The sequence below is a fragment of the Balaenoptera acutorostrata genome, chromosome 10, assembly GCF_949987535.1.
Source record: "Balaenoptera acutorostrata chromosome 10, mBalAcu1.1, whole genome shotgun sequence".
Taxonomy (NCBI): Eukaryota; Metazoa; Chordata; class Mammalia; order Artiodactyla; family Balaenopteridae; genus Balaenoptera; species Balaenoptera acutorostrata.
In genome coordinates this window covers 84,354,824-84,497,915 of record NC_080073.1, presented here as the reverse complement: position 1 = coordinate 84,497,915, position 143,092 = coordinate 84,354,824, and the positions used below count along the sequence as shown (strand labels likewise).

At 44.3% G+C, this 143,092-nt stretch overlaps 5 protein-coding genes and 1 pseudogene across 6 annotated transcripts; 2 read left to right on the top strand and 4 right to left on the bottom strand.

The window, feature by feature from the left end:
* Positions 1-4,170: 4,170 nt before the first annotated feature.
* Positions 4,171-16,287, bottom strand: TRIM31 (tripartite motif containing 31). The gene is made up of 9 exons (XM_007179094.2): positions 15,871-16,287; positions 15,150-15,245; positions 13,848-14,078; positions 12,832-12,840; positions 12,156-12,285; positions 9,529-9,603; positions 8,090-8,155; positions 6,219-6,392; positions 4,171-4,697 (listed from the first exon to the last, which is right to left on the bottom strand). The coding sequence occupies exons 1-9, from the start codon at positions 16,285-16,287 to the stop codon at positions 4,171-4,173; spliced, it is 1,725 nt and encodes a 574-aa protein (XP_007179156.2).
* Positions 16,288-41,486: 25,199 nt separating this feature from the next.
* TRIM40 (tripartite motif containing 40) lies at positions 41,487-54,431 on the top strand. The gene is made up of 5 exons (XM_007179095.3): positions 41,487-41,831; positions 52,719-52,814; positions 53,457-53,681; positions 53,980-54,002; positions 54,185-54,431. The coding sequence occupies exons 1-5, from the start codon at positions 41,487-41,489 to the stop codon at positions 54,429-54,431; spliced, it is 936 nt and encodes a 311-aa protein (XP_007179157.3).
* A 5,916-nt stretch (positions 54,432-60,347) lies between these two features.
* TRIM10 (tripartite motif containing 10) lies at positions 60,348-67,737 on the bottom strand. Its single transcript, XM_007179096.2, has 7 exons — positions 67,309-67,737; positions 65,636-65,731; positions 64,549-64,779; positions 63,785-63,807; positions 63,330-63,445; positions 62,120-62,152; positions 60,348-60,889 (listed from the first exon to the last, which is right to left on the bottom strand). The coding sequence occupies exons 1-7, from the start codon at positions 67,735-67,737 to the stop codon at positions 60,348-60,350; spliced, it is 1,470 nt and encodes a 489-aa protein (XP_007179158.1).
* A 2,366-nt stretch (positions 67,738-70,103) lies between these two features.
* On the top strand, positions 70,104-78,843 carry TRIM15 (tripartite motif containing 15). Its single transcript, XM_007179097.2, has 7 exons — positions 70,104-70,472; positions 72,021-72,116; positions 74,678-74,908; positions 75,680-75,702; positions 76,965-77,080; positions 77,438-77,470; positions 78,326-78,843. Exons 1-7 carry the CDS (start codon positions 70,104-70,106, stop codon positions 78,841-78,843), a joined length of 1,386 nt encoding a protein of 461 aa, XP_007179159.2.
* Positions 78,844-84,809: 5,966 nt separating this feature from the next.
* LOC130709020 (ras-related protein Rab-9A-like) lies at positions 84,810-88,441 on the bottom strand (annotated as a pseudogene).
* A 151-nt stretch (positions 88,442-88,592) lies between these two features.
* Positions 88,593-111,280, bottom strand: TRIM26 (tripartite motif containing 26). 2 transcript variants are annotated; one of them, XM_007179098.2, is made up of 8 exons: positions 111,142-111,280; positions 98,305-98,792; positions 98,045-98,140; positions 96,505-96,735; positions 92,181-92,203; positions 91,574-91,689; positions 91,299-91,331; positions 88,593-90,779 (listed from the first exon to the last, which is right to left on the bottom strand). In XM_007179098.2, the coding sequence occupies exons 2-8, from the start codon at positions 98,740-98,742 to the stop codon at positions 90,094-90,096; spliced, it is 1,623 nt and encodes a 540-aa protein (XP_007179160.2). In that variant the 5' UTR covers positions 98,743-98,792; positions 111,142-111,280; the 3' UTR covers positions 88,593-90,093. The 2 variants fall into 2 exon arrangements, with proteins under 2 accessions (XP_007179160.2, XP_007179161.2); XM_007179099.2 differs by lacking the exon at positions 98,045-98,140.
* Between the last annotated feature and the right edge of the window lie 31,812 nt (positions 111,281-143,092).

The window sequence follows — 143,092 nt, the reverse complement described above, 5'->3', positions numbered from 1 at the left end:
TCACCTAACAGGCAGATGACGGCTGTTTATATAATCGACGGCGCCTCGCGGGCGACCGGGGGAACAGGATGGGGGAGCCGGGCCGGGGCTGAGTGCGCGCTCCTGGAATCCGCGCTGGGGTGTTGCCTCTCCCAGGCCCGACACCTGGGTCCGCCCTCCCACTGCGGAGACTGGCGCGCGGCCTCCGAGAGGTCGGCGGGTGGCTCGCCAAGCCTCCTGTAATCCAGCCATCTCCTAACTGCAACCGGGCGGCTGTAAATGCCCAGGAAGCCCGCCCCATCCGCCTACCCCGCTCTCCACCCGCTTGAAGGGAGTCGAAGAGGAGAAAACCGATAATAATCTTGAACTCTGGCGCAAATCCTGGGTCTTGCTCTGCGTAGGTCATCTTGTCACCGTGTTGGTTCGGGTTTCCAAGCCTCTCGCCCCTTTTACTTTTTCGGGATCATTCTGGAAACAGGGGCGGTACTTCTCTGAGTCAAACTTCGATCCCTCACGTGACAACACTATAGAAAGATTTTTGCTGCGCGTGGTGGTGGTGGTGAGGGTTAGAGAGGAGGATGCATCTGGTCCTGTGATTAATTTTGGTTTCCGAGTATGAGGAAGAAGAAAATGCAGACGGTTTGCTTTTGAAAGGGAAACTATTGATACATCCTCTTAACCTCCAGGTTAAGCGAATCTTTGGTAAGAATCAAAATCTTTTCACACCTTTGAAAGGATGTTTGGGTTCTGAGTCAGATTCACTCCCAAGTATTGACTGTGGGAGACCACACTTACAGGATGTCTTTAAATTTTTGTGTCAACTTTTTTCGTATGGAAAAATTCAAACATACATGAAGTAGAGACAATAATATGATGAACTCTTGTGCACCCATCAACCCCTTCAACAATGATCAACTCATGACCAATTTTATTTCATCAATTACCTCCCACTCATCCTTCCCCTTTTCCCAGTGTGTTATTTTTTTTTTAACATCTTTATTGGAGTATAATTGCTTTACAATGGTGTGTTAGTTTCTGCTTTATAACAAAGTGAATCAGTTATACATATACATATGTTCCCATATCTATTCCCTCTTGCATCTCCCTCCCTCCAGTGTGTTATTTTTAAGCAAATCTCAGACATATTTTATTAATAAAATTTCAGGGACTTCCCTGGATGGGGAACTAGATCCCACATGCATGCCGCAACTAAAGAGTCTGCATGCCACAAGGAAGATCCCGCGTGCCATAACTAAGACCCAGAGGAGCCTAAAAAAAAAGCTTCAGTATACCAAAACCTCGTTTTTAAAGAGGTTTCATATAAATGTACAGTCAATGTTAAAATTTCTGTCTCATGTTTTAAACATTAGATTACAATTAATTTGTTCAAACCGGGATGCAAACAAGTCTACCACTACGTTCTTTTGATATGTCCTTTAAGTCTCTTTTAATCTATAGGTTCCCTTTCTCTCATCACCCCCTCAAACCCTTTTTCTTCTGGAAATTTATCTGATGAAGAAAACTGGTCCTTTGTCCTATGAATTTTCCCAGACTGGGATTTGCTGACTGCATCTCTGCAGCGTTTTTGTTTTGTTTTGTTTTGTTTTTAATAAACAGTCTTTGGTGATCTTTTATCTTTTTATTGTTATTATTATTTATTTATTTATTTTTGGCTGCGTTGGGTCTTCGTTTTTGTGCGAGGGCTTTCTCCAGTTGCGGCAAGCGGGGGCCACTCTTCATCACGGTGCGCGGGCCTCTCACTATCGTGGCCTCTCTTGTTGCGGAGCACAGGCTCCAGACGCGCAGGCTCAGTAGTTGTGGCTCACGGGCCTAGTTGCTCCGCGGCATGTGGGATCTTCCCAGACCAGGGCTCGAACCCGTGTCCCCTGCATCGGCAGCCAGATTCTCAACTACTGCGCCACCAGGGAAGCCTCTGCAGCGTTTTTTAAATGATTCTGGTAGATCCAGAACTGTGATGGGTTTTAGATTCATCATTTTCGGCAAGTATCAAGTCGTTACGTCCTGTTGTATTACATTGGAAGGCACATAATGTTGGATTGTCTTTCTTTTTATGATGTTAAGATTGATCAGTGGGTTCAGGTGTTGTCAGCCTGATTCATCATTGTAAGATTCCCCTTCGGCTTTTCACATATGCTTCTAGCATCCGTTGATGATTATTGCATAGGTGCATTATTTCATTGGGTGTTACAAAAGAATGATATTCTTCCACTGTCTTCATTTATTAGCTGGAGTTTGTAATAAAGAACTGTCCCTCAACCATTTGGTATTCTTAGATATATTTGTACAAGAATGATAGCATAAAAAACTGAGTATTTACCAGTGTTCAGAAAGTGGTATAGTTTCCTAGCATTCTCCAAAAATGACCAATGAGTTTAGTTTTTAGTTGTCATGATGAACTGATGGAATTTTTTGCATATATGACGTGTCTCAATCAATTGCAGTTATTATCCTTATTCATGCCAAAAGTATCCCATCTTTAACCCTTCATGTTGGCTCCTGAGTCATTTTTGACATGACCCCAGTAGCTTTCTCACAATCTGATGTGACAAGATGCTCCGGAATCATCTTGTATATTTTTTCTCCCAGACCTAGAATTAGCCAGTTCTTTAAGGAACCCTTTTTTTTTTTTTTTTGGCCACGCCGCGGGGCATGTGGGATCTTAGCTCCCCGACCAGGGATCGAACCCATGCCTCCTGCAATGGAAGCAAGGAGTCTTAACCACTGGACCACCAGGGAAGTCCCAAGGAGCCGTTTTCTTTTTGGTGGGAAATAATAAGATCACCATATGGATGTAAGCAGTGCTTGCTCAGTGTATCCAGTTAGGCTATTAATATTAGGCCTTCTTTGTGAAGGGAACTAAGAAATACATTTTATTATTTTTTAAGAGAAAACACATCATGAGTTTATACTGATTTTCCAATTCAAATTTGGGATCACTATGTTTTTATTTCTCTTCTTTTATGTCATAGTCATAAGAGAAACCTAATCTTTCAGGTTGAAAATCTTGGTTCCTGGTAACATTAACATAATTGCTTATTTTCTTTATCCTATTATATATGTGTATGTACATGTACATAATATATAATATATTCAGAATAACAACAAAAATATTATTACCCAGATGACAACTGAAAATTTTAAGTTTTATTTTCACTTCTTTTTGTCATTAGGCTGTATCCCACTGGGGATATACAGCTAAATTACTGCATTTTAAAGTCACCTAAAATAACCCCTTTCTAAGGAGTTACCAACTGCAGAAAGTTTAAGCTACCAACTACACACACAGTTAGTTTCATTTTGTCTTGTTTTAACTTAATTTTGTTTTATAGTGATGTAAAACATTTACATGATTCCAAAGCCAAACATACAAAACAAAGTACATTTAGAAAAAACTAATTTCCATCTCTTCCACCTGGTTTTCCTTCCCCCCCCCCCCCCACAGGTAACTGTTTTTGTTAGGTTTTGGTTTATCCTTCCACTTAAAAAATAAATATAAGCCCCCAAAAATGTATATTTACCTTTCCCCTTTTCTTAGGTAAAATGTAGCATGCGGTGTGCGCTGTTCTCCACCTTGTTTTTTTCACTTAATATATCCTGGAGGTCACCATAAAATAATACACAGATAGTCCATATTTGCAAAATGGATAGAAGGCGAGGGGGCAGACCTGACTGAGTCGCCTGGGGAGACAACATCCAGCGGTCCGGCGCCATGTTTTTCAGATCCCCAGAAAGGATGAGGTCAAATGGGTCAAGCCCGCACACGCACTCAGGGGCTTCAGGAAATGAGTTGGAGGAGGAGAAAGCCGCAGGCCAAAGTCAGTTGTCTGGTCCCCTGTATCTGGATCTCAACCAACTTTCTCACTGCAGAGTTTTCAACTATCACCTATCGATTTACAGTGCGACAATAAATAGCCTTGTGTGGAGTCTTTTCGTGTATTTGAAGCTTTCTTTTCGACCGAGGTATACTGGGGAGAAAGGGGGACTGAAAGAAAAAAGGATAATTTATTAAAGGGGGGTCAGAGACATCAGGCCTGGATCAAGAAGCCCGAAGAGTGTAACCTTCCTAAATTGCTCCTGGAAGTCTAGCTTCAACCCTACCTACCAGTGGCAGCATATCCCAAAGAGAGGAAGCAACGGGGAGGAGACAGAGAGAAAGGCAAAGGAACAACTCTAGGGACTCAGGGTGATCTGGGTGCCGGGAAACAAGAGCCAGAAAAAGGGGAAGACCTGCCCTGCAAAGGAGGCCTGGAAGGTGTAGATGTTGTTGCTGGTAGTGGCGTCGTAGAAGACGACCTCCCCGCATTCGTGATTCACGCGGACGCCCACTTTCCTGGGACAGACCGAGAGATCCTCCCTGGTGTCGACCTCGGTGAGCGCCTGGCACTTGGAGCTTGCGATGCGCAGCACCCAAAAGCCGGTCAAGGGCGCCAACACCAGCGTGCCCCTCCGTGGTACTGGATCTGAGGCCACGCCCACCACGCAGCCCCCGCCCCCGGGCCCTTGGAGCTCCGCCTCCCAGGCCTGGCAGCCGGTGGAGAAGCCTGGCAAGCCCAGGACACAGCGGAACGGATGGAAGCGCTCAGGGTCGGTGGGCTCAGCCCAGCCGCTTTGAAAAACTTGGTCCAGCGTCACTGTCTTCAGATCCTGGGAAATGATGAGATCCGGGTGAGCCGAGGCCGCATCCAGGGTCACTGGGACTGCGGGAAGATAAGGAGGAGAAAGAGGGGCAGCCCCAGGTCAAGTCGTCCAGCCCCCTTTAGGATGGCTTTCTCTTCATAGTCAGAGTCCTGTTTGTCCCCAGAGAAGTCCTATCCCCCCTCCCCCTCTTTGAAGTTAATTCCTAAATTTCACCATATGCTGCTCTTCATTGGTGGTGAGGGGGGTGTCATTTCAACACTCAGCTGAGACTCTCCTCTTCCTTCCCCGTTTCCTGTGGTCCTCATATCTCGAAGAAGATTTGAGGCTTGTATAAGAGATGTCGAGGCTCAGGCTATCTGAGCTCGAGTAATTTTCTAAAGTGCAGCCCCTCAGAAACAGGCATAAATGGAGGGGTGGAATGCAGAAGGAGAGATAGTCAGCCCAGTCTCACCGCAGAAGCACATCTTTTTTTTTTTTTTTAATTATATTTATTTATTTATTTTTGGCTGTGTTGGGTCTTCACTGCGGTGTGCGGGCTTCTCATTGCGGTGGCTTCTCTTGTTGTGAAGCACGGGCTCTAGGTGCGCGGGCTTCAGTAGTTGTGGCACGTGGGCTCAGTAGTTGTGGCTCGCGGGCTCTAGAGCGCAGGCTCAGTAGTTGTGGCACACAGGCTTAGTTGCTCTGCGGCATGTGGGATCTTCCCGGACCAGGGCTCAAACCCATGTCCCCTGCACTGGCAGGTGGATTCCTAACCACTGCACCACCAGGGAAGTCCCCTTTTTTTTTTTTTTTTTTTTTTTTTTTTTATGTCAGCGTGACCATGGGGGATCTTAGTTCCCCCACCAGGGATCAAATCCACACTCCCTGGAGTGGAAGCGTGGAGTCTTAGCCACTGGACCGTCAGGGAGGTCCCCACACATGCACACTTTTAATTGGATTTGGACATTAAGTTATAGTTTGTCAAGGCTAGAAGTCCCCCATCTGCCCTCTACAATTGCTGGAGCAGCTGTGGTTCCAGTCTTTGCCAAAGACTTAGGAATGGGGGCCTCATTCTGTATGTTGTCTGATTTGTTATCTGATTTGTTGTCTACTTTGTTGTCTGATATGTTGTCTGATTTGTTGTCTGATCTGTTGTCTAATTTGTCATCTAATCTCACACTCTCTTACTGTAATATTACTTAATTCTCCCTGCTGGATGGGGGTTGGGGAGAGATGGAGGATGTGGGAATGTGGGGAAGAGGAGAAAGAGTGACCAGGTTCATGGGGATGAGTTAGATGAATTGTGGCCCAGGCAGTCCTTACTGGTCTCTAGAGTCTACCTTGGCTGAACTGATGCCTAGGTAAATAGTTTAAAAAAAAGAAAAAAAAAAGTGGACCGGAGCAGTCAACTATAGTGACTTCCTTTATCCACCAGGGGGTACCACAGCCAAAGCAATAAGCAGAAGCCAAGCTGGGGCTTCCAGGTCATCTTCCTCTTTTTGCTTGAGAACCCCCTCTTCCTTCTCCAAATCGTCAACATCACCCCCATCTCCCTCAGCCCAACTCCACTCAGGGACCCTTCACTGCTCTCAGCCACTCACCCAGCGCCATCTTGAGCTCTTCAATAACCGTAGCTCCAGGGCCCCCCAGGTTCTCAGAGCTGTCTTGGATCGGTAAATAAGAAACAAAAGAGGCCCTGCTTCGGCTCCGGAAGAGTGGGGCGAATGAAGTTGAGGGTTTGGGATTTGGTGGCACTGGTTTAGTTGTTCTGTCAACTTTGAGGGAGAAGGAGAGGAGAAAAGAGAGGTCAGTGGGAGCAAGGCAGCAATGCCAGAAAGTACTGCTGAGCTCTAGACACAGCAGGAGGGATCAAGGTTAGACTCAAGAAGGTGAAACCGTGCTCCAGACGGTTCCAGAAGCTGGGGACCAACAGAAATTCTTGGGCTTGTCTTACAGACTGATAGATAAGGGAACAGCTTGTTAAAACCCCTTTGCTTGTAAGCTGCCTTCACTGATTAAGCTCCCTTTAGTGACTTTTTTCCGCTTTAATTGCATACCCTCTAGGTAATATAGCACAAGACTCATCAACCAGCCCTATAGATAACACCTCTGACATGAGTCGCTATACTAATGGAAGCTTAAGTTGTTTCTTTAGGAACTGGAGTGAGCTCTTGTCCAGTTTGAGCTGGCTAAAACCCTAAAACTAGACCTGCACAGGTGTCAGAGGAACAACCTTTTGACATCAGAGGGCCAAAACTCCATCCTCAAATTATGCTAAGCACCTCCATTTTTTTTTTTTTTTTTTTTTTTTTTTTAAAGAGTAAGTATTTTTTTTTTTTTTAAGGATTTTCTTATTTTTTTTATTTATTTATTTATTTATTTATTTTTTTGGCTGTGTTGGGTCTTCGGTTCGTGCGAGGGCTTTCTCCAGTTGCGGCAAGCGGGGGCCACTCTTCATCGCGGTGCGGGGACCGCTCTTCATCGCGGTGCGCGGGCCTTTCTCTATCGCGGCCCCTCCCGTCACGGGGCACAGGCTCCAGACGCGCAGGCTCAGCAATTGTGGCTCACGGGCCCAGCTGCTCCGTGGCATGTGGGATCTTCCCAGACCAGAGCTCGAACCCGTGTCCCCTGCATTAGCAGGCAGATTCTCAACCACTGCGCCACCAGGGAAGCCCTAAGCACCTCCATTTTTGAACATGCATCCCATGAAGAAGCATGTAACCCAAATCCGCCTGTGCCGCAGAACGCTGATTACCTCACCTTTTCCCTACCTCTGATCATCTTTCCCCACGCCCGAGACCACCCTGTTTCATGATCCCATAAATATCTCAAGCCCCTCGCCTTCAGGGAGGCAGACCTGAGACTTGTTCTCCCGTTTCCTCCCTTGGCTGCCTTGTGAATAAACTTTCTCTGCTACAAACCTCAGCGTCTCGGCATTTGGCTGGCTGCGCGTGGGGCGAACAAACCTGGTTTGGTAACAAAAGCACACCTGAACAAGTTAGGAGTAAACTGATCAGGTGGTAGATTATTTCCTGGAGGAGGTATACTCTGGGAAGGGGAAGAGGAGATGGATGAAATGCCTGCTATCCCCACCCCCATCTCTGCCCATGCCATCTTAGCACCCGAAGTTTTCAAGAACGCTAGTTTCTACAGCCCTTCCTCTTCTTCTCTCAACTTCCAGGCCCTCTTACAGTCTCTCTAAATTCCTCTTTCTGCTCTGTGTCTGTTCCCCTCCAACCCAAGCTGGAACTGAGAACAGTTATTCATTCCCACCTAACTCTGGTCAGGGAGGGTGATCTTGTATGTTAGGAAGTTCTTTCTACAGTCTACTGTCTTTCCTTCCTCTGCAGTGTCAGTCCAGTGCATTCCCATCTATGCTGGGGGTGGAGACAGCATTTTGACCCTCTGTAGTCTTAGAGGTTCCCTGACTCCACCACTGGAAGCCACCAGTGGTCAGGGGCAGGACTCCTACCTGGAGGGGTCAACTCAGGCTCCAAGGTTTTGTTCATTTTAGGATTGTTTTTGTTTGACAGGTACCCTAGGAATTGAGACGAGAAAACCTATTTTGGTCTTGATAACCAGAAGCTGCAAACTAAAAACAAAACCAAGCACCCTGCCACCATCAATAAGAACAAGAATAGGTGGTTCTCAGTGAGGACTGCCGCCCACTCACGGGGAAGTGTGGAAACCTTTCAGGTTGTCCCGGTGCCTGCAGGAGGAGGGGGAGGGTCTTTACTGGCCTAGAGTGTTTCCTGGGGCCTGGGATGTGAAACATTCAACAGGACACAAGGCAGAGAGCACAATGGAGACTTAACATCTGCAAATACCGATAGCTCCCCTGGGGGAGAAACTGCTGGTGGAACGGAATTCCTAAGTCCTGCTCTCAGCTTTGGAAGGCATTACGTATTTCGTTTCTGGCTTTGGCAAAATGATTCCTAATGTTGTTTTTGCCACTTAATAGTCACATGACTTGGGTTTAATTTACCTCACTTCTCTGGAGCTGCAGGGGCCTTACTGTAAATTGCCGATAATAACACCTACCTTGGAGGATAGTTGTGGGATTTTGAACTATTAGATGCGGGGTGCTTAGCACATGGTGGGCCTTTAAGAAATGGTACCTCTGGGCTTCCCTGGTGGCGCAGTGGTTGAGAATCTGCCTGCTAATGCAGGGGACACGGGTTCGAGCCCTGGTCTGGGAAGATCCCACATGCCGCGGAGCAGCTGGGCCCGTGAGCCACAATTGCTGAGCCTGCGCGTCTGGAGCCTGTGCCCCGCGACGGGAGGGGCCGCGATAGAGAAAGGCCCGCGCACCGCGATGAAGAGCGGTCCCCGCACCGCGATGAAGAGTGGCCCCCCGCTTGCCGCAACTGGAGAAAGCCCTCGCACGAACCGAAGACCCAACACAGCCAAAAATAAATAAATAAATAAATAAAATCAAGTAAAACTTTAAAAAAAAAAAGAAATGGTACCTCTAGTGTTACCATCTCAGATGGCAGAGCCATCTCTGATGACTTTGGCATAGGCTGCTGTTACAGTGGGTCTTCCTCCCCTGAGCTGTCCTGACCTGACTTATAACCAGAAACCCAGCCTATGGCTGAGGGCAGCTAATACCACAGAGACTGAGCTGCCTTTATCTTCTCCTTGTCTTACCTTTTCCTCCCTTACTCTGAGGAATGAAGAAATAAATTTACAATTTTCTATTACTTTTGAATACTTCTAAATTTTGGGATTTGTCACTGTTTGGTGAGTTACCTGAGTTTAAAATAATAAAGCACATCCATATGCCTGTTCTTCTCAACTGATGAGGAATGGGTATTCACTTATATTTGGCCTTCATGTAATTAGAGAGACAGAATTCTTTGCCTTTGCTTTTTTCACTTTCCCCAAATGGCAGGAGCAATCATCACTTACAGATCTTTATGTGTTCTTCAGTCATGCCTTTGAAGAATTTGCTTTTATCTTTCTTGCTCTCAGGCTGGAGGCTGTCTGTGGAGAGAGAACAGAATGAGATGGAGGGAGTCCAGAGAGGTTGAGCAAGGAACCCAGCACCAATCACACAGCAGGGCACTGATCTCAAATGCCTTGGATTTGTCTCTCATACTCTTAGTGGACCGAGAGGGTGTAAAACACTGAGAGATGCCCTTTCTGCTTCCCTGAAGTGGCTCTCCAGCCCAGCACTGTCCAGTAGAAATATACTCTGAACCACAAATAACATTTTAAATTTTCTAGTAGTCCCATTACAAAAAGTAAAAAGAAACAGATAAAATTAATTTTAATTATATTTTCTATTTAACCCATTATTTTTAAGATATTGCCCTTTCAACATATAAGAAATTATTGCTATATTTTACATTCTATTTTCATACTAAGTCTTGTGAAATCTGACGTGTTTCCTTCACTGACAGCACACTTGACTTTGGACTAGCCGCATTTCAAATGCCCAAGTGCACGTATGGCTAGCAGCCGCCATACTAGGCAGAGCAAATCTAGTCCCTCCCTAGTGAGGAGAACTGAGGAGAAAGGGCTGAGGGACAAAAGGTGCTTTTTGGCCTCACCCTTTAGCTTCAAAAGAAAGCCTGCTGTGGTACCCGCCACTCAGGAGCAGGGTGTGGTAAAGGGTGGTCTCACCCTCTTAAAGCCTGGATGGCAATTCCTCTCTCCTCCCCCTAAGAGAGGACTCGAGAGAAGAAAGCAGACGGAGCTGCTGATGAAGGAGCTTAGTGCCCTTCTGTCCTGGTTCTCTCCAAGGAGGGAGCTTCGTGCCCCACGTCTCCTGTCTCCCAGACATGGAGGGCTCTTGACTTCTGTGTACCCTGACGGAAATAGGGGCAGAGGACAAAAGACTTTGTGTGGTTGAAGGATGAGCTCAGAACATGGGGATGATGGCCCATGTCCAGCCTGGATTACCTGTAGGGATGCTGGACTAGGTGAAGAGCTGTAGGGTGGGACCCCTAGATAAGGGGCTTCCTCTGGGCCCCTGCACCTTTCTAGTGATCTGTAGCTCCAGGAGAGTATAGAACCAGCCCTGGGGATAGGTGGAGGGAGACACGTGGGCATCTCATCTGAGAGCAACAAGCCCAGCCATGGGGAACACTCAGTGACCCTCTTATGAAGGGTCCGCATACCTGGAGCCAGAGCAAACACTGCCCTGAGCGCTATGCCTACAGGGCCTTCAGGGTCCAGCCACCACCCCCCTCCACCCCTGGCTTCCCAGACCCAGTAATTCCCCAACAGGAGACAATGACCCTCAGACTAGGGAGCTATGGAGATTGGACCAGTGTTGTGAATAGACTCCCCAGCACTCCCTCCACCCCCTGGGCTTTAATAGGGCCAGGTGGGAGTTTGGGGACTGTGTGTGTGTGTGTGTGTGTGTGTGTGTGTGTGTGTGTGTGTAGGGAAGACAGACCAGACCACGTTCATCTCTACCACAAGGTGCGTCTTTGTATCTCCCTCCTCCATGCCCAACTCCAGCCTGTGCCGAAGTGAAAGGGTAGTGGATCCCTTCACTGAAATTCTAAACTGGAACCAAACTATTTTATTTTTTAGTTTTTGGATCTTAGTTCCCTGACCAGAGATTGAACCCAGGCCAAGGCAGCAAAAGCCTGGAATCCTAACCACTAGGCCACCAGGGAACGCCAGAACTAAACTATTTTAAACCTGAAATGGCTGTGAAATTGTTGGGCCAGATGAGATTACACCCAGTGGGATGGGAGAGCTGGACAAAGCAGAGCAGTTACTGGGGAAAAGAAGAGCTCAAAAAACAAAATTAAGAAAAAAACGCTGTGTCTGGTGAGCGGAGATTCTTAGCTGAATGAGTGATGTTCTTGGGGGCGTTGTCCTGGTCCTTTTCCATAGGCACATGGGAGGGGTGTATGGGGACGTGGGGGGCTCTTGTGATATTTCCTGGGAGAAAACTCCATCCAGCTGTCGCTACTCCTGGTTTAGACAAACACAACTTTTGCAGTGAAGGGAGTCCTTACAAATACCCAACGGTCTTCCTAGTTGCAAACCCAGACGTGTCTTTGAAAAATATCTGACCGAATATCTAAAGCCCAAGTCATCCACTTCTGTCTGATCTCTGTTTGCCTGCAAGGCTGGAAGAGGGACTTCCCCAGAATGTCATTGCCTTTGAATCTGTTTTCTCTTCTTCTGTAGTCAGCAATAGATGGAGCTCCAGTGTGAACCAGAGAAGTAAAAGCGACTTGCTGGAGATCACACAGTTTCTGCCTCTTCTCTGGTCCACCAGACAACCGAGAACCAACTTCCTGACAGTCACTGTGCTAGGCAAGGGGACCTTTTGTGGCTTTCACAGGAGTAGGGAGGAAGATAAGTGAAACATGATGAAGACAGGGTGCAAGAAATGCCTGAAAAGAAGCATAAGGATGCACGGAAAGTGCTCAGCAGAGAGCCTGGCATTGGAAAGGTCCTGTGATTACTATTGGCATGGATGAGTTACAGCCCCATTTCCTCTGGGAAAAGAATGGGAGAAGAATCCCCTAGAGGTAGGTGAGCCGAGACGGTGACAGCCTCTTCCTTACCTTTGAATTTCTTCAGGCTCTCTGTGAAGGAATCATGCCGTGACTTGGCTTCACTGAGTTTTTTCTCCAGGTGCATTGAAACAGGGGTTGGGTTGAGAAAGCAAAATCCTTCACTCCTAGAAAGATATGGCTCAACTGGATGGTGAGATCAAAGGATGGGGTGCAGGGGAGGAGGAGCTGTGACAAAGAGATGGGGATGAGGTGACGGAGCCCTGAGGTTGGGGAAGGAAATCAGGATAGTGAGCTGGGAGTCAGGAGCCAGGGCTGGGGATATGGGCTCAGGGTGAGGTGGGGCATAGTGGGATATGGAAATGCAGATGGGAGCCAGAGAGAAGCAGAGAAGAAGGGGGCAGGGAGATGGGGTAGGGACCCAGGAGCCATCTAGTTGAGCAAGGGGTCATGCAGGAGGTGCAAGAAAATAGGAGAATCTGTGATGAAGAAATAGGAACCTAAAGAAAACAGCTCTTCTCTTTAGTAACCAACCTATGAGCTAATATGCTCAGCTCAGGCCTTTGCTCTCTATAGCCTAAGTACCTGACTGCAGTTAGACAGAGTAGGCAGGAATTTGGGAGGGAGGAATGTTGAGTGTGCTTGAATGCATGTTGAGCATTGTACGATGAATGAATCAGTAGGCAAAATGCACTTGGGGTGGCCCATCGTACCTGCACAAGACAGCTTTGATGTCCTAAAAGAGAAGGAGAAAGGGCACGGCCTCAGCACTTGGCTGATTCACAGGAGCCAAGGAGGAAGTGCTGACCCTGCTGGGCGTGGGGGTAGAATAGGTGGAGTGAGAACACCTCTCTCTTCCCACGCTCCATAAAGGGCTCCTCCAAGAAGCGTCCGATATGCCAGTAGGCAGGAAAATGGTTAGACCGCGAGGGGAACTAACTGAGTTGTTTGAAGATAAATTTACCTCTGAGACTAAACCAGAGACTGGAGCGGGGGGACAGGAGAAGGATTGGAATGACTTTGCATGGTCTTTCGTGACAGAAAGAAATGGACTTCTGAACTGGTGGGAGTGGGAGATGGATTTAGGAGGGATCTCAGCTTATTTCGTGCATCAGCTAGATCCGTACTGTCCAATATGGCAGCCACCAGCCACACGTGGCTACTGAACACTTGAAATGTGGCCAGTATGATGAGGAACCAAATTTTATTGAAGTTTCACTAGTCCAAATTTAAATTAAAAAGCTGAAGTAGTGTAAAATATTTTTCCATTAAACACAACTAGATCGATTTGGTCGGACTACATTTTACTTCACCCATTGAAAATGTGGTGTCTGAGTTGGGATCTGACAAACATATACCAGATTTCAAAGACTCAGTTTTTAAAAAGGGGGAGGTTCATAAAATATTTCGTTAATACTTTAAAAATATTGGTTAACAGATGGAAAAGATAATATTCTGGATATATATTTAAATAAAAAATATTTTATTTAAATTAATTTTGCCTGTTTCTTTTTATCTTTTTAATGTGGCTATGAGAAAAAAAGTTGACATCGCATATGTGGCTTGCAATATGCTTGTAAATTACACGTGTGGCTCACATTGTATTTCTACTGCACAGCACTGGGCTAGGGGAAGGAGGAGAGGCGTAACTCTGGTATTCTGCCAGGTGGTCAGTGTTCTGACCTGTGACTGGGGATGGACTGTTACCTTTTTACAACTTGGCCCCCAAGGGATTCTCCACACCTGGAGCAGCTGGCCGGGCGGCAAACACTGCCTGGCCTTCAAGGAATCCTTAAGCTTCCCGAGAGAGTTCAGCTGCGACTTGGTGGAAATGACATAGAATTTCTTCGACTTGGTGATCTCCTGATCCAACCAGTTGATTCGTGACAGGAGGAAGTTCTTCTCCTCCTGTAGCACCTGACGCAGCTGTCTGAATGCTGTGATGATCTTTTGCCTCTCAGATTCCACGTGGGCCTGGGGGCAAGGAAAATGGACACTCAGAAGATGAGAGGAAGCCCTCAAAGTTCCTCCTAGCCCATTTTATTCAATGTTTTAAGTTTATTCTGAGCAATGTGCGGTGGCAGACCTGGAGGAAAGGAAAGGAGAGGAGAGCAAACTTTTTAAAGCACTTACTATGTGCTTTGTTTTCATTTTAGGTTATTTATGTTTTTTGGTTTTTTGTTTTTAATTTATTTATTTATCTATTTTTGGCTGTGTTGGGTCTTCTTTTCTGTGCAAGGGCTTTCTCTAGTTGCGGCAAGCGCGGGCCTCTCACCAGCGCGGCCTCTCTTTTTGGGAGCACAGGCTCCAGACACGCAGGCTCAGTAGTTGTGGCTCACGGGACTAGTTGCTCCGCGGCATGTGAGATCTTCCCAGACCAGGGCTTGAACCCGTGTTCCCTGCATTGGCAGGCAGATTCTCAACCACTGCGCCACCAGGGAAGCCCTATTTATGTTTTTTTGCCTTCGAGGACCTAAGTAGCTAATACTTAATACCTAAGTATCTAGTACTCACATTTCCAGAAGGCTTTTCAGTTTATAATCTGCTTTCACCCAGAGTTTTTCCTTTGCACACACCCCGCCACACAAAATCGGTAAAGATAATTGGGTGGGTTTATAGTGCCTTCATTTTCTAACTGGGGAAATCAATTTCTAGTTAGTAAGGGACCGTGAGGGGCAGAGCTGGGTCTTAAAACTGGTATTTCCGATTCTAAGACCAGCACTGGTTTTTTTTACACTACCTGTCCCCAGATGGAGGAGACCAAAGCAGCCAACCTACTCCAAGAATATGAGGCTGGATGTGGAAGGTGCTAGCATCTGGCAAACCAAGTGCTGTGGAGGAGGAGAAGGCTTGAACACCCCCTGACCCATGATGCCACAATTCTTTCTGTCCCTCCTTAACTCCATCCTGTTCTGGACCTGTTTGTTTGTCAATGAGGTCTTTTTGAGTGGTCAGTGTAATAAGGGATTCCAGGAGTTTTGCAGAGATGCCATTTCTGCTTTGGAGCTCATGGACAGAGAGACCCACACCTGAGTTTTTTCTTACCATGAAGACATCGATCCTCTGTTCACCTTGTGACTTCATTTGAACTATCGCCCTCTCTTTTTGCTGCAAGGCCTCAACCTGCGATTGAATCCGCCCCTGTGGAGAGAAAGTTGTCTTGGCAAGTTGTGCCTGGAGTTCTCTCAGCCTCATGACACCCTCCTGACCTCTCAGGATGGTGGGTGAGTCCCTGTGTAATTATTATAGAGCCTCCTTTCCTGTTCAAGCTGGGGGCTGGGGAGGGAGAAATCTGGAGCCTAAGTGACCTACAAGAGAGGAATGTGGCAATAAATTATAACTAATATTTGGATGTGCTTTGGGGTTATCAAAGAACTTCCACAAACCTTCCCTCATTTGTCATACCAGCGACTCTTAAGAGATACATTTTGTTTGTCCCATTTGAAAGGTGAGGTACCTGCAGCTCAGAGAGGTGAAGTGACTCCTTGAACAATATTCTGTAAATTCAGGAGTGTGAACTTGAACCTACACTTCTGACTCAAAATTCCGTGTTCTTTCCATTCTCCATTATACCTTGGTTTCAACAGGCATCAGTTCTCCAGACTTAGACCTTTGAAGCTACTGGGCCTGACTGCAAATTGTCTACTCAAGGGCAAAGATGGGGGCAATAGGGTACAAACCCAGAGGGAGAAGGTGACAGTTTCCAGGTCCTCACTGAACTCCTAGTCTGATGTGGGTACAGGGAGGGGAATCCCCAAATGCCTACCTGATAACTCTGGGCAGCTTCTTCTATCAAAGTTGCATTGTGGGATTTGTGGTCCTTGGATTCATGACACACCACACAGAGGAACTTGCCATCGAACTCACAGAAGAAATGACACTTCTCCCCGTGCCTCAGACATCTCAGCTCTTTCGTTTCTGGCTGCATCTCAGAGGGATCCATAGCTTGGATTTTCCCCACCAGATTCGCCAACAGCCAGTTGGGCACGATCGTGTCCCCCCTCACAGTTTTGTTGCAGAGGGGACATTTAAGAATGCTGTCTGCTGCTTCCCAACTCTGAGTGATGCACCTGCGGCAGAAAGTGTGTCCGCAGTCGATGGTAGCAGGGCCCTGCAGAATATCCATGCAGATGGGGCAGATCACTTCCTCCTGAAGCTTACTGGCAAACTGTTGATTGGCCATGGTAGGGCAGAGGGCTGCTTCAAGTCTGTAGAAAGTCTCGAAGTCTTCTGTGGACACTGGTTCCAGGAAAAGAGAAGAAAACAGAGGACATGGAGGTCAGAGTCTATCAAGTAGTGAAGCAGGGAGAGAGGAAAAGAAGAGATAGAAAAAATGAATAATAGACAAGAATCAAAATTAGAATGTAGGGAATATTATAAAGAGGAAAACAGATGGGCAATGCTACCTCACTGCCTCTTGAGAACAAATGGATATCGTGAATGAATATATGCTGCTTATAAAATGGGGTAAGTCTTCCTGAACCTTGGACTAATTAAGGATATTTTTATGAGGCAGTTAACTGAGATCAGAAGGACCAGGGCACCAAAGTCCACTCGCAGAGGTTCAGGGAGGGGGTGGAGGGACTGGAAGACGCTTCTCAGAAGGTCACAGCCAGTTCACCAGTAATGCTTTGAGCATCTCTCGTATGCAGAGCCCAAACCTTGGGAGAACGTATGGAAAGGAAGGAAGGGGGGGTGATTCTCTACCTCCTGTAATTTGGCTCCACACTTTGAAGTACTTTGTGCAAATATGGAAGATATAATCACCCACTCAGGGAGTTTCCAGTTATAAGGAGAAGCAGCCATCCTCTCATGGGGGGATTCCTAGTACAGTGGGAGAAGCAAGGAACTTCCTTTCTGAAAGGTCATTTTCTGTTCTCCATCCTAGTTGATCTTTTACTTCCCCACCGCACCTGTATCAGTCTGTCTTCTTTTGGGTTCTTTTCAAATGTCTTCAATACTCTGGTGTCTCAGTGCCCTTTTTTTTTTTTTTTTTTTTTTAATTTATCTTTTTGGCTGTGTCAGGTCTTAGTTGCAGCACAAGGGATCGTCATTGAGGCATGTGGGATCTTTCATTGCAGCGCACAGTCTTCTCTCTAGTTGTGGCGTGCGGGTTTTCTCTTTCTAGTCGTGGCCCCCAGGCTCTGCAGTTTGCGGCATGCAAGCTCTCTCTCTCTCTCTTACTGAGGTGCATGAGCTCAGCCGTTGTGGTGCACGGCCTTAGTTGCCCCGAGGCATGTGGGATCTTAGTTCCCTGACCAAGGATCGAACCCGCATCCCCTACATTGGAGGGCCGATTCTTTACCGCAGCACCAGCAGGGAAGGCCCTCTGTGCCCATTCTTTGTTTTGTCTATCTGTGGTTCTTCCTGCTTTTTGGTGCTTACTTGATCCCTGAATTGCCTTCCCCTGTGGCTTCTGTCCTGACTAGGAAAATATCAACCAGCATCACCTACACTCCCTTCTGTAGCTCAACACATATGCATCATAACCTTTCTTCCTTCCCTCTTGTGTAAGGGAAGGATCCTTCCTCCCTTCCCATTTCATCTGGATCCCAGCGTCCACCCTCACCTCCCCTCTCTCCAGCATCTGCCATCTGTCACCTTCAAGAAGTGCATCGTTCATGTTTACCGGATCTTAATCTTAGGTCAGACAGGGGTTGTAGGTGATTTAATGATTATAGTCAGAGTGATCGTATATTTTGGTTTGAAGCAGTGTTGGGTTTCACCTTTGACCTGGTGTAATGAATAGAACATCCTTCCATTCACAAAAGTGTCCAGATTGGATGATAAATTATATGGTTACCCTAATTATAGCAATTGCTGGAATCCAAAGGCTTTCAGAAATGTTATACCTCCATTTAGGAAATGTTATGAAAAGGCCTTTCTCTTTGTTTGCTTTGAAGTTGAATTAAAGCATCTTAACATTTATATACTATTTTACAATTTATACTCACCCTAAACTGCTGGGCCCTGGAGGCAGAATTTAAATTTTAGACAGGTTTTGACATGGTGATTTTAAACATAATGATAATTTGGATGACTTTAGAGAGGGTGCATGTTTCATTTTCCCTACCACTTCTTCCTACGTCTTGTCTGCCCAACCCCTGAAGACATCTGACCTTCCCCCATACCCAGCTTTATTGATATAATTGACACATAGCATTGCAAAGGTTTAATGTGATGGGATGTGATGTGATGATTTGGTACATGTACATATTGTGAAATGTTTACCACAAGAAGGTTAGTTAACACTTCCTTCACCTCACATAAATTACCTTTTTGTTGTGTTGCTGTGGTTATGGTGAGAACATTAAAGATCTATTCTTGTAGCAACTTTTGAGTATACAATACGGTACTGTTAACTATAGTTACCACACTGTACATTACATCCCTGAAACTTATTTATCTTATAACTGAAAGTTTGTACCCCTTGACCCACATCTTCAAATTTCCCCCACCCATGAGCCCCTGGCAACCACCATTCTACTCTGTTTCTATGAGTGTGATGTTCTTAGTTTTCACATACAAGTGAGATCATACAGTATTTGTTTTTCTCTGTCTGACATTTCACTTAGCCTAATGCCCCAAGGTCCGTCCATACTGTCACAAACATCAGGATTTCCATCTTTTTATGGCTGAATATAAATATATTTGAAATATATATATGTGTGTATATATACACATTACATTTATATTTATCCATTTGTCTGTTGATGGACACTTAGGTTGTTTCCAAGTCTTGGCTATTGTGAATAATGCTGTGGTGAAAATGGGAATGCAAGTATCTCTTTGAGTTCCTCATTTCATTTCCTTCAGACGTATACCCAGAAGTGGGATTGCTGGATCATATGGTAATTTTATTTTTAATTTTTTTGAGGATCTTCCATACTGTTTTCCACAGTAGCTATCCCAATTTACATTCACCCATAGTGCACCAAGGTTCCCTTTCCTCAATATCCTTACCAGCATTTGTTGTCTTTTCGATGGTAGCCATTGTAACAGGTGTGAGGTGATTTCTCATCGTGATTTTGATTTGTATTTCCCTGGTGATTTGTGATGTTGAGCACCTTTTCATGTATGTTTTCTTTGGAAAAATGTCTTTTCAGTCTATTCAATAGACTTTTTAATTGGATTATTTGTGGGGTTTTGCTACTGAGTTGTAGGAGTTTCTTAAATATTTTGGACATTAACCTCTTCTTTGATATATGGCTTGCAAATATTTTCTCCCATCCCATAGGTTGTTTTTCCATTTTGTTGATTGTTTCTTTTGCTATGCAGAAGCTTTTTAGTTTGATGTAGTCCCACTTGTTGCCATAATTGACTATCTAGAAGGAAACAAAGTTAGACCTGCACTGTATACCATAAACAAAAATTCTAGGTGGTTTAAAAATCAAGTATGAAAATATTAAAATTTAGAATAATATTTATCCTTAATGTGAGAGAGATGTTTTGAACAAGATAAAAAATCCAGAAGACATAAAGGTAAAATATTGACAGATTACCAAAAATAAAACTAAACAAAAACTTCACTATGGAAAATAATGCCATAAAAAAGTCAAAGGACAAACAGCAGCAAAAGAGGATTTACTAGCATTAATACGACACGTCAAGGGTTAATAGCAGTAATGTAAAAAAAAATGATTTGGGGTCAAGATGGGGATGTAAATTCATGTGGCCACCACTACTCTCGTCTTCCAAAGACATATTAATAATAGACAAAATATTTTTTAAACATGAAAAGCTATAGCCAGCCCATGAGAGAATTCATGAATGTAAGATAGTGCTGAGACAGAATTCACTGAGAAGTTTACCAAAACACAGCACAGAGAAATACTAAGGGATGGAAACCATATAAGATAAGAGATATGGAGGATAAATCGAGAAGCTCCAACGTGTATCCAGTAGGAGGTTCAGAAGAAGAGGAGAAATGGCAGAGGAGCAAGATGTGAAGAGAAAAAGGCTTCAGTTTTTTGTTTTTTGGGTTTCTTTTTAGAATTTAAGGGTCCTCTGAAAATGCACCAAATATCAAGCACGACAAGTGAAAAATAATTTCACACTAAAAACACTTTGTAATGAAACTGAAGAGAATTAAAGATAAAGAGAAAATCTTAAAAGCTGCCAGAAAAAAATAACAGAGTACCTACCAAAGAATAACAAGTAAATCTCTAGAACTCATATTAGTATTTCTAAGTAGTTGGGGCAAATTACCAAACCAAGATGTTATATTCAGTTAATCTATTATTCATAAATGAGGGCAAAATAAAGATATTTTTGGACATTAAAAAACTAAAATAATTTTCCAACAAGAGGTCCTTGGAATCTTGCTGAAAAACCTGAAATCTATTCTTAAAAAAAAGAGAGAGAGAATGAAAGAGAGAGAGAGGCCCCACAATGGGAGTGTGATGCACGAAGCAGAGAAAACATAATTCAACAATATTGGTAAATATAGTATACCATTGACTGTAAAAACGTTAGAAACAAAAGCTTTGTCTTCAAAAAAGTAGAGCTAAAATTTTATACAACTATAATATGGGAATTAGAAGCAGGCGGAAGTTTGGAGGATGGCTAAAGACCTACCTAAGGGAGCTAAGATTTTAGCAGTTTAAAGATACTTGACAATTTTAGACTTTGTTACAAAAATATGAAGTTAATGACATAAGATAAAAATTTAAGGATAATTACTAAAGGAATATAAATTATAACTTCCAAAGCAGCAAAGGGAAAAAAATAAAGAAAATTTAACCAATAAAACAGGAAGGCAAGAGAGTTAGAAGGGGTTATAAATAAAAAGTGTGGAAAGGGACTTATAAATAAAAAGTGTGGAAAATAGAAAAAAATAGGTAGTAGTAATAAGTTCAATGTATCAGTAGTCACCACCAGTGTATGTATGTATATATATGTGTATATATATATAATATATAAAATTAAACTCATCTATTAAAAGACACAGATTATATATATAAAATCAGATGTTGAGCTGCTATGTCTCCCAGGCAGTTATTCAGATGTGACTGACAAGAGAAATACTCCATATCAAAACTTGTGGAATTCATTAAAGTGGTACTGGGAGACCAGTTTATAGCTTAATATGCAATTACTGAAAAACAGAAAATACTGAATTTAAATGAATTAGGAGTTCAAAATGAGAAGCTGTGAAAAAAAAAAGCAAGAAAAAAGGTAAACTCTAAGGAGCTAAAAAGAAAGAAAAAAATGAGAGCAGAAATTAACAAAGTTATAAAAAACACAGAGATATTCAATAAAACTAAAACCTTGTTCTTGAAAATATTAACACTAATTACTAATACTAATAACTTATGCATAATTTTGATAAGACTGATCAAGAAAAAAGAGAAGACGAACAATATTAGGATTAAAAATGGGAAATAACTATAGTAGATGGAACAGGTCATGAGAAAACACAATGCATAGCTTTATACCAGTTAACCTGAAAACATAAAGAAACATATTTTAAGATGTAAATGATGAAAATTGACTCAAGAAAAGATAACCTGGGGGCTTCCCTGGTGGCGCAGTGGTTGAGAATCTGCCTGCCAATGCAGGGGACACGGGTTCGAGCCCTGGTCTGGGAAGATCCCACATGCCGCGGAGCAACTAGGCCCGTGAGCCACAATTACTGAGCCTGTGCGTCTGGAGCTTGTGCTCCGCAACAAGAGAGGCCGCGGTACTGAGAGGCCTGCGCACCGTGATGAAGGGTGGCCCGCACTTGCCGCAACTAGAGAAAGCCCTCGCACAGAAACGAAGACCCAACACAGCCATAAATAAATAAATAAATAAATAAATAAATAAATAAATAAATAAAAATTAAGAAAAGATAACCTGAAAATGACAGTTCCATTTAAATAAGTTGTAACAGCAAAAATATTCTATATAAGGTAACAGGTCGCAGTGGATTCAAGGGACAGAAAACATCTGTCTTATATTACCACTATCTTTATATAAACTATTCCAGATAATATAAAAAAAGACAGCTACCCAATTCTTTAATCAAGGCTAGTGAAACAGTGGTACCAAAACTGGTCAAGGACAATGCAAGCAGAGAAAATTATAGACCCATGTCACTCATGAACATAAATATTAAAATCTTATTAAGTTAGCAAATTGAATCCAATTGTGTGTGTTTCAATTCTTCATGTTATAGTTGTCTTAAATGTTTAATTCTACTTAAAGTTAGTTTACAATGTCTTACAATCAATGGTATACTATCTTTACCAACATATACTACTGACTTATTTTTTCCCTTGCTTCATGCATCACGTCCCTCCATTTGGTCCCCCTACCCCCATCTTTTTAATGAAGAATAGCTTTTAGGAGATTTTTCAGTAAGAATCTTTTGGTGGTAAATAATCTTACTTTCTTTTCTGTCTGAAACTGTGTGTGTGTGTGTGTGTGTGTGTGTGTTATAACCAAATAACGTTTATTCAAGGAATGCTGGAAAGATTTGGCAGAAAATCTATTGACAAAATCCACCAAAATATTAGATGCCAAAATAAGGTAAAATTCAGCATCCTTCATGGTAAAAACTTTCAGCAAAAATGAAGGGAAGGACTTCCCTGGTGGCACAGTGGTTAAGAATCCGCCTGCCAGTGCAGAGGATACGGGTTCAATTCCTGGTCGGGGAAGATCCCACATGCTGTGGAGCAAGGAAGCCCCCGTGCACCACAACTACTGAGCTTGCACTCTAGAGCCCGTGAGCCACAACTACTGAGTCCATGGGCCACAACTACTGAAGCCCACACGCCTGAAGCCCGTGCTCCGCAACAAGAGAAGCCACGGCAATGAGAAGCCTGTGCACCAAAAGGAAGAGTAGCCCCCGCTCGCCGCAACTGGAGAAAGCCCGCACACAGCAGCTAAGACCCAACACAGCCAAAAATAACTAAATAAATAAATATATTTTTAAAAAGAAGGGAACTACCTCAATCTGCTAAAGAGTTTCTACTGAAAACCTACCACCAAAATCACACCTGATGGTAAAAGTTTAGAACTTAAATTCAGGAACAAGACAATGGTGGCCACTATAATGCTATTATTTAACTTTGTACCAGAGGTCCTAGCTAATACAATGAGAAAATGAAATAAGAGTTTAAGGATTGGAATGTAAAAGATCAATCAGTTAATATTTGCAAGTGTCATAGACTTTCCTTATAGATAACTCAACAGAATCAAAGGACAAATTATTAGAACTAATAATAGAGTTGCTGGATGAAGATCTGTAATAAAAATCAATAGCACTCTTAGATAGCAGAAATAATCAATTAGAAAATGTTAACGGGAACATATTTTTTTATACTGTTAAAAAAACCCTAGGGAAGCTAGGAATAATCTTTCAAAAGATTGGGGATAAAATTAAACAAAAGAAGACCTGAATTTTAAAAACATGTTAATGGACAGGAAAATTTAATATCCATAGTAATTATAGTAATTCTCCATTCATTTATAAATCCTATGTAATTCCAATTAGAATCTAAGATTATTTTGGGATATGTGTGTAAAATTTGATGGATTCTAAAACTCATATAAAAGGACCAAGGTCCCTGGGATTTCCCTGGAGGTCCAGTGGTTAAGACTCTGTACTTCCAATGCAGGGGGCGCAGGTTCGATCCCTGGTAGGGGAAGAAAGATCCCACATGCCATGCAGTGTGGGCAGGACGTATTATAAAGCTCTAATAATTGACAGTGTGGTATTACCACAAAAATAGACAAACAGGTCAATAGGACTGAATAGAAAGCCGAGAGCCGGTCAGCTTTTACATGATAACTTGGTCTGTGATGGAGGTGGCTTCACAATCAGTGATGAGAAAGGACAAACTAGTCGATTTTAGGTATCCGGTCTAATGGATTTCCCTATGCAGGAGGGGGCAATATTTGATCCACATCTCACACCACATGCAAAAACAATCCCAGATGTTTTTAAAGACTTAAATTCAACAAAGATTTAAAAATTACAGACTAGACAGATGGATAAATGGCTATCTAGCCATCAAAGAAAAGGTTAAAACCCAGAATTTACAATGAACTCCAATAAATTGATATGTAAAATTAAGTAACTTGTAAATTAATCTGTAAATTTAATGTGATCCCAGTAAAAATACCCACAGGGTATTTTTAACAATTGGAAAGGCAGATTTTAAAGGCCATAGGGAAAAATAAGTAAGAATAGCTACGAAAGAGAGGAATCATTATAAGGTACGTTAAAAAAAAAGGTACACGTGCGTGGAAATGACCTCATTATTTTATTGACTCACATTATAGAGCCTCAACAGTGTGGCATGAACACAAGATCGGTCATAGAGCAGAGTAGAAAGTTCAGAAACAGCCAAATACATACAGGCATTTAGTATTTAACAAAGATCCCATCTCCAATTGATAACTGAATAAATGATATTGGGACAAGAAGAAAGTCATTTAGAAAAAAATTAATAAATTGAATCCACTTCCTATACCTTAAACTAGGCTAAATTCCAAACACAGCACATACTTAAAAGTAAAAAATGGAAATATAAAAGCACTATAAGAGGGCTTCCCTGGTGGTGCAGTGGTTGAGAATCTGCCTGCTAATGCAGGGGACACGGGTTCGAGCCTTGGTCTGGGAAGATCCCACATGCCGCGGAGCAACTGGGCCCGTGAGCCACAATTACTGAGCCTGCGCGTCTGGAGCCTGTGCTCCGCAACGAGAGAGGCCGCGATAGTGAGAGGCCCGCGCACCGCGATGAAGAGTGGCCCCCGCTTGCCACAACTAGAGAAAGCCCTTGCACAGAAACGAAGACCCAACACAGCCAAAAATAAATAAATAATAAAAATAAGTACATTTTAAATAAATAAATAAATAATAAATAAATGGCTGTTGTTAAAAAAAAAAAAAGCACTATAAGAAACCACAGGAGAATTATTTTATAACTTCAGAGTGGGAAGGTCTTTATAAATAGGACACAAAATAGAAAATATTGATAAATTTACCTATGGAAAAATGTTTCTGCATGACAAAATTCACAAAAACAAATTCAAAAGACAAATGAAAACTGGGAGAAATATTAACAATTTGTATCATAGATTAATTGAAGATTAAGGGTCAGTTTCTTTGAGATTTAAAAAAGCTGCTACAAATCAATAAGATCAACGATCTCATAGGAAAATGAACAAAGGATAAGAATAGACAGTTCACGGGAAAGGAAATACAAACGACTTTTGAATATATGAAAAATTCTCAGCATCACTTAAAATGAAAGAAATGCATATTAAAATGACACTGAAATACGATTTTCTACCTGGTAAAAATCCAGGAGTCTGATGATCCTGGGATGGCCAATGTCAGGGGAAAAGATTCTTGCATTGCTGGGCCAATGTAACTTGGTGCAATTTCTACGGAGGTCAATATTTCAATATGTTTCAAAATTACAAGTGCTCACCCCCTTTTACCTCAGAAATTCCACCTCTAGGAGTTTATCCTATAGATTTATTCACACACGTAAAATTATTTTGGACTTTGTGGTAATGTTTGTATTTAACAAAAGATTGGAAACAACCTAAATGTCAATCAATAGGGAAATGTTTAAATAAATTACAGTAGAGCTCTAAAACTGAATAGAAATAAAAAAGAATGAAGAAGTTCTGTATTTACATATAGAAAATATCACCAAGGTATGTTGTTATGTGGGGAAAAAAAAAACCCCCAGTGACCCAGAATAAAACATGTACTATGCAACCAATTGGATAAAAAATTACACTTATTTTCTTGAATATGCATATAAACTCTCTCGAAGGATAAGGATCTACTCACCCTGGTTGCCTGTAAGGAAGTGGACTGGCTGGTTGCGGGATCAGGGTGGTAGAAACTTTTCACGGTTGTTTTTTTTTTTTTTTTTACATTTTGTGAATTTTAAATTTTGTAAATACTTTGTTTTCACAAAATTAAATGATAAAAAATGGGCTGAGATTGAACTGGAAATTCACAGAACGATACAATTAATTGATCAATAAACATATGAAACAGCAATCTTGAAAATGCAAAATTAAAACAAGATACCATTTTATACCTTAAATTAAAAAGTCTGGGAATATCAAACATGGCCAGAGACATGGGGAAATGGAGACACTTAAACCCTACCGATGAAAGTGTAAATTACAGCAATTTGTTAATATTTAGTATAATTTAAAATGTGCAATTTTGGGCTTCCCTGATGGCGCAGTGGTTAAGAATCAGCCTGCCAATTCAGGGGACACTGGTTTGATCCCTGGTCTGGGAAGATCCCACATGCCGCGGAGCAACTAAGCCCATGCACCACAACTACTGAGCCTGCGCTCTAGAGCCCGTGAGCCACAACTACTGAGCCCCTGAGCCCATGTGCCTAGAGCCCCTGCTCTGCAATGAGAAGTCCGCTTGCTGCAACTAGAGAAAGCCCACGCACAGTAACAAAGACCCAACGGAGCCAAAAAAAAAAAAATGTGCATTTTCATTTCAGGGTTATATAATAATGATGATGATGATAATGGAAATATTACTACTAATAATAATAAATAAAAACTAACATGTATTGAATGCTTACCATGTACCAGGCACAGTTCCAAGCATTTTGCATATATTAGCAAAATTATTATTTATACAGAGAAGTATTAACCCCACTTTGAGGACAAGTCAATCGAGGTTAAGGGAGATTAATTTGCCCAAGGTCATTCAGTAAGTAAATGGTAGAATGTGGACTTGAACCCAACTAGACTCCAGAGCCTAGGATTCTGCTCCTCTAGAGAAAATTTTGCACATGTGCATTCAGAGATGTGTATAAGGATGTTGAGTGTAGTATGGTTTATAAAAGCAAAATATAAAATAAAACTTGTTAAAGATAAAATCACTTGGAAAGGCTCTTGACAGAAAGTCACACAGAGTCTTCAGTGATTTGAAAAAATCTACTATGTTTGAGATGTAGAGAGTTAGGGAACGTGTGATGGGAAGTGAAGCAATAACTGTATGTAATGACTGGATCTGAGAGATAATGTGGGAACAGTCAAGAATATTAACCGTAGTCCTAAGAGCAGTACAAGCCAATTAGATGTCTAATCAGAAGTATGAAATCACAACATTGTAAGTCAACAATAAAAATTTTTTAAAAAGTAAAAAAAATAAATAAATAAAATAAAATAAAACTTGTGTCAGGGTTTCCCAACCACATTACTACTGACATTTCATTTTATTTTTTTAATAATTTCTTTTTTTAATTAATTTATTTTATTTATTTTGTTTAATCAACACCTTGTTGATTAAAATGTTTGCTGAGTTGGCAAATTGAATGAAGTTAACCTGTAACCTCATTTAAAAGGAGTAAAGAGTTTAAAGTCCTCTACAGAAATCATATCACACAGAGAGCAAAGAAAAATAACCATAAAAATAAACGCATGGGTTAACAGAAGTCAATTTATAAGTAATAGTTACAGCACTCAATATAACATGGGACTGAGTCACTCAAAAAGAGGATCAGTCATAGGATTAAATAAACCCAACAAAATGGAATGTTCATTTTCTTCCTTAGAGGGACTCATTAAAAGACATAAGCATAAATCCAGAGATAGTTTAAGGGCTGCTATACCAATGGAAATACAAAAAATCCCATGGTAGGCTCACCTGTCTCCCTCTGTCAGGAGAAACTGCAGGCTTCCTAAACACCCCAATTCCAAATGAAATATGAGCAAGGGCAAGGGAAGATGCTGGAAAGATCTGGTCTTCACTTGACTCAGTTACCTAAAGAGATCATTTAAAGTATTGGATTGACCTGTGGGATGGCTAATTCTATGTATCAACTTGGCTAGGCAATGGTACCCAGATATTTGGTCAACACCAGTCTAGATGCTGCTATGAAGGTATTTTTTAGATGAGATTAACATTTAAGTCAGTAGACTCTGAAGAAAGAAAATTACCTTCCCTAATGTGGATGGGCCTCATCAATTAGTTTAAGGCCTTAAAAGAGAAAAGTTTCCCTTGAAAAAGAGAGAATTCTGGCTCCAGTCTGCCTCTAGCTGCAACATCAACTCTTCGCTGGGTCTCTAACCTGCCCGGCCTGCCCTGCAGAACTTGAACCTGCCAGCACCTACAATCACATGAGCCAATTTCTTGTGGGACCTTAGTTCCCTGACCAGGGATTGAACCCAGGCCACGGCAGTGAAAGTACCAAGTCCTAATCACTGGACCACCAGGGAACTCCCAAGCCAATTTCTTAAATCTCTCTCTATACACATCAATTGGTTTTGTTTCTCTGGAGAATCCTAATACAGACTGTCTACCCTCAACTCATACCCTCAGTAATTAGGCTACTTGGGCAGGAAATGACATCAAAGAAAACTGGCAAGAAGAAATAAAAATACAGTTGCAGCTGAAGATCTAAACACACCCCTATCAGAAGACATCAGACTCTGTCATATTTTGTACCACAGAAGTACTGTACTCAGAGCTCAGCACATAGTTCTTCATAATTCCTTACTCTGAGAGCCACATTTTAATAAAGACACCACAGACTGGACCACCTTTCAGGAGGACACTAGGATGGTGAACAGCTTCAAAATCCCATTGCAGGAGGTGGGGATGAGGATCTGGCGTTGGCCCTGAGGAGCCTCAGGTGGACAGGAAAGCTGCCTTCTGAATGTTAGGAGAATTGTGGTGAAGGTCTACCCCTCCTGTCTTCCAAGCAGAGTGTTATGAGCTGAATTATGTCCACCCAGATTGGTATGTTGAAGCTCCAACCCTTAGTACCTAAGAATGTGACTATAATTTGTAGATAGGGCCTTGAAAGAGGTGACCAAGTTAAAATAAGGCCATTAAGGTGGGCCCTAATCTGACTGGTGTCCTTATGAGAAGAGATTAGGACACACAGAGACATCAGAGATGTTCCCATGCAGACAAAAGGCCATGCGAGGACACAGCCAGAAGCTGGCCAATGGCAAGCCAAGGAGAGAGGCCTCAAAAGAAACAGCCTTGATCTTGGACTTGTAGCCTCCAGAACTGTGAGAAAATGAATTTCTGCTGCTTAAACCACCTGGTCGGTGGTATTTTCTTATGGCAGCTCTAGCAAATTAATACACTAATATACAGATTAACTCCCATATCACTATAAAGCCCACCTTACATCTCACCCCCAGCTCTGAGTTGCCAACTCCATACAAGGAGTCTCCCTACCACTGCCACCTCCCACTGGACACAGCAGCACTCGTGGCCGTTTTTCCATTCCAAGCTCTAGGTGGGACATGAGCTGGTTCAACCTCTCCGGACTGCACGTTGGCAATATATACCAAATAACATTCTTTACAAATGCACATAAGACCTTTTGACCCAATTCCATGTCCAAAAATTTGTCCTACAGAAATAATTTTTTTTTAAATATATATATATATTCAGAGAAAAGGGACAAGAAGAATAACTTATTTGTCACAACAGATATTCAGTATTTCTATGTGCCAGGCACAGTTCTAAGACTAGTGATAGATATACAGTGACAGTGGCCAGAAGCCCCGCCCATTGAGGAAAGCCAGACAAATTAGCTAACCAAATGAATTATACATTAAGAGGCAATACATATTACAGAGAAAAAATAAAGCAGGAAGGGGGCATGGCGAGCAGGGGTAAGGTTCCACTTTTCAGTAGGGTGGTCCAAATGGGCCCAAGGTGGTGACAACTGGGCAACAACTTGAAGGCAGTTAACAGCAAAACGTCAACAACTGTTATTGCTCGTTGGTGGAATTATGGCTAATTATTTTCTTTTATACTTTTCCATGCTTTCCAAATATATTACAATGAACGTATTTCTACAATGTAGGAAAAAACCCACAATAAATATTTTTATAAAAGTATCTTCAGTCAGCCCCATTTTCTACAGGACAAAGTCTAAACTGCTGCTGATATTTAAAGGCTTCCTCCCTTCCATCTAAGCTTATCTTTAGTTTCTCCTCAAAACAAACTGTCTTTTCCAGTCAGACTGATACTCTGTGACCATACGTGCCAAGTAGGGTTGCCAGATTTAGCAAATAAAAGTACAGGACACCCAGTTAAATCTGAATTTCAGATAAACAATGAATAATGCAGTATTTGGGACATACTTATATGAAACTATCTGAAATTCAAGTTTAACTGAGCATCCTGTTATTTTATCTGGCAATGCTACAAATGATCTGTCTGCTGGAATAATCTCTTTTCCATCTTCCCAGACCTTTCCAGTTCAGCCCGAGGGTGGGGAGGAGGAGAGAGGGTGGGTGGGATGGAAAGGCACGCCTGCCGGTCAGCTCCTACCTAAGGTATACACGGGGCCGAGGTGGGGCATAGTGAGGGGCTTTTCCTTTACCTTGACTTGTGACTCCCCTGTTGGTAAAGAATACACCTTTGATCAGAGGGCCCTGACCCTGGAGTCAGGTAAATAGATGAATGTCCAAAAGGCTCTCAAGATCTCCCTGCAAAAGAAACTAGTTTAGTTTAAAGGACATTTGTTCCAGTCTTTGCTATTTTAATTCAGGTACAATGTCCTTAGCAACTTTTTTTAACCCAAGAGTGTTAAAAAAAAATTTACATTTTAATGCTTTTAGATGTTGAATAATTTAAGGAGGCTTTTAAAATGGACGGCTTTTGTTCCAAACAAGCACGCATCTCCATTTGTCTGACCTACCCTTTGCTTCAAACTGTCCCCTACCCCATTCATTAGCTCCATGGGGATCTGAGAGCACCTTAAAGCTGATCTGAGTCAGAGTCATGGTCAACTCCGCGTTTCTGCTAAGTCTGCAGGCGGAAGGCTGATACTCTTCCCTCTCCTGCAAGACAGCAACATGCTCTGGCCCAGACTCGGCTCGGAAGAGCTGCGGGGCCCAGCCTGCCAGAAACTCCTGGGCTAATCTCCAGCATCTCCAGTACACAAAGCGTCTGATACTCACCAGCTATTCCAGTGAGTCCTCATCACAGACAGATGGGGAAGCAGCTGGATGAACACCCAGGCCAAATTCCAGAAAATCCCTCCCAAATCCAGACTTTAGAAAAAAATTTCCCCTTAAGACTGTGGAAATAAAGCTTCTTACCCATGGCCATGTTTTTCCATCTTGATCCCCTCAGCACTTAACAGAGTACCTGGTGCAAAGTAACTAATTTTGTTGCATCATATTAAACTGAGCCAATTTATAGGGGCTCTGTGTATTGACATGACAAAAATATTTAGGCTGTATTGTTAAGTGAAAAAGAACATTATTTAACATGCAAAATTTTGCCTTAAAAAAGGGAGAACTACAAATATATATATAGTATAAATATATACTTGTATTTACTTCTACCTACGTAAACATTGAAAGGATACACGGGAAACTAATAAAAGTGTTCACCTGTGGGGCAGGGGTGGGGAGTGGGTAGTGGCAGATGAGGTGAATAGGTGCAGGGCGGTTGCAAGTCTTCCTGACGTACATCTTTTTATATATTACTCTTTGAACCAGGTGAATGTACAACCCTTAAAAATTAAATTCCATAGTTTAAATTACATGCTTTATTTATATTTTTGGTTATGTCATTCTGTGATATCAAAAGCTGAACTGGAAATATGAAGCTACTCTCTCCAAATCTCTGTGATCTTTCTTTCTTCCAGGGTTCACAGGTGGACCAGCAAGACTACTCCACTGGAGGACTTCCCTGGTGGCGCAGTGGTTAAGAATCTGCCTGCCAATGCAGGCGACACGGGTTCGAGCCCTGGTCTGGGAAGATCCCACATGCCACGGAGCAACTAAGTCCATGTGCCACAACTACTGAAGCCCGCGCTCCTAGAGCCCATGCTCCGCAACAAGAGAAGCCACCGCAATGAGAAGCCCGTGCACCGCAACGAAGAGTAGCCCCAGCTCGTCGCAGCTAGAGAAAGCCCGCACGAAGACCCAACGCAGCCAAAAATAAAAATAAATAAATTTATAAAAGAAAGAAAAAGACTACCCCACTTAAGTTTCCACAACTTTATAACTTTAGTGCCCATGACTGACTCAGGCTAAAAGTTTTGTTTGTTTTTTTCTGCTATGCCACTTTTTATAATTCCTGGTTCTCTGCCAGATCTTTCAAGTTTGGCTTGTATCTCCTTGAACATAGCACATACAAAGTCGTTGTACAGTCTGTGTCAATAATGGCAGTGCCTGAAGTTTCTTGAGTCTGATTCTGTTTGTTGTTTCTGCTTTTCTTACTGGTGGTTTCTTGTCTCTCTGGTGCCTGGTTATTTTCACTTGTGTGCTAGATATATCTGAAGAAGTATTTGCAGAAATATTTCAAAGCCTAGGATTATGTTAGCTTCTTCCCATAAGGATTTTCTTTTTTGTCATTGCAGTCTAGAGTCACCTTAAACAAGTTCAACACTTGATATTTTGGGGGCTTGGGACTCTATTTCTAGTTCCTTAAGCCTTTAAAGGCTGCCAGAAAAGCAGTTTGGAATCTCAGCAACCTGCAGGATCAATGAATGTCCCCAGACAGAGGCAACCCCAAGTTCTAGGCTCGCCTCTACAGATTCCTTTCCTTTCCCAAACTTTGGCCCAACAATTCTTCACTGGCCCTTTGAATTTTTAAGATACCTTAAAAATATTTTATCCAGCTTTTTAAGTTGTCTTCGCATGGGAGAAGTCTGAATTACTCAGTCCACTAATGAGAGCAGAAACCCTTCTGATCCAGGCCTCAGTTTTTTCAGTGCTTTGCTCTTCTCTGGATGTTAGCTTTCAGAAAATGTATTTTCCTCTTCTCTTCTATTCCCTTTAGTAGTAAAATCTATATGGACTTTTCTTTGGTGTGCTGTGCATGCGCGCACTAGCGCACACACACACACACACACACACGCATTGCCCCTTTACCCCCAGATAGAGCTGAAATAGAATCTTGCATCCTACACACTAATGTTCCAGAAGAGCTGCAGTCACAGCAGTCCTCCTTACCAGGCCTGTTTGTGCACATATTCAGGTTGGTGCCTCGAAAATGCAGGCACTCACAGGGTGGCTGTGAGAATTCTAGCTTCAGTGCAACACCAGCATAAGGAGTTGCCCTGTGGCATAAGGGTCCCTGATAGGTCTCAGCTTGCAGACCAGGATGTGACAAGGAGATTGGAGCTGCAGCCAGCTCTAGAGGCAGAAAGAGGAGCCAAACAGAAAACATGGCACACTCCGAGGTGCTAATGATGCATTAAAAGCCTGTAAGCCAGCTGAGATTTCCACAGGGCCTCACTTCTAAACAAAGCTTTTTCATTCCATTGGTTTGGGGTGAGCTGCTCCTAGAGTTCTTGCTAAATGGGTCGGTATAGGGGTGACTTGAAGGACTGAGGGTCCCGTAGGGAAAAAGTTCCGAGGCTGGTTTTCTGAGGCTGCCTCAGTTGTAGGAAATCAAGTGTTAATCTTCCCAGAGTCACTTACAGTACTTGCTTTTGGTGACCCGCTCTCAGGGGTCTTTGGGACCCGCCTTTCAGTGCTCCGGGCTTCGGTTTCTCCCACCTGCAGAATAGAGATGGCTACTCGGCAAGAGGTCGGAGGCGCGGCAGCACAGAAGTGGGGTGCCCCCGCCGGTACCCTGAAGTGCGCAAGGTCAGGAAGGGCCAGGAGGAGGCGGCGCGGAGACTCAGACCACCGGCTGGTGATGGGAAGGAGGCAGTTGGGCGCTGGCTGCGGGCTCAGCTGCGGTCATCCGCTTCGTGTGGGAGAGGCTGACGGGCCGCCTCCCCCGACGGGGGCTGGACCGGGAGTGCCGAGTGGGCGGCTCGGGTGGCCGCTGGGAAACATTAGGGTGGTTGGGGCGAGGATCACTGAGTGAGCGCGCTCGGGAACGAGCCGGCGCGCGCCCCCAGGCCGGAATGAGTGACAGCGCTTAAAGCAACCGATCTGGGGGTGTCCTGATTATATTGCCCCAGTTGAGGTGGATTTTCTTTTTTTTTTTTTTTTTTAATCCCAAAGCACATATTCTACCAGGAAAGCCACAAAAAAAAGTTGGGGAGATGGGGCTGGAAACAACTGAGGGCTCAGATGCTTGTTGGTGAAGGTTTTCTGCAAACTTTGTACAAGGTGCAAGCCTTGCCTCTGGAATTCTGGAGCCGCTGCAAAGTTAAGAACCGAAAACAGCCTGAGTACGCGGAGCCGCAGCCCCCCGGACGGTTATAAACTTTCAGCGGGGACTTCTGAGTGCAGTGGCCATCGGGCACACTCGCCAGGGCGGGGACTCTGCCCCTCACCTGTCACTCCATCCGCTGAGCCTCGCCAGCCAGCGCTCCCAAGCAACCTCTTTCCTGTTCATCTCCCCTTTAGGGCTTCCTGATGGAAAGCGGCGCCCACCTGCACCGCACTGTCAGTGCCCCCAAACGCTCATGGCGGGGTGGGGGGGCGGGGGGGGGAGGTTTAGGTTTGTGGGGCCTGAAGCTCACACATTGTTGGGCCCTCTTAAGAAAAAGGACACAAAAATGAAATATAAAATAAGGAACCAAAGTGAATATTTACTTAGAAAGAGAAAAGCAAGGACGGCAAATTACAAATTTTAAAAAGCTGACAAATAAACATCAAAAACTCCAGTAAAATATTTTAAATTAACTGCTTGACTGCCCATTCTATTTTCCCTATGCTTTTAGCTTTATGTTTTTTGTCTCCCTCTTCATTTGACAACAATTTTGTAATAAATTTTCTCTGGGGAGAATGACTCATTTGGTATTTCCTCTAGCGTGGTTAATTTTTTTTAATTGAAAGTTTAGAAGCGTTTATTTCAGTTTCACAATCATTATTGGTAATAATGTACCAATTTTTAGTTCGTTAACTTTGGGGAAACTTCTGTTAAGAGTTTCTTCTGTGAGCTCTAAGATTTCAGGACATTTCAAATTGTCTTGGGCACTGAATAATCTTAAATAACTCTTTAAATTGCTAAAGGTCATTGATCTGTTTATTGCTAATTCCTTGTTATAATAGGGTATTATGAGTTCTAGATTATCTTTGTAGGTGCTGATATTTCACACCAAATCAACAGGAATTTTTTTTAATGTAATGTGTTTATAGGTTTATTCTTTGCCAATTGATTATCAAAAAATCTAGGAGTCTATTCTTTTTTTTTTTTTTTTAATTTATTTATTTATTTATTTTAGCTGTGTTGGGTCTTCGTTTCTGTGCGAGGGCTTTCTCTAGTTGTGGCAAGTGGGGGCCACTCTTCATCGCGGTGCGCGGGCCTCTCACTGTCGCGGCCCTCTCTTGTTGCGGAGCACAGGCTCCAGACGCGCAGGCTCAGCAGCTGTGGCTCACGGGCCCAGTTGCTCCGCGGCATGTGGGATCTTCCCAGACCAGGGCTCGAACCCGTGTCCCCTGCATTGGCAGGCAGATTCTCAACCACTGCGCCACCAGGGAAGCCCTAGGAGTCTATTCTTTACTTCTATTTAAAATTTATCTCTTCCCCTCAATTATTGATTTTGATTTGATCTGAAATTTTTTTCCTCCAATTCACTTTTTGATGTCAGAATAACCTCGATTGATTTCATGTAGAAATATGTTTAAAAATAATTTTATTTTGTCATGTATACATATTTGTATATGTTACATAGTTAAATATATTCCTGATGAGAGGAACTTCCATTTTGACTAGACCTTGATGAGACTAAATTCTACACTTAACAATTATCTACATCTGTGGGTTGAAGGGATTTATTGGCTCCACTGTCCACAGACGTCTGGTACCTCATGTCACAGGACACATTCTTTTCATGACTCATCCTCTGACTCCTGCACTTTAGTCTCTGATGTCAGGTAGGTTGTCTCAGTGGGTGGTAGAAGTGTTCCTGGAAGCCACTTCTACACGGAAATACCCCAGCAATAACTTATGAACTTATTAAGCAATAACTTATGAAATCTTAGTAAACCCAAACAATGGAAGCCCAGCTTAATTTCTGCTTAGCTAGATCTCACCCCCAAAAGTCACTTGGTACAAGGAAGATGTGACAGAGGAAAGTTGGAGTGGAAAGAGACAGAAATCTTACCTATGGTTAAAATATATTACTTTTGCAATTTTACAGAAGAGCATGGCCATGGTAAACACATAGCTAGGGGCCTATCCCAGGGTATGAGAAAGGGCCAGAACAAGTGAGGAGCTTCAGGGTCGATCTTCCTCTGTGTATCCTGCTACTGCAGCAAGATTGTCTCTGAAGTCTTCTCTCTGCTGGGGTCTCGCTTCTGTCTGCCCCTCACTCTCCACCTCACCTAACGTCACGCTCTGCTCTTGCTAGCTCCTTTTCATTCTTCTCCCTGCCTCAGTGAGCTTGGAATTTCATAAATTCCCCTATTTTGCTAATTGTATAGTTCCATCCTTTTGTTGAAAATAGGTGTGTCCAACCAAGTACTGATGGTAAGTCAGCCACTTGTACACTTTCCACTCAGGGTGGATTCAGCCCTTTCTGCAACCTCTACAACCAAAACATCCATACAGGTCCATTTGGCTGTGCTTCTCAGGAGAAGCTGTTCTGTAGAACTCAAGATAAGGACTCTATCAACCTGGTGAATGACTAATAGCCTCAGTACATTTCAGGCTGTACTTTCCTCCATGCCATTGGGTAGAATCCAGGAGGTCCCACCAAGAATGTGTTACTTTCACTAGCAGCTCCTAAGGCCTCTGCTGAATTCTCCATTTCTCCTGAGTTTCAAATCTTGAGCTCCTGTTCCCCCCACCCCTACCTCCTTTTTTCATAATCGTGGAGCAGATAAAGGTTCAATATTACATTCTGCGTTTTAAAATTCTTGGCTATTTCTGCCACAGGACATCTTTCACTGGTGAACTTTCTTCCTTGGTCCCTGCCTTCTGCTGCTCTGCAGGTTGTCTCTCCTGGGCTATACCCCTCTTCCTCTTACATAGTTTGAAGGCCCCTTCTCCTTCCTCCCTCCCTCCTCCTGGATCTGCATATTTCAGAGCTAACTTTCCACCGCCAGGTATTCCTTGCTCTGAGGAATTACAAGGCCAGATTTGAAACTATCATTTTCTAATGGAATGTCCCAGTGCCCTGAGTCATTCTCCCTCCCAGAGAGGTGAAAATAAGGTCCTGTCTTGGGAGACAACGCCACCTACTGCCCACTGAGAGCTGCCAAACACACAGCTGAAGGACGCTTTTTATTGCCCGTTCTGGGTAAGGTTGCAAATAATCCAGGTAAGAATAATTTAGAATTGAAGCTGAGGTGGTGATGAGACATTCAAGGATGCACAGGAATTTAAACTTGGTAAATACATCAAGACCATAGATAAGGATCTGGATGGTCCTGGGGCTCAGGGAGGTTACAGGACCTGCTTAAGGTTAACAGCTGCAAAGTGGCGGAGTGGAGATCTGAATCTGGCCCATCCACCTTCAAAGTCCATGTAGCTCCACCTCATTGTGCTAGGAGGGAGCGGATCTCCTGTAATGAATGGTAAGAGCGGTGATAGGGAAGCCAAGAGCCAGCAGAGATGAGAATTTCAAGGAAGGGACTGCTGATGATCTCATGTTTCAGAGTCATCAGTTTGGATGTGGGCTGAGAAAGCATCACTAGGATTTAGTTGGAGACTTGAAAGAGTGGCTTAAGATGCCCAGCACTGGGCAAGGCATCAGAGGGTAAGCAAAGATGGGAAGATATAGTCCCATCCCTCACGGAGCTAAGCATGAGCCAAAGTCAGGGAAGTTGGCAAAATATGTAATGGTAATAAATTAGGAGGTGGTTCATAAAAGGGAGAGAGGTATATAGACCTGCAAGTCCCTCTGACACCTTTGTGCAAATTAGAATAAGCCCCTCCCCTTCCTCAGGGCCAATCATGCTCTTGGTTGCAGAGGCCCATGGCTTGGTAAGTATAGACTGTGGGCTGGGTCCTGGTCCGGACTCATCCTCTCTCCTGGCTGCTCTTGTAACAGTGAACAACCTGCCCACTGTAAGTGGAGGCCCTGGAAGGATGACGACTGAGTAGTTAGGAAGGTTTCATGCAGGAAACTGGGACGTTGAGCTGGGCTTAAACTGATGTGAGAATTCAGAGCAGCTGCAAGAAGAGGTAGGAGGGCTTCTCTGCTGGAAAGTGTCGAGCAGAGCCAGGAAAGAAGTGATGAAGGAGAGGGAAAAGATGCAAATCACCAGACCCCTGGCTCCAATATTTTGAAGTAGGCAAAATTAGGTAAAATCACTCATTCAAAAACTATCGATGGCCTGCTATATGCAAGGAGCTATGCTGAATAGGTTGTGAGGCAGGGGAATAATAATAACCCCTAACAATTGTGCATTGGTTTGTAATTTATAAAGAACCTCCATTCCCAGCTGTGACATTTGATCCACTTTCCTGGCAAGGAGGCTGTGGTCATGGTTGTCTCAGAACATGAAGCTCCAAATCTCAGAATTAGGACCATAATCCAGATCTTTTGGGTAGTTCAGAATTCCTTTCATTCTAACCACTGATTATTCTTCTTCTTTAAATGTAACTAATTGTTTAAATAGATGATACCCTTACTTGGTTCTAAATTTAAAAGGTACAATGGGAACCTCCAACCCCAGTTCTCCAGACATCCAGACATCTAATTTTAATGCATTTTAATGTGTGTTTTCTTCATGTGAGAGAGACTGAGCATCTTTTCATATGTTTTAGAGACTTCCTATGAAGTGTCTGTTCATTTCCTCTGTCCAGTTTCATCCTTGGTAGTTAATTTTTTTTCTTTTGTAAGAGTTCTCTATGCATTAGGGGAATTAGCCCTTTGATTTTCTTTCTTTTTTTTTTTTTTTAGCCCTTTGATTTTGATGGTAGCTGTTAATATGTTTTCTTTTTACGGTTTCATTTGGTCATTTGTCTCTTGACATTGTTTTTGTAGATTTTTCCCCCGTGCAGATCTTTTAAAATATGATTGAATTTATCTGTCTATCCTTGTATGATTTCTATATTTGAATCATTCTTTTTTGTTTTGTTTTGTTTTGTTTTGTTTTGTTTTGTTTTCTTGGCCGTGCTGCACAGTTTGTGGGATCTTAGTTCCCCAACCAGGGGTTGAATCCGGGGCCCTCGGCAGTGAAAGCACAGACTCCTAACCACCGGATCGCCAGGGAAGTCCTTATATTTGAATCATTCTTAAATTGGTGTTAAGTACAGTGGGTCCTTGCCTTCAACTTGCTCAATAAGCCAGTAGGAAAATCAAGAAAAGTACCTAAATAACTACAAAAGAAATTACCATATGGTCAGTACTCTAAATTTCTTCATCTGTCTATCCAGAATCCAGTTATCAATCTACCTGAAAATTCACCTTTCCATTTATTAAGGCTTTACTTAACTCCTTCTAAGGGCAAGGAAAGGTGTGAAAAGATGACATTTTGTGGTGATGAGGCATGTGGGCTAAAATGACAGAGATCCAGATCTGAATCCCAACTCTGTTTACCCCTCTGTGGCTTTGGGCAGGTTACTTAATCTCTCCTCATTTTTGTTTCTCATATTATCTCATGAGATGTGACAAATGAAGAATGTGGAGGGATCAAGGATTAGACATTGATGAACAGATGTGTTAGCAATAAGCTTAGGGAGAGAGATGTAAGATGAGTCCTATGCCTAGATTTGTGATTTCAGGTAGTGAAGTCTGTTCTGACAAGGACCAGAGAATGGTCACTAGAGTGGGCGGCAAAAGTAAAGGTCACTGGATGTGAGCATGTCAATGAGCTGAAAGGCCTCAGTGTTGATGGTCATCTACATCGTCCTTGAAATCACCCAGGATGATGGCAGGACATGGGGTGGCTCACAAGGCTCATGGCTCATCCTCAACGAATCAAGGGAATTGGCTCTGTGGAGGACAGCAAGGCAGAGGGAGAGCGTGGACGACCAGAGCTCCACACATAGGTGCTTTTATCTGGCTCTGGGGACCTCACGCTTGGGAGGTGGTGTATGGAGTGAGGAAGATGCTCACCCCACCCGTGACCCTGAGATTCGAGGGAGCCATCCCCTTTGATAAAAAGGCCAAGGAACTATGACTATGGGGAAAGTGACTTTTTAATAGAAACCCTACAGCAGACAGTGGTCAAGTGGGATTAAGGAAGGATAGTATGGAGTGAGATTTGAACAAGAATGTTGGACCTTTTAATAAAGCCTCAACTGGCAATTCTCATTAGTGTTATCCCCTGTGGGACCCCAGTGTCAGTGCTGAAACCTGCCTGACTGGAGGGAAATTGGAAGACAGTGGGTGGGCACTTGGTATTCTGGTATCCTGAGCAGATGCCGTGGTTCTCTGATGCCTGGATCCCGAGGTACCTAAGCGGAGGCTCTGGGAGGTCTTCATTCTGTGCGTTGACTCTCACTTCATGTCATATTTACATCAGAGGCACCAAGACTTTCCTCCTCCCCATGTGCAAACAAGCCACACCTTTCACCAGCCAAGGTCCATCTCACCTTCCACCTCCCCTAGATCAGTCACGCAGGCATGGGAAGATGGGCCTTGTCACCTCTCCCCCATTTTACTAACGCGTGAGCATATATAATTGGCACAGTCTAAAAACCATTCACCTGCTGGCCATCTCTCCAGATCTGGAGCATGAGACCATGACCTGATGTCGTGGAAGGAGAAATTGAGGTAGGATACCAGGGGAGCTTTTCTGGAGGAGGACTAGGCAAGAGGCTTAGGGATGAGGGAGTGAGTGTTGAATGCAGTGTTTAAGTGAAGTGGGGCAGGGGAGTACTTTCTTCTTTGGGTCTTCTTTGGCGATGGCTTGAAAGGAAGGGAAAAGTTCTCCAAACTGCTCTATGTCCTGTTCTCCTTCTCTTTCCCTTTCATTGCAGAATCTGTATAACCCTGAGAGGGATGCTGGTTGGGAGAATGAACAGCTGACAGAGATGCTGATGCAAATAGTTGGGTAGTAATTGACAGCAGTAGCCACATTCTTACAATGTGACCACGAGCCTGCAAGTATCACAGTGTGGTACTTGATAAACTCCTGCCAGCTTCTCTCAACTGAGGGCAAATCAGAGAACACTTTCAACTTTTAAGTTTATGAATCTCTGGCTTCTGACCAAGATACTCTGGCCTTTTAACTTTGAGCTGTAAAAATATGCACAGAAAGCTCTGAAGAGGAAAACTGGTCTTTGAATCACCTGCTTCCTCCAGATGTGTGAAGAGGAGTGATTTCAAGTTTAGTAAAGACAAGGAAACCAGAGGGTGTGTGTCAAAGTTGATGATTTATTTCTGAAACTTGTTGCAGAATTGTGGTTTCCGTTGTCCGGGCTACAACTCTGTTGATGGAGAGCAGGCGGCTGCCTGCAGTTGGGGGGCTGAATCAGGTCCTCTGAGCTGCTCCAGGGCCGCCTCCTTCCAGCTGGGCCATCTTACCTGGACTGTCTAGGGTGGCAGGCTGTCCAAAGCTCCAGTAGGGAAGGAGGCCCTATAGATGGGAGGCTGACAGTGTGAGGTGGAGGCCATGCTCCCTCTGCAGGAGGACAGCCGGGAAGAGGGCATCTGCCCCATCTGCCAGGAGTGCCTGAAGGAGGCAGTGCGCACTGACTGCAGACACCTATTCTGTCGAGTGTGCCTGGCCCAGCACCTGGAGAAGGCCTCAGCCTCCGGGGTCCTCAGCTGCCCCCTCTGCCGGAAGCCCTGCTCCGAGGGGGTCCTGGGGGCCGGCTATACCTGTGACAGCCACCAGAAGAAGGTGTGCTGGTTCTGTGAGGAGAGCAGACGTCTTCTGTGTGTGGAATGCCGGGTGTCCCCTGAACACAAGTGTCACTGTGAACTGGCCATTGAAAACGCCATCAGCCACTACAAGGTAAGGTGGGGTCATCATAGCCATCCCTCTGCCACCACCTCCCTGAGTTACTCCTTCCTACTCCCTGTCCTTTATGCCTGGTGTATCATAGAGGCTCGGTGACTGACACTTTTCTTTGTTTCTTCTGCTTTAACCTGTTTTGGACCCTTGTCTTCACTTTTCTGTGTTTATCTTGCTACTAATGTTAAAATTTCAATGCATTAATAGGAGTCTAAGAGGAGATACGGTCACATGATGTCAGATTCCCAGGAAGCATGAGCTCCTCGCAGTTTGCTCATCTGTAGCATGAAGGAGTTGGACTAAATAGTGCAAAATTCTTTTAGTACTAAGACTGTATGGTTCCCCTGTTTGATAGTACTAGAAAATTGGCTAGAAATGTAATCAGGTTTTACATATCCTAATGATTAACCTGGAAATACATTGAAACCTGGAAATTAGTACATGATTCTCTCTCTCTCTCTTCCTTCTTCATCTTTTCTTTCCTTCCTTTCTATAGTGATTATTTTTATCCTATTTTTAAATTTTTTTAATCATAAAACTGGTACATTCAGACAACACTGTAAGGTCTAAAGTCAAAACTAAAAATCTTTCTTCCTGCTTTCCCCCATTCTCAGTCCCCAGAGGTAACCACTGTTAGATTTTTGTGTATCATTCTTCCAGAAAATTGTGTGTGTGTGTATGAATGCAGTCTATAAAACACATACACACACACACACACGGATTCTCTATATATTTTTCTGTAACCCGTTTTTATCATCTAAAAATACATCTTGGGCATTATCCCATTTTCCCATAAGTACATCTAGATCTTATGAATTCTTTTCAACAACTGCATGGTATTCAATTCTATGAATGTACTATAAATTGGCAGATATTGAGCTATTTCCAGGTTATTGTTTTGTTTTGAGGTCTCATGGGATGTTGTAATGAGTATCCTTCAACATATATTTTGGAGGACTTAGAATATCCAAGCTGTATTTTAGTGAAAGAATAACCTAACTTCCAAGTTTTGATCAATTTTTCCTATCATTATTTACTGAATAATCCATAGTTCCCCCACTGATTTGAATGCCGACTTCTTATTCTGCCATGGGTACGTATAGACTTGCACATTTTCTTGACTCTCCATTCCGTTCTATTCTTCTATCCATTCCTGCTTGTGTGTCAAACCATTTTAAGCACTGTACCTTTGCAATGTGTTTTAATGTCAGGTAGCTCTTAGAACCCTCACAATATTCTTATTTTTCAGAATTTTGGTGGATACTCAGATATATTTATATTGCCAGTTAGCTTTAGCATTTTTTTCCCAACTATCCTCTACCCCCATCCCCAGTTAAGTTAGTATTTGATTGGATTGACAATTGACATATTTTCACCATGGTGTCTTTCTATCCAATAATGAAGGATGAATTTCCAAGTCTTCTTTTAGATACTTGACTTTTTGAACATGTTATAATACAGGATGAGAAACTGGGGAGTCCAGATTGAGGGTGACTATGGGAAGGTAGAGAAATAACTCAGAAAGCCAAAGAGGCAAAGTTCTCTGGTTCTAACATCATCCCCTCTAAGTGCAGGGTACCACAGGAGGGCAGGGAGAGCTCTCCCACCTGCTGATGGGCCAGTGAATAGATGGAAAAATCTATTCACTCACTCAATGATTTATTCAGGTCTGTGCTTTGTATAGGATGTCATGCTAGGCATTGTAAGAAGTATAAATATGATTCATAATCTTTGTCCTCAAGTTTACCTTTAAATTATGACAGGAAAACTAAAATAAATAAATAACAATATTTGTTCATTTAAGAAAGACTTAAGTTCCTGTAGTGTATTAGGAACTACTATACATGCTAGGAATACAATGATGAACAACTCAGATGCCATCCCTCCTGCCAGGGACTTTGCAGTTTAATAAGAAAGACAGACAAGAAATCAAACAAACTACAAGTCTCGTATGAGCTAAGAAGAAAACAAACAAGAGTCTGAGATGGAGAGTAACGGGTGACCCACGTGGTCGGTGAGGGCCTCATGGAGGAGGTGGCACCGGTGCTGAGATCAGGAAAAAGAGAAGGTGGCCAATGTAAAGTCTGGGCAGAAGGGAAGCACAGATTTGGGAGCCCCAGATCTGGAAAAGCCTTGTTATATTTGAAGAGTTTATAATTAGAGTGTGAATTGCCAGCATTTACTGACAGATTAAAGTGGGGTGAGGGAATGAAGGGAATCAAAGATGACTTCATGAGTTTCTGATTTGAGAAACTGGATGAATGACGGAACAATAAGGACTGGGGAGAACAGGTTTGAATGAAACATCAAGTTTCATTTAGGACAAGTCAAGTCCAAGTTGAGACACATCAAAGTAGGATCTTAGTTAAGTGGCTGGCTTTGAAATCTGGATCTCCAAAGAGAGTCGGGGTTAGGATTCCCAGAATGTAGGACAGGGTTCCATCAGAATAAAGATAATATTTAAATCCAAGGGAATTGATGCAATATCCTCAGGAGAGAGTCTAGAGAGAAAAGCAGTTCCAGGGCAAGGTCCTTAGAAAGGCCATCATTTAGATGTAAGGTGGAGGGGGACCCAGCAAAGGAGACTTAAAGCAAGCCACTAGCAAGGCAGGAGAAAAGCAAGGGGAGTGGTGTTCCAGATGCTAAGAGAGAAGAATCTGTTAAGAAGTGACAGTAGAGGGACTTCCCTGGTGGTGCAGTGGTTAAGAATCCGCCTTCCAATGCAAGGGACGAGGGTTCGATCCCTGGTCAGGGAACTAAGATCCCACATGCTGAGGGACAACTAAGCCCATGAGCTGCAATTACTGAGCCCACTGCAACGAAAGACACTACATGTCGCAAGGAAGATCCCGCATGCCGCAACTAAGACCCAACGCAGCCAAATAAATAAATATAAAAAAAAAAAAAGAAGAAGAAGCAATGGTGGAGTGCATTGAATGATGCTGAGCCATCCAGTAAGATGGGCAGCAGAGAAGTGGATGCTGGGCTGGGAGGAAGCACACTTCTTCCACTGTAACACTGGGGAACATAAGAAAGCCTCTGCAAGGGGAGGGAGTCTTGCAATTTGGGAGAGAACCCAAGTGTTCAGGTGTATTTCCTCAATAATATGTGAGGGAAGAACATCAGCAGTGTCGGTAGAGGTGGAAGTGTGAAAGGTTTGAAAAGAGAGGAGAAGCTGCGGTAGAGTTTGGAAAAGTGAACCTATGAGTGAAACTGAGTGGAATTGGCAGGCAGCATAGAGCACCAGTTTGAGTTTTGAAACTAGGGATTTAGTGAGTTTCATGAGGCTGCCTGAGGACAGCCAAAGTCTGGGGAGTTGAAGGTATTTTCAAAGGACTGATTACAATGGGAGACCCTGAGTGTGTTTGTAGATGTTGACAGCATAGTTCTGAAATAAAGATTTCTTATGATTTCTCACCATGTCTCTATTCCTTTGAATTAAATTTTGTAAATTAAATATTTTAAATTGTAAATATTGTAAATTTTGTCCTTTTTAAAGGAATTATGTATTGCCTGACTGCACTCCAGAAGACTGAAAAATTTGCAATGTCTTTTTTTACATCTGTTTCCTTACTGCCCAACTCATGCTGTTGTCAATCACTTTTGTCAATGTGCTTTGCTGGTTTTCTAAGTGCGTGACAATGATTGAAGTTGTTTTACTTTGCTTTGTTATGAATGCTGGTGGTGAGGTTTCTCTCCACATGGAGACTCACTGTCTACATTTCCCCTTAGAATCAGGTCATAAATTCTACATGAGTGCATCAGAGTAGTTTATCTTTTGGATAATAAGCTATACTAATTATGTTTAACCTTCATTTTTCCTATTCTGATATTTCTTTTCTTTTTATTTCATTTTTGGGGCAAAAATTTTAAGAATTTGTACTTGAATCAGTTCTATTCTATTTAAGAAATAAAATCTCCATGTCTTACTCAGAAATTTATCTAGTGTGGTGATAGATAGATAGATATTAGGTCTGTGTCATTTTTTTTTTTTTTTTTTAAGGTCACCGAGCATGCTCAGTTGGAGGGTTGGGGGTCTTAACCAGCCTTTTTTTTTTTTTTTAATTTATTTATTTATTTATTTATTTATTTATGGCTGTGTTGGGTCTTCGTTTCTGTGTGAGGGCTTTCTCTAGTTGTGGCAAGTGGGAGCCACTCTTCATCGCGGTGCGCGGGCCTCTCACTATCGCGGCCTCTCTTGTTGCAGAGCACAGGCTCCAGACGCGCAGGCTCAGCAATTGTGGCTCACGGGCCCAGTTGCTCCGCGGCATGTGGGATCTTCCCAGACCAGGGCTCGAACCCGCGTCCCCTGCATTGGCAGGCAGACTCTCAACCACTGCGCCACCAGGGAAGCCCAGGTCTGTGTCATTTTTAAAGATTAAGTAATTGCTGGCTTATTTGGAATTTTTTTTTTAATTTTTTATGTATTTATTTATTTATTCTTGACTGTGTTGGGTCTTCGTTTCTGTGCGAGGGCTTTCTCTAGTTGTGGCAAGCGGGGGCCACTCTTCATCGCGGTGCGCGGGCCTCTCACTGTCGCGGCCTCTCTTGTTGCGGAGCACAAGCTCCAGACGCACAGGCTCAGCAGCCGTGGCTCACGGACCCAGTTGCTCCGCGGCATGTGGGATCTTCCCAGACCAGGGCTCGAACCCGCGTCCCCTGCATTGGCAGGCAGATTCTCAACCACTGCGCCACCAGGGAAGCCCTGGAATTTAATATACTGTGCTGTGTGAAGGATGACTCCTTTATCAAACAGTAAAGTTATTTTTTCTTTATTCTGGTTTACAGTTGTCCCTCAAACATTTCTGTGAGTCCTTTTCGCATCTATATGTTCTTTCTGGTTTGACATAAATTAAATTCTTATAATAGTGGCATTTTTTTTTACTCTAGTCCATTGATTTTTTTTGTTGTTCTAAAGTTATTATATAGTTTTGATACTTATTGCTTTATGGTTTATTTTTAAATTTAGTAGCATCTTTGTCAAATAATAATTTTTTTGTAACCTGATGGTCTTGCTGACTGTCTTTTCAGAAGGATTTTCTTTTTTCTAAATTTAATTTAATTTAATTTATTTATTTGGCTCTGCTGGGTATTACTTGTGGCACGTGGGATCTTTGTTGCTGCATGCGGGATCTTTGTTGTGGCATGCGGGATCTTTAGTTGCGGCATGTAGGCTCTTAGTTGCGGCATGCGGGATCTAGTTCCCTGACCAGGGATCGAACCCAGGCCCCCTGCATTGGGGATGAGGAGTCTTAACCACCGGACCACCGGGGAAGTCTCCAGAAGGATTTTCTTATATAATGTTTCTAAGATTTATGGAGAATCCCTGGAATTTTAATTGGCATTGCATTAAATTTGTTGATTACATTAAGAATTATGACTTTTGTGAGCCTACTTGGTCTTCTTGACCAATAGCAGGATATATCACCAAGCGTTTTCCTTTATGTTTCTGAATTAGATGTTACATTTCTTTATTTAAATCTTATATTGAGAGTAGCTATATATTTTATAAGGGTTGCTTTTTTGACAATTGGTACTCGTAGATTCAAATGAGAGTCTTTGCTGAGTTCATATACCTTTTAACTTAATTTCCTGACATTTTCTAGATGCACAATCATGTGGACATTGTCAGGTTTAGTCATCAACACCATTTTTCCTCATAAAATATAATGGGTGATATCATTCTTATCCATACTTTGGGGCACTTTTTGTTCTGTAAGGAGCATGTTTTTTGAAAGTTGGTCTTTTTGTGTGTGTGTGTGACTGTATCAGGGGAAAGGTACCTTTTTGCCTGTTAACCACTTTTTCTTTGATGCGTTTTGTAAGCCTTTTTTTTTTAATTTTATTTATTTACTTATTTATTGGCTGCGTTGGGTCTTCATTGTTGCGCGTGGGCTTTCTCTAGTTGCAGCGAGCGGGAGCTACTCTTCGTTGTGGTGCGCGGGCTTCTCATTGTGGTGGCTTCTCTTTGCTGCAGAGCACAGGCTCTAGGCGCAGGCTTCAGTAGTTGTGGCTCGCGGGCTCTAGAGTGCAGGCTCAGTAGTTGTGGTGCATGGGCTTAGTTGCTCCGTGGCATGTGGGATCTTCCCCCACCAGGGATCGTACCTGTGTCCCCTGCATTGGCAGGTGGATTCTTAATCACTGCACCACCAGGGAAGTCTTAGTAAGCCATTTGAGAAGGATTTTAAATGTTGCTATGTTCTCATGTTTCCTCACTATTTATAATGTCCTTTTTGGTCAATTTTTTTACTGTGAAATCACATTTTATCTGATATCTGATAGGATCACAGACTTTAAAAAATATTTATTAAGACAAAACAGGTCTTGCACTATTCCCTATATTTCAATTTGTCTTTTTTCCCCCCTGAGGAATATTTTGGGAAGATAAAAGTTTGTAGAATTTTGCTTTCTAATTCTAATGAGTATCTTATTTACATAAATATTACCTTAATGCAAAAATGGATGAATAAATATTTTTTGAAAAATGAGGGACTTTACCTTACTCATTTTGAATATTTTAAATGATAGATCTGAATTATCTTCATTTTTTCATGCATTATCTTTATTGCTGTTATCTTTGCTTCCTTTTTTCATTTACACAATCTTTGTAGTTGACTTTAAGCTCTTCATTAAATTTTAAACTACTCCAGAAGACAGGACTCTGACATTTTGAACAGGATCTTAAGAACAGGCCTGACTTTGACAGGCAGCAATAGATAGCATTCCTGGTAGAAGGAAGTAAAAGAAAAGCCATGAAGAGGCATGTCTGCATGGGGTGTGTCCAGGAAACCACAAGCAGCTCTGTTTGGCTAGTGTGGAGAATAGGGAGGGAGTAGAGAGAGGTAACACAGGAAATGTAAATTGGGTTACAGAGGGCCTTGGATATTGGGTTAAGGAGTTCGGGCTTATCTTTGATAATGAAAAACCCTTTTGAAGACAGTAGTAGCACAGGTAAAAAATAAAATATGACTGAGGTTTCAAGCTGGATGAGAGACAGAAGGGTGGGTCCAAGGACAGAAATATGGAGGTCAAGAGTAGTGAATTGTGGAAGAGGGTGGGGAAGAGGAAGATAAGTTTGATTACTCCAAACTGAGTTTGAGCTGTCAATAGGGCAGCAGGAGATACTTAAGTCTCAGCTGGAAACATGGGATTGACTGTTAGGACAAAGAGCTTTTGGGAATTATGATAAAATCTGAAGCCTGAAATTAAGGACATCATTTAGAGAAAGAAGAGGGTTAAAGAAACAACCTCAGGAAGGTCAAGGAAGGACGGGGGTGGGAGGTCGGGAGAGTGGGGTGGGTAGAATCACATCCAAGAAGAGAAGGCCTGAGAAGAAGGCACTTCTGGGTTTCTTTCCTGGAGATCACTGTGACCTTGGAGAGAGCAGTTCCAAAAGAATGATGAGAAGGAAAAGCAGATGCTGAGGAGCAAAGGGGCCACGAGGACGTGAAGACAACAAGAACCAACTGCTTCAAGAAATGTAGTTGTGAGAACAGAGTAGATGGAAGGGGTAGCAAGGTGAAGGTTGCTTGCTTGTTTGAGCTTTTTGAGACTTGAACTTCAGTGCTCACACAGACAATTCCCCACCGCACCCCAGCCTCCGCCTTCACCATTGAGGCCCTGAGTGAACTCCAAGACGCCCATTTACTTCCTCCCCCTCCTTCTATGACTGTTTTATTGCTTGTCTGCTGGGAAATGCCTGCAGGTAACACCAGTGACATGAAACATTTTTAAATAATTTCCTAGTGACATCATTGTCTCCTCTGTTTATTGTTTGTTTGCTTGAATGTCCTCGCTGAAGTCTCACCCACAGCCCCTTGACCTTGGTTTCACCCTCTGAATCTCAGGGCCAGAAAGAACTTTCACAGTCATCTCGTCCAACCCCAGCCTCTACCTGTACATCTCCAGTGATGTGGGACTCTTCTTTTCCAAAAGCAATACATTTTAAGAGTTTATAAGAGAAAATGAGGCAAAATGACAAAAAGAAGAAATATTCCCCATAAACAGCCAACAACAACAACAAAATCCACCCCCCCCCAATTTTTTTTGACCTGAGGTGAGAAGGATTTACTTAATGATACACACACTCTTCAGTTAATAGCACACTCTTATCTTTAGTCCACAAATCCTGTTCATGTTTTGTTTGTTCCATTTAATCATCATTCCTCCCTCTTCCATGGACAACCACTTAAAGTGTTTGTTGTATTTTTATTTGTAGACAGTTTGGTAAAACACACATTGCTGCACTGTGTGCTTGTATATTGAATTAACAAAATTATATGATGGGCTTCGTTCTATTTCTTGCTTTTCACTCTACCATGTTTTTGAGATCAGTCCATGTTTTGTGGGTCACATAGTCCATTGTTTCTGACAGATGCACTGTGTTCCATAGTGGGCACCTGCCATATTTTACCCATCCATTTCCCAGGAGTGGACTTTATGTGATTCCAATTCTCTGTTACCACAACCAGTGCTGTAGTGTACATATTCTCTTAGAACCTAGGAATTCTCTGGGATTTTTACTCAGAAACAGGATGACTGGATCACAGAGGAAAGCACACCTAGGTGGCCAGAACCGTTGCCAGAATGGCTGTGCCAGTGCATATCTCACCAGCCCACAGTGTGGTCCTTATATCCACACACATCCCACCTCCCCCAGGTGTTATCCAGTTGTCTAATTTTTATTACTCTGATGGGGGTCAAATAATATTTCTTTGTATTAATTTCCCTTTCTCTAATCACAGGTGAGTTTGGGCATCCCCTCGTCTGTGAATTAATTGTCCATATTCTCTGCAAATTTTTCTCTTGGGTTCCTGTCTTCTTAATGATGTCTAGGCTTTCCTTTTCTTTCTTTCTTTCTTTCTTTCTTTCTTTCTTTCTTTCTTTCTTTCTTTCTTTCTTTAGGCTGTGCCTTGTGGCTTGAGAGATCTTAGTTCCCCGACCAGGGATTGAAACGGTCCATGGCAGTGAAAACGCTGAGTCCTAACGACTGGACCACTGGGGAATTCCCTAGGCTTTCCTTTTATATTCTATATATAAGTCTCTTGTTGGTTTTAGACATTGCAGATATTATCTCTTAGTCTGTCATTTCTCTGTTAGGTTTGTCCATAGAGTTGTCATTGAACAGAAATATTTAATTTTGAGATAATCAAATTAAATCATTCTCTCATGGTTTGTGCTTTTGGAGGTTTATTCTTTAACATTTTATTTATTCTTTAACATAATTTTCTATTAACTTCATAGTTTTCCTTTCACACTGTCTTTAATCCAGCTAGAGTCTGCCTTCACATATGGTTCTGGATAGGGATCTGGCTTTATTTTTCCCTGCTGTTGTAAGCCAGTTTTCTCAACACCATCTCCTACAGATTTTGTCCCTTCTCTTACTGATCTGTGTATTGCTTTTTATTTTTATTTTATCTTATTTTCTCCCAGTTTTATTGAGTTATAATTGACATACAGTAGTATGTAAGTTTAAGGTGTACAGCATAATGATTTGACTTACATACATAATGAAACAATTATTACAATAAGTTTAATGAACACCCATTATCTCATATAGATACGAAATTAAACAAATAGAAAAAAAAACTTTTATTGTAATGAGAACTCAAGATTTACTCTCTTACCAACTTTCATATATAACATACAGCAGTGGGAATTACATTTATCATGTTGTACATTACATCCCTAGTACTTATTTATCTTATAACTGGAAGTTTGTATCTTGTGACTGCCTTTACCCAATTCCCCGTCCTCCCACTCCCTGCCTCTGGTAACCACAAATCTGATCTCTTTTTCTATTTTTGTTTGTTTGTTTGTTTTGGAAGCATGATTGACCTGCAATATTATGAGAGTTCCTCTTACACAACATAGTGATTCAATATTTCTATACCTTTCAAAATGATCACCATGATAAGTTTACTTACAATATGTCACTATACAAAGATATTACACAGTTTTTGACTATATTCTCCACATTGCACATTTCAGACCTGTGACTCGTTTCTTTTTACTTTTTTTTTCTTTTTAAATTCTTTTGTAAACATGGGTCTGTCCCTGAGCTCTCTCTTCTTCCATTTTCTATTTTTTCTTGTCCCAGTACCACACTGTTTTATTACTATGGCTTTGTACACCCTTTTATCTGGTATGCAAATATATTTTGTAACTAAGGTAACAAGGGTTACAAGAAGAACATTTTCAGACTCTTTTGCTGACACCCCCCACCCTGCACCTTTCTTCCATTTTGATTCATTAAAGGCTTATGTTGATATCAGTATCAGCTTTGTTTATATTTGCTTCCTACATAGTTTACCCAAAATCTGAAAGTAAATGTTTTAGAAACTGAAATGATTCATTATATCCTTAGATTCCAGGACACCGTGACCCATCCAGACACTGATTTAAGATTTAGAGAGAGGTTCCATGCCTTCCTGGGCTGTGGGTTTGCTCTAATAGAGAGTTCTTGTCCATCCCAGCCAGGGTAGGGGAGTGGTACCAGAGGTTTTTCATCTCCTCTGTAAGTCAGTTCTCTCTAGATTGGCTTCACTTGTTGATGAGAAGTAGTGAGGGTTGCCAGAGATCAGCACATAACTTTTAGATGTCGGGAGAAAAACACCCTGAAGTCAAGTAGAAAAGGTTCTCTTACTATCTGTTATTTTTATGTAGTTAAGGCTTTTTAAAAAATTACCTATTGCTTTTTGCCATCATTATCCATTAAATAAACGCTTGTGTTCCTTACGCCAAGCATGATGCATAGAAGGCTGCCTCTTTTTAGGCAGAATTTTACTTTAGCCTCATCCTGGGATCAGGACACCCCCTCCCCGCCATGTGTTCCACGGGCACCACCCTCACCCCCAGTCTGACCAGCAGGGGTGTCTGTCTCTCTAGGAACGACTCAACCGCAGGATCAGGAAGCTCAGAAAGGACATCTGCGAACTCCAGCGGCTCAGGGCTCAGGAGGAGGAGAGACTGCAGGCTATGCAGGTGGGCTTTGCAGAGTCCCAGGAAGGACTCTGGTCTGATCATCTGTCTGTCTGGAGCAGCCTGCTGTGGGTGGAGGGCCTGGAGGCTGGAAACACAAGTGCTGGGCTCGGCCTAGGGGTTTGCTGGCTGAGTGACCTGGGGCAAGTCAAGCCCTCTGACCTTCATGTGGTTTATATGTTAAGTGAAAGCCAGTCCTGCTCCACCTGGTTCTAGGTGAAGATCAAAGGAGACAAGCAGCCCATCAACTGAAAACTACTCCACAAACCACACGTCTCTTTCTCTCTCTGACCATCTACCTTTCTGTTGCTTGCTCACTTCGATGTGGGGTCTCTCCTCACCCTATGATTTGAAGGGGGTTAAAAGTCAGTGGAAGGATATAGCCGAGTGGGGTGTGTGTGTGTGTGTGTGTGTGTGTGAGACATGGCATCTGTGGATGTTCACAAGGGTGTGAGGTGGGGGGGAGGGGGAGGTGTCCCTTCATTTTTGAAGAACACGGCTACCCCGTAATACCCATGACATGCAGAGGCAACGCCATGAGGGGAGGAGGACCGAGAAATCAGCATTCTCGCTCAGAACATTCAGAGACTGAAGGTCCAGAGGGAGTCATCTGACACTGAACCTTAGGGAGCCCCTTTTCTGGAGTTTCAGGCAGACTGTAGGACCCACAGGCTGGAGGCTGAACTGGAGCGTCAACACCAAGCCGGGAGACAGCTGGATGCCCTCCCTCAGCAGCGGCCAGGCCAGCTGGAGGACATGCCAGCAGAGGTGTCCAGAATCCCTGGCATCTCCAGGGCAATGATTCAACTCAGCAGCCTGGTCACTGAACTGGAGGGGATGGCTAAGAAACTGGATGCCAGCCTGCTGAAGGTGCATACCCTGAGGTGCCTCCCAAAGCCTGGGATTCTCCCCAAATAGTGGGCAGCCTACCTGTAGCATCCCTCTGGGAGGTGTAAGAAGCAGAGTCTTCTCTGTGACACGTGGTGGTGGCTTGTCCAAGGCTGCACAATGCTGCTGCAGCGGAGGCGGGCACACAGAAGGGGTGCTACCCTCTCCAGTTCTCAAGGTGACAGCCCAGAGTGTCATCCACTAGTGGGTTGGGGAGGGAATTGGAGGGGACAGGAACCTGAGAACTGGTTGTGACTCTCACTCTCTTTCTCTCTCCCAGGATGCCAGTGACTTATTGAACAGGTATGAGCCGTCCCATCTCCCTTCCCACATGTGCTTACACAGCACAAACCCACACAAACATAGATGTGTGTATGGGCTTTCTCATGGTCAAGGAGCTCCACTGCTCCATTAACTTGCATCTTCAGGCTACATGGAAAGTGGAAGATTGAACAGAATATACTGAAGGATTTCTTTGTTTCTAGGAGTGCTCCAGAGCAGTCAGAGGCTATTTATCCCAACTTAGAGAAAAGGATCAATGAATCACTTAACCAGCCATCCTCAGCAGTTCTGACCAGTTCATCCCTGGACCAGCTCATCTCAGACTCACCTCAGCCTCCTGGCTCTCCTTCCCCCAACCTGTCCAACCTCCCACTAGGTCTGCCCAGTGCACCCTCAGGCCTGCCACCTCCTGAACATGCCACAGCTGTGATCAGATGCCTGACCCTCTGATACCTGGACAATAGTCACAGCCTCTTTCCTGAACCAGGCTCCCACTGCAGAAGTCAGCATCCAAGACCGCCGTTTTGCCTGTGAACTGACAGTAGCACCCATCTCTCACAATCTCACATTAAAATGGGAGTACCCAGGTACCTGGATGGCATGAGTTCACAGTGGTGAGGCCACCTCTGCCTGTGGAGCTGGCGCGTCTGTTGGCAGAAATATTCCTTCTGAGCTCCTGTAACACCTGTTGTCTGTACAACGCACCTGGAGCTTACATTACTTTTGTGGTGGACAGACTCTACAGTGACCTCCCATGATCCTCCCCTCGTGCTGTTCATGCCTTTGTATGATCCCCTCTCTTTGAGTGTGAGCAGAACCTGTGACTTGCTTCTAATCAATGGAATATGACACAGGGGATGGGCTGTCCCTTCGCAGACTGTATTACATGGATGGGATGCCTCCTTGCTAACACGCTCACTCTTGAAACTCCCCTTGCTGGATTGATGACGTGGGTAGCCCTGAGGCCAGCAGGCAGCCTCTAGGAGCTGAGAGCAGCCTCCAGCCTTCAGCCAACAAGAAGCAGAGGCCCTCAGTCTTGCAGCTGCAAGCAAATTAATTCTGCCAACTGCCTAAGTGAACTTGGAAATGGATTTTTCCCCAGTCGAGCCTCAAGAGGAGAACCCAGTCCAACTGACATCTTGATTGCAGCCTTGTGAGACCCTAAGCAGAGAACCCAAATTTCTGACCCACAGAAACTGTGAGGCAATAGATGTCATAGAAACTATGATATAATAAATCTGTGTTGTTTTAAGACACTAAATTTGTGGTAATTTTTATGGAGCAATGAATAATACCTTTGGAAATTAATTATTTGTGCATCACTTCTTTGGGTGAGTAAAGAGAGTACTCTGTCTTTGTGTCCCCAGGGTTTAGGACAGTGCCGGGCTCATAGTTGGTGTCCAGTGAAATTTATTAAGTGGATGCGTGAATAAATTAATAGAACATATAAGGGCCCTTCTTTTTTCTTTTTTTATAAATTTATTTATTTATTTATTTACGGTTACATTGGGTCTTCGTTGTTGCACGCGGGCTTTCTCTAGCTGTGTCAAGTGGGGGCTACTTTTCGTTGTGGTGCACGGGCTTCTCATTGCGGTGGCTTCTCTTGTTGCGGAGCACGGGCTCTAGGCACGTGGGCTTCAGTAGTTGTGGTTCTCAGGCTCTAGAGCGCAGGCTCAGTAGTTGTGGCGCATGGGCTTAGCTGCTCCGCAGCATGTGGGATCTTCCCGGACCCGGGCTCGAACCCGTGTCCCCTGCATTGGCAGGCAGATTCTTAACCACTGCGCCACCAGGGAAGTCCTAAGGGCCCTTCTTGATGCTCCATGATTAACAAAGGGGACCTTTAACTAGTATTACTGAGCCCTTGCAGAAATAGTCAATAGTATACTTGGCACTGAAGGATACAAAGAATAAAACATGGCTACAAGGAGATACTGCATTGTGGTGTAAAGAGTAAAAACTCACAAGTCAGACTTGAGTTCAATCCCAGTCCTGACACCTAATACCTCTGTAACCCTGTACAAGTTACTTAGCCTCTCTGCACCTCAGTCCTACCCCCTCTAAAATGAGGATAATGGTACTCATGGCCTGGGATTGTTGTAAGAATTAAATGTCATTATATATGCCTGCTGCAGTGCCTAACACATTGGAAACATTTAAATGTGTTAATTCCATCTTCTTATTCTACGTCTCCAGCCAAAAGCTTATAATCTAGCTATGGAACCAGAATAAACACAGATGGAATAACAAGAGAGTGTGTGATGGGTTATTAAGTGTCTTAGTTGCTAAGGGCAGTGGGGATTCAGAGGAGAGACACGAGTGAGGCTGGCAAAGTCGGGGTTGGCTTCATGGGGGTGGAATTGGACAGGCAGGAGAGAAAGGTGGAGAGTATCCAGGTCAGGACAGCTCCACGGATGAAAGCGCGGAGGTGGGAAAAAGCCTCAGCACGTTTGTAGGAGTACGAAAAGACTGACCCAGTTAGTCTGGAATATTCGGGAATGGGGAAGACCAGAAGTCAAGCAGAGGGTTAGATGAGTGACACCGAAACATAGGCAGTCACCAAAGGGTTTTGAGTCAGGAGTGAAAGGAACAAGTGGTGTTTAAGGAAAACCAGTCTGGACTCTTGTTGCCAGATGGATTGGGGGCAGGAAGTCGGGGGGTTAAGGGAGGAGAAGGAGAAAGAGCCTAGTGTGGATGTTCAGAAGAAGAAGGATATAGTTTCTAGGCAGGAAGCTGTATGTCTCAGAGAAACGTGAGACCCCGAATCTAAGAATAAGACATTAGCCAAGGAAAGAGCACCCCTGGATGTGACAGCTAACAATTCCCGTGTCCTAGCTATGGTTAACATCAAACAGAGAATTTGTCCAGAAGCATCCTACCAGCACTGGGAGGAGACTGACAAGCTCCAAGGGTCTGTCTCCACTGGAGAGTCAGTTACCCTGCAGGTGCCTGCCAGGCCCTCTGTCCTCTTCTGATGTGACTGCGGATGATTAGGCCGGGTGGGCATCTGACCAGCAGATTGTTGGCCAACGGCGCCTATAAGGTGGCCTGCCGAGAAAGGTCTTATCAAAGAGAGACAATGATAATTAGGTTCTCTAAGAAATTCAAAATGGATCTATGACGAAGGCATCATTGGTTGGCAGGAAGAGCAGCAACATAGGGGATCAGAGCCGCACACGTGACTGTGTCCTGGAGCAAGTGTCATTGACCACGTTGCCCAGTGGCCACAGGCTAGTCCAGTCTCTAAGCTGCCTTGGGCCTCAAGTCCCCTTCCCACCATTCTTGGATGTACAGAGGCAGCATGACTTAATGGTCATGAGCACAGACTTGGGAGCCAAACCATCTGTCTAATGTCTAGTGTCTAATGTGTATTATCGCTGTGCTATTTACTAGCTGCTCATGTGGGACCAGTTACCCAACCTCCATACATCTCACTTCTCTGATGTATAAAATGGGGCTGTTAAAAAACAAAACAGGGCTATTAATAATAGTACCTACCTCATAGGGTTGTTGTGAGGATTAAATCAGTTAATATATAAAATAATATTTACTCCAGTGACTGGCCAGAGTGAACTCTCTATGTGTTGATTATTATTATTAGCATTTTTAAATCTCCTGTTCTTCCTTTGGGAACTACTTGTATCTCTCACCACTCCCACCACCCCACCAGAGCTTCCCACAAGGCTTGGCTAACAGTGGAAAAATCCCATTTTCCTTATTTGCATGTCCGATCTTATAAACTTTCTTAATATTTGAACTAACTTGAGTGAGTCTCCATTCCCTGTAGTAGAAGAACCTGCTACAGTGTAAGTTGTGAAAAAGTCAGGTAAACTTGTAGATGTCCCAACAAGTGTGCACGTTTCCTTTGGAGTCTTGGAGAGGACAACTGGGAGCTTGGGGCTCTGGACTCCAGCACTTCCCTGGGGGAGGGAACCCCGAGTTCAGACTCTGTGACAAGCAGAGCATGGAGGCTCACGGAGCTGCCTTATCTTGAAGTCATCATGTTTTGGGATCTATCCACTTCCTCTGCGCTGAGTCCACAATCCAAACAAGTGAATTTCAAGTAAAATTACCCTGGGAGGGGAGCAAGTGCTGATAGACCAACGTGAATATTTTCACTCACTAGCGATTTTACTTCTCAGTGTAAGAAATATAAATTTTTTTCCTGAATCCAAACCCCTCATGGGAATTGTGGCCAGCAGTAAAATATTCACACCAAGGCACACATTTCTGAACAAGGCAGCACAGTAGTTAAGAACTCTTAAGTCCGACATGGATCAAAATCCTGGCTGCCTGATCTGGCTGAGGAAGTAACCCAAATTCACCTGACCTCAGCTTTTTAACTTGAAAATGTGGATAATAATAGGAGCTACCTGGTGGGGTTACCAAGATTAAATGACATAATACATGTAAAGTCCTCCAACAGGCCAGGATCTTCATACATATATACCCTAGAGGCTAATAGTCATTTAAAAAGACCCAGCTAAAACCTACGAAAAATCAACAGAAAAATACAATCTACTCTTTGTTGGAATCCCAAGTCTGGGGGCTTGGGGTATGTTTTAGCATTATTTAGGGACTTGTGTGTGTCTTTTTTTTAAATATACGTTTTATATGAAATACTGAACACTCCCAGGGAAAGCAATTGAACCTCCCTCCGATCCTTGGCTCCTGGTCTCCACGTCTTTTCTACCTGCTAAACTGAGGATGAACAACAGAACTTTTGGGGTGACCTCGAACCCTGGGCCTCAATACATTGTGCTCACCCCCTTAGAGGTTGCACCTGGATGATTCGCTCCTCCCAGGGACCTCAGTGGGGAGATGATAGAACATTTTAGTTTACATCCAAGCAGATTCAACAGACATAGTATTAAAAAGATTGACAGTAAAGGGTATGTTTAAGCAGAATAAATGACACCTCCAATAAGAACTAGAAAATAAAATATGTTACGACAATGCTTTTATTATGCATAGGATTTTAAATTCCTTGGGACGCGGGAAGTCATTTTACAAATTCTAGGCAGCCACGTGTTAGTGCTTGTTCCTGTCCCAGAATCACACCAGGCAGGCAGATTTCTGGAGTCACGGATAATCAGCTTCTTCACACCACCCGTGGCCACAGCTTCTGCCAATGCGGCCTGCTCCCCTGCGGCTCACCACCCAAATCCACACATCTTCTACAAATCCCTAATTCTCTCCCTTCTTCTGCCCCATCCCTCAGATGGCACTTCCTGCCCAGCCCTAGAGCAGTCCCAATGCTTTGGGCTAAAAGCCACAGGTCATGCAGTTCACCCCCTGCCTCCACCTGGGATTCTTTACCCAGCACAGAGCTTACGATGGTGCTATTTCTGCTCCCACAGCTGAGCTATTTGAGACTCAGTCCTTTCCACCATCTCATTCCTTTCGTCTCACTTCTCAACCTCAGGTGGTGATCAGGAAGACGCTTTTCCCCAGGGGTTGAGTGTGGTCCTTGGGTTGTGGCTTATGGCGATTCTTCCCCTGTGCCCCTCCCACCAAGGCCCTGCATTTTCATCTCAGCCAGAAGGAGGCACTGAGTGGTGTCAGGAGTGGGGGTGGCAGCACATCTGTTTGTGAGGACAGTGGAGGTGACCCAGTGTCCCAGGGGTCACAGATCATCCAGCTAGTTCTCTGCTGTCCCTTCTCCCTAAGAGACTTACTTATTCCCCTCTTTTCATCATTCACTATACTCATCTTTTAGACGCATCCTTTCCAGAAAGCCATCTCCAACTCACCTCCTGTTACCTCCAAGATGGGTTATGCCCCTCCTCTTGGCTTCCCTAGTATCCAGGTCAGACCCCTATCACAGTACCCATCACACTGTGCTGTCATTTCCTCCTTATGTCTCTGTCTCTTCCCTTGAGCTCCTTTAGATACAGGACAAAATTTTTTTTCTTTTTCTTTTCGTATCACCAGTGGCTACCATACTGCTTGGCTCATAATTAGCACACAATAAATATTTCTTAAGGATATGAGTAAATGAACTTTAATATTTTGGGTGGAGAAAACAAGATGAAGAGAGGTGAGATGCCTAGTTTAAGATCATATAATTAGTTGATTACAAGGCTGGATCTAGAACCCAAGTCTTCTTGCCCCAAATCCGGTATTCCTTCCTCTACACAGCTACTTCTGTGCCTGGTGGGGATGGTGGTGAGGAGGACTGGCAGTGGTCTGAATCCCATCCACTGGGCATTGAGGAAAGGGCTTGATCAGCAGACTGAAGGTCATCCCACCTGTCCCTTGCCAAAGTCCTGACTCTATCACATCATCTAAAGCAGTAACTACTGTTCTGAATCTTACAGGTGACCCAGCCAGGGTCAAGTCCTTGGGTCCTCTCTTTGGACCCTGTGCTTAGGGAAGGGTAGCTGCACTCTCTTGGGAGCTCAGGGAGAACTTGGACCCTCGTCCCCAGAGCCCAAAGAAGGGAAAGATCTTCTGGGTGAAGGAGGCAGTGAAGGTGTAGATGGGTTCCTGCGTGACGGCATTGGCAAAGGTCACCCAGCCCACCTCGTAGTCGACAGACACCCGCACCTGCTGGGGCTGCTCCTCCAGGGCCAGGCGGGTGGGGAAGGAGCCCAGGGCCGAGACGAAGCCCCAAGCCAGCCTCACCGCCCACACCCCCTCCTCTGGCCGCAGCCGAAGCTCCCCCTTCCGCCGGATGTCCTTACTGACCACACCCAGGGTGCAGCTGCCCCCGGGAGCCAAGTCCACACTCACCACCCACGTGTGTCTCCCCCCAGTGAAGCCACCATGGGCCAGGACACAGGTGGCCCGGTCGAAACGCTGGGGGCTGTCTGGTGACTTCTGCCATTTATAGGAGAAGCGAGCCTGCTGGTGGTCCTCAGACAAGAGGAGCTTCGGGTGGGAAGTCCAGGGGTCTAGAGAGATGTGAGCTGTGGGGAAAACCAAAAGGGCCACAGATGTCAGCAGACATGCTATCACCTTCAGGAAAGGCCTAAACACTCCCCTTGGCACCCGCATTAGCGTTACTACCAACAACGTATATAGTGCCTACAAAGACCTGCAGCATGGGTATCACCTGGGAACTTGTTAGTAACAGACTCTCAGGTTCCACCCCAAACCACCTGAGATGGAATCTGCATTTTAGCAAGATCCGCAACTGATTCCTGTGCTTGTTAATGCCTGCTTCAGAGGATGCGTTAGTTAGTTGGTTAGTACGTTAGTTCGGACATCCGGGCTCTCATCTGGTTCTGTGCCGTCCCCTGGAAAGCACTTCTGCTCCCTGCAAACTGGCTGACTCCCAAAGCTGTGCATGCCTGCTCTGATCTCCTCCTGCTGCTGACACATCACGTCCTCCGCCTCCTGTATCTCGGAGGGTGGAAACATTCTCCACTCAGTCCAAACTTCATGATCACTCCCTGGGCACTTATGACTCATTTACACAGTCTTCACTCCCCCCAGGCTCTCTGACTCACCCACGGGTTATTCGTTCTGCCTCAGTAATTCTAAAATCAGGCAGAGTCTGAGGATCACTTTTTAACAACAAAAACTTCTGCAGACCCGTGCATAGTGTTACTTTTAGTATCCATAAATTGGAACAAATTCATAAATTCAGATATGTCCATGAGTTAGGAGTCCCTGCCAAAAGCTCTGTGACTTCCCAGGGTCTATGGCTGATAGACTGGGAACAGTGCCCTTGAGTGGGGCCCATTCTTCATTCCTTTCCCACCTACAGGCTGCACTCCTATCATCTATGAAATATAATAACACCTGAGAGAGAGTAGGGGGTCCTGACAATTCTAAGAATGTGATTCTAAACCCAGATCAAATTCCACTCATCCAGGAAGCCCTACCCGATAGACCTTGTCCCATTCTGATTTAATCTTTCTATCCCATCATCACGTGCAGATCAGAACATGAGCTTCCTGCCAGGGATGTGGTATGTGTGTGTGCCTGTCCCTTCTTCATGGTTCTCCCGCAAGCATTACAAAGGCAGTGACACATATCAGTGTCACGTGTGATGTTATGTGTATATGTACATTTATATATGTGATATATATGTATTTGACTATTACAGTGCCCAGTGTAGAACCCTGCAAACTTATCTGTCTTTTTCAAGATTAGATTCCTCACTCCCTCCCATCCTGACATAGGCTGCTTACCTGGCTCATAATCCAACTCAAAGCAGAGTTTTTCTGTAAAGAGGAAATAAAACAGGATGCGATTTCATTAGTCTTACCAAACCATAGAACATTTAATGATGAGGAAACTGAGGCCCCAAAAGGGAAGGGACAAAGAGAGGAATGGAAGCTGGAATCCTCTAGACCAGTGGTTCTGAACTTGAACTTGCATCAGAGTCTCCAGAACACTTGCTAAAACACACGTGTTTTTGATTCAGGTGGCCCGGGGTGGGGCTGAGATTCGCATTTCTGGCAAGTTACCAGGGGATGCTGATGCTGTTGGCTGGCGCCCCGCTTTAAGCCACACTGCCTGAGCGGGCAGCGACCATGTGTACCTTCAGTGCCTTGCACGGAGCCTAGGACACAGTAAATGCTCAAGAAACATCCACTTAATGAACAGATAAGTGGGTTAATTTATTTCTCGTTCTGCTTGGAAATAATTTGGGGGATAGTCAAAGGTCAGCCTTTGATTAGAGTAAAATTTCCTTCACTGCCAGGCCATTTACTTGTAGGAAGTGGACTTGGGGGAAAGCTCTTCTAAGGTGACATTTTTGTGGGTGGGTCATTTAGAACTAGGTGGCATCATTCGTGATGTCATGTAGGAAGAGGGGGAAGTGTTGGCGATGAACCACATTCCTGACTCTCATTTCAAACCCTCCACACACTCTCCTACCACCACTCCCTATCCCGGAAAAGGGGGTCATGGTCCCCACAGGGGCAATGCAACTCTGAGGACCAAACTAACAGGGGCGGGGAAGCCAAGGAAAAGAGGAGGGAGGGAAGTCAGCTACCACAGGGCACAGAGAAATACCCTTGCTGGTTACTAATTAACAATGTTCATCATCAAAAACTTACCATGTATTACAAGTGTCCCTGTGGATTTTTAAAATTATTGACAATGACAGATTTTGTTAATCATTATCTTATATATCACTTCATGACAAGCGATTAGATCTATTTGTTTCATTATTTTTCAAACCAGTTACATTTTTTTCCCGGAAATCCTCACCTTTATTATCTCACTTCATTGTCACAGATAAGCAGATTTTATAAAGATCTGCAAATAAGGAAACCAAGGCACTGGGAGGGTGCAAGCCTTGTCAAAGGTCACACAAACATCAGGCAGCGGGGCATGGAGGCCATTCCTAAACCCAGGCTTCACAGCCACCTGTGTTTCGTGGGGTCCTCTTACCCAGAAACATCTTCATCTCCTTCCGCAGCGGGAGGGCCTGTTGGGGGAAGTCCCGAATCCTCTGGCCCAGCTCAGGGGATACAGCCTCTGGTTTCCGACACCTTCTGGTTTCACATCTAGGGGCACAGAAATGGCGGGGTCTGGGAATTATCCTTCTTAATGATGCCTCCAGACCCAGCTGGTCGCCTTCTAATTGTCTTGGAGGTGCCAGTTCCCACAGACAGACATGATTCCTCTGGGATGGACCCACTCCCTCCCCGCACTGCCCCCTCTTGGGCTGTGTCATGCAGGGATGTGTATCTACAGCTAGCTGTACATGGGAATGCATTTGAGTATGTGAAAGTTCACATGTGAGTTGTTATCCTTAATGTGAGAATGTATATTTGTGTGGTAATAACCAGGCATGTGGTGCGTGTATGTTTATGTATGTGGGAAAAGAGAAGAGAAAATCTTACCTTATTAGAGTGCTTCTGATATCCTAGGAGAAAGAGAGAGAAAGCAGGGATTCAGTTTCCATTTCTCCCTCCCACAAGAAAAGACAAAATACCAGATTCTCAGCCCTAGATAGAAAAAGGACACCAGATCCATGGAGTCACAGCGTTTTGGGGTTTACGAGGCTTCAGGGATCTTAGATCCCAACCCCTTTATTTTATAAGATCCAGACAGTGAAGTGACCTGCCCCTTAGAGGCAAAGGCAAGTCCCATGCCAAGGTCTCCAGCTGCTCAGTCCCCAATGTGTCCGCCTAAATCATGTTGCCTTTCTGATGCCTAATTGGGACCCCAGTATCTCTCCTCCAGTGCGAGGAAGAGAAACAGAACAAGAAGAACTTCCTGGCTGGTGGGTGGTGACACAGAGAATAGTTTGCCTCAGCAATAGCACCTGACATTTGTTTGCACAGTACTTGATGCTTTTCAGAGTGCTACTTTCACTTGCATTTCACTGTTCGATCCTCACAAATAAAGTATTTTTGAGATAAATAAACAAAGTATCTCCCCTTTTTGATGGATGGTAAGATGAAGAGACCAAGACCAGAGAGCAAAGCAACCAGGGAGCTCTCGGGGAAGCAAGGACTCTTAGAATTCAGAACTTCTGGTCCTGTGACCCATCTTCCACTTGGGATACAAGGATGTGTGAGTGAAGAAGAGATGGCTTAGACAGGTAAAGATGCAACAAATCATAGGTGAGCACAGGTGGACAGGGGCGGGGCTCAGATCTCACCATCAGGAGCTCCCTTGCCGGCCTCTCCTTCTTCTCCTCCAGTTCTTCGATGAGGGTGCTAAACCGGGAGATTTCCCCAGTGACCAGGACATCAAACTCATCCCGATGCTTTAAGATGTCCCCATCCAGCCTCTCCAACTGGGCTAAGAGGATGCTCTGCTGTTCCTCCAGGAACTGGCTCAGATGTGCAAACTCAGAAATCACTTTTTGTTTCTTGGTGGCCACCTGAGTCTGAGGGGGCAGGAGGAGAGGGCAGGAAGTTATTCCTCCTCTTCCTCCACTTCCTTTTCCTTCTTTTTCCTTAATTCACTCCCGTCTCCCTCCAGATCCACATTCTCCAAGGTTTGGTGGTAAAGTCAGAGCCCCCCACTCCCCGGGTCCCCAGATAGACTTGGAACCGTGGCATAGTTTCCTTTACACCTGCCATGCCATTTCCAGGACGAGGTGTAAGGGAGGTGGTGAGGACACCCCACCTGCTGCCATTTACAAAGTGCACACAATCTGCGGGGCACTAAGGCACATTACTGTCCTTGCAGCAATTCAGTGAGATAGTGAGGATTTTTAATCTCCACTTCACAGAAAAATAAACTGAGCATAGAGAGCTGCTTGAGGTCATAGAGCTAATTCATGTCAGGATTCAAACTCAGAATGGGGCTTCCGTGGTGGCGCAGTGGTTAAGAATCCACCTGCCAATGCAGGGGACAAGGGTTCAAGCCCTGTTCCGGGAAGATCTGTGCACCACAACTACTGAGCCTGCGTTCTAGAGCCCGTGAGCCACAACTAGTGAAGCCTGTGTGCCACAGCTACTGAAGCCCATGAGCCTAGAGCCCATGCTCTGCAACAAGAGAAGCCACCGCAATGAGAAGCCCGCGCACCACAACGAAGAGTAGCCCCCGCTAGCCACAACTAGACAAAGACTGCACGCGCAGCAACGAAGACCCAATGCAGCCATAAATAAATAAATAAATAAATAATAAAACAAAAATACAGAATGACTTCAGAGCCCTATATGCTATGTTGCCTTGGTTTCAGAAAGGCACTGGACCCTGAGGAAGGGAAGAGGACCAGGGAAGGGATGATGACTTACCAGGAGGACTTGTATCCTTCGATTTTCTCTTGACTGAATTCCTTGAATCTCCTCTCTCTCCTTTCTTAAACACTCAAGACACTTCTGTATTTGTTCCTGGGAAGAAGGAGCATAAAATATTCAAGATGGGGGGAGGGATAAATTAGTAGTTTGGGATTAGCAGATACAAACTACTATATATAAAATAGATAAACAACAAGGACCTACTGTACAGAACAGGGAACTAAATTCAATATCTTGTAATAAACTATAATGGAAAGGAATCTGAAAAATATGAATCACTTTGCTGTACTCTAGAAACTAACACAACATTGTAAATCAACTATACTTCAATTAATTTTTAAAAAATATTTAAGACGGAAACAATGATTTGTTAAGAGGTGTCATCTCTGCCTCCAGGAATGGAATGACCCAAGGGAAGGAGACGTTCTCTTAGCTGACAAAGCCTGGGCCTTTATGGTCCTTGACAGCTTACTCTCTTTGGGTCTTCTTCCTCTTGTTTTGTCCTCCAAGAATTTTGATTAGGGCTTTCCGCTTTTACCTCTGTGCCATCATAAGCTATGACTCTGTGTTCTCACCTGAGCCTTCCTGTCTTCAGGCTAAACACCCTAATTTCTTTTGCCTTTAATGAATGGTATCTAGGATCTGTCCTGAGCTTGATATGCCCTTCTTTGAAATTATCCCAACTTTCTCACATATCCCAAACAGAACACATCCAAACAAGCTCTCTTATAAATGGAATCAACTTTCTGGGTATGATTCCGGAGGGAACAAGAAACTTGGATAATGCAAAAAATAACCAATGAATTGTTTTAAAAATTGCTTGCTCTAGGGGACTTCCCTGATGGTCCAGTGGTTAAGACTTCAAGCTTCCACTGCAGGGGGCACAGGTTCGATCCCTGGCTGGGGAAATAAGATCTTGCATGCTGCAAGGTGTGGCCAACCCCCCCCCCAAAAAAACAAACAACAACAACAACAGCAAAAATTGCTTGCTGTAGAATAAAGAACAGGTATACACACATAAATGTCCATATAAGCACATTGCAAAATATATTTAGAACTCTTAACAGTACATGCTAATTAACTAATTGACACATATACATAGATTCTCACTTGTAATAAAACACAATGCATAAACAACTAAAACCAGCACACGCTCATTTAATGACAGATAAAATTATACACCATATATATTTACCCAACCTGCATATATGCAAACACTAATTTACCTACAAACACGAGCACTCAGTTACACATACACACTCAAGTAGTCAGATCCCCCCAAACACACTGCACACTCTGGTAAACATGCAGACGTTAATACACATACACCCTGTGCAATCATTTCCTCGAGTGCAAACCCAGACATCCTCAGACACACCTGACTGATCCATGGCTCAGACACACACGTTCATGTTTTGGTGACTCATTCATTCAACATGTATTTATTGAGCTACTATTATGTTTTGGCCATAAGTAAACAACATAGGACATACTTAAAACACAAACACATGATCTTCCATGCCTGGGTCTATTGCCTGGGTAATCACAGAAGCAGGGAGATGGAATTAAGTTTCAGAGTGGCCCAAATAATCCACAACTCTGCTCTGATTCTTTCAGTCCAGTCCAATCCCAGACCCACCCTGGGAACCTCTCAGTTTCCCCTTTCCTACCCTGTAGGGCCCAGCCGCGTCCTCCAGGAAGCGCACAGTGTGGGCACGGTGCTCCCAGGCCTCCCGGCACACCACGCACAGCTGCATCTCATCATCCTCGCAGAAGAAGTAGACTTTCTCCCCGTGCTCGGGGCAGATGTCCTCCTCTTCTATGTCCAGCCGGGACACCAGCTTGAGACGCTCAATGTTCTCCACCACGCTGGCCAGCTGCCAATTGGGCCGGAAGCTCCCTGGGCGGAAAGGCTCCTTGCAGAGTGGGCAGGTTGGGGGCTCCTCGGGGTCCGGGCTGGGGATCTCAAGGTAGTGGGTGAGGCAGATGCGGCAGAAGTTGTGGCCACAGTCAATGGTGACCGGCTCCCTGAGGGTCCCTTGGCAGATGGGGCAGTTGACCTCATCTGCCAGGCTGGTCACAGAGGCAGCCGAGGCCATAGTGCTGCTGCACTTGTGGCCTCTTCAAGGTCACCCTCTCTGCTCAGCTTGGGGAGAAGGGCTGGGAGAACAATGAGGACACACACCTCACACTCACACACCTACATGTGCGCATGGCCAGACACAGGGGCATCTTCCATACCCAGGGACACCCTCATGGTCACACACACATACGTGTGTGCACAGGGCAAGGTACCCACTTGCATCTCTGGCATCCAGGGTTCTGCTGTCCCCCTCCCAAAGGAACAGACACACACCCTCCAACAGCAGAGACAGAGAAATAGCAGAGGAGGGGCAGAAGAAGCGGTCACAGCATTCCGGAGATGACCTCAGTTACTCTCCGGACTGGTGCCCATGACCTGGGGCTTGCTGCTCCTTCCCGTCCATCCAGAGACACCCGCAGTAGAAGGAAAGTGGTCGTATCTTAACCATCCACAGTTGGAAGAGACTGTTCTTCTTTTGGGAGCAGGAGGGAGACTGGGTCACAGAGCAGTGATGCCACCCCAGCCTCCCTGCAATATGACCGGCTGTCTCCAGGGAGATTGGAGGTATCAGCCAAGCCAGGGGAGTGTGGGGACCCAGATAAGGCGTTGTGCCCAGGGCAGGGGTGGTGAGACAGGGCACAAGCAACTTCACCAACCGGCCTGCCATAGGCTTCCAAAGGGGTTGGAATGTACTCTGTCTGGGGGAGGAGAAAGAAAACTAAAAACAGCCAGCATTTATTTACGATGGCCATATTCCTCACGCTAACATAAGCAATTTAAACATACGATCTTATTTATTCCTCCTGTCTGCTCTGTAACGTTGGTGCTATTAAGATATTAGCTGGGCTCAGCCAGGTTACGTAGCTTACTCAAGGCACACAGGTAGGGAGGTGGGAGGCCATAATTTACACTCAGATCTGTGAGTCTCAGAGCCGTGCTGTCCAACAGAAATACAATGTGAGCCACGTGTACAATTAAAAGATTCTCAGTAGCCATATTTTAAAAAGTAAAAAAGTGAAATTAACTAATATTTTATTTAGCCCCAAATAGTATCAACATGTAATCAGTAGAAAAAATTAGTCATGAGACATTTTACATCCTTTTTATTTGGTGTTAAGCCTTTAAGAAGGGGCATATTTTACACATACGGGACCAGCCACATCGCAATGCTCAGCAGCCGCATGCAGTTGGAGGCTCTTGTGCTGGACAGTGCAGCTCCAGGGGCTGCACTCTTTGGGGCAGAGGGAAGGTGATGTACAAAATAGTTGGAGTGGAAAGGGAGCGAAACACGGTGGGGTGCTGATCATCCAGTGGAAGAATGGAAGGAGATTTCCTTGGTTTTATCCACAGATGAAGGTGAGTGGATGAAGAACCATGGCTGTTTGATCATTGTCTTGGCTGGCAGTTCAGGAAGGGCATGGGCTGGAAGCCAGGAGACTTGGATTGACCCTAGCCTTGCAACTTTCTAGCTCTGTGACCTTGGGGAAGTCACTTTACCTTTCAGTTTACATTTCCTGTAATCATCACCTGCTCCCAAGCACTGTTTTCAGATTGGATGTAATAATATGAAAATACTAAGCCTTAGATAAATGTGGTTGAACCTGTTTATCTTTTTGATTAATTGAGTTTTCTAAATTATATCAACATTGTGTTATGCTTTCTTGCCTTCTCCCCGCTGCAGTTAAAAACTAAAATTGAAGTACAATGTTACCCAAACTCCAGCGGGGACACTGGCACTGGGAGGTGGTGGTGGGTAGGCGTTTAGGAGAGACCAGCCAGAGTTGAGGAGCTGAGACAAGGAAAGGAGGGTGGAGGAAGGGACCCAGTAAGTGATCATCACACCTGCGGTATCTGAGCAGAGCCGCCGGAACAGAGTTCCCTGGAAGTCAGCATCTCCCACTCTGGCTGGACTTTGCCGCTGCGTGCACACCTCAAAGCCAGAAGTTTATGGCTCCCACCTGCTCAGCCGGACAGGAAGCAGCGTCTCCTCGGCAATTCCCCCCACCCCACTGTGGTCAAGGGAGGGGTTCCAGGAAACCCCATCTCCCTGTGACCACATGGCGTGCTCTGCTCCCCACCCCAGGAGCCGGAAGGACCAGAAGGAGTGGAGAACTGGCTGACGGGGCCACTGTTGGGAAATGCTGGGTAATTCGATACGCCCTGGAGTTTGGACCCGCTCAGCTGATAGGTGGTGGCCAGGACTCTGGGAAGCACAAGAGGTGGAGCCAGGTGGCTTCTCTGTCCGGACACTCCTGCCTTCCCCTCTCTCAGCCTCCCATTCCTTTCCCTCTGTGACTCATAAAAGTGACTCAATTTCAGGGAAAGAGGATTCATGTGGACTGAGGCAGAAGCCTCAGTGGATGGGCTGGGGAAGGCACCATGATGCCCTCCACCCCCTCCCACAAAGGGGCTGCCTGTTCTGAGTGCAAAGGGCCCCTGGAGGAGTCAGTGACCGCCACCTGTGGACACACCTTCTGCCGGCACTGTCTCCCTCCACCCTCCCAGATGGGTGCCCAGCCCTCCGGCAGGGTCCTGCTCTGTCCCCTCTGCAAGGAGAAGGAGCAGACCGAGACCATCTTGGTCCCCGTGCCCCTGGGCCCCCTGGGGGAGACTTACTGCGAGGAGCATGGTGAGAAGATCTACTTCTTCTGCGAGAATGATGCCGAGTTCCTCTGTGTGTTCTGCCGGGAGGGTCCCTCCCACCAGGCCCACGTCGTGGGCTTCCTGGACGAGGCCATCCAGCCCTACCGGGTAAGAAGGGTAGGGTCAGCTTGGGGCTGTTTGAGGCAGGACAGTACCCCAAGGTGGTGAAGGGAATAGGGCGGGGATCTTCATGAAGGGCACAGCTTCCACATCAGGGGACCCCAAGGCTGTTGGGACCCTGGGGCAGTCTCAGACTGAGGGGGACGTGGTTCCTTCCACTTGGATGCGTGGCCTTTCACGTCTTGGGGAAGTTCAGCTCCAGCCCCGAGAAGACCTCGCGGTGACAGAGCACAGAGAATTGTAGCCATGGCTTCACTCTCTAGGGAAGGAAGGAGAGCAGGCTGTCCTGCAGGTCATGGGCAGGGTGGCCTTTGTCTCCCTGGATCCAGACTGGATATGGGGTCTAGCAAGGCCCTGACTGCTGGAGCTCAGAGAGACGACAGGGATGGGGAAGGCATCCAACAAGCACTGCTCTTCTTTTTGAGAAAGGGAGGTGTGGCAGTACAGCAACCCATCTGGTCTTGGGGACATTATCCACTCCTGTCTGCCCCTCAGATCTCTCTCTTGTCACTCAGTCACCAGGTCTGGCAGTGGCCTCCTCAGAAATATCTCTCATCTTTCCCTCTGCCTTTCCCCCACTGCCGAATCCAGTCTCTCACCATCTGTCACCCAGAGGCTCCAACAAGGTCACTGTCTGCATTCTTACCTTTCCCCTCACCCTCCAATCTGCTGCGAGGCAGAGCTTCCCAAAACACAAAGCCCATAATGTCGCTGCCCTGCTCACAATCATTCCGTGGATCCCTAGTGCCCAAAGAAATCTCAAGTCTTTAGCAAGGCATTCAAGGCCACTTGGAGTCGGGATCCTGCCTTTGTCTGTCAGCCACCCTGCCCGGGCACCATGTGTCCAGAGAAACTGACCGTTATGTACCTGCTGTTTGCTGAATTAACACTCTTTCCTGCTTCTAATATTTTTCACATGCAGTTCCTTCCTCCTGGAAAGCTCTCCTCTCCCCTGACTCTTTTTTTTTTTTAAGCCATTTTACCAATTTTTAAGTGTACAGTTCAGAAGCATTAAGTACTCTCCTCCTCCTCTCTTACCCAACTGGAAATTTATCTTTCAAGACCCACTGTAACCGGTTTCTGCTTTCGACACACTTCCCTTGTCCCTACAGGCAGAATTGTCCCCTCCGCTGTGCTCCCATCTCACTGTGTGCACACCTTGATTATTGCATTTGTCCGTTTGTATTTTAATCATTTGTGACCGACTCCATCTCTAGAGGGTGGTCTTTTTTTTTCTAATTTGTTTATTTTTATTTGTTTATTTATTTTATATTTTGGCCGTGCTGTGCAGCTTGCGAGACCTTAGTTCCCTGACCAGGGATCGAACCCAGGGCCCGGGCAGTGAGAGCACCACGTCCTAACCACTGGACCGCCAGGGAAGTCCCGATGGTGGTCTTGTAGGGAGAGGAACTGGGCCTTTTTCACCTTTGAATTCCTCAGCACTTAACGGTGTGCCTGGAACATGGTAGACAATTAATACCTGTGAGTTGAATCATGAATTAAGCCACCTTTTTCTGCCCATTCTTCTCTCCACAGGACCGTCTCAGGAGTCGGCTGGAAGCTCTGAGAACCGAGAGAGATGAGATTGAAGACATGAAGAGCCGGGAAGACCAGAAGCTCCAAGTGCTCCTGGTAAAGGCCATATCATTGGCCGCCTTCTCCTTTGGGGGTTTTCTTGTTTTTTCTTTTCTTTTTAATTAATTTTCAACTGTTTGATTTCTATTTGGTTGTTTTCCAAATATGCTTTTTCAGTTTTCTTTTTTTTTTCTCTCTTTCAAATTAATTATTTTTCCTATTATTCCCATTGTCTTTAAACCTTTTAAATATATTTCTAATATCTGAAGTTTATATGATGTTTAATTTCTTCTGACCCTTCATCCTGTTGCTTATTTTCTTGTGAGCTTTCCTTGTGGTTCTCACATTTGGGGACCCCACATCTGGGATGTCTCCAGTCAACACCTTTCTTTCTTTGTTCCAAGGGGGGCAGGGTGGCTGATCCACACAGGAGTGAGGGCCATGTGATCCGCCAGTATCTGGAAGGAGTACTGGCTTCTCAGTTTGATCACTCCTCTGGATCCTTCTCTTGTTTACTTCTGGTCCTAAGAAGTTCCCAAATTTTCCCATCAGCTCTTTTGGACATTTTAAGGATTCTTGTAACTTTTGAGAGTTTTTAGTTGTCTGCATTAAATGACTTTTGGGAATATATATAATTTTGTTCTAAAACATCAAATATCCACCTAGCATCCATGAGTAAAATATTTCACACAGACATTTGTGACAGAACAGTGTCTTGTAAGAAATCCTGATTTTCTTCATTTAGAACACCACTCCCCCCCATATATCATATGATAATGTCGTTATTTGTAGAGTGTAACTATTTTCTTAATTCTTGAAAGTGTTTTTATGTTTTGCACAAATTTCTGAAGTGATAATCCTCCACTCTAATGAATAACACATGTACATGGCCAGAATTACTGTTTTTCTTTTCTTTCTTTTAAGGGTGCATTTTCCTCCCCCAACCCCAGTTTTATTAAGGTATAATTGAGAAATAAAAATGCATATGCTTAAGGTGTGCAACATGATGTTTTGACATATGTATACATTGTTTCCTGTAACATTAAGGTAGTTTTGGTAGAATTAGGTGGATTTAGTCTTTTGTCTCTAGTTTCAATGCTTCCTCCTTAGCACTTCTTTGACTCTGTAAAAGCAATCTCAGTTGGGATTTTCTGTCTAATCCAGTAGCTATTTAAAACGATCCTAAGTTCAATTTTCATGCAGCTAGGTAGTACTTATTGGTTATACATTAACTGAAGGTTTTTTAAATTATTATTCCCAGTGCTGAGAAAATATGACCTGTAGGATTTCATAAAGTTAATGGCACTTTTTTTAGGCCTAAAACCTTGCAATGTTAAATAATATTTTCTGAAATATTAAATGTTAAATAGTATTTGAAAATAATAATTTAATTTAATAACTTTAATCATTATTTGAAAATAATAATTTTCAAATAGTATTTGAAAATTATGTCCATACTGTTTAGTGCTCAAAAATGCTTTTCATAAGTCTACCTGACTAGTCAAACTTCAGAATAAAGTTATTTGACACTTTATTTATTTGTTTTTAAAATTCACTTTATTTAAACAAAAACAATTTACCCATTTCTCCCACTTGGAAATCCCCATTTAGGGATTTTCTTAACAGACTCTGGGGAAGCTTGTTGTCTAGTATCCATTGCCTGGCTGGGAGGAACAGGCCAACTGTTCTTATTCACCTCCCTGCCTCTGCAGAAGGGCATTTGGGGTCAAGGTTATGGAATCCCAGAACATGAGAGCTGGAAGTGGTTCTGACATCTTCTAATCCCGGATCTGTCTTGCCAGCCATTATTTTTCAGAGCAGAAAATTGACGTCCAGAAAAGTGCTGCTCCCAAGGTCAGACGGCAAAGCCGTCTCACAATGAAATGGCTAGAACCTGGGTCTCTTGACCCTTAGTCCATTGCTCTTCCCATTACAGTCTGTCTGCCTGAAAGCATTGCCTTCAGATAGGAAGCTTGCGGCCAGAAAGTGTATATCAGTGTCTGCATTCCAGTACTGACCACAAGGCTGACCCTGCGGACAGTAGGCTGATGGTGAGGTGATATCTGCCTCCCTCCCATCTCTTCTCTCATGCTACAAATTTTTCCGGGAGGAAATCCACAGTGTGGGAATTTCTGGTGCCTTCACCAAGGAGACAGAGTTTGGGGACAGGAAGATGTCTCCAGCATCCCTCAACTCCCATCAAAATATGCCCTGTAGATGGCGACCTCGGTGGCTAAGAACAATGCCACACTGTGCTCTAATCACAGCTTCCTTTCGCTTCAACTGCTCTCTAAGAGATCATCTCCACCTGACTCTAGGGATGGTATGGGAGGGTTAGGATGGTATTGCAGATGTGGAAGGATGTTTGAAAAGTTCAACATGGCTCTGAGAGTATAATGTGCATTATTATTAGAATCTCTAGGTGAGACAAGAGCATCGCCCTCATCGTTGGTAAGTTTATCCTGACACCCACCTACTTGTACCACAGTATTATTTGGGAGAGCGAACCTTGGAACTAATTACTCCCTATCCCTTTTAATCAAGTTCATAGATGATCCTCTGGGAACGCAGCTCTGTGAGCTTCTCCCTAACCATGCCTGTCTTTCTACCCCTCGCAGACTCAGATTGAAAGCAAGAAGCAGCAGGTGGAAGCGGCTTTTGAGAGGTTGCAGCAGGAGCTGGGGGAACACCAGCGTCTCCTGTTGGCCAGGCTGACGGAGCTGGAGCAGCAGATCTGGAAGGAGAGGGGCGAGTATATCTCGAAGCTCTCTGAGGAAGTCACCCGGCTTGGAGCCCAGGTCAAAGAGCTGGAGGAGAAGAGTCAGCAACCAGCAAGTGAGCTTCTACAAGTGAGAGACAGCCCACCAGCTCGTGGGAAAGGAGAGGGAGTCCACAGGAAGGGGACACCATGCTGGGGGCTGGAAGATGCTGGAGAAAGACAGGAAAGGGAAGCAGAGATTACTTCTAATGAGAGGGACTGATGGTTATTGGGTTCCTTCGGCCCAGAGAGGTTACGGAGATGTAGTCCCAGAAAGGCTAGATGACTTTCCCATGTCATGCACCATGGTCACGCCAAGGGCTTTGGAGTGAACTTTGTAGTCAAGGGCTTGAGTGTCAGCTCATCTAGCTGTGTGACATTGGCAAATCTTGTAACCTCTCTAGACATGGGGATAATCATAGCACCTCCCTCATAGGGTTGTTGCAAAGACTGTAAAAAAAAAAAAAAATGCATGCAAAATGTTTAGCGTAGTCCCTGGCTCACTGAAAGGACTCAGTAAACAGTGCCTGTTGTGATTATCATTATATTATCCTGTTTCACATCAGGTCTGGCTGATAACTGAAGGCCTGGTCCCTGCTAACCACCATCTCCTAATTGTTGGAGGCAGAACACACTCCTAGGATGAGGCAGAGACAGAGAAAGCAGCTCAGATGAACTGACAACACAGTCCCACATTAGTACGGAAGCATGATGTAAATGAACAGTCTGATGAGTAGGTAATTAGAAAGATCACCTCTCTGGAGGAGGAGAGTTTTGAGCTGAGATGCTAACGAAGAAAGGATGTACAGAATCCCTGATGGGAAGAATGTGTGGAAACTAAGTGTATCTTTTTCTTTTGTAGGATGTCAGAGTCAACCAGAGCAGGTAGGGCCCACTGCCCAGTCCCACCTGCTTTACACTTGACATTGAGACTGAAGGGGGAGGGGCACTCACTGACTCCCTCCACCCCGCCCCCACAGGTGGCTACCCAGAAAAGCAAAAGCACTCGGACAGATACACTCTCTCATCCACTCACACATAAACAGCCCCAATTTACTGAGGTTTGTATTCTAAGGTTCCTTTTTAAACTGATTGTTTGGTATTGGGGATGCACTTTTTTCCCTGAGAAGTGAAGTTATAAATAACAATTACATTAGGCTGATCCAGGAACATTTTATTTAATCCCTGGAATTATTAGTGCTTAAGTCAGTATTTAACACCGTTTAAAATGTCAGTCTAAAAAAAAATAATAAATAAAAAAAAATAGCCTAAGGGGAAATATTTTGTATAGAATATGATAAGCACAAAACTTGGGAAGACCAGTCCGTTCTTTCAATCATTTTTCCCACTCAACTTTCCCATTTCTTCAAAATTGCAAATGCTACAATAAAAGGACAGCTACCAGCAGCTGAGAGGCATTACAAATAGCAGGGCTCCTTTCCTTTCTAAACATCAGCAGTCTGCCGTGGGCTGAGCAGAGACACAGCAGCTAGGGAAGACTTCTTATATACTGTGTGCCCGTGTACGTGTAGGGGGGGCTGAACGCAGCTGTCCATGAATCAGGAAGTTCTCTAAACATACTTTCAAAGAGTGTCAGAGATATAGATCTAGAAGGGCCTTCAAGGTCTTCTGGTCTGATGAAGAAGCTAAAACCTAGAGGGGAAGTGCTTGCCCCAGGTCACACAGAGACTGACAAGCAAAGACTGAGCCGGAACCAGAATTGAGGGCTTTTTCACTGCAGTATAGGATTTCTTTCACCTCCTATTTTCACCCCTGCACAACCCCTTTCCCTTTGTACGGAACAGCACACAAATTAGAAAGACTGTGTAAGGCTGTTTTTCAAATGGTACTGTACCGCCCTCTAGAGGCTAATGATCTCTTCCCTTTTGGTCCCCACATGTCGATTCTCTTAAAGCACCTACCTCTAATTCTTGAGGAGGGGTTACCATTAGTTCCTCTTAGGTCTAGCTGAAATGCTCTTGCTTTAGTAGCTACACATTTCCAGCAAAGATAAAGGGATGATACTCAATCTAATTATTCACCACAGATGCCAAGATTCTTTAGTCTGATTTTAGCCTCATTGGGTCTGGATGACCCAAACATTATTTTTGGAATTAGAACCTAACTGGTTACCAACTTGTCTGCAGGTATGAGATGACGACTTTTGTGAGTCCAGAGGCCATTTCTCCTGACCTTGTCAAAAAGATCCGCGATCTCCACAGGAAAATACTCACCCTCCCAGAGATGATGAGGGCGTTCTCAGGTAAACAGGAAGGGGCAGCAGCTTTCCCCATTCCCATCAGTTGCCCATCTGCCTTCCATCCAGCTCCATCTTTCCCCACCTTCCAAACCTGGCTTCCATCCCCTAAGACATCTTCCATCCCTTAGGCCCTCCTTTAGTGATCCTACTCTGCCCAGGGAGACCATTCCCTCGAGCATCTCCTCTCCCCAAGGACAGGCACTGCACTGAGAGGCAGGAAGGTGAGGACTACATCTCTTTCATAGCAGAAGCCGAGCCTTCTCCTGTCCCTGATCTCACATTGTTCCCAGGCCACACCGCCCTTTTGGGTGCCTATAAGAAATAATAAGTCACAGATCTTTCTATTTTTACTTCCCTCAGAAAACTTGGTGCATCATCTGGAAACAGATACAGGTAAACACTTGGGGGCTTCGGGAGCCGTTCTTTCCTTTTTCTGTTTGTGAATTCATCCTTTCAATCCAAGGCAGCAAACAGAGCAATTAAAGATATGAACTCTGGAGCCCGATTGCTTGGGTTCTCTATTCCAGCTTTTGCTCGTTATGAGACACTAACAAGTCATTAAGCCTCTTTGTCCCAGTTTCTTTATCTATAAAATAGAAAATATAATAGTACCACCCCACAAGTAGCTGAAGATAAATGAATTCATGTATGCAAAAAGCTTCATATAATACCTGGCACATAGTAAGTGCTCAATTAATATTAGTTACTTGTATAGATATTATTTATTCAAAAATATTTATCAAGTGCTTGGTTTTTTTTGCCCAGCACTGTGCTGGACTCTTTATTGACTTGGACAAATATTGAACAATTTTTAAAATAGCATTTACTTTTAAATTGGTGCTTAATTTAGAAACTATTCCCCAAACATCACCTCATTCTGCTTCTCAAATTAATGTGCAGAAAACTCACCTGGGGATCTTGTTAAAATGCGGATTCTGATTCACTAGGTCTGGGATGGGGCCCAAGATTCTGCATTTCTAATAAGCTCCCAGGCACAGCGGATGCCCCTAGTCCATGGACCGCACTTTGAGAAGCAAAGCCTTATAGCACAGCACCACTTGCGGGTCAGGTAGAGCTGTCGTCCTCTGCCTCCTGGAACAAAAGGGGGAACTGAGGTTCTGAGAAGCCGGGACAATGGCAGGCTGCACAAGGCCGGTGCTCCTTCTGCCTCGCACTCACAGCACACGTGCTCTAGGGGCATTTTTTGTGCCGCCAGCTCTGTTGATGGCCACGCCTTCCTCCCAATAGGGGTTGTCACTCTGGACCCTCAGACCGCCAGCCAGAGCCTGGTCCTCTCCGAGGACAGGAAGTCTGTGAAGTATACCCGGCGGAAGCAGAACCTGCCCGACAGCCGCCTGCGCTTCGAGGGTCTCCCGGTGGTGCTGGGCTCCCCCGGCTTCTCCTCGGGGCGCCACCGCTGGCAGGTGGAGGTGCAGCTGGGAGACGGCGGCGGCTGCACGGTGGGGGTGGTCGGGGAGGAGGTGAGGAGGAAAGGGAAGCAGGGTCTGAGCGCCGAGGAGGGCGTCTGGGCGGTGATCCTCTCCCACCAGCAGTGCTGGGCCAGCACCTCGCCGGGCACCGACCTGCCGCTGAGCGAGATCCCGCGCCTCGTGGGCGTCGCCCTGGACTACGAGGCGGGGAGCTTGGCCCTGCTCGACGCCGAGACCCAGGCGCCCATCTTCACCTTCACCGCCTCCTTCTCCGGCAAAGTCTATCCTATCTTCGCTGTCTGGAAAAAAGGTTCTTGCCTTACTTTGAAAGGCTGAGGCTGAGCGTCCGAAGGGCGGTGCAGCGCCCGGGGATCCAGCTCCAACCCCTGGGCGAGTCGTCATGCCCAAGACGGCGGGAGGACACAGGATCTCCGAGTCCCCGTGGCTTTGTAATTTTTTCACTTTATTTATCTTATGTCCTTCAACTCCCTGACGTTCCTGGTCCCCTCTGCTGACGCTCCTGCCTTCTGTGCACCTCCGAGTGGAGAACCAGAGGCAGGCGAGGCTGTGCCCAGGACACCCGCAAAGCTGGGGAGCCAGTGGGTTTTTAAGGGGAAAAAAATCTAAAATAAAACTGTTTAAAGCTTCAAAATAACCGTCATGGGAAAAAGCAGAATTTTGTGGAGTTTGCACTAATTTTTTCAGTTGCCTGTTTTTATTTGGGCTTACACATGGAGATACTTCCGCCTTTACAGACCTTAGGGCCTCTTCATCCAGCCCTGGGTGGACCCAGGTCACCTTCCTCTCTGCTCGTTTCTCTTTCGCATAGAGAATGTCCTAAATAAGTGCGCCACCCACCCAGACTCCTGCGTTTCATGTGTCTAATCAGTGCTGATGGGGCTGAAGGAAAGGCTTAAAGCCAGTGGAATCTCTGTGACCCAGACACATCCTGCCGGTTGTTTTACTCAGGACTTGCCTGAGGGCAGTCTAGCCAGATCCCATTCTTCAATAAAACGAGGCTTGTGTTCAGTTCTAACTAACCTCTTAAATATTTATTATTGTTACTGTTGTTACTATTATTGGACACAGAAACTAACCACACATTAAAATACCTTCACAAAGTATGAATCTCTGTAATGATGATTCTCACACCACCTCCACCCTTTCTGATTCTAGCTCTCTTTCAGGTTTAACACTTACATTCCCACCCTCCCACCCCAAGCTCCGAAAAAATCTACATTCATCCCCAGTCAGGTTCCCTCTAGTATAGATCTATGTGCAAGATTACCTTTTGTATCGTATGAGCCCTGCTCCTGAAGTGTGGGGTCAGATGGCTTAAAGATACTCTAAGCGCTGGTACCATATGTGAATTTCATTACAAAATTGTAATACGAATCACTGGGATGTGAATAATTACCCCTAATTTAACTGAGCAAATAGAAGTCCTTGATACAAAAGAAGCCAGATGTATTGGGGTTTCTTCTGTCACCTTGTGTGACAAGCAGAACCACACTGTGTTTAACCCAGAAAAAAATCAAATTGTTTGGTAGTCCAACTTAGTAGTAGTAGTAACAGTAGTAGTATTGCCTAATGTTTATTATAAAAGTAGTATATACTGTACTCCTGGTTTTAAAAAGATTCAAACATTTTCAAAGAGTGAAAAGTCCCTCTCTCCACTTCACTTCCTCTTATCACATCTTGTAGATAACCACTGGTAAAACATTTTTGTTTATCCTGCCAGTTTTGTAGACAAGTGTATTTAGCTTTTTTTTTTAACAAATATGAGATTATACCATAAATACTCTTCACAATCCTCCCCCTCAAAGAAAAACGATATGCAGCACATGCCTCATTGTAACACTTGTCAAACATTACCCAAGTCAAAAGTTATTTTTCAAAAATACACATCTTCCTTTGAACCTTTTAACAAACCTGTGAAATACAGAGGACTTACTTTGTTTTTCTCGTTCTGTGGTTGAGAAAACTGGCACAAGTTAAAGGAACTTGTCTGACAGGTTTCCCAGCTGGTCTTTGTAATCTTCAGGAAGTGGAATCCGAAGGTCCTGGTCCTCCGTGCCTCAGTCCAGTGACCTTACGAAGAAGCTCAGAATTTCCAAACAGACAGGTCATGATGGGGCTTTGTTTCATTTTCTCTGCCCTGAGCTAGTGTTTTTGTCAGACAAGACTTTTTGGTTGAGTATGAAAGAGAAAAAACAAATGAACGACTTACACTGTATTTCCAAGCCTCTAGTACTTCTCATTTTAAGAGGAGAATCTTAGTCTCCTCAAGTGAAAAAGAGATTTAAAAAAAACAAAACAAAACAAAAAACCTGTTCTATCAGATTATTATGAGTTTTAAATAGATTATCAATGTAATATGGTTCTGGAACCCAGTTCCAATGTGGGGCAGCAGTGGGGGGATGGGATGGTTTCCCCACATCACCAGCAATTCTCTGGACACCAGCCACGTGTCCTACAAGTCAGCTCAATTCTGACACTATCTACCTGGAGATATCATCAGATTCCACAGGTTAGGGATTCAGTCCCACAGGACCATCCTCCACTTCAGAGGCCAGTTTAAAGTCCAGGCTGTTACCTGTACATCTGACCCACTGGCTATAAATCAGAGGTTCCCACGACCCCATCCTTGGGTTCAATGAACGTTCTAGTGTGGCTCACAGAACTCAGGAAATCTGCTCACTCACTAGATTACTGATTTATTACAAAGGATATTAAAGGGTATGAATCAATATCCAGATGAAGAGATACATAGGGTGAGGTCTTGGACAAAGGGGCTTCTATTCTTGTGGAGTTTGGGGCCCAGCACAGTGGCACATGGAAGCATTCTTGTTCCCCATCTGGAAGCTCTCCGAACTCCCTCCCTTTTGGGTTTTTATGGAGGCTTCATCACACAGGCACAGTTGATTAACTCACTGGCCATTGGTGATTGATTCAACCTCTAGGCCCTCTCCCCTCCCTGGAAATCAGGGGAAGAGACTGAAAGTTCCACCCCTTTTCCTGGTTGGTTTCCCTGGCAACCAGCCCCCATCCTTAGTTGATTTCCAAAAGTCACCTCATTAACATAAAGCCAGTTGTTATTCATAACAAGCCGCCCATTTCACCTTTATGGCTCTGAAGCATTTTCAGGAACTGAGGACAAAAGATCAAATATTATAACAAAAGATGCTCCCATTGTTTTTATCCTTCAGGAAATTCTGAGGGTTTAGGGAGCTGTGAGCCAGAAACTGTGGACAAAGACCAAACATATATGAGAAATACATCTGAATGACCAAATATATATTTCTTACAAATCACAATATTGCAACATGTAATGGGACTGGTACAGCGCTTGGCATTTAGTAAGCAGCTAATGTTGCTCGTGAAGTTGGGGCAACTTCCCTTAGAATGAGACCCTGGAAGGAAGCTCAGTGATTGATGTCTCAGATGACTGGTCTTCAAAGTCAGAATTACACTGGTATAAACCACTTAAATGTGCACCAAACAGAACCTATTTATCAATAGAAGTAAGGAAATCCTCAATTATCCTTTCTTTTTCTCATGTGTGATAGAGAATTCTGTGGTCAAAGTCAAAAACTTGGGATAAGTCCAGCACTCTAGGACAAACATAACCGAGGTAGCAGAACTAGAACCTCAGATACTCAGAGCCATGGGTGAAGGAAGGAGTGGAGCCAGGAGTGGCCTCTGATCATGGCCAACTTTCCTGCATCTCTAGGGCTGGATGTCCCCTGAATTCATAAAGAAGTGCAGCTTCATTGCCTGGGGGTCAGAGTAGGCAATTTTAAAAAAATAAAAATAAAAAAGAAACGTATTCTAATTCACAGAAGAACAAAAAAATTAAACTAATGAGAACTGCCGTGTAGATTATCTTTAATTGGGGACTATGGGGCTATCACCAGTGAATATTATTTTTGTAAATTCTCTCCCACCGCCATTAGAAAGAAGACACAAGAGCTAATTATCCTTATGATGACAATAAAGCCATTGCCACCAGCACCATCCCCTCACAGCAGTCTCTTTGTATAGGTATTCTGAGACTGGGTGAGTGGCTCTAAGAACTATGCAGAAGAAACAGTGAATGCAAACAAGTCAAGGTGCCCCCCCGGAGATGTGAATGCCTCCTGTTTTGATCTTGGCTCAGTCAATGACTTTGACCTTGGAAAAATCATCCAATTTGCCCAGGGCCTAAAGAGCGATGGGATCCCTTCTAACTCTGAGACCTCGTGACTTACCTCCCCTCCTCAGGGAGCTGTCCATCTAAGGAAGTGAAGAGTGAGTGCTGCTTCTACCCTCTAAGTATCACCTTGTATCTCATAGGAATGGGGACTAATTTCAGATACTTCCTTCTAGGTCTCTTGGGAAAGCAATGACCTCACACCTTTGTGCTCAGTGAAAACCATGGGCTCTAGAAACAGGAAGACCTTGATTCATACCCTGACTCAGGTTTTAGTTGTGTGACCTTTAGTGGTGAGACCTTAATCTCCCTGAGCTTCTAGACTCCTGGTCTGAAAACTGGGAACAAGAACCCACCTTAGGATTGTTATCAGGAATAAATGAGACAATACATGTAAAAGTGCTGAGCACATTGCCTAGTGCAGTGCAAGTATCAACAGTGCCGCTGCTAACAATGACTTAAAATCGTGGAGCTGGGAAGAGCCTCAAGGGATGATCAGATCCAGGTTTCTATCTTTAGGCAGAATCTAAGGATGTCCTTTTACAGATAAGGCAACTAAAATACAGAAAATTAAAGAAATGAGAAAATGGCTATTTTTTTTTTTCCCCAAGAAGGTCAAGAGCTATCAGGGGCTATGTGTTCCTCAGAGTCACTGCAGGTTTGCTATGGGAGTTTTTGAAATTTTCATCTTAAATTTATAGCTGATGAGTATAACTCGCCCTGAGCTTCACCACATTGTAAGCTAACTATCATGTTAAAAACCAATTACATTCCTGCCAGTGGCACTATGAGCGATTGGTCAGAATTTTCTTTTTTTTTTTTTCAGTTTCACAAGATAACAGATGAGTACACTGACCTACTCAAGGAATTTTGTTTTTACTCTTTAAATCCTGAGCGGCTGTGAGAGTCGAGACTGAGACTGGAATACAGCCAGGTCCCTGTGAGGACTGCACATTCCGAGAATGGATAAATTGGGGGAAAACCACCCAGTGGCACAGGAGATGGGAGGGGAGCTTTTCCTGGGAATCCTTCTGAGAAACAGAATCCCTGGCCTAGTGTATGGATAATGTTTTCGTTTGTGGGATACGAACCCCCAAGCCAAAAAATAAATATAAAGTGGTATTAGACCGGTATTACATCTGAGTTCCCTGGTTGAAGCACTGCATAGAATGCTCTCAAAAAGCCCTGCTGAAGAGGAGCTCAAAATAAGTTACTAAAAACACATGAAGAAATGACCCCCTTCCACACCAGAAGACACAAACTGGGAGTACAACCCCAAGAACTTCAACTATAGAACAATCTAAAAGAGACTAAAAATGGGAATTTTTAAATGATTAAAGAACGAAAAGGAAAGAAAATAACATGAAAATCTAGTGCTAAGAACCAAGTAGAACTAGACATAAAAATATAAATGAAAATAGTCTTATTGACTTGGTCAAACAATAGATTAAATGCAGATGCAGAGACAGTTTACGAATTGAGGAAATGAATGTAAATGACAGAGAGATAATGAAATGGAAAAGCGGAGAAAAATTAAGACATCTGAAGAATGGAACGTGAAGCTCCAAAATATGACTTACAGGAGTTCCAGGAGGAGAGACGAGAGAAAATTGAGAGAAGCAGTATTTTAGGAGACACTGAGTCTGAGTTTTCCAGAACTGATAAGAGGTAGCAAGCATAGATTCAAGAAACACAGGCACTGAACAGGATAAATAATGACAAACCTACCCCTAGACACAGAAACTGAACAAAAGAAAGACAGAAAAATCTGAAAAGTAGCAAGAAGGAGAAGACGTCCCAAGGAGCAAGTCAACCGTCAGCAGACTTCTCAACAGCAACAATGGAGGCCATGGAATAGACCCTTGACCTTCTTCTTCTTCTTTTTTTTTTACAGTGCAAGTGCATTGGATTTTAATCTTTAATATCTAACATTGCTTTAGGACATGTTTTCTCTGAACCAGAAACAGAATGCTAATTGCATAAAAATATACACATAGAAAAAGTAGTTCTCCATTTTCCCGGGAAAAAAACAGTAACTTCTAGAATACTCAAGTGTTTTGTTTTAATTATAAAGCCTTGGTCATCTCATTTATTAGATCTGTAACATGCATATTTAAACATTATTAGACAAGCGTTAACAATTTATAAATGTAAGGTGCCATTACTGAGTAAGTAGATTCTCCTGTGAATGGATGTGTCCCTTCTCCCACCAACAAGGCAGCAATATGGTTAGTTTAATTTCATGAGTACATGATCCATTGCTGCAAACGTTAATTCTCTTCTCCACCCTGTGCTTATCTGTGCATGTATGTGAGCTGGTTAGATCGCATGGGCAACCTCTCTAACTTCAATAGTAAGAGGAGCTGGGCTTGGGCTTTCGATGCAGACTGACCGTGTCTGTCTGCATCAAGTTATCTGACCTATCCTTGGTAGCAAGCACTCTTTGAACTGCTTCCACAAAGCCCGCTGCGACATTCGTGGCATCTTTTGCACTTGTTTCAAAGTAAGGAGAGTCGCCGTTGTCCCTGCACCAGGCTTGTGCTTCTTCTGCAGACACCTGCCGCTCTCTGATGTCAACCTTGTTACCCAAAATCACAAAAGGAAAGCTTTCGGGCTCTTTCACATCCGCATATGAGTTCTTTTTTCCAGTTACTCAAGTTCTGGAAGCTTTGAGAATCATCGACGCAGGCAACAGTCAGAACCTCTGTAAAATGGCGTCCTTAGGCTTCTGAATCGCTCTTGACCGGACGTGTCCCAAATCTGCATGGTAACAAAATGTCCATCCACCTCCAAATCTTTACTTAAAAATTCCACACCTATTGTATGGAAGAGCTGGGTATCAAACTTATTAGTCACATATCTGTTCATTAGAGAACTCTTCCAACTCCACCATCTCCAAGGAGAATTACTTTAAAAAGCGATGATTTTCCTGCCATTATTAATCTCAAGATCTCTGATTTCAGAACCCTTAATTGTTCAGTTCAAACATCATCATTATCTCTAGGACTGTCTGGAAGATTCACCTGGACACGGACAACAGGGAAAGCGGTTCACCACTGTGCTGGGCTCATTATAGGAGTGCAGGGAGTTTCTCGCGGCCACACGGAGGAAGCCTGGGAGCTCCGGTCCGGTCAAGCACCCGGCAGGCAGGACGCATCGGTGGCACTGCTGACCCTCGAACTTCTGAAAGAATTGCCATTAAACTAAATTTCCGTTCTCAGTTAAATTCTAGCTCCAGAATGAGGAGGAAATGAAATTCACAGAGGAAAAAAAAGGTAGTTTACCACAAACCTTTGCTGAGAGATCTCCTCACATTTCCCTCTCAGGAAGAGGGAAGTTAAACCCAGGAGGAAGGGGGGGGGGCGGTGGGGGGATGCAAGAGGCAGCCATAAGAAGGGACACTGATGAACATGTGAGAAGCAGAAGGAAGCATTAACTCCATAGAACAACGATAATAGTGACTAACTGGAGGCATATTAAGACAAGGCGTGTACAAGATTGTTTTCAGACATCAAATTTTTATTTCAGACATCAAAATATGAAGGAAGGGACTTCCCTGGTGGCCCAGTGGTTAAGGATCCGCCTGCTAATGCAGGGCACACGGGTTCGAGCCCCGGTCCGCGAAGATCCCACATGCCGCAGAGCAACTAAGCCCGCGCCCCTAGAGCCCGTGCTCTGCAGCAAGAGAAGCCACCGCAATGAGAAGGCCATGAGCCGCAACCAAAGAGTTAGCCCCGGCTCGCCGCAACTAGAGAAAGCCCGCGCAGCAACAAAGACCCAACACAGGCAAAAATAAATTAAAAAAAAAAAAAGAAAAAAAATTTTTTAAATATGAAGGAAAACCTGTATGAGACGTAAAAGTAATCATGGTTTACCTCATGGTGTAAATCGCTTGGACATACACATGGTAATGAACATATTCAAGTACTGGGTTGGCCAAAAAGTTCGTTCAGTTAATGAATACGTTGTTCAAGAAAGTTCTTGGTGAAAATGAAAAATGTGTCTTATTTTTACTTAAAACTGAACGAACTTTTTGACCAACCCTATACTTACCCGATGTTAGGTCTACATTGAAGGGATGGGAATGCGTGGGGAGTGTGTGTGTGTGTGTGTGTGTGTGTGGTGAGAAACAGGGAGAACAGAGCTAAATCTTCCTTCTCCACAGTGTAAAATTAGAGGATAATGCCCCAAACTCATGTTATTTACAAAAAGTGAAGGTGAACACCAAAATAGTCTGCTAAAAAGGATGAACTAGGCGACTGGGGAGAGGAATAGGGCAGGGCACACTGTTCTTTTTTCCTCTGTAATAAGCACTGTAGATATATTTGACCATATGTGCAGGTGTAGCTCATAAAAAACAACTTAAAAATATGAATATAAAAATTTTTTAAATCTGTTGAATTAATGTTGCTGGCAACTTTCTGTACTAGGATGGCATCATATATTTTTATTATTACACATTTTTATTATTTTGCAAGGGTCTTCTATACCGACACTTTATCTTCTACAGTTTATTTTAGAAGTATGACACTCATAAAACTCATTAAAGCAACAATGACCTGAATGCATTAATACTTTGTTCAAATGGCAATGTTCCCATTTTAATAACTATTAGCTTTTAATTATATAATAATCACCTACAAGTTTCAAAAATCTCTCACTGTTGTATAAAAGCTCTTTCCAAGAAAGGGTAAAAGGCAATTTGAGAATATGAAATTATTTCATAAATAAAGGGTTAGTAGTGTATAATTTTAGGGGACAGTTCACATCAACCAACAAAATAAATTTAAATTTTCAAGAATATGCTAGTAATCAGATGCAGAAAGACAAACATCATATGACACCACTTATGTGTGGAATAAGATGATACAAATGAACTTATTTACAAAACGGAAACAGACTCACAGACTTCAAAAACAACCTTATGGTTATCGAAGGGGAAAGGGGCAGGGAGGGATAAATTAGGAGTTTGGGATTAATATATACACTACTATATGTAAAATAGATAAGCAACAAGGACCTACTGTATAGCACAGGAAACCTTACTCAATATTCTTTAATAACCTATACAGGAAAAGAATCTGAAAAAGAATGGATATATGTCTATGTATAACTGAATCACTTTGCTGTACACCTGAGACTAACACAACACTGTGAATCAACTATACTCCAAAATAAAATAAAAAATTTAAAAGAGATTATGCTAAGAAATATTGTCTCCCAAGATTCAAACGTGAATTAAGACATTATAATTAATTATGCATGTCTTATTTCTAATAATCGACACATTTTACATATATGTATTTAGAAAGAAAAAATAAATTTAAGAGGGAAAACATTCATGAGTCCACAAATGAGAGCACAGGGAAGAAATATGCTCTTTGCCATTAGTATAATCTTAGACGTACTTTCTGTAATCCTCCCTCTTCTACCTTGCAGATGGCAATTTTTAAAAAATCAAAAAGAACAGACAAAAAATGGTGAGATAGTTGAATGTTAGGAGGCAGAATTGAATCTCTGTAGGTTATATTTCCTTTGGGGCACCGCTTATTTTCCAGGGAAGAACTGTGGGTGTGTCGTGCTGGACATTACCCTGCTCGCAGGAGCCCCATGCTCCACAGGTGCTGGATCTCAGCGCAGGGCCACCACTGCAGGAGGGGAAGAGCAAGGTGGAACCTTGGCGTTGGCTGATCTGTGTCCCATGGGGAGCTCTTCTCTGGGGAGTTCCACAAATGACAGCATGTGTGCAAGCAGAGTTGCAGAGTTCTAAAGGACCCAGAAGGGGCACAGTAGAAAAACCCTGTGCTACTGCTATCGACAGAACCTCTCTGTAGCCATAGACTGTGAAGGTCGGTAATATTTGATTTACAATAAAATATATACGAATCCGGGCTGTTCATTCACCAAGTTTTTATTGAGCACCTACTCTGTGCCCAGCACTGCACTAGGTGCCATGGAGAATACAAGAGAAGTATAAGATACGGTGTCCGCCCTCAAGGAGCTTACAAAACTAGAGGCAGAAATCAGATGTACATGTGACTCAGGCAGCATGTGATATATACAAAGAGTACAACTACATATAATGTAGTGGCTAAGAGACGCCCGAGATCCACAGCGGCTGGGAAGAGTCTCTTAGAGCAGGGGAGGAGTTAAAACTGGCTAAGCGGGGCACTGGCAGAGTGCCTGGAATGGGCAAGGACAAAGGCTGCGAGGTAACCTAGCTGGAGCAGGAGCTTGTGCTAAACTGTGGGCACTAGCGGAGCCTGGACAGAGGCTGGGACTTGGGTTGGGCCCGTGGGCAATGAGGATACGCTCTGGTCCCTCTCTTGACATGAAGACCTGGTGGCTTGCTGGGGACCCCTGCTGCCCTCCTCTCCTCTCCCGGCACAGCCCTGTCTTGCCCTCCCCAGCCCCTCTCCTAGGAAAATAGAAGCTGGATGTTGAGTAGAGCCAGTGACAGAAGTTTAATACATACCCTGCTGCAAAAACTGATCAGGGCTTCCAAGGCAGGGGAGTTTTTGCTTGACTGGATATTTGCCCTGGTGCTTTCATATGAACTGCCCAAGAGGAGGGTATTTTGGATTCTTTTAAAAACTCTCAAGAGGACCAACCCAGACATAATGCATTGATCACCAATCACAACTGTTACCCCAAAGCCACATATATCTAGATCCTTCCCCTCAGACCACAGATGGCTTAAGGGAGTCCCACCTCCTGGTAATGGAAACCTCACATGCTCAGCCCTGGTCTCAGAGAAGCATGGACTCCGCTCTGGACCTTATGAGGAGATGCTTTCCACTCGCACTCCAGGCGGCTTAAACGGCCTGGGAAGCCTCAGGGGATTTTCATTCAGTTCATTTCCAACATTTTCATCTATGTTTAACTCTGAGTTGGGGTGGCAGTAGGCGTGTTTAAAGTGCCAGGGGAGGTAGGCAGCAGAGTGGATTTGGGCAAAGGAGAAGCCATGGGATTGGAGGGCAGTAAAATGGCCTTGGGTGTAATAGTCAACTGGTCTCTCCCAAGAACAGCTGGCATGGGATGCCATACAGGGCAAGAAAGTGCTGCCTCGCCTCTTACTCAACAAGGAGAGGGCAGAGCTGGGTCAAAGGCAGTGGGCAGAAGGGAGGGAGAAGCCCTGTGGACTTCAGGGTCAGAAGTCAGCACGGGAACCCCAGGAGGCGGGAGAGGAGCCCGAGAGCAGGATGGATGGAACAGCACTGAGTGAGGTCCCAAGGGGGCCACAGCCACAAGGAGGGAGCGGCAGTGGACACAGGGTCCCTCCCCTTGCCTGCAACAGGTGCTCCAGCCAGGCACCTCCTCTCCCATCACAGAGCCCAGGAATTCCAAAGAAGTGAAGCATCGGTGGGTGTGGGGCCGGGAGCGAGAGTCGGGGCTCAGGGTCTCAGCAGGAGGCGTGTTCCCGGCCACTTGAGCCACAGGAAGGGGAGCAGGCGCCGGGTGAAGGTGGCAGTGAAGGTGTAGATGAGTTCTTGCGACTCTGCGTTGGTGAAAGTCACGGTGCCCCCTTCGTAATCCAGGGCGATGCCCACTCTCCGGGGCCGCAGGGCCGGGAAGAGCTCGGCCTCGGGGCTGGTGTTGGCCCAGATGCCCGCGGAGGAGAGGCGCAGCGCCCACACGCCGTCCTCCGGCCGCAGGGAGAGGTCGCCCTTCCTCTTCACCGAGTCTCTGGCCACCCCCACCATGCAGCTTTCCAGAACTTCCTCCTCCTCCTCCTCCTCCTCTTCTTCCTCTTCATCCCCCAACGATTCCTCGTCCTCATCCGTTTCCCAATCATCATATCCGTCCCCATAGCCGGCCTCCTCTTCCTCCTCCTCCTCTTCCCCCTCTTCCTCCTCGTCCCCCTCCTCTTCATCCTCGGACCAGCCCTCCCTCTCCACCTCCACCTCCCAGTAGACCTTGCCCCAGGTGAAGCCCTTACTGCCCAGCACCCCCGGCTCACAGTCAAACTGCTGGGGGTGCAGGTACGCCCTCTGGTACAGGCCGCTGTAGGTCACGCACTTCCAGTCCTCCGACAGCTGCAGGTACCCACTGGCCGACTGTGGGTCTAGGGTGACACTCACTGTGGGGACAAAGGAAGAAGTAGCGGTGTTGCCAGCGGACCAGGAGGGGACCCCCCAGTCTCCACAGCAGGGCTGCCACGCTGCACGATCCAAGGGGTGCGCTCACACCTGTGGCAGCGTGCACAGGCCCCTGAGGGGTATGTGGTGCGCGGCCTGACAGCAGGGCCAGAGGCAGCACAGCAGCGGGGCCTGGGGCAGACAGTTCGCTCCGAATACAGGAGCCACGTGACAGGGCAGATGAGAAGGAACTCGGTCACAGGGAAAAGGACTGGCGGCAGGACCTCTGAGGACAGAATAACCAAACATGGGCAGGAAGGGTCAGAGGCTCCAGTGGAGGGCTCTACTGCAGACGAAGGGTAGCAGAATAGTCAGAAAATGCAAGGTGGGGACTTCAGAAGTGCAGCTGGGAAACTCTCCCTGCTATACAAGAGAACGGGCTACATGGGGGCAGAAGGATTCTGTGGGGAGAGTATTCTTTATTTGAGGCAAATCTAGGAACAGCCCTTTTGGATACTCACCTGTCTTATATTCTAAGTCTCTCAGCAGCTTCCCTGGGAAGAAAAAAAGGACAGCAATGACCCTCAAGCCCAGCAAACCTATGAACCTGTTTCTCACTTGGACAGTATTAATTTCGTGACAAGGCTCCATCCCTGAGATCCCAAGAAGGGAAAAACAACCAGGAGACCTCAGAGGAATGAGGTCAGAGAATCCGACACGAAGGAGCCTGGTACCCTCTTCTCAAAGCGGCACCCCAACTCCTGACTCCCACCCCAAGGCCCTCCCCAACCCCTACCTTGGAACTCTCTCAGGCCCCGCTGCAGAGACAGAAGTCTATCTGAGAATTCTCCTGTCCTTTTTTTAACCACACGAGCAATGGGTTTCCCAATCCAGAACTTCTTCCGTGGATACCTGAGAAGATGACAGACAAACCTGCTACTTAACTCTTCCTACATTTCTCTCAATCCTCATGACAATTTGTGAAGGGGTAGGGAAAGGTATGATTATCCCCAGGTAATGGAAAACCAGGGCCTCAGAGGTACTAAGTGAACTGCCCAAGGCTGAGCCAAGACTTACAACCACCAGCAGACTCAACATTCAGAGCCCTTTTGTCTACCAACATGTGTTCTCACACCATCCTGTCCCGTCTCAGACAAGGATAGTGGACACAGGAGTGGGGATTATACAGAGAACTTGCTCCGGTGCAAAGCAAGTCTCCACCAGTTCTCAAGGATGTGTTCTTGCCTCCCAGGAGAGAAGGTTATCAGGATGAACCATGCGATGTGGGAACCTCTGGCCTCATATCACACAGCCATTAATTCAGATGGATCATGGTCAAGGAACAGGGGAGGGGACACAGGCACAGGGGAATGAGGTGCACCATGGAAAGGAAACTCTTTTACCTGTTTAAGAAGTCTCTGGTGTCCTGGAAGGGAAGAAAGCACAAGAGTCAATGTGAATCAAAGAAGACTTCATACATATATACCAACACTATTAGAGACCGGGACACATCAGGGAACAAAACAAATGCGGTTCTTCCTTATGGAGCTGACATTCTAGTGGCAGCAATGGATAAAACAAAAAGAAAACAAACAATCACAATGACAGAGCAAATGGCTGGGGGTGGGGGGCGGTGGGTAGGAGAAGGGGATGACAGGCCAGCTTCTCTGAGAGGATGACACTTGTGCTGAGATTTGAAGAACTCAGTACTGGCCAGGTGAAGAATGGGAGGAAAGCAAGGTGGGAAAGGGCTTGGCAAAGGGGGCAGGGGCCACATCATGCAGGGCTGGACAGGCATAGCAAGGAGTTCAAATTTTGTTCTATGTTCAGCAGAAAGCCATCAAAGTGTTTCAAGTAGGGGAGTGATGTACGTGATCTGCTTTTCAAGTGGCTGAGACTGCTAAGTATCCTCCAGGATCTATTCTCCCTTTCTTCCTTTTAGTAATAGAACCTGTGGAGTAATAGGTGGGCAGAGGGCCACCCAACAGAAAACTACATTTCCCAGATTCCCTTGTAACCAGGCTTGGTCATGTGACTAAGCTCCAGCCAATGGGATGCAAAAGGAAGCAATGACTATAATTTTGGGGTCACATCCTTTAAAAAAAAAAAAAAAAAGAAATTCCATTCTACTTCCTCTTTTTCCTTGGCTCAATTTTGGATATGATGGTGAGCTCAACTTTGACAAAACAGCTGAGGACAATGTCCCTTGAGGTTAGTGAAACAACCAGATGGAAGTAACCAGCTTTCTGGATGACCTCATGGACAGCTGCCCTAACAGCTCTAGACCCCTCGTGTCTGAACTGTTTCTGGGAGGGAAATAACTTGTTTGATATAGTCGCTAGCCAAAATCCCAAATGATCAATCACTTGGCCATCCTGTACAGAATGGATTAAAGAGAGGCAATGCCAACATCAGGGGGCAGTCTGGAGGCTGTTTATGGACCTGGCAGGAGATAATGATGCCCTAACTAGGGCAGTACAGTGAAGCCAGGGAAGCAGCACATTCTAGGTATGTTTGAGACAGACTGGGCATACTGGTGAAAGATAATCAAGGACAGGCCACGGCTTGCACAGGAGGGAGGATGGTGCTGAGTGACAGGAGAGGGTAGCATGGGAGGAGGTTCTTGAGAGATGCTGGTTATTTCCCTTTTATAAGTCTAAATCCTCCATAATACTCTATAGTAATTTTTGCCTTCCTTTTACTCATCCCACAAATTTTAAGTGCTTCTTACGTGTCAGACACCACTCTAGAAGCCTTAGAGCAGGAAAAAAAAAAAAAAAGAGAGAGAGAGACACACACACAAATCCCTAGCAGCGGTAAGCAGAGAGCAAAGAATCAACATAACCAATCCATTATACGATGCTATTAAGTGCTAGGTGCTATAGGAAGACAGTAGTGTGGAGGGGGACTGGGTAAGGGTGGGGGCAGAGTGACCCCTTTGAGAGAGTGGGATTTGGGAAGCAAATGGGATCGCCAAACTGTGGCTGCTGCGGACTGTTTCAGCAAGTCTCAGAAACAACTTGGGGTTTTGCTCAAGGGGAGGCCATCCAAGAGGTCAGAGCTACACCTCGCCCCCAACCGTGAAGCAACTGACCAGAGACTGGTTGTGAGTTGCTGGCAAATCCTTCTACTCTGGCCCTCAAAACAAGTAAGTCCAAGCCAGCTTCAGAGGACGGGGGGACAAATCTTGAGACAGTGTATGCCAACAACTCTGCTGGGATACGTGACATAAAAAGGCAAATAAATGGGCAGTAGGTGGGTGGGGTTAGGGAGCCAAGAGGGCATATTTTGTGACACAGGAGCTGCTAGAACAGAGAGAGAATGAGGCCCATCTAAGGGCTGAAGGTTGTGAGTGGCCCAGAGAGGGTGGGACCCGGAGCACCAGTGCAGGAACCCTTCTCCCAAAGGACGCAGAAGGGGAGACTGGGGCGTCCCGAGGCGACCTGCAGCCTCACAGACTGGGCCTCCAGAGGGACGCAACCCGCCCAAGGCTCCTGGAGGGCCTCTCACCCCCCAGACTCCTGGGTATGTGGAGAAAGAGGCAGTCAGAGCAGAGGCTGGGGCAGGAATCACAGCAATGCTGGGTATGAAGAACCCTAAGGTTCTTCATGGGTGTGGATGGTGACCGACAGTGGAACAGGCAGAGGTACGACCTGCCACCAGACCCTGCAAGGCCTGCCCAGGGTTGAACCAGGGGGGCTTCACAATTCCCTCCAGAGGGGCTCTCCTATCCCCTAGTTCCCTTTATTGTCTTCCTGATAGTCCCAGTCCAGAGATCAGTCCCAGTCCAGAGATCTTTCCTTTTCTATCGCCTTTGTCAAAAGGCCTCTGTTTCTGTCTTTTTTTTTTTTTGCCGCACCGCATGTCTTGTGGGATTTTTAGTTCCCCAACCAGGGATCGAACCCAGGCCCTAGGCAGTGAGAGCGCCAAGTCCCAACCACTGGACCACCAGGGAATTCCCTGTTTTTATCTCTCGTCCTGTTGCTTCTCTCTCTCATCTGTATTTCTCTACCAGACTTTTGGATCAGGGCCCCTATCTTAGTAGGGCCTCATCTTTACTCTCCATTGACAATCAACTAATCTCTGGTAAAATACTAATGACAGTTCAGGAGTGAGCGGTCCAGTTCCCTTGCAGCAAAAGCAAACCCAAACAAAACACACAGACAAAACCCACCAGCACCAACATTTCCTTTACTGACTTTCAGCAGACACCCACCTTCTCTCCTTCCCCTCCTCCCACCTGGCCCCAGGGATGTCTTCAATCTGAGTGGTCTCAGAGGCACTGAAGGCTGGGCCTCTGCTGGCCCACAAAGCTCTTCTGGGCGGACTGCGGAGAGGCTCCCCTCCAGGCAGACACGGCTGGATCTCAGCCCCCCCCCCAGTACCCCAGCTATGTCCCCCTCTGTTCCACAACAAGTACACATCCACATGGTGGCAGCGGCTGTGAGGAAAGGAAGGATGCGCACCCCTGAAGAGGGGGGAGGGGGTGGAGAAGTGACCCAGTGAGAGTCTGAGAGAGAAATTCTAGGCAACAGAATGACTTCTGGAGGAAAGCAGGGAACCAGAGAGACATTCTGGACAAAGTGAGAGAAAAGAAGAGCAAGAGGCCGGAGGCCTGTGAGTCAGGACACCCGAGCTGGAGCTCTGACGTGATTCCTGACCTGCCCCACGGCCTGGGACAAACTCTTCCTCTCTCTGGTCGTCAGGGACTTCATCAGTGGGGGCTCGACCGGAAGAGTTCTACGTCCCCGCCAGTCCCGAGGCATGAGTCGGAATCCGCAATGACGGAGAGGCAGGCAGAGGCTACCTGTGCCGGCCCGTGTACCCGGCGGACTCGTCCTCTCTCCCCAGCATCCCGCCTCTGACTCGCCCTGCCACTGGCCAGGGACAGCACTTCCCTAGAGGAGGTCCTGGGCGGTTCCGCTGCCGGCCAGCAGCCCCACCATGCAAGTGGAGGAGCTCATCACACAGGCCTTCTCCTGGCCTGCAAGGGCAGAAAGATCGAGCATGCTCCCTCCAAAGGCTGCTGAGCCCTGTTTAAGGCAGTGTGACTCCTCTGAGAGACTTGGGGTGGAAGGAGCTGTGGTGTCATTTCAACGTGGCAGCCTTTTCTCCAATCCATGACCCTCCCTTTCTCGGCGCCAAAGCTGCCTCTTCCGGGAGGCAGAGGCCCCCTGCCTGCTCTCCACCTTATTCTCTGAGGCTGATTCCACAGTCCCAGAGAAAACCTCTGCCTTCGAGAAGTCTCCCTTCCCCAGCTGCCCATCTCCTCCAGACCCTCTGGGTTCTTGACAGAAGCCGTCGTTAGCCCTCCCTCAGCGACCCCTGACCCCACAGGCTTCTTCATCTCCAGAACCATAAACAGCTTCCCCTGGACCAGTGTCTGCCAATGACTTGTTAGAAGACAGGCTCGTGACGGTAGTGATGAGCATGGAGGATAGTAACGAAAATACTAATAACCTTCTCTTCCATTTCTACAACACTTTTCAAAATTTTAAACTCTTTCAGGTAGAAAAGTTACTTTTTGAAGTGACAACATGCCAGTTATTTTATGCTCATGCAATCATTGCAATAAGTGGTGGGGATAAAGATTATCATCTCCATGCTTCAGATGAGAAAACTGAGGCCCCGAGAAGAAGTGACTCTCCAAAGGTCCTGTAAGTGAGTGGCAGGGCCAAGACCTGCTGTCCTTGTCTCCCGGCTCCCTGCCCCAGGGAGGTCTCTCACCTGCATAAGCTCTGCAGCTGGCTGCTGTGCCTTGCCCTCCAGCTCGGAGATGACCAGCGCCAGCCGGGCAAGCTCCCCGACGCCCCTGGTCTTGTACTTCTCCCTGCCCTCTGTGAGCTCCTGCTCCAGCTTCGCCAGCTGGTCCAGCAGGCGCTGTTCCCGCTCCCTCAGGAACTGGTGGCCCTGCTCAAACTCAGCCACGATGCACTGCCTCTGGTCCTGAAGCTTCTTCTGCAGGGATGGGAAGGGGGAGAAGGGGGTGACACCTCCGCCCCGGGGTAGAAGATCCCTCCAGGATCTGGTGTAGGGGTGCACAGGCTGGCTCTTTGCCTCTCGTGCCCCTCGCTGACCCCATCCATGAATTCTACAGTGTTTGGGCTGGAAGGGGCTTTAGAGCTCTCCTGTGGCAACCTCCTTTCTTCAAAGAAGACACAGTAAGTCAGTCAGGTCAGTTCCCTCAGACACCATGGGATTGGAACCCTGACTGCCTGCCATTATCTGTTCTAGGTAAACCAGTATGTTCTGGGGGCCCTTTGAGGAACATTATGAGCAAACACATTTTCCCCTCCTGGACACCAATCGCCGTGTGCTGCCAGGAAGTTTTCCTTGATTAATTTTATTCAAGCCTGACCAATCCTCTCTTCAGCATCCTCCCCATTGTGTGTAAAATATCTGTGTGTACCCCATCCCTGCCATGTAGGACTATATCCTCTTCCCTCAGTGAAACTGTGGAATGTCTATGCTCAGGGACCATGTCCTTTCTTGCCCCCAAGTCTCCCTGCCCAGTCCAGGCTGGGATCTGGTCAGCATCCTCGCACACTGAGCACCCGGAGGCACTCCTTGGATTGGGCCGTCTCCTGCTTCACTCTGTCCCTCTCCCAGGGCCTAACTGCTCACCACCGGGACTGGCCCCAGCATCCCTCCACCCTCCAATGCCCACTTCCCCAACAGACTTTCCCCCAGAAAACTGGAACCTCTTATCAGTTCTTTCCCTCTGATCCCATCTCTCATCAAGCACACCATGTGCTGCCTGTTTCCTAACTCCTGGCAACCCCAGGCGCAGGACTCACTAGACAGAACGTCTTCAGAGCTGGTCGGGCCTTGCCTAGCCCACCCCTCTCAGTTCTCGTCCTGGAGCCAGCTCCCTCCTCCCAAACCCCCTGCGCCCCTCACTCTCAGGAACCATGTCTTTCTCCCTCTCTTTGAAAGGAAGAATGAAGCCAGGCCTTCCTCAGTTCCCTACACTCTGGCTCTGCTGAGCAGACACGCCCTGCAGCTGAGGTGAGTCACGGAAGGAGAAGGACCTTAGCTGACATCCAGGCAACCCAGTCACTTGTGAGACGAGGAAGCAGGCCAAGGCCACAGAGCTCAGACCGGCAGGGCTTGGGCTAAAACCCAGGCTTCCCGGCCGTCAGTCCAGTCGGGGCTCCCTCTCCCAGGGAGCCGGCTGCCTGCCGGCTGTGTCTCTACAAGTTCTAGAGCTCCTGCTCCGCATGGCCAATTGCCTGCCTCAGAGCTTTCCCTCAACAGCCTCACTTACCAGCACAGCCAGGATATCAGCTTCTCCCTTGGCCTGAAAGCCCTGAATTTTGTCTCTGTCTCTCCTTAGGGTACTCAGGTGGTTCAGGATTTTTTCCTGTAGAAAGACAAGCAGTGGGGATGCTCTGGGCTGAGGCAGGAGGGTGGACTCGGGCTGAGTCCTCGGCCAGCGAGAAGCCTTCTGAGGGGTCTGCGCCGGGCCTCGCCTCCGGGTGGGTGCCAAGCAGAGCATCCCTCCCTGCGGGGGTGAGGAGGGCTTACCCTGTGGGGCTGGGCCGCCTTCTCCACGAGGACGGCCGAGTGGGGCCTGTGCTCCCGGGACTCCCGGCACATGACACACAGCAGCTTGCCATCGTCCTCGCAGTAGTAGTGCAGCTTCTCCTGGTGCCGCTCGCACAGCCTCGTGTCCTGCTGCTCCCGGGCCGCTTCCCCCGGCTGCCGGCCCTTGTCCACCTTCAGCCGCTCGATGTTCTCCACCAGGCTGGCCAGCTGCCACACTGGCCTGATATTCTCCTTCTTAAAAGGCTTCTTACACAGGGGGCAGACAGGGCGGCCCCCTGATGCGGGGCGGACGTCGGTGGTACAGCTGCGGCAGAAGACGTGGCCACAGTCAATGGTCACCGGGTCCCGCAGGTAATCGAGGCAGATGGAGCAGGTCACCTCCTCTTCCAGGCTCCGCAGTGGTGCCAACGCAGCCATGGTGTCCTGAGCTCAGAGGGGTCCCTGTTCACTGGTGGGGACTTCTCCTCCTTGGAGACCAGACACGGAGTCAAGAGCAGGCACAGCAGAGGGGCAGAAATGGCAGCCTTGCACAAAGCCGCCAGCCCCAGCGATCGATCAGTCAATCAATAGATACTTAGCAGCTCCTACAAGGCTCACACAGAACCAGAGCGAAAGGACCTTACTGATCCTCAAGTCCAACGCCCTCACTTTACAGATGAGGAAACTGAGGCCCAGAGAGGGTAGCTTGGTAGAAGGGAGAGCAGAGCTGCCACCAGCCCATGCCACGCTGTTGGGAAAGCACTCCTACCTCAAGCCCCTTTCCTTCCATCTGTTGGGAAATTGCTCTAATATACCAATTATGATAGAACAAGGCACCAGATAACTACCTGCTGAAAAACTGTCATAATATACAAATCTACAAGGTCTATTATGCACACAGTGCTGCCTCACTTCTGCAGTGCATGGGCTGCACAACTGTTCATGGGGGCCCCTGACAGAGTCAAGAGACTCCTTTGTCTTCCCTGTAGATCTCAGGTGTCAAGGACTAAGTGCACTGAGGTTCTTTACCAAGACTCAAGAAGCGTCAAGAATCTGAGTTCTGGTGTCCTCCTTTATAGATGTTTCCTTGGGCTGTGCTGGAGTTTTGGCTTGGTTCACTTCCCCCAGAAAGCAGGTCTCTACCCAGACTCAGCCTGCTGGCAGAGCACGGCCTAACCACACCGGACTCGTTCTCAGCTGTGCCCCCTGTGCAGCTGGCCTGGCTGCTCTACTGCTAACAAGGGCGACTGAGACCAACGTGGGAGGAAGCCTCAGGTGGCTTGTGACCGTGATATGCTGATGAGGGCTTGGCCGTAAGAGGGAGCACAGAGAGGACTTTAGTCCTGTTTACCTCTGCAGCCCTGGCCCACTTCCTTTCTGAGGTTAGGAGCCTCAGCACACCTAACCCAACAGCTTCCTCCTGCCCCTGACACTGTGTGACAAGAGAGAACTCATTTAAGTACTCTGAGCCTCAGTTTATCCATCCGTAAAATGGGGAGAGTGATACTTACCTTCAGGGGTTTCTAAGTGGGTTGAGTAAAAGAATTATGTTCAAAATACTAAGCATAAGCGCGGTATAGAGGGGGAATCTAGGAGAGAACCCAGAACCCGCGGTTCCCAAATCCAGTGAGTGTTCAAAGCACAAGTAGAGCAAGAGTGGAAATTTAAAGTGAGGATGAACCGCCATAGTGACACACGAGCTCCAGACTTAAAGCAAACGAGAGACTCGTGGGGCAAACTGGGGAATCTGCTCTGCCGCAGACCCACAGAAGGACCCACGGGAGGCAATAAGCAGTCGCTGGGAAGACAGCCAGCAGACGGGGCGCGCAGGTAACTGCGAGGCTGGAATGAAGCCCGTGGAACCACAGGCAAATCAATCCGATTACTGACTATGTATGTCAAAGTCCATTACAGCAGAGTTCAGTGGCCTTCAAGGTCTTTCACTGTAGTGACATGAATGAGCTAGAAATAAAGCCCCAAAGAGAAAACAACACAGGAATACAAAGTCTACTTCTTGAGGATCTAACGCAGCAATATATAAAAAGTGCTTTATAAAGTGAAAGTACTGTACAAATGTAAGAGATTATTTTACTGCTGACAATGAACTCCAACTGGAAGCTCCAATGGATTTAGAGATGTGTGACTTTAACGAGTGTGGAAAAGACCTGCACCTACCAAGCTCAAATGAAAGAATGAAGGAATTTAACTGGTAAATGAAGGTAATGAAGTTTTTAGAATGTTAATAAGGGTAGTAAAACTCCTAGGAATTGCCTGGTCAACTCCCTGGTTTGTCTGTTGAGGAAGCGAGCCTGACCCAGCAACTTGGAGGTGTAACACAGGAAAGGGTCCTGGTGCTGGTTGGTGATTCCTGTGGGTGCTGGAGCCCTTCACCAACTCACTTTGCTGAGGGGCTTGGAAGTTCAAAGGCTAAGGTTATTTGTTTCTTTTATTGTAGGGGGATGGCATGTGTTTATCTTCGGGGCTGGGAATTTAATTCTGTTGCAAATGACCAGATAAATAAAAGGACTATGAAGAGCTCAGCTACAGCTCCCCGTCCACACAAAACCTGACACCATCAGTTGCCCTCATCACTTGGAGCAGGAGTTCTTAACCCAGGCTCCATGCTGGACTTTCACAGATCTTTAAACCCCCAACACTGTATGAAAATGGTCACTAATGTACTAGATGAAAAACCTGTCCAGGGATTACAGAAGAATGCTGGTAAGTAAGTGTAGGAGGGATGATAGAACTAGAAAAACACCATCTTGCAAGCTCCATTGCATAAGACAAGGATCATCATCAGATACTAAAACCATGAGGTACTAGGGGACAGGACAGTCCCATGGTGCTAAGTACTGCCCAGTGGGTTACTCCCTAATGTACCTTGATAAGGGAGAGATCTGGTGATGGCCTTAATCAGTGACCAAATCCAGCATCGCTAACAGAGGGACAGGCGTTTCTGGCATATGGTTCCCAATGTGGCGCCGTGTGAATTGCACAATGTCACCTTTGAAGTAGTTGTGCCAAAAATGTTTGAGGTGGGACTTCCCAGTGGCTCAGTGGTTAAGAATCTGCCTGCCAGTGCAGGGGACACAGGTTCAATCCCTGGTCCGGGAAGATCCCACATGCCACAGAGCAACTAAGCCCATGCGCCACAACTACTGAGCCCGTGCGCCACAACTACTGAAGCCTGTGCACCCCAGAGCCCGCACACTGCAACTACTGAGTCCACGTGCCAAAACTACTGAAGCCTAGAGCCCGTGCTCTGCAACGAGAAGCCACCACAATGAGAAGCCCTCACACCGCAACGAAGAGTAGCCCCCGCTCGCTGCAACTACAGAAAGCCCACGTGTAGCAACGAAGACCCAACGCAGCCAAAAATAAAAAATAAAAAAAGTTTGATGTGAATGAATCCAATCAAGTCTTTCAACCTACCTTCCAGTTTATAGAAAATAGGAGGGTTAGAAGAATGAGTTAAAGGCCATCATCAGGAGACAGTTAAATCCAGAATAGGAGACATTCCACAAGACAACTGGCCTGGACTTCTAAAAAGTCAGTCATGAAAAATAAAACAGGATTGTTCTTGATTTAAAAAGACTAAAGAGAAATAACAATCAAACGCAAATACTTTGATTGGATCCTGGTTTTTTTAAAAAGCTATTAAAAACTGTTTGGGGACAATTAGAGGAAATTTGACAAAAGACTAGGTATTGGATCATATTAATAAATTATTATTGATTTTTTAATAGCATTTATTGAAGTTATGTATGAGAATGTACATATTTTCAGGCAACACATGCTGCAGTATTTAGGACTGTATGACTACAACTTACTTTTAAATGGTTCAACAAAACAAAATAAAAAGTCTGAAAAACTTTCTGAGGAGAGGGGCTAGAGTTTTCCATCCTTCTTAAAAGAATCTGTACAAGAGTCTGTAACTACCAAAGATGTTGAAAATCTCTAATAGAGAGATGATCGTGCCCAACACTTGTAGAAGCTCAATACATAGGTGCTGAACAAATGAATGGATTCAGAGGAACGAAGGCAATGTTAATTGCATATGCATTTGTTTGAGAGTCTGCTGAAACTAACAAATGAAACACAGTACAGTTTTATGTTCAATCCCATTGCTTGGTTATATAGGCTCCATCCTGAATATATAACAAATATTGAAGATGGCTTACCCTGGCATTGCTGACTATGTGTAAGACTCGAGGTGTAAATCTGTGGGTTGAAACCAGGTTCAAGTTAGGGCTCTAACCCAATAGCCCAGTGACTACTAACAACTTCTTGGTGACAGCATTTCTGTAGGACCCACCTTACCGGCCATTTACACATCTTATGTTATTTAATGCTCAGGATACTCTTCTGAGGACACTGAGGCTCAGGGAGGGAAGCAATTTGCCCAAGAGCACGTGGCTAGGAAGCAGTGTCTGGTGCTGATGCCTCAGCCCAATCCATTACACTCTCTTCTCTGCCCAGGCAAACTGTAAAACGGGGCCTAATACCAGCTCCTTTGTCAGGAAGCTCGGATGAGGTCATCGCAATGGAAGGGCTTTGTAAACTGGAGAGCGCTGACAAAAGTAAAGGGTCATGTATTACTGCTGACGCTGAGCGAAAGCACCCTTGCCTTAGATTCGACAGGCAGCGGGGCTCCTATATGAGACGCGGGCGGACCTGGGCTCACACTGCACAGCCAACCCTTTCGAGCCGAGGCAAAATTGACCCTCTCCAAAACCCCTCCCCAACTTACCACGCTCCCCTGTGATTCTGCCTTTTCTATCATTTGTGCCTTTAGCATATGCTGATGATCTCGACAGGTTTTCACAATAAGGGGTAAAACTATCACACTCCTCTCCATTCCTGGCTCTCGGGTGGACAAAAACCACAGAAAGCCAGAGCCAGAAAAAGTCTTCACAACGACACGGTCCACCCTACTGACACGGTCCACCCTACCGACACGGTCCACCCTACTTGCTTTACCCAAATGAGAATTCTGAAACCTGAGAAGTCGTTTCATGGATTACCTTCTACCAGAGGCCACTCACCCCTGCTCTGGGGTGGACAGGTCTTCTGTCCTTTCAATAAACCAGAAGCTGGTTTCAATTCAGAACCAGGCAGAACTGGAGACACTCCCGACCTTTTTGAGTTCCCCTTGCCCCACAATCCACCGGTCCCCTACAGCTCTCCGCATCTCGTAAATACCTACTCTACATGTCAACAGACTGGCTGAGGTGACAGCACGTAATTTCTGGCACACATTTCAGGATGTGGATGCCGTGCACAAGTTTTGGCTGCGAGAACCACTGTGAGTTGTAAAAACTAGCTGAGGTTTCTCTTTTCATGGTTAGAATTCTGGTAGATAGACTTTATCAAGTTATGAAAAGAAACTTCCATTCCTACTATTTGGAGAATTATATATATATATTATACATACATGTATATATACATATAACTTGATACATGATTTTTTCTTCTTTATATAGTCACGTGTTTTTCTTTAATTCATTGATGTGATGAATTGTGTTAAAATATTTTTTATAAGCCATCTTTATTTAGGAATAAACCCTACTTGATTATGATGTATTATGTGCAATTTTAATAAACAGTTTGATTCAGGTTAAAAAAACAAAAAACTAGCTGAGGGAAGCATCGCCGCGAATGCCCACACCTTGTAAGGGACAGGTCCTTACACTACTCATCCACCCCTGCCCTGGTCCAGTTCCAGAGGGAAAGGATCTAACTCTAGACCCCTGTTTCTTAACAGTTGCCAACTTCTACCCTAGTAGGTTCTAAACCTTCCCTCGACTTCCCATGGCTTTTGATGCCCCACACCTTCGTCCCTCCTTCCTGCTGCCTTGGGCTCCTACATGCCACAGCAAGGGACCCTAGAAGACATCGAATCCCAGGTGTGGACTGCAAGGCCCAGGGAGGTGAATGGAGGGGGCTGGATTTGCACCCTGGTCTCCAGGCTGCTTCTCAAGTCCACGCATGGGGCTCCAAACAAGAGCCCCTTCTTCCTTGTGATCCTAAAGTGCTTAGCCTAGGGCTCCGTGCCCTGTGGGAAGGCCAATTAAGGGCTCTTGGGGCTCCAGATTAAGCCTCATTTCTTAATCTGAAATAACCAAATTCTCCTAGAAGTAAACTTCTGTGAGACGCCTCTAACAAAGCAGGAAAGGACAAAATTCAGGGCAAAAAGCAAGTGATCTGGATCTGGATACTAGAAGGAGTGGCCGTGCCCCTGCTGCCGACACCTGGACTCCCCAGATCCTTACAGGCCTGGCTGTGGGCTGGGCACCAGGCAGGCTCAGGGGATGCCAGTTTGGGGGGCGGTGCATTGCTGAGGTCACACGTGGGTTACTTTTCCCCCACAGGTCAAGCATCACTGGTGCTCTGAGACACAGTGCAGGCCACGCAAACCCCCGGGCCAGGCCGAGACATGCTCTGAACAGTGGAAATCCCCACAGGGCCCAGGGCGGGGCATGGCAGCAGCAGCCACTGGGAGTTGGATGGGACAAGGCTTTGAAGTGCTGCTGAGGCGTTTAAGTAGGAGGGTGTCAAAATTCATTCAACAGTTAATAGGTATTTACTAAGCGTCAGGCACTGAGGATACAACAGAGAACAAAAATGGGAAAGTCCCTGCCCTCCCAGAGCTTACATCTAGTGACATAATTGAGTGATCCTTTGGAAGCTGCAATCAGAGCTAACTGTGGGGATTATACAATCCTCAAGGCTTTCCCGATTTACTTAAACCTCCTCTCTCCATTGCCTAGTGTTCCAGGCACCGCAGCCTTCCTTTCGTCCCTCAAACACACCCTGCCACGTGTAACACAGGTTCGCTCATGTAACCACCCTGGTTAGCTCCCAGGCTCCAGGGATAAAGTGAAAACTCCTTCCCATGCTCTGTGAGGCTGCCGATAATCTAGGCCCAGGCCTTGTCTCCAGGCTCATTTCCTGCCATTGCCCACCTCAAACTCGACCCCACAGCCAAACCAAACCCCTCTCTAAGCCTCCAAAAGTGCCATGCTCTTTCCTGCCTGAACCTTTTGAAAATGTTGTTCCCTCTGAATAGAACACCATTCCTTTCCTTCTTAGTAGACTCCTTTTCCAGCTTGAAGTCTCAGCTGAAAGCCACCTCCTCTTTCCTGACCTGTCACACTGAGTCCACATTCTCTCTCCCTTATACAGCCCCCCAGCACTCCACACTGCACTGGATACTTCCATGCAATTGTGAGTCCCTATAATTACTTATTTAACACCAGCTTTTCCCACTGCGTTGAACAGAGACTGTGTCCGCCTTATCCCCAGAATCTAGCACAGTGCCTGACATAGAGGAAACATGAAAAACTGGCTGAGGAAGTGAATAAAGCACAGGCACAGAGCGTCTGATGCCCACAAAATGCTTCCTAAGTATCTGCTGAACGAGTGCAAGAAATCTCACCCACTTGTCCTTTCCCTCCAGCAAGATGAGAAAGTACTAGAGAGAAGTGATTTCTTCAGATTCCCTGCAGAACAGTGGGCTGCAATCACCAGCACACCCCCAGTCATGGTATCCAAGGTTTGGCTCCAGGAACGTACAGGAACCAGGAGAGAAGAAAAAGCTGTGTCCCGGGAAATGCTTGTGATTATAATGGTGATAATCGCTCCTTCCCTCTTCTTTCGTTTTACACTAGGTATGTATCCATGAACAAAACAGTTTATTTTTCCTGGTTTTGAGCATTTCAAACGAATGGAATCATATTGCATTGGGGGGGGGGCGGGGGGGGAGGGACTATCTACATCAAGTCTGTGAGGTTCACTCACATGATTGTGAGCCGATTTTGTTCATTTTCATTGCTTTATGACTGTATAATTCTACTTCTGATGTAGCCTGTTTTTGTTTTTCGGCCACGCCATGCGGCTTGCAGGATCTTAGTTCCCCAACCAGGGATCGAACTCCGGCCCTCGGCAGTGGAAGTGCTGAGTCCTCACCACTGGACCGCCGGGGAACTCCCTGATGTAGTCTACTTCTTATGGCCCCTGAGTTGTTTCCAGTTTGGGACAATTACAAACACTGCTCTGTGAACATTTCTGCTCACATGCCCTAGTATACCCGGGCAAGCAGGATGCATCCCCAATTTAACTAGATCAGGCCAGACTGTTTCCAAAGTGGCTGTACCACCGCGTGTCCCCACCAGCAGGCTCCGAGCGCCCATGCTGCTCCACGGCCTCACCAATACCTGATATTTTCATCTTTTAAATTTCTGCCATGGTGACTATAGGTAATAATACTGAATTGCATATTTGAAAGTAGCTAGGAGAGTAGATCTTAAAAGCCCTTAACACTAGAAGAAAAAACTTTGTAACTATACATGGTGACAGATGTTAACAGGACTATTGTGATCATTTTGCAATATATACAAATATCAAATCCTTATGTTGTACACCTGAAACTAACGTAATGTTATATGTCGATTATACCTCAATTTAAACAAAACAAAACAATTAAATACGTAATAGATGCTTCACACTCTAAAAAAAAAAAAATCGCCAATCTGGTGAACGGGAAATAGAATCCCATTGTGTGTATGTATGTGTATGTATGTTTAATGCTTTAAAAAAATAAGAAAAAGAAACAGCATGAAGAGAGGCCCAGTAACAGGCCAGGGAATCAGCCCTAAAGCAGCAGATCAGATCGTCCCTTGATCCAACTAGTAAGTGCTGTAAATGTTTATCTTTTGCAGGAAGGGGTCCACCAGCTTCCATTCTTCCTTCCTCTGCTAACTTTACCCAGTTCCTTTCTGGGGATCATGTGCCTGGGGTAGAGCTCTCCCCCAGCTCAAAGGTGGAACAAGAGAAACAGTCGTAAGCCCCCCCGGCCACGGTGCTTGCTTCAGGGATGAGAACATGACTCAATTGCAGCCAGTCACAAGGAGACCTAGTTGAGTCACCGGGGAAAAAAGATTCTTGAGAACTTTTTCTCTAGAACTTGCAAGAAGTGAGGTCAAACGGTTTGGAGCTGCTAGAGCAGCTAGCCAGAGGGTTAGCCTGTTTGAGAATGAAGCCAACCCAGGGATGAAGTGAAAGAAACCAGGTCCTGATGGCATCTGGTGAAATCTGTATCGAGCTGTGCCTGAAGCTAGCCTAACCTTGAACTTTTCTGTCACCGGAGCCAATAAATGCCAATAAATGCCAATAAATGCCCTTTCTGCCCAGCCAGCTTGGACTTGTCTATCATCTGACCTTCCCCATCCCCACCCCAAATTGCTGCCAGACACAGCAGAGGAAGTTATTGACGGTTACTAGGCTGAAATATACAAAGAGCTTATGCAGAAAAATCAGCCTCTTCATCTAAACAAAGCATTGGGCAAAGGTAGATACTAAGTGGCAATTCTGTTCTCTCTGGGCCCCACAGGTAGAATACAACCTGCCAGGACATAACAGATCTCCAACCTGCTCCATTGTGAGTGAGGAGCAGGCAGAATCTTCTTCCACCCCAGCTGTCATTCTAACCAAAGCCTAAAGTGAAGAGTCCTGGGTTAGGATGAAAACCCAGATTATCACCCAGCCTCAGCTACTCTGCTGTGCAGCTCGGGGCTAGATTCTTGACCTTTCTGGGTCTCAATATCACCATGAAGTGATAGGGGTAGGAGGTAACATCCAGGCAATTCACAGGACAAATTGAAATAAAGGTTTGGCAAGCATACCAGAATATTTACTGCGCAACATAAAGTCACTGCTGTGATCAAGAGCCACCAAAGCAGAATAAACATAGATGATATCTTTGGACCAGGTACCCCAGTTTTATTGTTTGTTTGTTTTGACAATTGGTTATCAGGCAGGAAAAAGCCAGTTTATCAAATTTAGTTTCTTCAAGATCATAAATGGAGTCACTGAACTCAAAATCTATGGGTTAGTGAAATGGAGATAGTCTAACCATTCATTCCCCAGAGGAAGGAGGGCCCTAAGCCACCAGCTAGGAAGTTACTACTTTAATCAAATTTGAGACACCCATGTCATTACATGTTTGCATCTCTGAAATGTGATAAATGGCATGCCATAATTTAACTGGCAAAATATTTTTTCTATGTGGAAATAAAATAATTGATGACATCTTAGATGTGGTGAAATGTAGCATATCTCGTACAAAGTGCTGCCAGGGTCCTCTAACACATGGAACTCATCCTGTCACCCTCCTGCTTCAAAACTCCTGAGGTCAAAGCTGCACAGCAGGGCACACAGGCCCCCTATAATCTGCCCCCCACTTACCCATCCAGCCTTGAATCCTAACGCTAGAGACACTGAACTGGAAAGACAGCCCCTTCTTCACCGTCCCCTCTCCCCACCCCTTGCTCTTGTACATGAGCTTCTCAGTCCCAGCTCATCCTTGAAAGCCTGAATCAGAAATGCCCCCTTATCTGTGAGGTCCTTCCTGTGCCCATCCCACCTCTGAGCTGAATGAATTCCCTCCCTCGGGAGGCTCCTGCAGATACTACATTTCTATTATAGCACTATCATACCACTTCCTAATTGATATTTTTACCCATCTTTCTTCCAACCAGGATGTGAAACCAAGGGTCACGTCTCATCGATCTTTTCATATCTCCAGTATCGGGCACAAAGTCTGTAAATGTTTGTGAGGCTAAATGTTATCCCATGATTCCAGAGCCCCATATCTTCTTCATTCTCCCCCTCGCCACACTCCCCTTCCCACTTTGCAATCTCACTTCAGCAGGAGGCTCCAAGGGCTCCCCTCAGATTAGACATTCTTGGCCACAAACATTACCCAGATCTCCTCCCTCTGCATATAGTTTGGGGGGAAAGGTCACTGCATTTCTACCAAGTTGGCAAGTTTTAATTCACCCTGGATGCCAGCCAAATTAAGCCTTTGTTTTCCAAAACCAATTTCTTCCCATTCTCCATGTCGTTTCCTATTCTGATCCTGGGGGGTATAAGTCTGAAGTCACCCCAAGAAGCCTCAATTCCAACTACGGGCTCTCCTCTGCAGCTCGCAGTGTCTTTTGCAGCGGTCACCCCAGTCTGAGCCCAGCCTATCACTCCCTTTGGGGAAAGTGACATCTAAGAAGTCACCTACTGCCCCTGGGCCTCAGTTTCCTTACTGCCTAACAAGGTAAGAATAACGTCTTGTCAAGTTTGCCAGGCTGTTTGAACTTCAATCGAGGTCACATAAGTGAAAGTGTTTTCAACAGCAAAAAACTCTATAAAAATACATGCTAGAAAAGAGCACAGGAGCCAACTTAAAAGAACTCGCAATGGCTAAAGTTGTAACAAAACAAAGTAGTATTGAATTATAACCCAAAGTATAAAATAAATATCCATGAGTCCATACTGATACAAATAAATGATTGAATAAGTGAATAAATAAGGCAAAAGAGACAAATCTCCCACGCTGAAGAATTCCAAATAATATATGTATGGAGTTGCCCTTAGGAGGCAGGAGATAATCTCACTCCTTAGGTCAGGGCTGCACATAGTTTGACTACTTTCCAAAGAGTACAGTATGGAAGGGGGTGGGGGGGCACGGGGGGGGGGGAGGGGAGGAAGAGTTACTTTACAGTGGAGAAGCCTGACTTCTCAGCCAGGTAATCAAGATCAGCATCAAGTTATAAAGCATGTTCCCTTGATGTGAAGTGATGAAAACAGCAATCTACCTCTGTGGTCTTCCTCCCAATAACCCATAAGCCCAGACTCAGGAGAAAAACAACAGACAAATTCCAATAGAGGGGCAGCCTATAATATACATGGGGAATATTCCTCAAAACTCTCAAGATCATCAAAAACAAAGTCTGAGAAACTGCCACAGCCACGGGGAGCATAATGGGAACTAACTGGAATATGGTAACCTGGGTGGGATCATGAAACAGAAAAAGTACTTAGGTAAAAACTAAGGAAATCTGAATACATTATGGATGCAGGCCAATAATAATATATCGATACAGGTTCATTAATTGTAACAAATGTTCCATATTAATGTAAGGTGTTAATAAATGAATGGGGAAAAGGTTTGGGGTATATGGAACTCTGTACTAGCTTCACGATTTTTCTATAAATCTAAAACTATTCTAAAAAATAGTCTTTTTTCAAAAATATGGAATTGCAGTTTGAGGAATATACGAAATAAAGTCTATTTTTTAAAAAGCTGATTCTTTTAAACTTGGGGGGTGAGTAACTCTAGGGACTGATTTTTAGCTCAGGCACCGTCCCTGACACTGATATTTGTTGCATGCACGAACGAATATCATTCTCTGGAAGTGCACACAAACCGGCGTGGTGTCAAAATCTGGAATGTACTGGGAATCTGTAAGTGTTTGCCTCTCATAAGCTCCACAAAGGCAAATTTACACACTTTTCTAAGGCCATACAGGGTGAAAAGCAGCAGGGAAAATGCTGATGTGCTAATGGTCTGGAGGAGGAAGTGAATGCACAGCTCCAAGTATACGTGGCTAAACCGGTTTATTCTGACCAATTAAAAAACAAAAAACAACAACAAAACACCATGGCTTTGGTCCTGGAGCCTGACTGGCACATCTACTCGGCTCCAAGCAACGAGACCGTCATCTGGGCCACGCTTACTTCTGGCTCTGGAGACAAGAATGGATGGGTGCCTGAGCTGGACACGGGAAAGCGAGGAAGACCCAAGAGGAGGGAGCGAATGGAGGCCCAAGCAAGCAGGAGGATTAGGCCGGGAGGGAGGACGCCGCGAACTTCACCCTTCTCCCGAGCCCGCCCGGCGGCCCGGCCTCTTTCCGCTCGCGCGGCCGCGTTCGGTTGCCCGGACCCGGGGCGCGTGTGTGACTGCTGCTTTGTTGCATTTCTCACCGGGCGCCCCCTACTCACCGGTCCCCAGCTCCGGGCCGCGAATCCCAGGCTGGTGTCGCTTCTTTCCCGCGGCGGTCAGTTCCGGGTCGCGCTCCTCCGCCAGCACCCAGCGCGACGGCGCGTCCCCGCCCGGTAATCTCCGGGTTCTTTGGAGCCCTCCACCGAGATTTCCCCCGGACCAGCGCCCGGATTGGCCCCTGCCGAACGCCGCCTCCCAATGGGAGCCTTAGTCCCCTCTTCGTCACTGATCACTGGGCGAATCCCCGGGCCGCAGCGGTGGGTGGGGCAGCAGGGGCTGAGAAAGGGAAACTGAAATCTTGCGGAGCTGAGGCTTAGCGGCTGCCGCACCCGGAGTTTGGCGCGCGGTGCGCGCTCCCGCGCTACAGGGTGGAAGGGAGTCGAATTTTGAGGCCTAATGAGACACCTCCGCAGGACTCTGGGACGCCAGAATCCCTCCCCTCCCAATTCCCGCCCCGGTGTGGACGAGGGTCGGAGGGCACTAGGCGGCGAAGCGAGTTTGCCAGGTGCTCAACATTAAATATGACTCTGCCCGCAACGTGGCCTAAATTTGCTTCCTGGACCGGGCAGAATCTTACCAAGCAGATAGTCTCAGGGGGCTATTTGCAGAAATTAACTACCATTTCCGAGGCGCTTACGATGAGGCGCTTTACGTAAAATATCTTTAAACGAGTCAGGCATTTTTGTCCCCATTCGACAGAGATCCCAAGAGCTTAGGGGCCTGGGCTGTTTCCCTCTTTGGCGTTGGATTCAGAAACCACACAGCCCGAAAAGTGGACGGACACTCGGGTTCCCAGGATCCTCCGTGGGGAGATTTCCTTGAGGCTCTCGAGCGTCCACGCCACCCGGGGCCCGGGAAGCTGACGACGCCAAGAGTCCCTGGCCGCTCGCTCGACTCCTGTGTAGTCGTTGCCGTGTCTCAGGCACCGCCGCATGAAAATCGCCCTGGGCCAGCGGGACAGTCACCGCGTTCAGCCCATAGGCCCTCCAGCTACCTACTCTTTTAGTTGGTGTTTTGGAGGAAATGTTTAAAATGCTCCTTAAATGATTTCGTGCTACTAATTTGTCCTCTCCTTGTCTCTAGGAGGTACTTGCCCCACCCACAGGCCATTCGTGCATCCTCCAGCCACAGAGGTCCTTTCCCCTGCTTGAAATTCTCTGATAACTTCCCAGCCCACTTAGAGAGACAGGAAGGCCTCTGCAGGGCCTGTGGGGCTGACATAACCGGCCTGATTATCTCTCTGACTTCCCTCTTGCCACTTCTCCCTAAGTCCCTGTGCTTCAATCCCTCTGGTCTTGAAACTCCCTGCCCTAGCCCCTGGCATGCCTGCCCCCTTCTTGTCAGTCATGTCTCTGCTCCCTTGACATCTCAGAAAGGCCTTCCTCCACCGTCCAGTCTGTTTCACTTTTGTCATACATTTTTCATCATTCGAAAGCATCTTGTTCATTTCTTTGTCAATGTGTTTATACTCCCCACTCGCCACCCACCCCTGAGCAATGTAAGCCCCATGAGGGTGGAGACATCACCTGCCTCCCCTGCACATGACTGTCATTCAGTAAATGTGTATTGAATGAATGGGCTCTGCTTGGGCATTTCTAGAAGCTTTCTAAAGCCCTATGGCCCTGCTTGGCTGCAGTGTCAGTTATGCACTCCCCTCTCCCACCACACTACACCTTGGTTGATGCGGCTTCTCAAGCCCAAGTAAGGGCAATGGTGACTCCAAGGCTTGCTTTATACAGTCAAAGGCAGTTTTGTAGTCGCACACAGTGGTATCCGCCCCTATAGCTACTGGGTGGTCAGACTCACTGCCCCCGAGTTTCTGAGGGTAGAGCCAAAATTCCTTCCTCCAGCCCTCCAGCCCAGTGTTCATACCAGCTGGAGACCAGAGCATCATATGGGGCTGGTTAGGAGTTTAGCTGTCGAGTCACATCTCTGCTTGGCTCTGCATGGGCTGGGATCATCCTCTCTGCCACTTTCTTCGTGATTCTGGGGAGTTGCTGAGCCTCTATGTGCCACAGGTTCTTTCTCTGAAAAATAGAGATAATAATTATATCTACTTCATAGAATCATTGTGAGGATTAAATGAGATAATACATGTAAAACCTTTGAAACTGTCTATAATTATTGACTAGCTCAAAGGATATAATTACTTGCATTTGAAATGAGAATCTTAAATCAAGCAAGAAAATTTAGTAGGTATGTTCCTACTATTTACCATATTTATTGAGTTAAAATATGGTTTTCAGAAATCTCAAGGTCTGAAGAATGTTAGAGTGCTTGGAAAGAGGCCTCTAAACAAAAATACTTAAAAATATGAAGCTCCCACTGGTAAAGAGGCAAAGAATTTGTTTGAAGCTTTCATATGAAGGATACCTTGTTATCAGGGCCAGAATAAATGACTATCTCTAAAGGAAAAGCTAAAAGTTACATGAACTAAACTGGGTTGTAAGCCTATATGTCTGTTTTCTAGCAAAGGTTTAACAAATAAGGAAACAAATGTATGCTACTAAGAACTGACCGCTTTTGTGCTAAGACCTGGCTATGGGCTAAAAAAATAACAGGCTTCACTGTCCCTTTCAAAAGGAAAAAGAAAGGCATTTTGAATGCTAACAGCATTAACTGCCGGGTTTTAAACAGAAAGAAGGCATAGGCTGAGCCAATCTCTTATAAGACTTGAGTTGTTCTTTAAAATACTTTATATTCCAACTTTAGGGACATTTATATAAACGTCTTTTTGTTCAAAAGTTAGTGAAAATATGCTGTATAGTAAACAATGAGAAATTCAACTTTTAACTTTAAAATTAAGAATTCTAAACCTTATGTGGTGAAGGTGCAGTTACCCCAGAGTGTGAAGCAGAATACTATCATTACATTTTTTAAAATTATTATGGAATTTTTCAAACCTACACAAAAGTAGAGAAAATATCATGAACCACTTGGCCTCAACAATTATCAACATGTTGTTTTGTTTCACCTATTCCCTCCCCCCACTTTCTTTTTTTTTTTTTTTTTTTAATTTTTATTTATTATTTATTTATTATGTTTATTTTTGGCTGTGTTGGGTCTTCGTTTTTGTGTGAGGGCTTTCTCCAGTTGCGGCGAGTGGGGGCCACTCTTCATCGCGGTGCGCGGGCCTGTCACTATCGCGGCCTCTCTTGTTGCAGAGCAGAGGCTCCAGACGCTCAGGCTCAGTAGTTGTGGCTCACGGGCCCAGTTGCTCCGCGGCATGTGGGATCTTCCCAGACCAGGGCTCGAACCCGTGTCCCCTGCATTGGCAGGCAGATTCTCAACCACTGCGCCACCAGGGAAGCCCCCACTTTCTTTTTTAACTGGAGCAAATCACAGACATGTTTTACTTTACTTGTAAATACTTCCACATGCTTTTCTAACAGATAGGGACTTTGCTTACATAACCAAAAAGCCATTATTGCACCAAGCAAAATTATTCATTTAATTATTCAATATTTTCATAATATCATTTAGTACCCAGACCATATTCAAATTCCTTGATTTTCTTAAAGATGTCTTTTTGCATTTGAGTTGTATGAATCCAGATGCAAAGTCCATACTATTAAGAAAAAGAAAATCCCAAACTTGGACATAGACAAAATGATGACTGTGTGTCCTTTCTATGTAACACTGGAGCATTTTCCAACAGGCCCATGAAAGAATTATCTCATTCTCTAGGGCGGTTTTACTTTGCCTTATTATTTTAGGGTATTTAGCATATTCTTTAAGGGTAGATGTGAATTTGTAGAAAAATAATATAGATACAAATGATTCTTGGTCAATAACAATGTACATGAATATTAGTCAGTAGAGATATAAAAGATATATATCCAGTGCCCATGTATATTAAGTTTTTAAAAATCTTTTTGAAATAGTTCTTTTTTACTGGTCCCCTTGTTAATACTTCCTTGATAAATGCTCTTATATTTGTCTAAGACCACTGTTTTTAAGTTTTTGAAAATTATACTTTGACAATACATTGCATTTTATTATTATGTCTTTTAATCCTTTTCTTATCTACAGCAATCCACCCTCCCTTTAGTTTTATACTATTAATATGTTGGAGAAAACAGTTCATTTATCCTGTAAATGTTCTACATTTTAGATTTGCCTGGTTTCCTCATAGTGTCAATTAACTTGTTTCTCTATCCCCTGTATTTCTTGTAACTGGTAGTTAGATCTAGAGGCTTTATAAGATTTGGGTCCCATATTTATTTATTTATTTATTTGGCTGCGTTCCGTCTTAGTTGCGGCACGTGGGATCTTTCGTTGCGGCGCGCGGTCTTCTCTCTAGTTGTGGCTCACGGGCTCCAGAGCACCTGGGCTCAGTAATTGCGGCACCCAGACTTAGTTGCCCTGAAGCATGTGGGATCTTAGTTCCACAACCAGGGATCGAACCCGCGTCCCTTCCATTGGAAAACAGATTCTTAACCACTGGACCACCAGTGAAGTCCCTTGGGTCCCATTTTTTAAGGCAAGAAATATTCCAAGTGTGCTGCTGTGTACCTATTGCGTCACACGAAGAAATATATGATCTCCACCCCACTTTGAGTGATGGCAAGTTTGATGGAAGGTTCAGATATTGTCATCCTGATTACTCTTTCCCCATGGGATTGGTTATGTATTTATTGTTTCTCAGCCCCGAAATGCACCTGAGCCATTTAAATATTTTTCCTTTGCCAGCAGGCACTGAGCATTGTCACTAGAGGGCACTAGAGAGTCATTGCAGAGAAAACGATTTTTGCTTCCTGGTTCTGGTATGCTCCTTGCCAGGCTCCTGAAGCTAGCGCCTGGCTTTTCCAGCACCAGCTCCTGAAGCACAGGAAATCTCCCTACCATCCAGCTTCTGCCGTGCACGGTGGTCATCAACAAACAGCGCCAGCAGCAACCCCTCGGGAGATTTTATATTGTTCACCCTGGTGTGAACAGCTTTCTCCTGCACCCAAGAGGGTGGATTTCTGGGAAGTTCCAGAGGGCAGATTTCCAGTAAGCTCTAGATATCATATTTCCAGCAAGTTCTGCTGTGGCAGAACCACCTTGACTTCCCTCCTGTCTAGTGAGCCTCGTTGGCACCTTCACTAACTAGGCCAGATCCCATCCCTTCTGTTTTCTCGAAGACTATGCCTCTGTGATGTCCCACCTCCTGTATCATCATTTTTTACCTTTTCACTGACTTAGTCTCATAAGCATACACACATATTATAATATCCCTCTTTAAAAAAAAAAAAAACAACTCCTTGATACCATAAGTTTTTCAAGGATTTTTGCTTAGCCAACCCCTCCCTCCATTTCTCTGCTCCTATGAATGGAAATCTTTTTTTTTTTTTAATTTTATTTATTTATTTATTTTTGGCTGTGTTGGGTCTTCGTTTCTGTGCGAGTGCTTTCTCTAGTTGCGGCAAGTGGGGGCCACTCTTCATCGCGGTGCGCGGGCCTCTCACTATCACGGCTTCTCCCGTTGCGGGGCACAGGCTCCAGACGCGCAGGCTCAGCAATTGTGGCTCACGGGCCTAGTCGCTCCGCGGCATGTGGGATCTTCCCAGACCAGGGCCCGAACCCTGGTTCGTGTTCCCCTGCATTGGGAGGCAGATTCTCAACCACTGCGCCACCAGGGAAGCCCTGACTGGAAATCTTGTTTGTACTTGATTGCTTCATTTCTTTTCCTTCCTCTCAAAGACTGTGAAATATATCAAAATATATCATCTGTTGGAAAGAGTACATATAATGCATGTATATGTTTTAAAATAAGAAGAAGATAATAAAGTAGACATTTGCACTCATCTCTCATTCTAGGAAATCAGATATTTCCATCATCTTTCACTGTGTGCCCCTAACGGATGTATCACTCCCTCTCTCCTCTAGAGGTAAGCATCAATGTGCTTTTCTGTGATAGTCATTAGCTTTTCTTTGTAATTGTTTTACACATGTAGATATCCCTAAACAGTGCATTATCTAGTTTTGCCAGTTTTTGAATGTTATATACATGGAATCACACTGTATGTGTTCTGTGACTCGTTGTCTTTGTTTTTGAGATCCACCATCTTGATGCATTTAGCTTTGGCTCATTCATTTTCACTGCTGTGTAGTATTTCAAATATGAACAGTCTACATTTTTTTCTTCTCCGCTCTACTGTTCCTGGAATTTGGTTTGTCTCCATCTTTTTGCTATTATGGGTAATGCTGCTATAAACATTCTCATACATGTATCCTGGCACACACCTGCAAGACTTTTTAGGGTATGTGACCAAGAGTGGAATTTCTGAGTCTTAGAATGTGCATACATGTCGTGTTACTAAGTGAGGCAAGACTATCTCCCAGGGGTTGTATTTCTTACTCTTCCTCCACTGGTAGATGAAGTTGCAATTGAACCACATCCTCAGCATCACTTGGTATTGTCAGACTTTCAATTCTTTGCCAATCTGATGTGTGTGAAATGTTATCTCATTTTAGTTTTAGCTTCCATTTGCCTAATTATTAATGAGGATGAGAATTTTTCATTTTTCCTTCTTCTTTATTTTTGCCATTTGTATGTCTCCTTCTGTATAATGCCTCTTATGTCTTTTATCCATTTTTCTATTGGGCTGTTTTTAAATTTATCTTGTGGATTTATGGGATATATTTGTTTTTTCATATATTCTGGGAACTAATTCTTTGTTGGTTGTATGTGTTACACATACCTTCTCAGAGTTTCTGGCTTGTCTTGATGGTGTCTTTTGATGAAGAGAAGTTCTTCATTCTAAAGTAGCCGAATTTATCATTCTTTATGTTGTGGACTCTGGGTCTAGTTTAATAAATTCTACCCTGTCCCGAGATCACATAGATAATCTCCAGTATTATTTTATAAACATTTAAAAGTCTTGTGTTTCAAATTTAAGCCTTTAGTATACCTGGATTAATTCATTTTTACGTTTGGAGCCAGATATGGATTTGTTTCTCTTTTCTTGATGGTTATCTGATTATCCCAGGACCATCTATTGCATATGCTCTTTATCCATTTATTCATCCTCCAATACTTATTGAGCACCTACTTTGTGCTAAGTACTTTTATAGATGCTGGGGCTCCAGCAGAACAAGAGAGACAAAAATTTCAGGGGGGCTTACATTCTACTGAGGGAAGACAAATAATGGACAAAATAAATAAATTAAATATTTGTTATGTTACATGTTGATAAAGGATCCCTATGGACAGTTCACACAGAAAGGGAAACAAAATAGCCTTCAACATGAAAAAATGCTCAACCTCACTCATAATAAAGAAGGAGCAAATAACTACACAGAGATTTTATTTTGCACCTGTCAGAATAGCAAAAATCAAAAAGTTTGGCATACACTTGATTGGCAAGACTGTGAAGAAACAAGCCCTTTCATTTATTGCTTGTAGAATCCAACTTAGGACAAACCTTTTGAAAAACAATTGGCAATGCGTGTCAAAATTGTAGGTGTATATACTCTTAAACCCTGCAATTCCACAATTCCATTTGTTGGAATTCATCCTACAGATATGCTTATACACATGCAAAAAAGTTGTACAATTTTGTTCATTGCAGTTTGTCTTAACAAAAGATTGGGAATAGTCCATGCATCCATCAATTTTGGACTGGCTAAAATTTTATATACACACACACACATACACAGGAATACTATGCAATGAAAAACGAATCACAATGCAGGAGTTCTCTGTGTACTTTTGGTAAGATCTCCAAGATATATTGCAAGTGGAAAGAGCAAGGTGAAAAACATTGTGTATAATAGGCTAGTTTTGTGTTAAAAAAAAAAAAAAAGAGGAGGGAACCAAGAATCTCTTGATATTTCCATAAACTGGAAGGTACACAAGAAACTAAAGAAGGTGGTTCCCTGTTTGGGGATGAGGCTTGAACTAGACAGATGGTGGGCGGGATTGGGAGCAAGAGCCTTCACTGTCTCTACTGTGGCAATGAGCACTTCTTCAGACAAATGCGGAAGCTGCATTGTGTCGCATGCAACCATCCCAGTATTTGAATGTTTTGCTCTGAGTAGCAGCAGCTGAATGCAAAGTACCAAACGTAACTGAGCAGAGCAAGCTGCGGGAATATGATGCTATAGACAAGGCCATTCACCCCACCTCCTTCCTCTCCACTCAGTATGGACACATTCTCTATCTTGAAGTACTTATTAAATAATTACCCTGATCTTCATGAATTTTTTAAAAAATATTTCCTTATTTATTTGGCTGTGCCAGGTCTTAGCTGCAGCATACAGGATCTTCATTGCGGCATGTGGGATCTTCGTTGCTGCATGTGAGATCCAGTTCCCTGACCAGGATCGAACCCAGGCCCCCTGCATTGACATCATGGAGTCTTAACCACTGGACCACCAAGGAAGTCCCTTCATGAATTTTCTGAGGACGAGACTAGTAAATGCTGCTGCAGTACGATTCTACATAGGCATGGCAACAAATTTTTTTGCTGATGCACCCCTCAAAAGTGTGGAAGAAAAATGTCATTAGGCTGCCCTACAAGAGCTTTCCTAGGTGTCTTCTGCTTTAAGTAGAAATGAGACCCATTTGCAGTGATAGAAAATGATGATTTTGGTGCACTCTGTGCTCCGTGGCACAAGGTTGTATTTGGAGCTCTGTAAGCTGCTTCTCAATAAAAGAAAGAAGGTAGCGAGACAACCAAAAAAAGCCAGTGCAAAAGAAACAAACACAAAACAATGAGCCAAAGCCACCCATCATCAGCACCTACTTTTTGTGCAAAGTCTCAACTGCTTATCCTGCAACTTCTGTTGGTGACGACCCCCTGCCTTGTTTCCATAAACCACCAGCTTCCATCTTTCCTTACCCTCTCAACGTATCTTTACCTTTTTTTTTTCAATAACAGTAAAGTCCTTTACCTCATAGTATAATCTTTATCTATTAGCTATTTAACAAGTCTTTTAAAAACAATGCTAGTGTTTTTATTTGGATTATTATTGATTGTTTTGTTAGTGTTAAGGTTATAGAAGTATAGATTCTGAGTTGTCTGCCAAAACCCTATTTTCCCCATAAACCCTGTTATTTTTGTGGTTATATATTTATACTCTTTGATTACGTGAATCATGTGAGTCCCTTACTATTCAAAAAGTTTTAAACAAAGAAAATTAATAAACCACAGGAAGATTAAAAAACACAAAAATTATCTATACTCCCACCACAATAGACCCCATAGCAGGATGCGGATGCCTAGTTGGAGAGTGACAACTTTCCCTTCTACCAGAGGATCAGCCTTCCTTCTGGACCAGGAACAGCTGGCAGCTGCTGTGCAAAGGGCTGTCCTGCTCCGCAGGGAGAAAGTTCATAAGGTCCAAAGCCCAGGGGCTGGCAGGGGCTGGAAGAATCTTGCTGCCAGAGACTCTGGGGAGCTTGGTCACAGACGCCCATTGTTCTGTGAGGCCTGAAGAAGGCAGGGAGACCAACGGCAGGACTTCTTTACAGTTGCTTGGATGCTTTTGTGACTTCCTGTTACTCGAGTCCCCTTCAAATTTTGTTTCTTGTCTGGGAATTTGGTACAAAGTCAGGGAAAGTGCTGCCCTCAATATCCAAAGGTTAATCAGATACTGGCAGGAGGGTGAGGGCACTTTTTCTTTGCAGTTGGAGGCTGTAAGGCTAACAGTCTATCTTTTCTGGGTTGTGGAGGGTCTCTTTGGGCTCTGTCTGAATGGCTCCCAAGGAAGATACAGAGCCCTGGATTTTATCCTCACTCGAGGCCCACCCAGCCTTAACCAGGTATGCAGTGTGAGCTGAACAGTTTCTTCACTGGGGACTGCTATCCATATAATATCAGTGGCTTACCTTGTGCTGAGCTTTATTCAACCCATTGATGGCATATTGAACAATACTTTAAAGCCCCTGTGGAAGTATAGCAAAAGTATATTGCATGACTTGCTAAAGAAAGAAAAACTGATCCTGTTTGGAGCACTATAGAAAAGTAGGTGTTAGCAAGGTCCAAGGCTTCGTCCCAAAGGCCAGGAGCGGTTGCAGTTTGTCCACCCCCAGTAGTAATACCAGCATCTGCAGGAGTAAGTGGCCACCTCCTTGTATGAGCCTCCACAGTCCACAGTGGGAGGCCAAGCACCAGAGACCTTTTCCCAAGCAAGAAACAGGCTGCAAAAACTACTCCGTTGCATATATGTGCTACCCTTGCAGAAAAAGGAAGGATGACTCTGAGGGCAGAGCCTTAGGCCCAGAGGATGGAGCTGCCAGCCACGGAATTATTTCTGGGCCTTGATACCAAATGGAATTTTCCCTGATGCTATTAACGTTGCTTCAGACCAGTGACTCCTTTCTTCCTTCCACTTTCTCCCTTTTGGAATAGGAAACATAGCTGTTTCATATACCTGTCCCAGCACTGAATTTTGAGAGAAGGATAACTTGTTTTCTAGATTCACAGGTCCATGGTTGAAGTTGAATTTTGCCCCAGGATGAATCATACCCAGAGATCACTGATACCTGGTTTAATGATTTAGATGATGAGATTTGGGTCTTCTGAGTTGATGATATATAGATGAGATTTTGAACTTGAGTTCATGCTGTAATGGGTTGAGACTTTCAGGATGGCTGAGATGGGGTGAATATATCTTGCACTGGGGATGAACATGAATTTTGGGGGGCCAGAGGGTGGAGTGTGGGTAGGCTGAATAATGGGCTTCAAAGATATTCAAGCCCTAATCCCGAGAACCTGTGAATATTTTCTTATATGACAAATGGAATTTTGTAGATGTGATTAAGTTAAGAATCTTGAGATGATGAGATTATCCTGGATTATCCAGGTGGGCCTTAAATGTGCTCACAAGTGATCTTATAAGAGGGAGGCAGAATTAAATTAGACTACAGAAAAGAAGAACTAAAAAACTGGAATGATGTACTTTGAAGACAGGGGAAGGAACCACAAGCCAAGGAATCTGGCCATCCGAATCTGAAAAAGGCGAGGACATGGATCCTCCCCTCAGAGCCTCCAAAAGAAACCAGCCCTACTGACATCTTGATTTTAGTCCCATAAGACTCATCGTTATGACTGTTAAATTAACATTTGTTAAGTAGAGCACAGAGTGTTAGATGGTGAGCATGGCTCAACAACAGACCACAAGAGAAATGGAAATAGGGAAGTTTATTATTCACAGGTGCTGGAGGAGGTACGTAGCATGCCTCAAGGGGCCACAGAGGAAGTTTAAGAGAGAGTGCAGACAGAGAGAGAAGCAGGACCTGGGGCACCTGCCTTATCTAAGGTGTGTACAGGGAATGGTTCTGGAAGTCAACGGAGACTGTTAGGGAAGTCATATCAGGAACTTACATTTGCTTGTGATTCTGTGGGCTGTTTTCTAGGGCATGTGGTTGTGTGGAATGGGGGTAGGGTTAGTTTAAGGCCCCTGCAGGCTGCTTTGTGGTAATTTGTTACAGCACCAGTAGGAAATGAATACAGTTGGCCACCGGTTTAATGCACATATTGCTTCCTTTGGGATAGCACCCTAACCTCCTAGGGGGTCGTCTTCCAGTTGGTGCTGTAAGTGAGCCTCAGAGTAAGTCATGGAGCAATTTTATGAAGCCAGCTTCTTCTAGGTGATGGGACATGTGTTAAGATCAGTGAAGTCCATGGGCATAAGTCCATTTCCACATTTCCTTTGCTGCAAAATATGTCACTTGTCAGATGCGATGCTGTATAGAATACCATGGTGATGGAGAAGGCATTCTGCAAGGTTACAGTTGTAAAGCTGGGAGAAGTGAACCAGTCACAAAAGGCAAATCCATATTGGAGTAAGTATCTGTGATGGAAAGGTTAACTCAGCAGGCCTGGGTTGCTCAAACCGTGCACATTCCCAAGAAGGGCCTGTTTTCATGACTGACCTTTGGCCAACTCCTGGGAATTGAGCTCTTAGAACGTTCTGACTGATAAAAATGTTTTGCATGATGTGGTGTAAGGCTTAAAATTATGTAATTAATATTATAAAATTATAATGAGCTTAATATTATATGCTGCCTTGACACTGGGTAAAATTCGGGGAGCCCTGAATGGCCTAACTGCAAGTTCTCCTACCCACGCTGTTCTTGTGGATAAGAGCCCTAGCCAAACAACCCTCCTTATCAAAGGGACCAGGCACAGTTCCTGCTTAACCCTGAGTGGTGAGTGGTGTCAGGTTCCTGACAGCCTGAAGAATTATTCAAACAAGCCAATCACATCCTCCTCCAAGAACCAGGGGTCACTCAGCTTCTTGGTTCTACAAAGCTGGCCTCCCACAGAACCTAGTTGCTGAAAGTGTTACCAGGTGCAACCCCTTTGTGCCCCTGCGTGGGGTACCATGGGGTACTTTGCCTTTGCACACAATCTTTGAAAGCAAGACTTTAACTGCATCTACCCTTCTCCAGAACAGGTATGATATTACATTGATGACACCCTCCTCTGAGAAGATTCATTTGACACACTCATTCAGGACATAGAAACAAAGGAGCTCACAAAAAAAGGATGGCCCCACACGTAGTACAGGACCCTGCCAACCACTTCTGTTCAATTCCTACAAATTATTCAGCAGGTCAAGGGCTGCTCTATCCCCTACACACTGTTAAGAAACCTTTGACCCTCTTGCCATCCACAATGCTAATAAAAGCTCAACCTTTTGATCTTTTGGGGGGATTCTGTAGACAACTTATTCCTCATTTACAAATTTTACTTAATCTCACTTTTGCTGTTACCTGCAAATCAACCCACCGTGAATTTGCCCGTCTCCAACCAAAGGCTACAAGAGGCACTCTTATTGGTTTCTCCAGAGACTCCTTCACTGTAGAGGATTTAGCAACCTCCTCTCATACCTCCTGGAGTCTCTGGACTCCCCATGTTTGCCATAAGTTGTTCATTGGTTTCTGAAGCAAAAACTTGCCTTCCTTGGTTCTGTGCTATGTATCATTAGAAGAGCAGCTGCTAGCTGCTTATTGTGTGCTTCTGGAAACAGAAACTTCCACAGGCCCTGTATCTGTGACCCTTTGTACCCAGCTGCCCATTATGCCTTAGATCATGAAAGCACCCCACAGCCCAGCATAGCTACCCAGGCCTCCTTGCTATAGGATGGAGCCAAACCTGGACCCTTTGGCATACTTACCTGCAGGAGGGGATGGCCTCCCCTGTCCCCAGTCCCTTGCCAGATTTCTTGGTGCTAGAGGAAGTCCTCTCTCCCAGACCTCTTGGCTACCTGGGATGCCCCTTGGGATCAACCAAGTGAACGTCAATGGGAGTTTATACAATTTGCAGATGGTATCATCACCATAATACATAAAGGAGCTCAGTGGAACATTTTTGATTTTCATCCCTTAACCAGGATGTCCCTAATAAAGGAGAGGACCCAAGGGTCAGAACAATTGGCCACACTTCCGGCAGTCATCTTAGCACTGAATGCCTGGCCAGCAAATGGCCACATCTGTACTTTTTTACAAACTCTTGGGCCATTGCCTAAGAGTTGCCCCCTTTGGGGTAAAGAATTCTGGGAATCTCTTGCCTCACAGATACCCAAAATATAAACTGAGGTAACAGATGTCTCTACATATACTAAGGCCCCAATACAAGTTTCCCTCCCAACTCTGCTCCTGTAAATAATGTCCTCTAGTCAAACAGACTTTCTTATCAAAAGAGTCTGGGCATAGTTCCTGCTTATCCCTGAACAGTGTGTTTCAGTTCCTTGCCAGCCTGCAGAATTATTCAAACAAGCCAATCACATTCTCCCACAAAAACCAAGGGGCACCTCACCCTCTTGATACTACATAGTCTGCCTCCCGCAGCCACTGGCTGGTCCCTGTTCCCAAATGCACCCTCCGTATGTGGCTCTGCGTGGTGTGCAGTGTTCTCTTCCCTGGGGTGTGAGTAAATGTGACTATTAAACTGCTGTTGAACTCATTTGACTCTTGTTGGTACACCTTGGCCGGGTCCTTCAGCTCTTTGAGGATAAATATCTTTCCTCCCTTAGCAGGTCCACAATTCTCCAACTCAGTATTTTTGACAGCCATAGTTATTGATCTAATGGTCAGGAGGAGAGGTTAGCCCTTGGTCCTGAGAGGAGTACGTATTATGTCGCAAGGCAGAGGTCACTGTGTCATCTTTTAGTAAGGGGGCATGTATTAGTTTCTGAGGGCTGCGGTAACAAATCATCACAAACTAGGTAGCTTAAAACAACAAATGTCTTCTCTCATAGTTCTGAAGGCCAAAATCAGAGCAAAATCAATGTACCGGCAAAGGTCACTCTCCCAGAGGCTCTAGGAGAGATTCTGTTCCTTGTCTATTCCAGTTTCTATTGACTCTAGGCATTCCTTGAATTGTGACTGTATTACTTTAAGTTCTGCCTCTGTTTTCACATTGCCTCTTCCTTTTCTCCGTGTGTCTCTTATAAGGACATTTGGATTGAATCTAGGGTCCACCCTGATAGTCCAGGATGGTCTCATCTCAAGATACTTAGTTACAACTGCAAAGACCCTTTTTCCAAATAAGTTAACCTTCACAGGTTCTGGGGATTCAAACATACACATATCTTTTGGGGGGGCCACCATTCAACCCACCACTGGGGAGGACAGCCCATAACAGGAAGGAGTGGGCCACTTCTCTAGGCCAAGAAAATGCAGAGGAATCTGAGTAGTCAAGTCTTTATCTGGCTTTGATGTCAGGGTAATGCTGGCCTCATAGACCTAATAACCTGTCTGGCCTAGAAGCAGTTAAGATGTAAATTCCAAGCAAAAATGTTTTTTCACAACTACTATGATCTTTTTCATCTTTTGTGCTATTTGGTTTTGGGATTCAGATTTGTTCCCACTGATTGGTTAGTTACATGTGACATTGCACTTTGCCAACATACATGCCTAGTCTGAGGTAAAAAATAATGGGTGCCTGGCATCACACAGAGTTGGTAAGGCCTTACACATTCATCTAGGGAAAATATAGAAGAATTCTGGGATACCAGTGGATATGGCTGTCCAGATCGGTGGAGCTCCAGTGGTCCACGACTTCTCCAAAAAGCTAGGGTGTGGGGTGGGGTGGAGCACTTGGGATTTTCAAAAGGGCAAAAGCAAATGAATAGTGAAAATGGCAGAAGCACCTGACTCTGGATGGGTGAACCCCCCAGTACAAAGGGTAAAACTTCCACCTGTAGGTCCGGGAAATTAGATGCTTGCCTGGGAGCATGGGTGCCCCGCGTTGCCAAGCAACCGTAGGGCTCGCCCCGGGGCCACAGGGACTTGGTCGAAGTGAGGGCAGCCATCTTGGCCAGTTGGTGTCTGCTGCGTTGCCTTCCTTGCTCTGATTTGTAAAATGGGCCTACCAGCGTCTTTGTGCCCTCCCGCACAGGCTTGTTGAGGATCACAACACGGCACAAATTATTTTAAAAGCATTCGTGGCTGGTGAATCCCCCTGGTGCCGCTGGGCCTTCCTTTTCCCTGCCGACCTGGGCGCGAGGGGCCAGACGGTGGACGCGCGGGTCCCTGAGCAACAGCTACAGTCCTTGGGCCGCCTGGTGGAGGCCTTTCCTGAGGGTCCAAGACGCGGGACTGAGGGACAGTGGTCCCGGAGGCACAGGCAGGGCTGGGGTTGCCCAGAAGGGCCCGGCAGTTGTCACAGAGGCTCCAGCAGAGCCCAGTGACTAAGGCCTTGTCTGCGATTAGGCGGCAGGTGGCCCAAGTGAGTCCGGGGCTGGGCTGGAGAGGCCACGGAAGGGTGGGCCAGGTGCTGTGATGATGGATGCACTGCAAAGGAGACAGAAACAAGAGGGTCAAAGCGGGGGTCCCTGTGAGGCTCAGGATGGCAGCTAAAAGTGAAATATTAGCTCCCATTTCTTGGTGTGGAAATAATAACCAACATTCTATAGGGCATTTTGCTTTGCAGAGTGAGTTTCATTTATTTACCTGATCTCACTGAACCCTTTCTGCAGTCCTCTGGGATGTGGGGGTTATTATTATTATCTCCCTTTTATGGGGGTGATGGTGGTGGTGGTAGGGAGCTTCATGGCTGGGTTAAGGCCAACTGATGCCCTAAGATCAGCTCTACAGTGGTGCCTCCTTGGCCTTTCCATGGTTTAACATAACATCTTAAGAATACTGAGTCCTCCAAGCCATTAATATATTTCACCATTTATTGAGATCTTCCTTGATTTTTTCCATTTTTTTTTTATTTTTAGCTTACAGCATAGAGATCTTACAGATATTTTGTAAGATTTATACCTAAGTACTTCACATTTTATGGTATTGTTGTAAATGATACTGTTTTTTTAAATTTCAATCTTCAGTAGTTTATTTATTTATGTGTATTAACAAACAATTTTTAAAATATTGACCTTGTATCCTGTGGCTTTGTTAAACTCATTTATTAGTTCTGCTCCTTTTTGTAGAATCTTTGGCATTTCTTTTTCTTCCCCCAAACTCTATTGAGATATAATTGATACATAATGTTGTGTAAGTTAAAAATGTACAACATGTTGATTTGAAACACATATACTACGATATGATTACCACCATTGTGTTAGCTAACACCTCCATCGCATCACATAATTACCGTTTATTTTTTGTGGTGAGAATATTTAAGATCTACTCTCTTAGCAGTTTTCAATTATACAATACAGTACTGTTAACTATAAGAACAATGCAATGCATTAGGTTCGCAGAAGTTGTTCACCTAATAACTGGAAGCTTGTACTCTTTGACCAATATCTTCCCAACTCCTCCACTCTCCTAGCCCCTGGTAACCACAATTCTACTCTCTATTTCTGTGAGTTGTTTTTCTTTTAGATTCCACTTAAGTGATATCATATAGTATTTCTCTTTGTCTGATTTATTTTTACTTAGCACTAGGCCTCAGGGTCCATCCAGGTTGTCACAAATGGCAGAATTTCCTTCTTTCTCATGGCTGAATAATATTCCATTATATAGATATAGATATATCATATCTTCCTTATCCATTCATTCATAGATGGACTTGTAAGTTGTTTCCATATCTTGGCTATTGTGAATAATGCTGCAATGAACACGGGAGTGCAGATATCTTTCTGATATCCTGTTTTTATTTCCTTTGAATATATACCCAAAAATGGGATTGCTGGATCATATGGTAGTGCTATTTTTAATTGTTTGAGAAATCTAAAAAAAACCAAACTCATAGATATGAAGAACAGATTGGTGGTTGCCAGAGATGGGGGTGGGGGTGGGCAAGATGGGTGAAGGTGGTCAAAAGGTACAAACTTCCAGTTACAAGACAAATAAGTTCTAGAGATGTATTATACAGCATGGTGACAAAAACGTGTTTTCTGCTGCTGTTGGACGTCTGTTAGTTCCATTTAGACTAAAGTATGGTTCAAGTCCAACGTTTTCTTGTTGATTTTCTGTCTGGATGATCTGTCCATTGCTTGAAGTGGAGTGTTGATGTTCCCTGCTGTTATTGTATTGCTGTCTATTTCTCCCTTCAGATCTGTTAGTATTTGCTTAATATATTTAGGTGCTCTGGTGTTGGGTGCATATATATTTTTTTAATATATTTTTATTTATTTATTTATTTTGGCTGTGCTGGGTCTTAGTTGAGGCATGCGGGATCTTTTTTAGTTGCGGCATGTGGGCTCATAGTTGCGGCATGTGGACTCTTAGTTGCAGCATGCACATGGGATCTAGTTCCCCGACCAGGGATCGAACCCGGGCCCCCTACATTGGGAGCGTGGAGTCTTACACACTGGACCACGAGGGAAGTCCCTGGTGCATATATATTTATAATTGTTATATCTTCTTGATGAGTTGACCCCTTTATTATTATATAATGACCTTCTTTGCCTATTGTTATTGTTTTTAGCTTAAAGTCTATTTTATCTGATATAAGTAAAGCTACCTTCGCTCTCCTGTTTTCCACTTGCATGGAATATCTTTCTCCATCCCTTCACTTTAAGCCTATGAGTGTCCTTAAAGCTGAAAGTGAGTATCTTGTAGGCACCTTATAGTTGGATCTTTTTTTAATCCATCTAGCCACTCTGTGACTTTTGACTGAAGAAGTCAATACATTTACATTTAGAGTAATCATTGATATGTAAAGACTTACTAATACCATCTTATTGATTTCTTTCTGGCTGTTTTGTAGTTCCCTTTTTTTCCTGTCTTGCTGCCTTCCTTTGTGAATTGGTGATTTTCTGTGGTGGTATGCTCTGATTTTCTTCTCTTTGTCTTTTGTGAATCTACTGTAAGTTTTTTTTGCTTTGTAGTTACCATGAGGCTTACATAAAGCCTCTTATTAGATGTATCAGCATGCAAAAACTTAATTTCACTAGCATGCAAAAACTCTGCCCTTTTACTTCTCACCCATTTATACTTCTAATGTCAAAATTTACCTCTTTTTATATTGTATATTCATTAAAAATTATAGTAGCTATAGTTATTTTTAGTACTCTTGCCCTTTAACCTTTATACTATAGTTAAGTGGTTAACACACCATCATATTACAGTAACAGAGTTTTCTGAATTTGACTGTATACTTACCTTTACCTGTGTGTTGTATATATATGTATGTTTTCATGTTACTAATTAGCATCTTTTCATTTCAGCTTGAAGAACTCCTTTTAGCATTTCTTGTAAGGAAGATCTAGTGGTGATGAACTCCCTCAGTTTTTGTTTGTCTGTTAAAGTCTTTATTTCTCCTTAATAAAGGACAACTGTGTCAGATAGAGAATTCTTGGTTGGCAATTTTTTTCTTTCAGCACTTTGAATATATCATCCCACTCTTTCCTGGCCTGTAGGATTTCTGCTAAGAAATCCACTGATAGCCTAATAGGGGTGCCTTGTAGCTTACAATCTTCTTTTTGCTTGCTGATTTTAGGATTCTGTCTTTGTCTTATATTCTTGGCAGTTTTATTATAATGTGTCTTAGAGAAGATCATTTCAGACTGAAATAATGGAGTGATCTAATAGTTTCATGAACTTGAATATTCAAATTTCTCCCAGGTTTGGGAAAATTTTAGCCATTATTTCTTTTAAATAGTTTTTCAGTCCCTGTCTCACTTTCTTCCCCTTCTAGAACACCAGTGATTCAGATTTTGTTTCTTTGGATGGTGTCCCTTAGATCACATAGGCTTTCTTCACTCATTTGTATTTATTTCTCTTTTTTAAAATTTTAAATAGTTTTTATTTTTAAATAGTTTAAGATTTACAAAAAGTTATGAAAATAGCTCAGAGGACCTCTGTGTACCCTTTCCCCCATCATCTGCCAGTGATAACATCTTACGAAACAAAGAAATTGGCATTGATACAATACTATTCACCATGGCTTATGTAAAAGTGCATTGTTTAATCCCCAAATGTTTGGGGATTTTATAAATACTTTTCTGTTCTCTATTTTTAGTTTAATTCCATTATGGTTAAAGAACATATTTTGTATAATTTGTATAATTTCAATTCTTTTAAATTTGTTAAGGTTTGTTTTACAGCCCAGAATATGTTCCTTTATATGAATATTTCATATGCACTTGAAAAGAATGTATATTCTGCTTTTGTTGGGCGGAGTGTTTTGTCATTGCCATTAGGTCAAGTTAGTTGATATGTTGTTCAGGTTTTCTTTATCCTTACTGATTTTCTGTTTAATTTTTCTCAGTTTTGGAGAAAGGTGTGTTGAGGTCTCCAACATAATTTTGGGTTTGTCTATTTCTCATATCAGTTCCATCAGTCTTTGCTTCATGTGTTTTGCAGCTCTGTTGTTGCACACACATTTGTGATTAGCATGTTTTCTTGGAGAATTGACCCCATTATCATTAAGTGATAGCCCTATCTATCCCTTGTAACATACCTTGTTCTGAAGTCTACTTTATCTAATATTAATATAGCTACTTCAGCTTTATTTTGGTTAGTGTTTGCATGGTACATCTTTTTCAATTCTTTTACTTTTAGTATATCTATATTATTATATTGATATTTAGTGTGGGTTTTTTTGGAGATAAAATACAGTTTGGTCTTTTTTTAAACCAATTTGACAATCTCTTTTAATGGGTGTGTTTAGACTATTCACATTTAATGTAATTATTAACATTGTTGAACTTGGGTCCACCATTTTATCATCTCTGTTTTGTACCCTATGTTTTTTACTCTTCTATTTCACTTTTCCTGCCTTCTCTTCTTTTATTCTAATATTTTTAATATTCCACATTAACTTACCTATTGGCTTTTGGCTATATCTCTTCATATTACTTTTTTGGTAGTGGTCTCTGTGTTACAATATACATACCTTAGAGTTAAAAATCTACTTCGAGTTAAAAGTTTGCAACTTCAAGTAAAATGTAGAAGCCTTACAACCATATAGGTCGCTTTCCCTGTAGTTGTCTTATGTATTATATCTACATACATTATCTCTCTAACAATGTTACAATTTTTGCTTCCAACAGTCCTACGTATTTTAAAGAATTTGTGAGGTATAAAATAGACTACTGTATTTATCCAAATATTTACCATTTGTGTTGCTCTTTCTTCTGCTCTGTTGCTATTGCTGAAGCTCCAACTATCCCTTTGGAATTTCACATCAGCCTGAAGAACTTCCATTAACAATTCTTCTAGGGCAGGTTTGCTGGTGACACATTCTCTCAGTTGTCCTTCATCTAAAAATATTTATATTTTGCTTTCATTTCTGAAGGATATTTCACTGGATTGACAGGTTTTTTTCCTTCAGGACTTTACAGATGTTTCCCCCACTGTCTGTTGGCCTCTATGGTTTCTAATGAGAAATCTGTTCGGATTCAAATCTGAGCGATTTGAATCATTCTTCCCCTCATTGTGATATGTTATTTTCTTCTGATTGCTTTCAAGATTTTTTCTTCATCTTTGGTTTGCAGCAGTTAGATTATGATGTATCTGAGGTGGTTTTCCTTAAAGTCATTCTGTTTGGCATTTGCTGAGCTTCTTGAATCTATAAATCTATGTCTTTTGCCATATTTGAAAAGTTTTCAGCCATTTTTCTCTAAACATTTTTTTCCTTTACCAATTTCTTTCCCTTCTCTGGGACTCTAATGACATGAATGTTAGACCTTTTGATATTTCATAGGTCACTGAGTTTCTGCTTTTATAAAAATAAATCTTTTTTTTCTCTCTATTATCAAGACTTGATCATTTTTATTGCACTATCTTCAAGGTCACTCGCTCTTTTTTCTATCATCTGCATTCTGTTGTTAAGGCCATGGAGTGAAATTTTTATTTCAGACATTGTATTATTTAATTCAGTGACCAGATATTGGAGGTAGTAGTGAAAGAGAATGAGCTGTCTAAAATCACACATAGCTTTTGGCTTGGGTCATGGAGTGGTTGTTGGTACCTTTTACTGAGGAGTAGGAACAATGAGGAAGATAATGCATTTGGAGATGTGAATTTGAGGTGCAAGTGGTATATTCAAGTGGTGATACAGTAGGCTTCTGTAGCTCCCTAGAGTTTGCATTTCTGGGTAGAGGTCAGGGTTAGTGATAAAGTTGTTGTGGTTTAAATCAGTGTTTTTCAAAGTGTAGACTGCAATACCTTGTATCATGGCATCAATTTTGTGGGTTATAACCGGCATTTTAAAAAAATGGACTGCAGGGACTTTCCTGGTGGTCCAGTGGTAAATAATCTGCCTTACAATGCGGGTCACGTGGGTTCGATCCCTGGTCAGGGAACTAAGATCCCGCATGCCGTGCGGCAGCTAAGCCCGCGTGCCACAACTAGAGAGAAGGCCACGTGCTGCAACGAAAGATTCCACGTACCGCAACTAAGACCCAGTGCGCCAACTAATGAGCCCATGCACTCTGGAGCCCGGGCACCACAACTAGAGAGAAGCCCGCACACCACAACGAAAGATCCCGCACGTGGCAACTAAGACACAACGCAGCCAATAAATAAATAAATAAAATGTAAAAAAAATAAAAATAAAAAAATTGCTTTAAATGACTCAACAGTAGAGAATAAGAATTACAAAAATTTAGGGCTATATATTAAAACTCATTTGAGAGTATGAGAGTTAGATTATTAGAAATCACTATGTTCAATCATAGGTCTGTTATTCATACTCTGCCTGGAAAAGCTCATTATCATGGTTTAAACTAAGAGTTTTCAAACATTTTTTGAAACATCACAGTAAGGAATTAATTCACAATCCAGTCTAATATACATGCACATGAATATACACACACGCATACACACACACTAAAACACAAGTTTTGTTAAATACCATTTACTCTTTATTATATGTAATATACTGATTTTTTGAATTGCAGTCCATTTTTTTTAAGATTTATTATTTATTTATTTTATTTATTTATTTTTGGCTGCGTTGAGTCTTCGTTGTGGCACGTGGGATCTTTGTTGAGGCATGTGGGCTCTTTCACTGTGGTGCGCAAGCTTCTCTCTAGTTGTGGCGTGCAGGTTTTCTCTCTCTAGTTGTGGTGCACGGGCTCCAGGGCCCGTGGACTCTGTAGCTGTGGTGCGCGGGTTCCAGAGTGTGTGGGCTCAGTAGTTTTGCGGCACGCAGGCTCTCTATTTAGGGGCGCACGAGCTCAGTAGTTGGCCATAGACATATCCATCACCTCCCAAAGTTTCCTCCCACCCACTTTATTATTATTATTATGTTATTGTGTGTGTGTGTGTGTATGTGTGTGTGTGAGATAAGAACACTTAGCATAAGATCTATCCTGTTAGCAAATTTTAATTATATAACACAGTATTGTTATCTATAAGCACTATGCTGTAGAGTAGATCTTCAGAACTTATTTATCTTGCATAACTGAAACCATTACCCTTTGACCATCACCTCCCCTCCAGCTGTTGGCAACCACCATTCCATGGTCTGCTTCTTTGAGTTTGACTAGTTTTAGATTTCTCATATAAGTGAGATTCTACTGTATTTGTCTTCTGTGTCTGGCTTATTTCACTTTGCATAGTGTCCTCCAGGTCCATCTGTGTTGTTGCAAATGCAGGATTTCCTTCTTTTTTAAGGCCGAGTAATATTCTATTGTATGTATATACCACATTGTCTTTATCCATTCATCCATTGGACATTAGGTTGTTTCCATATCTTGGCTATTGAGGATAATGCTTCAATGAACATGGGAGGGTAGATATCTCTTCGAGATCCTGATTTCAATTCCTTCGGATAAATATCTAGAAGTGGGATTGCTGGATCATATGGTAGTTCTGTTTTTAATTTTTTGAGAAACATCCATTGGGTTTTCCATGACTGTGCCAGTTTCCATTCCCATCAGTAGTGTACCAGGGTTTCCTTTTCATCACATCTTCACCAATACTTATCTTTTGTTTTTTAAATAATAGCCATTCTAACAGGTGTAGGTGAAGGTTCAAATTCTGTAGCATGGAAAGTTCTTGGCAACGTGTTATCCTTTGCATTTGGATAATAAACTGGTTTGTTTTCATATCTTTTATAATAGCAAGTCTGTCCCATTGCCTTGATGTTTTAGTTTCTGAGGCAATCAATCAAGTCTCAACCAGCAGTATAGAATACCAGCGCTCTTGATAGCCCTCTTGATACATAGCTTCAAATTGTGTGTTTCTAGCACACTATTGTTGTAAAAATATTTTTGAGAATATTGCATCTTGTATAAGTTTTCTTTCAGAATTTAATCTCAGGGAAAATATTATTTTCCATACTAGTATTTTTTCTCCTGTCAGCTAAAGAATTAATGTGATTCATTATTTCCCTTTTCTCCTTGGTTGATGGGACTCTTAAAACCAATTTAGTCATTCTCTTAATGATTTGGAGTTAGTACATATACTTTCCTTCACTTTTTGTGTTGATTTTCTTTTTTATTTCTATGTTATCAATAAAATTTTAATATAAATTGTCTATATTTGTGGTGGAAAGAGACAGTGTAAGTATAAATAAAAACTATACTATAAGTCTTAGTAGTTGCAGTGATAATAAATCATTATTTTATCTCACTTAATTTCTTCCAGTTTTATTGAGATGTAATTGATATACGGTACAGTATAAGTTTAATATTCATTTTATCTCACTTCTGAGAAGCTGCTCTAAGTTAACATAGCACTCACTTTGTTTCTTCTTCGTTAAGTAGGATGGAAACTATTCCATCCTAGTTACCTTATTATACTACATAAGGTCAAACACTATCTGATTTCACTCTGGAATCATTTTGCAGATCTCTTTTCTTATTGAGGGCATTTTCATCTTCATCTTAATATTATCCATGTTTATTTCCATAGGGTAAAATTCTAAACTGTCTGAAGATTCTGAAGGGAGACAGGGACAGGATTCAGAATTTTCAGTCTACGGGACAAGATGAGATTCAGGCCCTGCTGGTAAGAGAAGTCTCAAGTGAATGTTCTGTGTACCTGTGTTGGGTGGGAGAGAGAGAGTGTGTGTGTGTGTGTGTGTGTGCGTGTGTGTGTGTGTCCAGGGGAGGGGGGATATTGAAGGATGGGGAGAAGGAGGGTGTGATGAAACGGATTCTTGTTCTGAACTCATTCCCAGATCTCACAAATGTTCTGGTGTTTCCTAGCCTCAGAAGAAATCCTCTTCCTCTTTCTGCCTTTACTGTAGGCAAAATTCCAGAACCACGAGCAAGACATAGCATCAGTGTTTGAGCAGGGCCATCAGTTCCTGAGAGAAAGGGAGCAGTACCTGTTGGAGTGGCTGGATGGGATGGAGCAAGAGCTTACTGAAGGGAGGAACAGCCATGTCACCAAGGGCTCCGAGGAGGTCATCCGGCTTGAGACCCTGATTTCTGAGTTAGAGAAGAAGGCCCAGCAGCCAGCACTTGAACTTTTGCAGGTGAGCGACCAACTAAACTGTACCTGAGTCCCCTTGCTCCAGGATGCAGTGTAGCCCTCCATTAGCATGAGATTTGGACAAGGAGTCAGGAGAGACAAGATTTTGTTCTCATTTGTTGAGTTCTTTAATAAGTTAATCAGCAAAGCAATAGGTTTTAAGTCCCAACTTGCAGTGGGCAAGGGACTGTAATAGGCCCAGATCTTACAATGAGATAGTAAGATCTATACATTTATAATTATAAGAAATAATCGAGTGTTAAATCTTGTGGTCAGACAGGAAGCCCCAGGAATTCTGGAAAAGGCTAGGTTTAGTCAGGGAAGGCTTCAAGGAAGAAGCAGCTCTTAATGGCAGCCTTGAAGAAAATGTAAAGATTTGGATTAGCAGGAAGGAGGAGTTGAACTTTCCATTTGGTGGAGGTGCATTGGTTAAAATGAAATAAATGAATGTGATAATAAACTTAATGAGTGTGATAATAAAAGGATGGGCGTAGGTGCTGAGGAAGATAAGTTGGAAGGTAGAAAGGGTACATAGAGTGAAAGGAGCTACCTTTCGGGAGGAGTCAGCTTAAGTGAGGAAGAAGTTAAAGGGAAGATGAGACAGGTAAGATGGGGTCAACTGAGTAGAGGCCTTCCAAGGCAGGCTGAGATTCCAGTCTTAACCTGGTAGACAATAGGATTCTTAACAGATCAAGGAAGGTTTCCTGGAGGGGATAGTCTAGCACTCAAATAGAGGAAAGGACGGGGAAACATATGTCCCCATAAACTGATACTACAGTGGAGAACAGAACAGGTCCAGGCTCATCAGAAAATTCTCTGTACAGTCCTGTTGTGTACCCATTCCCCAGCAAGCCCATTGTAGGGAATGGTGTCAGCTCCTGGGAACCTTATTTCCATGACAGTCTGTCTTCTCTTCCTTTCTAGGACCCAAGCAACGTAATAAGCAGGTAAGTGCTGCTTGCTTTTTTTTTTAACCACTTAGGTGTTCCTTTGTTTTTTCTTTCTGTCACCATAACTTATTGAAATGTGGCAAGGGCTGGAAAGGGGTTGTTTGGAGGAAAAGAGGTTCTTCTAGAAAGGGTAAGTTGAAAGGTATTCCATAGAATGGGGGAGGGAGTTCTAGAAAAGTTATTGTCATGGAACTTATGTTAGGATGGTAATGGGATAGGGAGAAATGAAATGGAGGAGATTATGGGAGAGTATTAGAGAAAATTTAGAATATACATTTGTTTCTAAAACCCGATTTCCTTTTGTTCTTTCTGTACTTGATTCCCAGCTGCCTCTCCTGGCCACAGCTTCCCTCATATTCAGTAGAGCACATTTCATCATCAGGTTGTCCTCCATGCTTGCTAGTGTTGGTTTCCTGCTCTCTGCCTGACCATAAGAAGAGGACATGTATATGAGTCATAGAGATAATGGGTTCTTGAACAGTGGGTCTGAGGGAATGTGTGTTAGGCATTTAACATTGACAGTTTTCAAAAATAATACCCACACGATACTCAGAAGCTTTGAACAGAGATAAAAGGGAGGTATTTTGATAATACACTGTTCATCCCAGAGACATTCAAGACTATTGGCATATACTGCACGTTTATGGTGGACCAGTTACTGGGTAGAAAGGGGTGTAATGAGATAGGTTACCAGATTCTGGCTGGGGAAACTAGACAGAGACAATTAGAGATGAGTAATTATATAAGAAATGAGAGTGATACAGAATGGGTAAGACTTCTTGCCTGAAAGCATTTTGTCTGATATTAGTAGAGGTATTCTAGTTTTTTTTTGATTAGTGTTTGCATGCTATTTAACTTTTTATCCCTTAACTCTCAACCTTTCTCAGCTGTTATTTTTATGTACCTCTTATAAGCAACATAAAATTTTTTTTCTTTTTAAATAAATTCATTCTGACACTTTTTAATTGGAATATTTAGTATTTATAGCTCCTGGAATATCACCATTTTCATTTATATTTTCAAAACTATTTGCATAATTTGCCAAATAATGTCCTTAAATTTAATTTTTTTATGTCTGCATATATTTGTTTGTTTTGTGTATTTCTACTTTTGACTCCTCTACTTGCCTCTCCCTTCTTTTTTCCATTTTTAATATTTTTTTATTTTTGTGTGTGTATATCTATGAGCCCTGCTTTTGTCATAGGCCAAAATTTCTAGTATTTGGTATTTTTATTGTTTTCTAGCTATTTTGAAATTTTAAATTTGATTTGCTATTTAACATAAGATTTAAGAAAGAGGATATCTGTCAGTGGCGCTGGGGTTTTTTTCTAGTAGTTTCATGTTTCATAGTTTTTAAATCTTGTGATCAGATAAGTTTGTTGCCATTTCTACCATTTTGGACTTTATTAAGGCTTTCTGTATTGTATGTTATAAATTTTTGTACAGTTCTAAACACTTAAAAAGAAGGTACATTCTCTGTGTTCTTAGAATAGGATTTGATATAGCTCCATGAGGTTTTCCTTAGTAGTTTTGTTATTTAGGTATTTTGTATTGATACTTTTTTTTTAAATTTATTTATTTATTTTATTTATGGCTGTGTTGGGTCTTCGTTTCTCTGCGAGGGCTTTCTCTAGTTGTGGCAAGCGGGGGCCACTCTTCATCGCGGTGCACGGGCCTCTCACTATCGCGGCCTCTCTTGTTGTGGAGCACAGGCTCCAGACGCGCAGGCTCAGTAATTGTGGCTCACGGGCCCAGTTGCTCTGCGGCATGTGGGATCTTCCCAGACCAGGGCTCGAACCCGTGTCCCCTGCGTTGGCAGGCAGATTCTCAACCACTGCGCCACCAGGGAAGCCCTGATACTTATTTTTTGACTTCTTGATATGTCATGGACTAAAAGAAGTCACTCAAAGATTCCTATTAGCAATGAATTTTTGCCGATTTTTCTTGTATTCTTATAGTTTTTGCTTTTTATATTTTGATGCTTTCTTTTCTTTTAAAGAGAGTTATATCTTAATTGTGGTTTATAATCTTCTTAGTAACCTAAAATACCCTCTGTTGTCTTATTTAATATTTTTTTGCCTTGAATTTAATCCTCTTTGATAAGATCAAGACCTCAGATTTCTTTCATTTTGTATTTAGCTTATATATGTCTGCCCAGCTATACCTTAATTTTAAATTTAAAGCTTTTAAAAATGTATATTTAAAGCTTAATTTGGGGGCTTCCCTGGTGGTCCAGTGGTTAAGACTCCACACTTCCACTGCAGGGGGCCTGGGTTTGATCCCTGGTCAGGGAACTGAGATCCCACATGCCGCACAGTGTGACCAAAAAAAACAAACAAAAAAAGCTTCATTTTAATTTTAATTTGCCTAGTTTATATCCTCAGGTAATTTCTTTAGAGGTTATAGTATTAGTAGCATGTTTCAAAGACTTTCAAAGGCAGAAAATGGCTTGCTTTCTTTCTTAACATTGTCTGTAAATGACATATTGGTGGGTAGAGAATCCTTGGATCATGGCCCTTTCTTCAGAACTCTATATATCTACTCTTTGACTCTGATGTTGAAACCGACCACTTGGAAAAGCAGCTTTTACTCTCTGCCCCTTTGGTCCATTGCTGGTGTTTGTGCGCATGCATGTGCTGACGATGGGAAATCATGCCTTTCTCTCAGTGGTTCCCAGCGTGACTTCATTATCTCTAGATATCCCCGGAAGAAGTTCTGGATTGAAAAGCCTATCAGTCCTCCAATCAAAAAGCAGACACAAGAATTTTCAGATAAACTTCTTTCTTTAGAGAAAGGACTCAAAGGATTCCATGGTAAAGGAAGGGGTTCTGAGCCTAGAATACCTTCTTTCTTTCTCTATAATGTTTCCTTAGGTTTTGATTGTGGCCGTGGCTTCTCAGAGTTCCTTGCTCTTGTGCACGTCACTCACACCACGCAGGGACATTGGGGAGGGAATCTAAGCAAGTCCAAACCAGAGAGCATTCCACATGATAGTCTAAGAATGTTACCTAGACTAAAGCAGAATCATAGTCAATAGGTCTCAGAGTTGGTAAAAAGATATTTCACATTTAACAGTGAGGCAAAAGAAAATTGGGAGGCTATGGAAAACAGTGTGGCATTTCCTCAAACAATTAAAAATATAATAACCATATGATCCAGCATTCCCACTTTCCAGAGAATTAAAAGCAGGATCTCAAAGAGATATTTGCACGCTCATGTTCATAGCAGCATTATTCGCCATAGCCAGGAGGTAGAAGCAACCTAAATGTCCATCAGTGGATGAATGGATAAACAAAATGTGGCATATGCAGACAATGGAATATTATCCAGCCTAAAAAAGGAAGGAAATTTTGACACATGCTACAACATGGATGAACCTTAAGGACATTATGTTAAGTGAAATGAGCCAGTCACGAAGGGACAAGTACTGTATGATTCCATTTATGGGAGGTCTCTGAAGCAGTCAAATGCACAGGAACAGGAAGTAGATTAGTGGTTGGGAGGAGGGGGAAATGCGGAGCTGTTGTTCAATGGGTAGAGAGTTTCAGCTTTGAAGAATGGAAGCGTTCGGGGGCTTCCCTGGTGGCGCAGTGGTTAAGAATCCGCCTGCCAATGCAGGGGACATGGGTTCCAGCCCTGGGCTGGGAAGATCCCACATGCCGCGGAGCAACTAAGCCCGTGCGCCACAACTACTGCGCCTGTGCTCTAGAGCCCGTGAGCCACAACTACTGAAGCCCATGCGCCTAGAGCCCGTGCTCCACAAGAAAAGCCACTGCAATGAGGAGCCCGCGCACCGCAATGAAGAGTAGCCCCCGTTTGCACAACTAGAGAAAGCCCGTGCACAGCCAAAAATAAATAAATAAATAAATTTATTTATTTAAAGTGAGACAGTGGCATGGACCTATATACACTTCCAAATGTAAAATAGCTAGTGGGAAGCAGCCACATAGCACAGGGAGATCAGCTCGGTACTTTGTGACCACCTAGCAGGGTGGGATAGGGAGGGTGGGAAGGAGACGCAAGAGGGAGGAGATATGGGGATATATGAATATGTATAGCTGATTCACTCTGTTATAAAGCAGAAACGAACACACCTTTGTAAAGCAATTATACTCCAATAAAGATGTTAAAAAGAAAAATGGGGCTGGGACAACTGGACATGCACATGTCAAAAAAAACAAAAACAAAAAACAAATCTAGATGTAGACCTTACACCCTTCACAAAAATTAAATCAAAATGGACCACAGACCTAACGGTAAAATGCAAAAGTGTAAAACACCTAGAAGTAACATAGGAGGAAACCTAGGTTACCTTGAGTATGGCAGTAACTTTTTAGATAAAACACCAAAGGCACAATCCATAAAAGAAATAAGTGATAAGCTGGACTGCGTTGAAATTAAAAACATCTGCTCACAGAAAGGCAATGTCAAGAGAATGAGAAGACAAGACACAGACTGGGAGAAAAATTTGCAAAAGACGCATCTGATAAAGAACTGTTATTCAAAATAGGCAAAGAACTCTTACAGCTCAACAATAAGAAAACAATCTCGTTTAAAAATGGGCCAAAGGGACTTCCCTGGTGGCGCAGTGGTTAAGAATCCACCTGCCAATGCAGGGAACACGGGTTCAATCCCTGGGCCTGGAAGATCCCACATGCCACGGAGCAACTAAGCCTGTGCGTCACATCTACTGAGCCTACACTCTAGAGCCCATGAGCCACAACTACTGAGCCCACGTGCTGCAACTACTGAAGCCCGTGCGCCTAGAGCCCGTGCTCCACAACAAGAGAAGCCACCGCAGTGAGAAGCCCACACGCTGCAATGAAGAGTAGCCCCCACTCGCCACAATTAGAGAAAAGCTTGCATGCAGCAAGGAAGACCCAAACGCAGCCCAAAAAAAAAGGACCAAAGACCTTAATAGACACCTTACCAAAGAAGATATACAGATGGCAAATAAGCATATGAAAAGATGTTGCCATTATATGTCATCATGGAAATGCATATTAAAACAATGAGATACTACTACACACCTATTGGAATGGCCAAAATCCAGAACACTAAGAAGACCAAATGCTGGAGAGGATGTGGAATAACAAGAACTCTCATTCATTGCTGGTGGGAAGGCAAAATGGTACAGCTACTTTGGAAGACTGTGCAGCAGTTTTTTACAAAACTAAAAATACTCTTACCAGACAATCCAGCGGTTGTGTTCCTCGGTATTTACCTAAAGGAGTTAAAAACATGTCTACACAAAAATCTGCATATGGGGCTTCCCTGGTGGCGCAGTGGTTGGGAATCTGCCTGCCAATGCAGGGGACACGGGTTCGAGCCCTGGTCTGGGAAGATCCCACATGCCGCGGAGCAACTAAGCCCGTGAGCCACAACTACTGAGCCTGCGCGTCTGGAGCCTGTGCTCCGCAACAGGAGAGGCCGCGACAGAGAGAGGCCCGCGCACCGCGATGAGGAGTGGCCCCCGCTCGCCGCAACTGGAGAAAGCCCTCGCACAGAAACGAAGACCCAACACAGCCAAAAATAAATAAATTAATTAAAGAAACGTTTAAAAAAAAAATACTTAAAAAAAAAAAATCTGCATATGAATGTTTATAGCAGTTTTATTCATAATTGCCAAAACTTGGAAGCAACTCAGACGTCCATCAGTAGATGAAGGGATAAATAAACTGTGGTACATCCAGACAATGGGTTATTATGCAGTGTCAAAAGAAATGAACTAGCAAGACTTGTAAAGACATGGAGGAACCTTAAATGCATACTACCATGTGAAAGAAGCCAATCAGAAAAGTCTATATACTGTATGATTCCAAGCATATGACATTCTGGAAAAGGCAAAACTGTGGAGACAGTAAAAAGATGTGTTGCCAGGGGTTGGGGAGTGAGGGGAGGAATAAGTAGGCGGAAAATAGAGGATTTTTAGGGTAGTGAAACACTCTGTCTGATACTATAATAATAGACTTATGTTCCTATACATTTGTCCAAACCCACAGAATGTAGAGTTCCAAGAGTGAATCATAATATAAACTACGGACTGTGGGTGATGATGATGTGTCGGTGTAGGTCCATCAGTTGTAACAAACGCACCACTCTGCAGGGGACATTGATAACGGGGCACGCTATGCATGTATGGGGGCAGGGAGTATACGGGAAATCTCTGTATATCCCCCTCAATCTTGCTGTGAACTTAAAACTACTCTACAAAAATAAAGTCTTAATAACAAGTGA

Coding starts and splice junctions, on each gene's coding strand:
- TRIM31 (XM_007179094.2), bottom strand. CDS start 16,287: ATGGCCAATCAACAGTTTGCCAGTAAGCTTCAGGAGGAAGTGATCTGC. Junction 9,604..12,155: donor GAGCCTGAAGAAATTCAAAG/GTAAGGAAGAGG, acceptor CTCTCTCCACAG/ACAGCCTCCAGCCTGAGAGC. Junction 8,156..9,528: donor TGAAGAACACATAAAGATCT/GTAAGTGATGAT, acceptor CTCAATTCCTAG/GGTACCTGTCAAACAAAAAC.
- TRIM40 (XM_007179095.3), top strand. CDS start 41,487: ATGCTCCCTCTGCAGGAGGACAGCCGGGAAGAGGGCATCTGCCCCATC. Junction 53,682..53,979: donor TGGATGCCAGCCTGCTGAAG/GTGCATACCCTG, acceptor TCTCTCTCCCAG/GATGCCAGTGACTTATTGAA. Junction 54,003..54,184: donor GCCAGTGACTTATTGAACAG/GTATGAGCCGTC, acceptor CTTTGTTTCTAG/GAGTGCTCCAGAGCAGTCAG.
- TRIM10 (XM_007179096.2), bottom strand. CDS start 67,737: ATGGCCTCGGCTGCCTCTGTGACCAGCCTGGCAGATGAGGTCAACTGC. Junction 63,446..63,784: donor ATCAGAAGCACTCTAATAAG/GTAAGATTTTCT, acceptor CTGTGCCCCTAG/ATGTGAAACCAGAAGGTGTC. Junction 60,890..62,119: donor TGAGTTGGATTATGAGCCAG/GTAAGCAGCCTA, acceptor TTTTCCCCACAG/CTCACATCTCTCTAGACCCC.
- TRIM15 (XM_007179097.2), top strand. CDS start 70,104: ATGCCCTCCACCCCCTCCCACAAAGGGGCTGCCTGTTCTGAGTGCAAA. Junction 70,473..72,020: donor AGGCCATCCAGCCCTACCGG/GTAAGAAGGGTA, acceptor TTCTCTCCACAG/GACCGTCTCAGGAGTCGGCT. Junction 77,471..78,325: donor TCATCTGGAAACAGATACAG/GTAAACACTTGG, acceptor TCCTCCCAATAG/GGGTTGTCACTCTGGACCCT.
- TRIM26 (XM_007179098.2), bottom strand. CDS start 98,742: ATGGCTGCGTTGGCACCACTGCGGAGCCTGGAAGAGGAGGTGACCTGC. Junction 91,690..92,180: donor ACCAGAGACTTCTTAAACAG/GTAAAAGAGTTT, acceptor TCATCTTCTCAG/GTATCCACGGAAGAAGTTCT. Junction 90,780..91,298: donor AGACTTAGAATATAAGACAG/GTGAGTATCCAA, acceptor TTGTCCCCACAG/TGAGTGTCACCCTAGACCCA.